Genomic DNA, 142,170 nt, shown 5'->3' on the forward strand with positions numbered 1-142,170 from the left:
TCCCTGCCCCTGCCCCTGAGCCAGCCATGCCGGGATCCAGCCCTGACCAGTATCCCCTCCAAACGTGTGCAGCGTGAGCTGGAGGAGGGTTCTGGAGCTCACTCTTGTTGTCAGTGGCTGCTCAGTTGATTCCGACTCATGTGTGCAGAGTAGAACAGTTCCATTCCACAGGGTTCTCAAACTGTAATGTTGAAAAGAAGCAGATTGCCAGGCCTGTCTTCCAAGGTGCCTCTGGGTAGGTTCCAACTGCCAACCTTTAAGTTAGTAGTTGAGCGCTTAACTGTTTATTCCCCCAGGGACTCTGTCCTTTTGCAGCTCAAACCAACCTAAAACAGCCCTCAGACTCTACTTGGCTTTGGACTTGAGGATGGTGCAGTCTTTTGTTCTAATCTGTCCTGGCCAACCATTCCGTACAGTTAAAAAACCCTTCACTGAGCCCTACTGTGTGCCAGGCTCCAAGGACACGATGCAAAGGCAGCTGCCTCCCATTCTTCTCTGGAAAGATCCCTCTGGCCATGAGGATGGGGGAAGGCCTTGTCTGGGTCCCCTGCCCCTAGTGTTCTGGATGCAGCACTCTGTTCACAGGTCAGCCATACAGTAGATGCTCAATAAATGTGTTCAGTGGATGAAGGCTCCAGCAGAGCTCAGGATCTCATAGTAACTGAACCCAGCCAGGCTGGGAGGGCCCAGGGCCTCAGCCCAAGCCTCAGGTGGAGGGGTCTGGGCCTAACTGACGCCCAAGGTCTTGTTAGAGGAGTCTGGTGGGTTCCAGCACCCGTTCTGCTTTCCATTTTGTCTTTGTCCTTAAGTACGCTTGCTTTCTGGTATTTATGCCATTTTTTCATCACCGAACAAACGCCTGGAAGATACCCATGGTCCTTTCAGCACAACATTGCTGTCTTTCTGCCATGCCCACACTGTGCCTGCGCAGCAGCCATAAACAAGCCAGCCCTGCCCCCCCTGTGGAACGTCCCGAGTGAGGAAGCCAACTGGTAGCCTGGCAGGCATGCTCAGTGGAGAGCCAGCTCCAGGGGGTGGTCTGGTGGCTTCATCAGGTTGGTGGCCTGGGAAGGCCCGTCTGATTGGGTGGTCACCAAGCCGAGACCTGTAGAGCAAGAGGAATGGCCGTGTGAGGTCTTCGGGAGAGTTCCAAGCAGAAGGAACTACAAGTCCAAAGGTTGTGGGGGGATGGGGGGGATAGGAAAGAGTGATAGGACAAGGCCTGGGAGCAGGTGTGGGCCCCAGAGTGACAGAAAGGACTTGTGAAATCCTCCAGACTTTGGTGACACAGTCAGCATACACATTGCTGAGGTCACTCTGTGTGGCAGCAGAGAAGCCAGGTGGGCAGAGCTTACAAAGTTAAGGGAGCGGATGGTACTTGGACGTGACAGGGGAGCAGGGGTGGAAGGGCTCTCGAAGACTGGGGTCTTGATGTTAGCATGGCTTCATTTGCCCCGTAGGTGGTGAGGAGGCAGGACCAAGGGAACACTGACCAAGGGTGGCGATGAACCAGACAGTCCCTGGGCAGGTGGGGCCGGGGCAGCGACAGACCAGGGTCACACGTATGATAGGGTCACTGTTTATTGGAAGTTTGCTCCACGCCAACACCCCTTACTGCTAGTGACCAGGACAGCTCTCAAAGGCATGGGCTGTGAGGACACCAGCCAGGCTCAGGGGTCAAGAGATTTGCTGGCACACATAACCCTTGAGTGTGAGAGCCAGGATCTGAATCCAGACCCATTTGACCCCAGCATGGCCTGAGGGTTAACCGAACCAGCAATCACACCTGGTGGCCTCTATAGTATGGGCACGATCCATGTTTTTCTCCCTCAAATCCAATTTCTGGACACAGCCCTATGGCCTTTCCTCTGCCTGGTGGACCCCACTTTATCCTCTGCTTAAGAGGAGCCACCTCTGAGGGTTACTTTGAGTCACACAGCCAAGGCTGTGCAATAGGCTGAATCATAGCCTCCAAAGATATCAGGCCCTAATCCCTGGAGCCTGTGAATTTTACCTTACATGGAGAAAGGGTCTTTGCAGATGTGATGAAATTAAGGATTTTGAAATGGGGAGATTATCTTGGATCATCCACATAAACCCTACATGCCATCCATGTATCCTTACAATGAATGCCCCCAGCCACCGGGAGCTGGAAGAGGCATGGAACTGCTCCTCCCCTAGATCCCCTGGAGGGAGTGTGGCCCTGCCGACACGCTGATTTCAGCCCAGTGATACTGGTTTTGGACTCCTAGCCTCCAGAATCATCAGAGAATAAATTTCTGTTGTGTTAAGCCCCCAAGTTTGTGGTACTTTGTCACAGCAGCCCCAGGAAATTCATACACTGTCCCTTGCTCCCCAAGTGCCCACTGCTCCTGGCACAGCTGCTCACGTGCTTGCCACTGTAGTTGTATGGTGGCAAACACTCCTGCACCTCCCCTTAAGAGGCCCTGAGACCTTGGGGGTGTCTATTTCCTCAGGGCCCAGCAGAGCCAACACTGAACAATCAGAATGGCACCCCCAAATGGAGGACATCTATCTACCCTTAACACTGCTCATGGAGACCCAGTGCAGTGACTACAGGAAAGCCAAGCTAGGAAGGCTTCCTGGAGAGGAGGAATCACTCAGGACTTTATGACATTGGGGTTTCCATCCAGGGGAGGGGGCAGAGGGGAAGGGTGATCTGGGTGGGGGGGCTGCAGGATCGACAGCGGGGAGGGCGATGCTGCCCTGCAGGTTGGGAGAAGGATGAGGCACGCAGCTGGGTGGGGGCCATGGAGGCTGTGCTGGGTGGCAGTGGGGAACAGGCTGGGTTCCTCCAGCGGGCGTGACTCAAACAGCATGTGCTTTGGGCCCAAACCTGCTACTCGAGCCCCTTTAAGAATAAAAACAAATATTTGTGCTGTATGTTGTGTGCGTTGGGGTTAGTTTCTGCTCCAGGCTAAAAATAGGCCAGGGCCGGCGTCCCCAGGGATCCCTCCCCCATGCCCCGCCCCGCCTGAGGTTGTGCAATGCCCGGTCCTGGTGCTTCAGGTCTCCCGCCAAGTTTTGACTTCCCTGCCAGGGACAGGAGGCTGAAAGGTATCAGAAAATGATTATAGGATTAAGGTTGCCCATCCTGGCAGCCTGGATCTGTCAGCACCGGCCGGGAGGGGCGGCGCGGCCCACACCCAGACGGGTAGGCTGCCCAGGCCAGAGGGCAGCGGGAGGGGGCAGGGCAGCCAGGAAGGGCTTTGAGGCTCTTGGCGCCCTCCCCTCTTCATTCAGTGGTGATAACAACGAGCTTCCACCATTTAGGAGCAAATAGGCCAGGACAGCACAGCCCAATGGGTGGGGGTGACCTGAGGGCTGAAGGTCTACTGGGTGTCCTGTCTCAGGCCGCAGGGTGACCGGGAGGGAGTCGATGGGGGAGATGTGTCCCAGCTGGAGGGAGCAGCTGGGTGGGTTTTGACCCGAGGGGGCCTGAGGGGGGTGCTGCAGGCCAGGGGACAGCCAGTGTGGACAGAGGGAGGAGATGGGTCTGAGAGGGACTGGGAGGCCACTGGGCAACCCTGGTCACGCTCAGGCCACAGGTTCTCACACTGGACAAGGGCAGCATCTAGGGGTGTAAGTGGCGCATGGGTCTGAGGGTCCCTCAGGGAAGGGGTGTCTGTGAGGATGGGGGAGGGAGAGGAGCAGGGGCGGGTGGCCCCAGGGGCTGGGAGAGAACCCCAGTAGATGGGGAGGAACAGGTTCAGGGATAGTTCTCCCAAGGAGTTGGGACATCAATGAGGTTGCTAGCCACGCCAGCCAGGGACACAGGGACCTGGGGTCACAGGCCCAGCCTCCGTCAGGCCAGCAAAGATGGGGGTGGGGGCCAGCCATGGTGGCATCGAGGAAGCCACCAGCGGGAACTTCAGGGACAGGTGGAGAGGCCAGGAGGGGACTGCCAGGCCTTGGGAGAGTGTGGGGACAAGGCTGGTGACCTCAGAGAGTGGGCCATGGAGGGGAACCAGTGTGGGTGGGGCTGAGGGCAGGGGCATCCTCTCTGAGAAGCCCATGGAGAGGGCAGGTGCATGTGGGTGAAGTTTTGTTGAGTTTGAGGGGGGTGGACAGGAGGATCCTCACCCTTAGCTACAACTGTCCCTGGAGGGTTCTGGAGGCTGAGCGCGGCCGTGGTCATAAGACCCTTTGTAAACTATAAAGTGCTGTGGGCACACTTGGGAGGAGCTCTTCGTATCGTGTCCCTGGGCAGCAGCCAGAGGGACCTACTGAAATTTCAGGTGGTGTCAGAAGTCCTTTCTTAACAGAGGTCCCCCCAGGCCCCAGGGAATGTCCTTGTGCCACAGGGGGCAGGGGAAGTGTCGGCCTGGTACCTGCTGCAATGTGGATGAACCCTGAGAACATCGTGCTGGGGGACAAACACAGCGTGACCTCACTCAGGCCAAGTCTCTAGAGGAGTCAAAGCACAGAGACGAAAGGAGACGAGTGGTTGCCAGGGCCTGGAGGAGGGAGGAGGGAGGAGGGGAGATATTGTTTCCTGGGTACTGATGTCCTGTTTTGGGTGACGAAGTTTTGGAGGTGGACAGTGGTGGCACACAACTGTGAATGTCACTAGCGTCACCGAATTGTACACTTGAATCGGCAAAGGATATGAAAAATCCTTCTTAGAAGCAAGGATGGCGAGACTTGGGCTTTCTTACTTTGAAACTTCCTGAGGGAACACCAATTGCTAGAGAAGGACATCATGGTTGGTAAAATAGAGGGTCAGCAGAAACAAGGGAGACCCTCCATGAGATGGATTGACACGGTGGACACAATGATGGGCTCAAAGAGACCAACGATCACAAAGACGGTGCAGGACCAGGGAATGTTTCCTTCTGTGTACCTAAGGTCGCAGGAGTCAAGGGCAACTGACAAGACAGCAACAGCAAGTTTAGGGTTGTGTATACTTTACCACAATTAAAACATGTCCTTTGTTTCCCCCTCTGCTGAAAACCCCAGTGTGTCTGGAAGCAATGAAGGGAAAGCCCACAACCACACAGTGGCCATGAAGCCCTCCGTGAGCTGAACCCTACTACCTGTCTACCCACACCCACTCCAGCGCTCCCTTCCCCCTGCTCCCTCGGCGGTCGGGGGCAGACACAGGGAGTCCAAGGCTGGCCTGCCCAGTGAGAGCCCCCAGGGCAAGCCCCAGTCCTCAGAAGGCCACGGAGGCCCAGAAGAGGGGCTGAGAGTGGTGGGACCTGAAAATCCTCCAGAGACCCAGGCCCGGTGGAGGCTTGGGGGGCCAGAAGCAGCCTCAGAAGACGCCCTAGTGCCCAGCCTGCAACCACACTGGCTCTTATTTGAGACACTTTTCCACGGGGTTGCCAGAGAGGCCGGCTGGCAGGTAGGCCCTTCGTCCAGGGGGCACGGGACTATGTTAGCCACAGAGAGGAGAGGTGAGGGCCAATGAAAGTTCCTGCAAATGCTAGAAAATTCAGCCTCATGCAAGGTTCCCCTCCATCCTTCCGGAACTTTCTGGAACTTTGTCAGCTGTGGGTCCACTCTCCAAGTTCCACTCTCTCCATCCCCAGGCCCCCCAGCTCCATGATCCATAGTCCCTTCAGTTAACCCCAGGCCCTTCCAGGTCCTCCCTCACCTCCCTCCTGACCCCTCCTTTCCATTTGTTGTTTTCCTGTTCAGCCTCAGCTTAGATGCCAGCTGCTCCAGGGGACTTTACCGAGCCCCAGCACCACCAAAGCCAGGTTCCAGACCCCTCTGTGTTCCCAGCCCCTATTTCCCCCCATTGCAGTCTGGGGCATAGGGCTGAAAAAGCCTGCCACCCCGCCCCCGACTCCCGTCCTGGCCTGGGAGCCAGTTGAAGGGAGACCCCATTTCCGACTCAGCTCTGGGACTCGTGAGGCCCCGGCCAGCTTGGTGATGGGGAATGAAAGAGGCAGGAAGTAAGGAGCATGTGAGTGGATGGACGAGACGTCCCACCCTGCTTGGTGGAAAGCATGGCTCAGGCCAGACAGAAGCCCAGCAAGGGGTTCAGGCAAGTCCCCCAGCCTGCTCTGGGGTAGTGTGGAGTCAGGTATGCACAGTGAGCCAGCAGAAGGCCCCCACCATGGCCCAACCTTGCAGTGCTTACTGGGCAGCTCGGGGCAGGGGCTTCTGGAACTGCAGACACCGATGTTGCCAGCCAAGGGAGCCTCTCCACTGGGCTGGTCCTGGAGGAACCAAGGTTCTGGAGGCCACCTTTAGGCTCACTAAGGCAGTGGGCAGGTGGGGGTAGCCTGCGAGAGGAGATAGCTAGGCCCCAGGGAGGACACCTGTGTCCCTCTGTCCTGCACCTGGATGGTGCCCCAGCTCTGTCCTACCAGCCATTGGTCCTTTGCCTGCAGGTGGAGTAAGAGGCCGCTTGATCCTCAGCCTGCGTGTCCACAATTTGAGCTGCTTCCTTACACGGATGAGGTTTCCAAGCTACACCCCCGCTGTGGGCAGCTAAGAGGCCGGTGCCGTGTGGGGCAGGTGGGCTGGCAGCGCTCTCAGATGCAAGCCAGGCCTGCCGGTTCCAGCTGGGGCACTGCCCACCGGAACTCATCATGACTTACGCGAGCCCTCAGTGGCTCTGGGTCCCCTCACCAGGCACCTGTCTGTCCACCTGCCCACCCCGGGCCACTGCTGGGCACTATGTGGGTACCAGGCCTGTAGTTCTCAGGCCTCTGAAGGTTCATGGGTTCTGGCTCCCAAGGGTCCTAGGTGCCCAGGCCAGGTAGCCCTTGGAGCCGGGACCCTTCCAAACCAATGACCTGAGAACAGGCAGGTGGAGTCCAGAGAAGGAGGGCTGATGCCAGCTTGGGAGGGAAAAGGGCTAGAACAGCAGTAGGCAGGATCCCAGGCAGACAACCAGCTGAACTTCCTGGCTCTCCTTGCGGCCCTCCCGGAAGGCGCAGCTGCTTGCTGGGGAGCTCTGGCTTTTCCTGTTTGCGGGAGGACAGGGTGGCTCAGCCTCCTTGCCTCTCCCTTCCCCTCCCACCTGCCTCCCTGCCCCTTTACCCCCTCTGACCACCAGCCCCACCCACCCCAGGCAGCCCCACAGTTCCTCCCTCTTCACCCCTCTCATGCTTTCCAGCCCTGGGAGTTAGGAAGTTCACCCTGATGTCTCACCCAGAGCTTCCCTGCTGCTTTTGAACCTGGTCTTTCTTGTTCTGTCTTAGGGGAAAATGGAGTGTTCCTTGTCATTGCCTCTGTAAGCCCCATCTTAGCTGTCCCCTTACCACACAATTGCTGTGTGGCCTTGGACAAAGTCCCTGGGCCTCAGTTTCCTCTCATGGGAGGAAGCATATGCGTCAGGTGGAGGGAGCGCTCACCTTGACCCCAGAGGCCCAGAGCTGAAATCCTGATTCGGCTTCTCACTGGCTGTGTGACCTCAGACAGATCCCTTTATTTCTCTGTGCCTCAGTTTTTCCGTCTGTAAAATGGAGCCAGCACTCACTGATTTAGGGGCAGGGTGTCGTGTCTGGCATGGGGATGTGCTCAGTCTCCCAGGGGCCTCAGCCTGCTTGGGAGGCAGGGGCAGCCCAGGAATGGGGGCCCTGTCCATGAGGGTGAGAGCTAAGTTGGAGGCAGGGGGAGAGTGAGCTGGTCCCCCTGTGAGCTTGGAGAAGACAGGCCTCATGGGAGGGAAGGGTGTGGGGTGAGGGGCAGTAGGAGAGAGGGCATTTCAGGGCTAGGGCACCACAGGGGCAAAGGCCCAGAGGACAGGCACAATGGTGGGTCTGGGGAGGGGCAGTGCTGGCAGGGGCTGGGGGCTCCGTATAGGGGCAGGTAAAGGGAGACCAGGGAAGACTTGACAGAGGAGGCAGGATGGACCCTGAAGGCCTTCCCAAGGAGATAGCCTTTCCACCAGGCTGAGGAGGGCTTCCAGCAGGGCAACAGGCCCCGGAGCTCTGGCCTCCAGACAGTGGCTAGGTGGCGGCGAGAGCAGCCCTGGGCATGGCTAGGGTGGGACATCCCGATGCTCAGGCTTGGCCTGAGCAGAGGGTGGGCAGAGGGCACCCACACTGCACTGGGCAGAGCCTGCCTTCTTCTTATGCCCATTCTGCAGATGGGGAAGCTGAGGCCTGAGATGTGGAGCCACTCGTCAAAGCCTTTTCCTCACTCCCAGGATGCCTCAGTCAGCAGACTGCACCTCTACACGAACAGCCGGAGCCCCTGGGGGTCAGGGCCAGAGTGGACCACCCTCAGTCTCTGGGGCAGCCCAGGGCCTCAGCCAGTGAATGAGTGGATAGTAAGACGTGTTTCTAGAGCTCTTGGCTCTCACTACCTCCCAAGCCTACACTGGGAAAGATTCACTCTGCCTTGGGGTATTGTTCTGCAGTCTGTCTGTCTGTCTGCTCGCCCACAGTGGAGCGAAGAAGGCAGGTCGGCGAGGGAACAGCTTGGGTAAATTTGAGCGCTAGGAGGCACCTGGTGTGTGCAGAGGCCAGCAAAGGGCAGGCTGGCCAGAACGAGGGGTCCCTCTGGGGGTAGAATGAGCCACCGCGGGGCTGGCTGGGGCCATGCCTCTGAAACACTGGCTTTAAAGGCAGAGCCTTGGCCGGGGATCAGGTGGGATTCCAGTCCAGGTGGGCAGTGTGGGCTCCACGTCCCAGGAAGGCAGGGGCCCCTCGGAGGATGTGCAGTGTGCCTGGGAGGCTGGGGCTGGGCCGGCTGGCGGGCTTGAACCGCAGCCAAGAACCAAGTACAGTCTGGGCACCTGGGCCCTGGCCTCCAAGCTGCTTCCTCATTCCTACCACTGTGGGAGTAGCCGGACCCAGGCGTTCCGCTGCAGCCACCATCACGGATTTTCTTACCGTCTCGCGGGGAACTGGGGCCTCCTGCCAAACTGCCCAGCCCAGCCCCTCCAGTGGGGCCACCTCTTGCTGTCCAGATGGGGAAACTGAGGCTGCGCCTTGGGAGGATTGTGACTGAGGCTGCCTGTGCAGGCGGGGTCAGGAAGGGGCAAGAACTGGACTCAGAGTCCAGTGTTCCTCCTTCTGCACACCCCACCTCCTGCTGCCCTGCTCAAGGGGCGCATCCCCTGGAAAAGCCCACCTGGTGGGCCCTACTCTGAGATCTGGGGCGGAGGCCAGGCTCCGTGGGTGCCAGGCTGGGCACAGAGCAGATGGGGGCTGTTTGATCAGCAGTTCCACCCAATACCAGGCTGCCAGAGGACAGCGGGCAGTGGCCAAACCGGCCCCACCGCATGCCTGTCGGCCCTCGGCTGGAATGCCATTCATCCTCCCGTGCACAGCAGCCTCGGGCAGGGCTCGGCAGGTGGCAGCCAAGGGGTGCTGAGCCCCCGTGCCTTGGAGCTGCCCCCCAGCCTGGGGAGGCAAGGCAAGACCCCAGAGGCACTGATGCCAGACCCAGGAGATTAGACCTCCAGGTACCCTGAGGTCAGACCCTACCTTGGGTCAAAGGGGAAAAAAGGTGCAGAGACAGGTAGGGCCAGGCCCAAGACCTTCTGGCTGTACCCCCACGCCGGCTCCCCCTTCTCCTGAGAGCAGCCATCCCGTCCCTGCACTGAGTCCAGGGCTGTCCAGGGAGGCCCTGGGCCTGGGTCCAGCCCCCACCAGCATCCCACTCTCTCCTCTCCCAGCCTTTCAGTGGCCTCTGGGTGGGGGCCAGCCAGGAGGTCCTGGAGGTAGGTGGGACTCCAGCCTCTGCTGGACAAGCGTCTCCATGCATGGCTCTAAGAATGGAGGAACAGCACAGGCCCAGCCCAGGGCCTGGGGGCAGGTGATTGTCCAGGCAGACCCCTCTCAGCCCAGTGTGAATGAGACCCCAACTCCCAGGCCCAGTGTGAATGAGCCACCACTGTCCCAGGGCCTGGGGGCAGGTGGTTGTCCCAGGCAGACCCCTCTTGGCCATGGAGAAAGTCGAAGTGGTCACATAAGGCCAAGAAGCTCAGGGGCTTGTCCTCGGTGGACTGAATATCGCTCAGTGAGACCAAACCCCCAGGCCCAGTGTGAAAGAGCCCTATACCCTCCCAGGACCAGAGAGAACAAGGCCCTACCTCCCAGGCCCTGTGTGAATGAGTTCCCACCTCCCAGGCCCTGTGTGAACCAGCCCCCACCTCCCAGGCCCAGTGTGAATGAGCCCCCACCTCCCAGGCCCTGTGTGAATGAGCCCCCACCTCCCAGGCCCAGTGTGAACCAGCCCCCTGGGGCCTGCAGGGGCACATGCGGGGTCCACATACACTCAGCCTCTGATTCCAGCTTTTATTGAGCTGAGCACCCCTCTGCAGGGAGAGCCATGACACAGCCCACCAGACCCCCACTCCTCTCTTGGGGACGCTTCAGTGACAGCACTCGGCCATCGTCACCCCAGCCACACCGACCCTGGGCTGCGAGGCCTGACCCCTTCGACCGGGAACAGAAGGGCAGGATTCTGGACAGTTACAGGAGGGCAGGGTCTCGCATGGGCAGGGTCGGTGCACCAGGCGGCCAAGGGACAGTGCGAGGGACTCGGTGGCATCGGGAGCCCCGAGGGTCGTTCAAGCAGAAGGAGGATCTGGCTCAGAGGGTGGCAGCCGTGGCCATCCCCCGCCCCTCCCGTACCCAGTGTAGGTCACAATAATTTAAAGACACTATAGACATTTTGACACTATATAACAATATAAGTTAATCAGGTTCCTGGGCTGGGGACGCTGGGCCTGTGGACGGGGCCGGGGTGGGGCATTCATGGCAGCCTGGAGGCCCCCGGGACGGCAGCCGAGGGGCATCCTGGCGTGAATGGGGCTGGGGTGGGGGCATTCATGCCAGCCTGGAGGCCCCTGGGATAGCAGCCAAGGGGCATTCTGGCGTGGTCAGGGGCCAGGGCACAGACAGGGGTCACCGGGCTTGTTGACGGCCTAGAGAACACACGTTCAGGAGCTTCTGCAGAGAAAACACCCTAAATTTGGGGAGGGGGGTTGTGGGCAATGGAGGGTACCCTGGAAGCAGGCTGCAAACCTCCTTCCTGGCCTCATAGAGTGGCTCCCCCTGTGCCTCAGTTTCCTCCAGGGGGACTCTGAGCTGGGTGCCTGCCCCTCCCCCTCTCCCAGGGCTCCATCTGACACGAGCAGGGGCGGGCCTGGGGGCAGGGGCTCCTCTGGGAAGGCGGCTGCAGAGCAAGTGCCTGTTAGGGTAGCAAGGGGGGCCCCCCGGAAAGGGCTCTGAGCCCCAGGTCCGGTTCCCTCAGTATCCGGTGAGGGGTAAAGGAGAGCAAGTCTAGGGCTGGGCAGAGTCGCCCCCAAGGGACTCTCGGAGGCACCGCGAGAGGGGTGCAAGCGCAACCAGGCGGGGTGGGGGGAGCCTCCGCACCCTCCCTGTGAGTCCCCAGAGCACGTCCTCAGAGATCAGGACACGGGCGACCAGGGAGGAGCCTCCACTCACAGCCGCAGGGCCTCTGCAAGTCCCCAAGTCCTCTGGGCCTCAGTTTCCCCATCTGTCAGTGGCAGACCTCCCTGGGCTCCCCTGCCCCTGTTACAGCGCTGCTGTAGGGGTCAGGCTGGTGCCAGGTGGGGAACGCTGTAAACCGGGGTGCCAGGTGGGTGGAGCTGGGAGGGCGGGCAGCACAAGTGAGGGGAGGCAGCAGGCCTGGAACCTGACACAAGTGACATTCGATTTGTTTGATAGGATTTTCAAGAAGAAGGGGTGTGGGCCAGAGGACCCCGTCCATGCCTCCTCAGAGCCACTTGGGGACCGCACCGGCTGCCAGCCCCCTGCCCAGCTCACCTCAGACCCACACGGGTTGCCCAGGAGGGCGCTAGGCGTCTGGCCAGTGTGGGCACCATGCCCAGGGCTGCTCCTGAGGCAACCCCAGGCTTTCTTGGATACTCAGGGGGCAGAGGGCCTGGTGGGCAGGAAGGGCCAGCTCAGGGGGCCAGAGAAGAAGCAGCAAGCGTGGGGTGGGGCTGCACTAACCAAGGATGGAGGAGGACTGGGTGCTTGTCAGTGCCCAGAGCCCTCTCTGGATGCCCTCTCTGGAGCTAGGAAGACATAAATAATCGTGTCAATATTGTCCACACCACCCGGGCCCAGCAGCTGCCGCAGCCTGGGAGACAGTCTTCCGTGTGGCCGGCTGGCTGGGCCTCTCTGTGTCCACGCCACCAAGCAGGGGGAGGGGACACCCACAGTCCCGTCACTGTCAGTTTCCAGGGTGTGTGTGCCCTTGAGATCTGCTTTCCCGGGAAGAAGAAAAGGAGTCGCTGTGTCCTATCTGCGGACACCGGCGCCAGGTGCTGTGCCCCTCGGCCAGTCCGTGGTCACTACTCTGCTGCAGGAGGTGGCCAGGACAGTAGGAAGGAGTCCCCGGGGGGGGGGCAGGGCGACGCGCCCCAGGGGTGGCCTCCTGCGTTTGGGGCCCTGCCCTCTCCACCCACCTTTGCCCACCGCCGCTGAGGCCCTGGCAGCGGCGGCAGGGAAGGCTGCGCAGAACGCCGCGGGGCCGCCGGCCGGGCGGGCCGCTCACTTGCAGGTGAAGACCTCGGCGCGCTCGCTGCACGTGTTGCACTTGACGAAGCAGCACCAGTGGAATTTGCAGTTACACTGCCAGACCTTGGTGTACTGGTGCGTGTTGTAGCCGCGCCCGCAGCACATGGTGTCGCAGCCATCGGCTCCGGGCGAGGTGCGGTTGCACAGGCGGCCCTGGGTGCCCACGCTGCCCGTGGCCGCGTCCTCCTCGCAGTAGTTGGGCGACTTCTCGATGTACACCAGGTCGGTCTCCATGGGCTTCTGGTAGCTGCGAAGCTGCTTGATGCGTAGGAAGGTGGGCTGCCGCAGGCGGCTGGCGCGCACCACCTCCACCTGCACGGCCGCGTTGTACTTCTCCTTGAGCAGGTGGCCCACCTCACGGAACTTAGGCAGTGTGGTCCAGCACGTCTTGGTGGTGCACGAGCCCGACACGCCATGGCACTTGCACTCCAGCTTCATGCGCTCCTCCAGGACCTGTGGGGACAGGGGCCATCAGCATGCGCTGGCCAGCTCCCACCACCCCTGCCACCCCCGCCGCGCCCTGCCGCCCATCAGCCTGGTCCCGTGCTCACCTGCACCCTGGGGCCAGTGCTCATTTCCCGCCCTGTGACCACGGGGATGTGTCTCTCTCTCTGAGCCTCGGTCTCCTAATCTGTTAAATGGGGACACTGACAACAGGCACCTACCGCATACGACGTGGGGAGGGCGTGGTGAGAACACACAGAACTTGGCAGAGCCGGGTGCACGCTTATGGAATGTTTCTCATTCAATTCTCACAGCACCTGCTCAGGGACTGCTTCAATGCAGAGGCAAGGAAGCAGAGGCTCAGGGCTCCTGGTCCCCGGGCATCAGGTGGCAAAGCCAGCTCTCACATGCAACCAGCCAGTCCAAGACACGCACTGCCCCCTGGGGGTCCTCCCTGTGTACCTGCCTCAGCAACCAAACCAGATGGTGACAAGTTCATTCCAGCTCACGGAGGCCCCGTGTGTTACATGAGAGCTGTACGCCATGGGGCTTTCAATGCCTGATCTTTCTGCAGTAGATTGCCAGGTTTCCTTTAGGGGCACCTCTGGGTGGGCCCTAATCTCCAACCTTTAATTAGCAGCGAGCGCTTAACTGTTTGCACCACCAGGGACTCCCTCTGTTCCAGAAACAGTAGGTGCTGAATAAGTGTGGGTGCCCCTCCTCTCTCTCTCCTACTCCCGCCCCCTTACCTGGCATAGGGCCTGGCATGCAGTCAGTACTTAATAATGACCCCCTGGTGGCACAATGGTTAAGCGTTCAGCTGTTAACCAAAAGGTCATCGGTTTGAACCCACCCAGCAGCTCTGCAGAAAAAGACTTGGTTATCTGCTTCGTGAACGTATCAGCCTAGGAAGCCCTACGGGGCGGTTCTGCTCTGTCACGTGGGGTCGCTGTGAGTCGGAATCAACTCGACAGCACCTAACAACAACCACGAGAGCCTGGCCTGTGTATGGAGCTTGCTCATGCATGTTTGCTGGAGGCTGGGGAGGGGTTGACGGGAGGTGGACTGGGTCAGCCCACCTTGCCACCTGCTGGAAAGCCACAAGGCTGAAGCCACAAGGCCTGGAACCGGACTGCTGTTGCCCCTTCCGTGAGGGCTGGGTGGGCGCAGCCTGTGTTTTCCTTGCCCCCCTCCCCACTTGGCCCCGGAAAGCTGCTTCCCAGCGCCAGCCCTGACCCCGGGTACTCATTTACCCAGATCGAAAGAGCCTGCCAAGCTGGGCCTGATTAAAGATGGGGACTCAGAGAGCCATTTGTCAGCTGTCACTCCCGTGGGCCTCTCTCCACAGCCCTCGGGGTCTTGGGACCCTCTGCCCCCCCTTCAGCACCCGAGTCACGGGGCACCTTCCTACACCCAGCCCCAGTTAGCAGTGCAGGGAGCCTCCCCCTTCCCCACTGACAGGATGAGGCAGGCCGACGTGGTCCCCCAGCATATCACAGGAGCTGGGTCAGGCCCCGCTGGGAGTTCCTGACCCTGTGCTGATGGAAGCTGGTCTGGGCAGATCCCTCTCTTGGTGGGGATTTGGGGGGCCCAGTCCCCTGGGCCCAGACAAGGAGTAGTACCATCGATCAAGCACCAGAGTCCCGTCCCTGCTACCTCCCCCTACGTCGGTGAGTTCTGCCCCTGACAGCCTGGAAGCTCTGGCCCAGACGAGAAGTCTCACAGCAGATGAATGGATAGACGAGAACAGGGGAGGGCAAAGATTTCCCTGGCCCGGCCTGGCCCGCGTTAGCCAGAGAGGGCAGAGAAAATGAGTGGGGGCTCCTAGGACAGAGGAAGTGGGGGGACTGCAGAGCTGTTGGCCAGGCCATCGAACACAGAGGGGACAGTCTGACTTTATGTGGGGTGAGGATAAGCAGGGGAGGGACAGGGTCAGGTGTGGATGGATTTCATTGCTCCTGCGTGGAGGACGTTGCGTTGGGGACAGAGACTGGGGGCTGGAGAGGAGGCAGGCACGGAGGCTGATGCCCCTCTGGAGGGACTGGAAGGTGGGAGGGCCCAGGGGCCTGGAGGAGTGAAAGGGGGATGGGTCTGGGGAACATCGGCCTGGCATTGGAGGGCGTCTGACTGGGGAGGGGTGGTGCATGTCTGGGTAGGGGTGGGGCCCACCTCAGCGAAAGCACAGCTGGGGCCTGGGCATTTACCTCCAGGTCCTGGCCTGACCATCCTCTCCTTCCCCTTCGTGGGCATCTTTGCTTGATTCTGTTTCTCCCCCGTGGCCCCCTCCAGCTAACCTGCCCTTCCAAGCCTGAAGCCAGGCCTGCCCCACTTGCTCCGGCTGCACTGCCCCGTCATCAGCCCCTCCTCGCCAGGAGCCAACAGACAGCCCATCTCCTTGGAGCAGATCCCACCAGCCCAGTCTGCTGGCCCAGGACGCTCCTCCTCAGACGGGTCTTGGGGGCCGGAGACGTGGCGAAGTGTCCAGGTGGAGGTTGTGCAGGCCAAGTGACCCAGAACTCTCCTCAGACAGGCCTTGGGGGCCAGGTGTCTGTCCAGGTTGTGCAGGACAGATGGTCCAGGCTCAAGTTCCCATCCTGTGTCCCTGTGAGGCCTGCTGGCTGGCTGGCCTCCCGCACACCCACCATTGCACGTCCACATCAAGGCCAGGCAGCCCGGCTTCCGCCAGCCCACCTGCCACCTGCCTGGCCTGGCCGACGACAGCCACAGCCAGGACCAATGGGGCAGCTGCTTGCGGAGCCAGGGTTCGCATCTTTGCTTGGCTGGTCCCCAGGCTGGAGCCTCTCCCAGGAAGTGGTCATAGGATTCAAGAATGTGCCGCTTCCTTCTCCATCATCCTCCTGATAAGAGCCCAGTGATGGTGGTGCCAGCTGTGGCCGGGACTGCGGGGCCCTGGAGCTACCCCCTCTGCCCCACGGGACCACCTGGGAGGGGCAGCGTGACCCTGTCCTGCCCCAGGGGCTATGGGGCCTCCTTCCCCTGCCCAGGCAGTGTCGGGGGTAGGCTTGGGGGTGACCTGGTGTTCCCTCCAGAATAAGGGGGACAATGGTGGGTTATAGCCAGGTGGGGAGCACGTGAGGTGGGGTTAGGCTGATGATCTCCCAGGAAAGGCCGGTCAGCTCAGGACCCTGCACCCTTCACCCATCACTGGACCCCAGGTTTTTAACCGAAGAACGGGGATGGCACGTCCCCCCCTCAGGACTGCCATGAGCCCTGGACAGGTCAGCTAAGGGCTATGCCAACACACAGCATGTGCCCAGCACTGGGTGGTTCTCGTCAGCAATGGCTTCCACCCTCAAGTCATCAAGAAGCCCCCATGATGACAGCACCAGGCCTGCCAGGACTGGTGTCCACCTTCACTGGGCCCTGAGGAGGGGAAAAAAACGGGGCTCCCACCTCCCCAGGCAGCTCCTTCCGCTGCCCTCTGCCCCTGCCTCACGCAGCACCGGCGACCACAGACCAGAACAGAGCGGCCAGCGAGCCTCGGTCATCTACACTCACTTGACCCAAAAGCACCACAGGTCACAGTCAACTTCACTGAGGATGCGGGGTCTGGATGAAGATGGGGTGGGTGGGGCTCACTGTGATGGGCAGGGGTCCCGGGTCAGTTGCGAAGGGCAGGAGTCCTGGCCCAGGTGTGACTGCCCCCCACAGTAAGGCCCAGCACAGCTGGGAGGAGGACGCCGCCTCACCCACAGGATCACTGCAGTGCCCTCTGCCAGGGCTCAGACCACCATGCAGACAAGAACATGGAGGCTCAGGGAGGGACCGACCACCCGGGCTCTCAGACAGACATCAGGCAGGCCGGCTGCTGACCACATCAGAGCCTCCTCACAGCAGGTCCTGAGGCCTTGCCCATGGCCGGCCCTCGCTCTGTGGTTCTCCTCTCCCCAGCAACCTCCTCTGTCTCCCGTTCCCCTCTCCACTCACGTCTCCCAGTTCAAACCCCGTGTGCTGACCTCTCCGCCCTCATCCCCTGGCCGGGCAGTGACGGGATGTACTGGTTCCCCCCCTTTCCTGCCCCTGCTCTGCTGGGCCCACCACCGGCCCCCTGGCTCCATCCTGTTCCTGCCACCATCCCCTCAGGCCGTCTTCCAGCCATCAGCCCAGGCCAGCCCTGAATCTGAACACAGTTCAGTACGGTCAGCACAGAGGCCCCAGCCCAGCCTGGCCTCCACAGCCCTTCCCAGGTGGCCTGTCCACGTGCCTGTCCCTTCACCGTCCCGGCTGCCCCAAGCCAGGCCTTGGCCTCTTGGACCTTCGCGCCGTGACCTGAGTCCCCGGGCCTTTGCCCGTGCTGGTCCACCTTCAAAGCCTGCCCTTCCCCTCCTCCCTGCTGCCTACTGGACACACTCTCACACAACAGTGACCAGAGCTGGCTGGGGCCTCACTGCCCTCAGCTGTAAAATGGGGGTGGTGAGACCCTATTCCCAGTGGCATGGGGAAGCCTGTGAACAGGACCTAAGCTCGTGTAGAGGCTCAAGGAGTGGTGCTTCCATTCAGGGCTTCACCGTGCCTCCTCTTCCAGGGAGCCTTCCCTGGTTCTTCCAAGGCCATGCCCTCTGTCCCCCACCCCACCCCCCCTCACTGCATGCTGGCTTCTATTCCGGCATGTATTCCCATCAGCCTGTGCCGGGAGACTGGTGCTCACAGGCTGTCTGAGCTCCCCCGAGGCAAAGACTTTGTCACTCATTCATTCATTCATTCATTCGTTCAACAAAAGTTTAATAACCACCGCTGTGTGGTGACCTCCACATCTACAAGATCAAGCTGAACCCTTGGCCTGGCATTCGAGGCCTGCCTGGGCCAGGCCCAGCTTACCTCTTGAGCCCCATCTTGCCCCCTTACCCCTTGCTCCCTCTCAGCCCGAACCATTTGCAGCCCCACAAGAGACAGCCCCTTCTTGCCTCTGCTCTTCTCAGCTCAACCTGTCCTTCAAGGTTCCCTTGGGACATCACCCCCTCTGGGAAGTCTCTGTTCCCTCCACCCACCCCACTGCACCTGGAGTGGCCCCCGTCCCCATCACATGGATCCAGTGGGAGTCGCCTGCGCAGAGCTGTATCTGACACCCACTTCTGTGCCCAGCCCAGCGCCTGGCCTAGGAAAGGGCAGGAGGGTTTGTTGAGTGAATGAGTGAGAGGCCCTGGGCCGAGGGGATTTTCAGCTCCTCTTTGCCTGGAAAGGTGAGTCTGTCCCACACCCACAGAGCCCTTGGCCCTGGCGCCCAGCGTGCAGCGCCCCCTCCCCCGACCAGGGTAGGCTGCAGCCCGATGAGGCGTTCTGCTCCGCTGCCGCCCTATCTCGGGCCATCTTGCCGCCGGTGTGGCTGTTCCTCCCAGCCCAGTATCTGGGGCCTCATCTCCCTGAAGGCAGACAGGCGGGGCCAGGCTCCCCTGACTCCTTCCCCATAGTGTCCCTGCCTGGGTGTCCCCGTATGGCCACCATGCTCCATCCCACCCCACGAATGAAGTGCCCCTGATCTCAGTTGCTGCAGGCTGCTCCTGCTTCCCAGAACCTGCCTTTCTCTGCATCTGTCCTGGCAATCGGCTATCCTTGGGCTAACCCAAAGGCCGTCTCCTCCAGGAAGCCTTCCTTGGTGTGTTGGCATGGCCCTGCTGGTACTAGCAGCGTCACGGGGTAGAGGCCTATCACTGTGGCCTGGAGGTCTCCACCCACCCTCGAGTCCCCAGCCAGTCCTGGCCAATACTCTGGGCGGACACAGGGTCCCTGACTGTCACAGCCCTGCTGCCCATCAGCTGGGGCCTTAGGCACATCCCTTCCCTGCTCCAAGCCTCAGTTTTCCCATCTATGAAATGGGAGCTATAAGGCCAGCCTCTAAGAACTGTTGGGAAATTCAGAGCCGGGGCTGGAGGGACCAGCAGGGGTCTGGGGCAGCACGTGGACATCCCCATCTGGGAGGAAGGTCCAGCACAGTCACCACGTGCACCTGCAGACCCCTCATCCAGAGGAGGTGCCTAGGCTCAGAGAGATCACCCGGCGGCACCACGCACCCCGCGCCCTACCTTCCTGCCAGCCTCGTTGTTGTGCAGATTCATGAGGCGCCGTGCGTTCTTCTTGATCTCACGGGCGTCCACGAAGCGCCGGGAGAAGTCGATGCCATAGCGCACGTCGGCGGAGCAGCCGCCCCACTTCCAGCCCTCGGCCTGGTTGTAGTAGCCCTGCTTCTCCCGGTCGCAGCCGCAGTTGCTCAGGTTGCCTTGGCTGCAGGCCGCGGTGACAGCATGGGCCACGCCAGCCGCCGTGATGGCGTACGTGAAGGCGGCCTCACGGCTTCCTGCGGGAAGAGGGGTGCACAGTGAGACCCTGGAGGACGCCCTGCTGCCGGCGGGCTGTGTGACCTGGGGCTGCTCATATGCCATCTCTGGGCATCCAACTTGGCACCAGCAAAGTGGGGTCCACGGAACCCACCTTGCAGGGATGTTGGAGGGCAGTGCCTGTATATAGTGAGCACGCAATACATGCCACGACCCTCCCACTCCTGTGAAAGAATGCGCTTTTTCAGACCAAAATGCCCGACACTTGAGAGCAAAGGCAATTATTTGTCAGCTGTCTCCCTGTCTCCGAGGGCCTGGCTGAGGGGTTCAGAGCTGTGCAGTCAGAAGGGATGGGGGTCTGCGACTCTATCCCCCTTCGGCAGATTCCCAGCTGTACTCCTCGTGAACGAGCTGTTTGTGCTGATAATGTGCGGGGACCCTGAGAGCATGGAGATGGAAGCTGGGGCCCCAGGGAGCACAGAGGCCCTCCCTGGGGGCCAGGAGCACCCTATCCAGGCAGCCAGGAGCCCAGTCAGAATCCCCACAGCTGGGACCCCACTCGGGCTCCCTGTGGCCACCTGCCTCTCTCTGGCACCACTTTCAATCCATCACCAGGTCCCCTGAGGGCCCCCTCCTTTCTGACGCCCCACCTAGTTCCAGGGCCCCTGAACTGCCTGGACTTGGGCACCAGCCCCCCTCTGCACAGGACCCTGTGCCTCCCTTATCCCCCCAATCATCCCAAATACCAGCCAAGTCATTCCGAAGTATAGCTCTGGGCAGAGCCTACCCCTGAAACCTTCACTGGCTCCCGTCTGCCAGCAGAACCAAGACCATGGCTGAGCTGTGAAGGGTCGGCCCCACAGTCCAAGCTCGGCCACTTCCCCAGCACTGCACCCCCCTCCCCCCAAACCATGACTTGACCCTTTCTGGTGCTGTTCACACTCCCTTGGGGAGGGCGCTTCCTAGTCTTTGGGAGGAATGTTCTTACCCTCCATACCCAAATCCTAACAACCTTTCAAGGCCCAGGTCAGATGCCTCCTCCAGGCAGCGCTCCCAGATCCCTCTCACTGCCCCGGCCCCTCAGTCCCAGATTGACCCTCTCACACTTTCGGATGCTCTCCACTCAGGGTAGCCCTTAGGGTGGAGATTTCCTGGCCCCATGTGAGTCCAAAGGCCCCCTGTTCTTTTAGTTGCTGTCAAGTCGGCTCCAACTCATGGGAACCCCATGTGTGCAGAGTAGACCCGCCTATAGGGTTTTCAAGGGTGTGACCTTTCAGGATCAGACCACCAGGCCTGTCTTCCGAGGTGCCTCTGGGTAGGTTTGAACCAGCAATTTTCAGCTAGTAGTTGAGTGTTTAACAGTTTGCGCCCCCCAGGGGCTCCTCCCCAGAGATGGGATGTTTGATTTTCCCCAGCCCAGGCCAGGTCTCTCAGGTCCCCTTGGCCTCCCCACCAGCACAAGGCCCCAGGCCCGACTGGGTCTGGGCTGTCTCACGTCCCCAGCCCCTGGCACCAAGCAGGCTCAGAGAATGCTAGCTGAAGAACCAAAAGCCAACTTCCAGTTTTTGGACTCTCTCTGCCTGTTCCAGCTGCAGATGGCGCACCACTGTGTTTCATGGCAGGGCAGGGGATGCCCACTACTCTGTCCTCAAATAGGCCCTGCAGTCAGGGTGCCGGACACTGAGGTGATTGCCCAAGATGGAGAGAAGTTGAGAGTCAGGTCAGGTCCATTTCACACACACTCACTGAATGCCTGCTGTTGCATACCAGGCCTTGTGCTGGGCACTGACAACCTGCTCTGGGGACCACCTCTTCACCTGCCAACAGGCTGGGGGTCTGCCCTTGGGGGTCCCTGCTCCGTGGTGGTCTTCACCCTCAAGGGGTCACTGCTCCCTAAAGGGTCTCCACCCTCAGAGGTGTCTGTTCTCTGAGGAGTCACCACCCTTGGGAGGTTCCTGCTCCCTGGGGGGTCTTCATCCTTGGGATGCCCCTGCTCCCTGGGGATCTCTGCCCTTGGGGGAGGGTCCCTGTTCCTGGCAGTTTCTCCCAGGGTGAAGAGCAGCAGGGGTGTGGGCCAGGTCTACAGTTCAGGGCAGAGGGGCTCTGATTGGCCATCTGCCAGTAGCAAAACCACTTCCTGGAAACTTCTTTCCTTGAGAAGAAATGAAGGGGTGGCGTCCAGTGTGCACCCGCACCCCAGCAAGACCAGAGTCAGGTCCCTTGGGGAGTCAGGGCGTGAGTCCTCACAGATGTCGTGGGAAGGAGCCGGAGCTTCTGAGCAGGTGCTGGGCTGGACGGTGTCGAGCCTGGGTTTTAGAGAGCTCACTCTAGTTACACGAGGGATGGAGGTTCTGGAACCCCTGAGAAGCCAGGTCAGCTGAGCTGTGCCACAGTAATCGCAGTGGCCGACACTCATGGAGTGCTCCCGGTGGCCAGCCCACGTACGTTCTCACTTCACTCCCAGGGCAGTCGTACCGGCAGCCGCTACAATACTGTTATTCCCATTCCACAGATGAGGAGACTGAGGCACAGAGCAGTTATGGGACTAGCTGTTGGGGCCAGGGCAGGACTTGAACCCAGGCAGCGGGTCCCAAAGCCCAGAGAGGCCGAGGGAGGGACTAAGGGCCTGGGATGAGGTCGTTGGAAGCCGCTGTCCCCCAGGTTGGCCCCTTTCTAGCTAAGTGACCTCAGACAGAAAAGACAGGGCAGAAGGATAGGAACTGTCCTCAGGAGAAGGTGCTGAGTCTGGCCTGTCTGTAGGACCTTGGGTTGCAGGCGAACACCTGGCCAGCAGCATGTGTCACAGCTCAGCACCCACAGAGGGGCTTAGAGAACTGACAATTGTGCAATCACTCAGGAGGCCTGGCTGAGGGAGTTAAAGTGTTCACAACCTGGCGAGCCCTGCCCGCACAAGGACAGATGTGGGCGTTCCCTGGGCGGCCTTGGAACTGGGACCCTCCTCGTCCCAAAATGCTGATCTCCCGGACAAAGGCCCATCAGGGACTTCGGGGTCACATCACCCTGAGCGCCCAAAGCAGGCCAGCAGACTTTGAGGCTGGGCCTGCTTTGGGGGGCACTAACCAAAGCCTCTCTTCTGTCCCTTCTAGAAGTTTCTGAGCTCACCCAGTTTCTGCCTGTCTCAAACTCAGACTCAGTTACTCATCAGCTACTCATCGGGCCGCCACTCCCGCTAATTCTTTTTTTATTTGGTTTTAATGAGCCAAGCCTCTTGTCTCTTGCCTCAGCGATGAGGTGGAGGCCGACAGCAGAGACAAGGCACAGTTTTGAGTGCGTGGAAGAGGGTCCCCTGTGCCCTGTGCTGCACTGGTTTCTCCTTCAACTCTCAGGAAGACAGAGCCCCATTTTACAGACCTGGAAGGGGGCTCCACGGGCTTCTTGACGCCCCAGATCACAGTGCGCAGGGGTTGGAATGGGGCCAGGAGGCCTCGGAGCATCATAGTGTCCTTCCAAAATGCCCCCAAGGCCTAGCTGGGTCGTCCAGCCAGCCCCGGCTTGCGCCCTTTCTCGTCTGGACCCAATGTGAAGCCTGGCCTCTGCGGTGAGAGCGAGTGTTGATTTACAAGAAGACTGAGCTTTTTCGGGTATACAGCAGTCCTGAGCCAGCAGACCCCTGCTCAGCAGCCATCGATGGCTCCCCAGGTCTCTGAGAGAACTTCAAGCATCTCAGCCTGGCCCCTAAGGCCCCCCAGGCCCAGCCCCACCCACGGTCACCCACCACTCCTCTGGCCTCACTTGCCCAAGTAGAACACCTGGCCCACCTGTGCAGCCACGCCACGGTATAGGCGTGAACGGCCTAGCTCCTGCACCTCTCCCTGCCTGGGCTGCCTGCCCACATGTGCCCCCACTCTTTCTGGGCTCCCAGGTGCAGCTCCTGCTCCAGGAAACTCTGAGCTGGGGGGGTGCAGGGGCAGGGCTCTGTCTGATTCTGTTGTGCACCCCAACACTGTTCCTTGAGTCCCACACAGCAAGGCTGGGGCAGGTGCTCTGCCCACACCACCTCATTTGACTCCATGGTGACCCCCTGAGACAAGCCCTGGGATTGGCTCCATCTCCCAGACGAGGAGCTGAGCCTGAACGTGGTGAACCATTGCTCCAGACTGCCCAGCCTGGCGGCGTTCGCGCCATTGAGTCTGGTGATGGTGAATGGGCAGGGAGGCAGAGCTAGAAGAAGGCAGCGCAGACCGTCTGCCAATTGTGGGTGCACGTGACTCTTGGGGGGCCTGGGAGACCCTCTCAGGACCAAGCATGGGTCTGCCTGGTGGGGTGAGTGGCCGGGCTCTGCAGCCTCAGACACCAAGCCAACAGCAGCCGCCCGCGGCATCCCTGGAAAATGCTGGAGACCGTGAGTAGGCTGCACACCAACCCCCACCTCCGCCCCAGCCTCCTGAGCCCCTGGGGACTTCTGAGTGCTCATGGCCCCGAGCACCCCCAGGGCAGGGCTCACTGTTTCCAGGGCAGTCATCTCTGGTGCCCAGACAGGCAAGGCAAACATCCCCCGCCCTGCAGTGGCATCTGCTGAGGCTCACGGAGGGGCCGGGAGACTTAGGCAGGGAGCCCTGGACCTGGAATCAGACTGTGTGTGTGTCCCCATCCCTCGACCCCAGGAGCTGGCTCCGGAAGCAGACAGGAGATGGTGAGGGGCCAGGTCGGCTGGGGCCACCAAAGCCAGCATGGACTTCCAGGACAGGCCCAGGGCGTCTCTGGGGCTCAGGATGAGCAGGGCTGGGAATTGGTTCCTCCCTAGACCAACCTGGTCAGCCCTGCCCTCCACAAAGAGTAAATCAGAGCATCATGGAAGCAGGGCACCCAGGGACCACTGCCACACAGGTAAACTGAGGCCTAGGTACAGCCCAGCTCTCTCTTCTGTAGGCTGTTCAAACTCAAGCCCTCTCTGAGGCGGCTGGGCACCAGGCCCCAGCTGGCATGGGGCAGCCTCAGATGGGCAGAGCAGCCCCCTGCCCTACTGTGCATCCTCGGCAGTGCCAGCCAGACCTGGATACCCAGGAAAAGGGGGCTGCCCGGGACAAAGCCAGGGACCTCATCCACCCCGTCAGCCCCCCGCTCTGACCCCAAGCCGGGTGCCGGAGACCAGGTAGATCTTCATGAGAAGCTTCTGGGAAGGGTAGGTGTGCCTCCTGAGCAAAGCTAGGGCTTAGGCAGAGCTGGAGGCTATGCCCGAGGCCCCAGGCCCCTGGCCATCCACTCAGGGCTGCCGCCACTTCCCAGCGTCCATATGGGGCCCAGTGCACTGATTTTAGAAAGCCATGATTGAGCTCATAATGACCTGATTAACAGCAGGTGCAGGGGAGGCAGGTAGGGGCCAGGGTGCAGGACCTCAGTGCTGGGAAGGGCTCAGGACCTCCACCCAGTGCAACCCAGAGAGGGACAGTGACCTGCCCAGGCTTACGTAGCAGCTAGGGCCATGGCAGATCCCAGACGTGAGGTGGCTGAATTGGCTGAGGGGAGGTCGAGGGCCCCAGAGTCCATCAGAAACAAGAAGAAGGGGTTCGGAGCCTGACACCTGGAGTTCAAGTCCAGACCCTAAAATCTGCCCCTTGGGCTATGTTGGACTAGCCAAGGGTCGTTTCTGAGCCCGTCTCCTCATCTGTGAACTGAGGATAATTGCTCCAAAATGGCTGAGTCACTGAGCCAGACGGGTTCACACATGGTGCCAGGGCAGACTCGGCCCCACATGCAGAGGTCACGCCCTGAGCTCCCAGCCCACACACGTGACACACACCACACGAGGAATATGTGTGGGTGTGCACACATGGGGGTACCCACGTGTGGGCGGGTGTGCACCTCCGCACATACCTGCATGCATGTCTGCCTGGGCACACCTGGACTCAGACTCCAGTGAGGCTCCCGTGAGTGTGCGCAAGTGTGTGCCCCTGTGTGTGCAGCACCCGAGGCCAGCACGGCTCGGTCCACCCTTCCTCTCTGCCCATCGGCACTCACCCTTCTTTTAAAAAAGTATGGCATTTCCTATAGCTCGACAATAAAAAGGCAAATCACCCAACTACAGATGGGCAAAGGATCTGAATAGACATTTCTCCAAAGAATACACACCAATGGCCAACAAGGAATGCAATGAGGCTCACTGTACCTAGTCATGAAACCACAAACCAAAACCCCTGCCGTGGAGTCGGTTCCAACTCATAGTGCTCCCTGTGTTACAGGCTAGATCTGCTCCACGGGGTTTTCTTGGTCGTAATCTTTTTTTTTTTTTTTTTACATATATAACTTATGTCATTTTTGTTGTTGTTGTGGAGGATGTACACAGCAGAACACACACCGATTCCACATTTTCTACGTGTACAATTCAGCGACATTAATGACGTTCTTCAAGCTGTGCAGCCATCCTCACCCTCCTCCAAACTGTCCCTCCGCCGTTAACGGAAACTTGGTTCTTCCCAAGTTTCCTATCTGATTGCTGGAGTTGCTGTTGTCAGTTTGATCCCATGTAGACAGATCTGAGAAAAGCACAGCACTCGAGGCAGACAGTCTTCACTAGTGAAGCTAAGCCATGGTTTGGTTTTCAGAAGACTTCAGGGGATATTTTTGGTTTAAGGTTTAAAGATCATTTCACGGCAACAGTTGCAGGAGTTCATCTAACCTCCAGGGCTCCAGAAAGCCTGGGGTCCGTGAGAATTTGAAATTCTGTTCTGCATTTCCCCCCTTTTGATCTGGATTCCTCTATAGCATCTTTGATTAAAGCATTCAGTAAGGATATTGGCCGTAACCTTTACAGAAGCAGATTGCCAGGTCCTTCTTCCATGGCACCGCTGCATGGGTTTGAATCACCAACCTTCTGGTTAGTAACCATTTGTGCCACTCAGCGGCCTAGTTAGTCATTAAGGAAATGCATATCAACACCACAAAAAGATACCCTGCCACGCCCCGCAGGATGGCTAGAATCATAATAAAAAAAATGGCCAGTAACAAGTCTTGATGGGAAGCTGGAGAAACCAGAGACCTCGTTCACTGCTGGTGGGCATGCAAAGTGGTGTAGCCGCTGTGGAAAACAGCCTGGCAGTTTCTCAAAGGGTTAAATACAGAGTTACCCTATGACTCAGCAATTCCGCTCCCAGGTACGTACCCAAGAGAATGAGAAAATGCATCCACACCGAAATTCGTACACAAACATCCATTCGCGGCGTTATCCGTATCAGCCAAAAAGTGCAACCAACCCAGATGTCCACCAACGGATGAATGGACAAAGAAAATGTTTTCAGCTATCAAAAGGGATGTAGCCCTGGCTCACGCTGCTGCGCCAGTGAACCTTGAAAACATTACGCCGAGTGAAAGAATCCAGACACAAAAGGCTCTATATTGCATGACTCCATTTATATGAAATGCCCAGAACAGACAAATCCAGAGACAGAAAGCAGATTAGCAGGTGTCGGGCACTGGGGTAGGGTGGGCCGGGGAGGCGGAAGGGACTGCTAATGGGTGCGGGCTTTCTTCTTGGGGTGATGAAAATGTTCTAAAGCTGTATTGATGTCTTACAACTCTGTAAATATGAAAACCACTGAATGGTATACTTCAAGCAAGTGAATTGTAATATGTGAGTTGTAGCTCATAAAACCATCGTAAAAGCACATGGCACTTAATGGGTTTTGTTGTTGTTAGGTGCTGTCCAGTCGGTTCTGACTCACAGCAACCCTACAGGACAGAGTAAAACTGCCCCATAGGGTTTCCAAGGAGCAGCTGGTGGATTTGAACTGCTGACCTTAGGGGATTGCGTACACCTCAATCCGACCCTGCACAGCACCCCATCAGAATGCACTAGGGCCTCGCCTCAAGGTTCAGATGCTGGGCTCGAAGGAGGCAGGGAACGGGCCAAGGTCACACAGGTGGCAGAGTGTGGAGCTGGAACTGACCCCAGAGCCCAGGTTGGGACCCCCTGTAGTGCTCTGCCCCGCCCCCCACCCCTAATAACAGGCCTATGCCAGCTCAAGCAGAGGCTGCCCTCCTGGCTAAGCCCCCCGAATCTCAGGAGTGAGGGACTCAGGTTCCCCCCTCATCTGTCAACCCTGGCCAAGGGCCTGCCCTGAGGCCAAGCACACGGCAGAGCAAAGCCAGTAAGTCATAGCCTTGGCTGGCCGGGCCCTTCAGACAGAGGGCTGTGTTCACAGCCATGGAGCGGCCAGCAGGAGAAGGTGGATGGGGTGGCTTGAGTGGAAGGGTCAGGGAGGGCCCCCTCAGGAAGGAAGGTGAAGGCAGGTCCTGAATATGAGACCAGTAAGCCACCCAAAGGCACGGGGACCCCTAAAACGATTGTTCTGAGATAATCTTCAAATCTTAAACCAAAAATATCCCCTGAAACCTTCTTAAAACCAAACAACAGTTAAGCTTCATTAGTAAAGAATGTCTGCCTTCAGCATTGTGCTCTTTGAAGAACCATCTACATGGGATCAAACTGACAACAGCAATGCCAACAACGATCAGATAGGAAACCTAGGGGGTAGTGAGTGTATGTTATGGGCGAGGAGCATTTTGGAAAAGGAGGGTGAGAACGGTTGGACAACTTGAAGCATGTGATCCATGTAACTGAATTGTCCATGTAGAAACTGTGGAATTGGTCTAGGTTTTGCTGTGTGTATTCTCAACAACAAAATTAATTATTTAAAAAAAAGAAAGAAAGAAAAAGTTTGAAGAACAAGAACAAAAAAGGTGCAGGGAAGAGTGTTCAGGCTGAGGGAACAGCAATGCTGAGGCCCTGAGCTGGGAGTGATCCAGGTGTGTGTGGTTTGCCCCAGCAGAGCAAAGGGAGATGAAGTGGGCAGTGGTCCATGAGGGTCACCGCGTGTCAGGCCTGGGGAGCCAAGGGGAGGAGTTTGGGCTTCACTCCATGAAGATGGGAAGCACCAAGAGGATGTTTTTCTGACTTAGATTTAAAAGAACCCCAGGTGCAGTGAGGATGCCACACCGTGGGGGTCACAAGCGGAAGCAGAGAGGCCAGCAGAGGGTGGGGAGCTGTTGCAAAGGTCCAGGTAAGAAAAGATGGTGGGCTGGCCAGGTGGTGGAGATGAGGATCGGTCAGATTGGGGACAGTCTGATGGGGGAGCCAGGAGCGTTTGCAGGTGGATCGATGAGGGGGTTTAGGGAAAGAAAAGTCCAGAAGGACCCCTGGACCTGGGCCCTGGGTTGTTGGTAGGGGCTTTTACTAAGGAGGGGAGACAAGGAGAGGATCAGATTTGGGGGGAAAACCAGAAAGCTCTCGACCAGGATAGCTGGAGGGGCCCAAGGGACAGTAGGGTGCAGGCGAGGAACAACTGGAGACCTAAGTGGGGCCCCCATGGAAACACCCCAGCCTTGCCTGACACCCCAACACTGGGGACCAACTGCAATAGAACTGGGGCTTATGCTGCACGACTTTGGCCAAGTCCTTTCCTTCCCTGGCATCGGTTTCCCAGTGTAACATGAGAGTGAGGCCTAGGCTAGGGGTCCTCAAGCCTCTTTAGCAGAGGAGCATTTTATCAGATGTACAGATCAGAGCTGGGCTGCTGGGATAGGGACACAGGATGGGGCAGGGCCCCCCAAGTCACCTCCAGAGACCCCCAGCTTATAGGTGGAGAGATTGAGGTGAGGGGAGGTAAAAGGACACCCTGGACCGTAGCACCTGTGCCACCAGCCGGCCTGGGCTGTGCCCATGTCCAGGTTTAGGGGGTCCTGGTCTGACCCTGGGGTTGCTCCTGGTCATAGGATCCAGGCTTCGAAAGCCATGGATCCAGGCTGGACCCAGCGTGTCCCCTCATGGCTGTCCACACCTCTGCCAGGCCCCTTGGCCCAAGATGGGGTTCAGTTCAGTTGAGTTGCCCCTCTGAGGCCTGGAGCCAGTTCCTACTGTCCCCTGGCACACGGGCTGGGTGCCTCTCCCTGCCTGAGCTGGTCTGGGGTCTGTACCCCCACATACACATACACGGAGCCACAGCCAAAAGCACAGAGCCAGACAGACACAGGCTCAGCCAGGCCCCGGCTGGGCCGAAATACCTATTTGTGCTGTTGAGGAGCCAGGAGCCTAGAACCCCTGACTGGCCAGACACCCTGCAAAGGTCTGGGGCCGAATCACCAGGTCCAATCCAACACTTCAGTTCCTGCAGTTGCTGAATGGGGGTAACAACAGCCCCCACCCTGAGGCGTGAGGGAGTTAAAGCAAGGGAGGGCTCAGCACGGGCTGGACGTGGGAAGGGGTCCACGCTGTGGCTGTTTAACTGTGGATCTCAGAGCAGGCCTGGGCCTGGGGCAGGCGGTCGGGGGGGCCACAGGCCTCGTCAGCGCTGTGCGTACGTGTGCTTGTGTGTGCATGTGTGTTCATGCGTGTGTATGTATGTTCATGTGTGTTCATGTGTGTGCACATGTGCATGTGTGTAGGGGTGGGTGCATGTGCACATGTACATGTGTGTTCATGTGTGTTCCGGTGCGAATGTGTCCCCGTGTATGTGTTCACATGCGTGTGTTCGTGTGTATGTTCATGTGTGTTCTTGTGTGTATGTGTGCTCACATGTGTAGGGTGGGTGCATGTGCACATGTACATGTGTGTTCCTGTGTGTTCCTGTGTATGTGTGTTCACGTGTGTATGTGTTCACGTGTGTATGTGTTCACGTGTGCTTGTGTTCAAGTGTGCATGTGTGTTCACATGTGCACGTGTGTTCACATGTGCATTGTGTTCGTGTGTGTGTGTTCACGTGTGTATGTGTGCTTGTGTTGCCCTCTCTCTGTCCCTCTCTTTGTCAATGTCTATGTGTCCCTGTCCCACTCTGTTCTCTTTCTTTTTGTGTTCCTGTCCCTCTCGTCCTCTGTCTGTTCCCCTGACTCTGTCCCTCTCTGTCCTCTCTCTTTCTCTCTCTGTCTGTCCTCCATCTCTCTGTCCCTCTTTCCTTTTGTCCCCCTCTCTCTGTCCCTCTGACCCCCTCTGCCCTTCTGTCCCTTTCTGTCCTCCATCTCTCTCTCTCTGTCCCTCTGTCCCTCTCTGTCCTCTGTCTCTCCCCGCCCCACCCTGGCCCCCACCCGGCTCCGGCTGAGTCAGTGTCTCCACACTAAGCTCCATCCTACCGTTGTCATAAACAGAGCACTGGAAAAAGCCATGCCAGGTCCAAACACGCCAGCACGCCCGCGCGCCCGGGGCCTTTGTTCCGACCCAGCGGAGGCCTCACATGCTGCCGAACAGCCCCCACAGGCCGGCCGGGCTCCAGCTGGGCAGCACTGTCACGTCCAGTCCCCGGTGGGGCTTGGGAGGCACAGAAGTGCAGAGCAGGCAGAGCCTGGCCAGGGCCACATGCCAGGGGGCAGCCTGGCCCGGAGCCAGGGGCTGGGTTACTAGCGCTGGACCCAGACCTGGGCCTGGCCTTCTGTGGGCTCCCACCCACCCCTTCAGACCTAGCCTCTGTGGGGCCAGGCTTCCGGCAGGGCTCTTATTAGCAAGTTTCGCCCCAGGTGGCCTGTCCAGGCTTTCAGCAAATGCAGCAGCTGCCTACCTGTGGTGGCCTGTGTCCCCAGGGACCCCTGCTCCCAGGGCCTCCGGCAGCTTCTAGCACCCCGACCCCATGGCGCAGTGGTTAAGCAAGCGGGCTCTGGAGCTGACGGTCAGGGTCAGACTCCAGCCCTCACCAGTCACTCAGCCCTTGAGCCTCGATAGTCGAACCAGGAACCGGGATGCCATGGAAAGGCCCAGCTGAGTTATAAAAGAAATGATCCCCAACAGCAGTGGAGGGATCGCTCAGGGATAGGTTGGCCTCACCTCATGGAGGCCGAGGATGGGGGCCCACCCGCCATGGTCTGTGTCCCAACCCTTATCTACGAAGCCCTTCTAGCTCAGTGCTGAGGAGTAGGTATGTCCCCCATTCCAAAGAGAGACCCCAGGTTCCACCCAGCACTAGCCCCAAGAGCCCAGGCTTGCCCACGATCACACAGCAGAGTCCTCACAGTGCCCTCTTCCCTCCCAGACCCCCTGCCCGCCACGGCCTGTCCTGTCTGCTGTGGCTCTGACAGAAAGGCAGAACATCTCATCCTGGATGTGCCCCAGGTGGCCCTTGGGGGGTACTGTGGGAGGCTCCGGGGTGGTGGACAGGCTGCCCACCAAGCCCAGGGCCCCCAGCCTGTTAGCAGGGCAGGGCAGGCAAGGCTACCTCCTTGGTCACCTGGGAATTGTCCCTCCCAGGTATGAGCCGACCCTGCAGTGGAGGGGCAGAGCACTGGCCACCTCGAGTGACCTGGAGCCTGGCAGCCTCTGGCCTCCACGATGCAGGCTTGTGTGGCTTCGTCTACCCAAAAAGTCTTGCTGACTCTGTCCTTCAAGGCACCAATTGTTCACTTGTCTTTGGTCCCTAGAGGGGTCACCCTCTCTTCTCAGAGGCAGGCAGGACAAAGACATGTGGCCCCCACATCTGGGGCCTGCAGAACTCCTGGTCCCAGCCACAGCTGCCTGCATTGCCCTCGGCCTGGGCTTACCCAGCACATCCCAGGACACGCCTTGGGTTGGCCAAGCATTGTGAGGTGAGGCTGAGCGGCCTTCCTGCTGCCCCCAGTGCTCTGCCCTAAGCCTGGCATATGGTGGGTGCTCAGTGCGTGCAGGCTGGATGGCCAACAGGGTGGAAGAGCGCTCTCTCATGGCTGCTCCACCTACATCCTCTACTGCCACCCAGGAGACCCCGGCCCTCGGGGCTGCCCCCACAGAGTGGGAGGATGGAATCCTGGAAGGAGACAGATCTGGGTTCACAGCTCTGCTCCACGCAGCCACAGTGACCTTGGGCAATACCAGGAGACCTTGGGCAAGTAGCTTTCCCTCTGAGAACAGTGCTGTCCATCAAAAGCATACCACGTGCCATGCCTGTAATCTACAATTTTCTAGTAGCCACAGTAAAACCAAAAAACAAAACCAGACCCATTGCTGTTGAGTCCGTTATGACTCATAGTGACCCTACAGGACAGAGTACGACTGCCCTGCAGGGTGTCCAAGAAGCAGCCGGTGGATTTGAACTGCCGACCTGTTAGTCAGCAGCTGTAGGTTCACCACTGTGCAACCAGGGCTCCTTTTATAAATGAAAATAAACTGGGGGAAATTCACTTTAATCATCTATTTTATTTAGCTGGTACAACCCAAATATGATCAATTGAACCCGTAATCAATGTAAAAGGTATTGATGAGAGACCTGAATCTGCCTGTGTCTTACCCTTAGAGCACATCTCCATCGGTGCTGGCCAAGGCTCCCCACCACCAGTGGCCATCGCTGTGGACAGGGCAGCCCTGAGCGCTGCCTCATCCCTCCTGGGGATGGACCTACCCAGGGTGCGGCTTGCAGGGCCCTGGGCAGGGTTCCTGGTGTGCAGTAGCTGAGGTCCTGGGAGTCTCCCTCTCCTCCTCAGCACCTCCAGTCCTCACTGCCCAGACACCCCAGGGTGTCCCTCTGACCTCTCTGATTGTCGGGACCTGACAGGCTCTGCTGAGCCCCTGCTGCACAAGGAGAGTGGGCTCAGGCAAGGCCCACCCATGATGGCACTTTCAGTGCAAATCTCCCCCAGAGCAGACAGGCCGGGGACAGCTGCCCGCCACCCTGGGTGCTCACATTAGCCAGGGTCAGGGCAGCCCTATGCCCAGTCATGTCTGAGGCTGGCACGGGGGCAGGACATAGCCGTCCATGCAGCATGGCAGGGCTGGGGGCTAGGGAGCACACACGGCTGCCCAAGGGGCTCTGGGGAGGAGCAGGGAGTGGAAGGAAGTCTTTTGCCTGCTCAGCACCTTTTGGGCCCTTGGGTTCACAGCGCTCCAGCCCTGCCCCAGCGTTCCAGCCTCAGGTCCCCCTCCTGTTCGCCCTTGACACCCCTGCAGAACTGAACTTCCCTCCATTCTTGGAAAACACAGTCTGCTTCCAGGCCTCTGGGCCTTGGCACGTGCTGTTCCCTCCACCTGGAACCCCCTTCCCTGCACTCACCTCCAGGCTGGCCTGCATCACTCTGAGTCTCCCTCAGGTCTCGGTTCCATGTCACCTTCTCAGGGAAGCCCTCACCCACAGCCCTGACTTGGTCATGGTGCCCATTACGCACCTCCGCCCTGAGGAACCCCAAGTCTTTAAAAGTCTTCCCTGGAACACCACGTCAGTGGAGGGAGGGCCTTGACCCCTGAAGGGGGCAGAGTAACTGGTGCGGTGAAGGGGGCGGGCCCCAGGGCAAAGCCAGCAGAGGATTACCATCTGAAAGACCTAGCTGCGGGGAGTAGTCAGCTCCCCATACCCGGAGGCGCTTAGAAGCCATGGCACTAGCCTGGAAAAGGGATTAGAACTTTGCACAGAGGGCTGGTTTGCCCCTTTCAAGGTTCCCTCTTAGATCTGAAGAGTCTGGCATGGACCAAGGTCACAGGCAAGGCCTTCAGGGTCCATGCCACCCACCCAGGCCAGGCCACCTCTTGGGTCAATCATTAATTGGCACCGCTATCGTGGCTGCTCCCACGAGTGCCCCGGTCACCTGCCAACTCACGGTCTGGCTCCCATCCTGGGCCTGGGGCACCCAGTGTGCTCTGATGTGGCCGGCCTCCCTGCTTGGCCCCACGTCCAGTTTGTGATGCCCGGCAGCCAGGCCACCACGGGAGCACCCAGCCTACTGTCTCCCAGCCAAGAGCTGGGCCTTCACGCAGCAGCAGTGAGACCAAAGGAGGGTTTCAGGCAGAATGAGGAGACCCTAGGACTTGGCTTTGGAAAAAGCACAGGGGAGCCTGGTAGCTGGTGCTGAGCTGAGCCAGGGTGGGGTAGACTGGGAGATGCCCAGGGGTGGCTATGTCCTGGCTGTGGCAGCCAAGAGCCAAGGAGGGGGTGGAAGAGGCAGCCCCCACCCCCGTGGGGAACTCCTGTGAATAAGCAGAGCAGAGGGGAGGGGCCTCCCAGGCCGAGTAAATGGCAGGAGCTAAGCCCAGGGGTGGGGAGGAGACAGGGTCCAGAATGGCTGAACTTCTGGTTTCGGGAAAGGAAGCAGGGAAATAGGGGTGAGGAGTGGGAGGGGCACCAGACGGTAGGCTTAGAAGCTGACTTTATCCTGGGGCAATAGCGAGCCACCGCAGGTTTTGGAGGAAGGGAATGACGTGGCATGGTAACTCAGGCGGTTGGGGGTGGAGGCCAGGAGGGGGCAGTGACACTTGCCAGGTGAGGGCTGGAGAGGTGGTCCCTGCTGTGGTCACAGGGACAGAGTGGAGTGGTGGACAGGGGGGTGGACCCGGACCTGCCCCGCTTTCCATGGTGGCTGTGATGGGGATGAAATGAACACAGCCTGCACACAGTGAAGCTGTGCCCCTTAGCACTGTGTCTGCCACCAGCCCAAAGCCCAGACGCAGGACACCCCACTCCCCCTGTCTCCAATTCCACTGGTCCCAGCCACTCCCCGGCCCCACCCAGGGCACCCCGGCCTCACTGTGCACTCTGCATATGCCTGGCCCTCTGGGCCTGCCCAGTGGCCTCCAGTCTAGTGGAGAGACACACGAGAAAAAGTGATCACACAGCTATCGAATGCCAATTGTGACCAAGTGCTTTTATCTCATCAGAGAAGTCAGGAAGGACTTCCTGGAGGAGGTGACAGTAGAGCTGAGATCTGGAAGGGAATGAGGGCTCGCTGGGTGGGGCTGAGGTCAGTGGAGTTTTCCATGCAAAGAAACAGCATGTGGGAAGGGACCGGTGTGGCAGACTGTGCTGAGCGAGGGGCTCACGGTTCAGTTGAGGCCAGAGCAGCCACTGACAGGGGCCTAGGGTCTAGGACGAGAAGGACTGTGAAGGGCACTGGACACAGGGACATGGTCAGGCATGCAGTTTTAGCAGCTCCACTCAGACTGCTGCAAGGAGGACAGACAGACAGAAGTGTGTGCAGTTGAAGCAGGGGGCCTACAAGAAGGAGGCATGGCCACCGGGGTGGATGATGGCGGGTGAGTTTCGAACAAGGGGCAGATCTGAGAGACGCTTGGGATAAAAGCAAGAGGACATGGTGGTGGTGGTGGTGGGTACGGGGGAGGGAAGGGGAGGGAGCAGAAGGCTTCTGCTCAGATAACTGGGCAGTCATGCCGGGTGGAAGCTGGGATGTGAGATTCAAGCAGCAAGATGCTGAGGGTTTCCAGTCTGAGGTTCTGTGGGGGCGGCCCCACCAGTCCTGGCCCCAGGGGAGAGAGAGGAAAGGGGGGGTGGGGCCTCAAGTCTGTGGTATACAAGCTTTGGGCAGGGATGAGCCCCCATGCTGTGAGGGCAGAGGAGGGGGTGCCAAGGTGTGCCAGGGAACCAGCATTCCAGAGCCCAGAGGCCAGGGGAAGAGGGGGCCAGGAAGGGGGGTTTCCGATGGCCTGACAAGGAGTGGAGGGGGCAAAAGCCTCACTGGGCAGGTGGGGGAGTGAGGGGGTAGTGAGGGGCAGGGGGTGTGAACAGCTCTGCCACAGTCTGGCTCTGATACACTCATGAAAGAAGGGGATGTGCTAGGAGGGCTCCCTAGAAGCAGAGCCTGAGACAGAGGTTCTGCGTTCTCAGGAGACCGGGGAGCAAGGGATGTGGATGAGGAGGGAGGCCAGCTCAGCAAGGCTGGTCTTGGCCTGACCCTCGGGTGCTCTGGGGTATGAGTGGCCCACAGAGCCCCCACCCTAGTTGGTCCCTGGTGTACACCCCCCAGGCCCCTGTCCTCCAGAGAGGGCAGGCTGTGAGCTCTGGGGTTAGGTGGGCTGCTCGGTAACGGTGGTCTGGGAGGGCCAGAGCAGTGCCTACTATGGGAGCAGATAGCTGGCAGGCCAGTCCCCAGCATCACTCCTATGGGCACTGGGCAGTCCTGGGGGATCCTGGCTTTCCTGGGTCCTGGTGGTCCCTGGCCTGGGGCCTGACCCCAGAGAGCAGCTCAGAGCAGCCACTGTCTCCCACACACCTGGGTCTTGTGGCCACAGTACAGCCCCACCCTCCTTCAAGCCTCCCCATCCACCCTCTCTTGCCTTCTCTAAGAGGCAGTGGGGATTACTGGACAGGGTCTGGGAGACCTGAATCCAGCTCAGCCGCACAAACTGTGGCCACAGCAACTGCACAACGTCTCGGAGCCTCCATTTCCTTGGCTGTGCGATGGGGTGACTCATGGATGCCTCAGAGCCAGAGTCTTGGGGTGAGGGGCCAGGTGCGTGAGTGAGTAGCTGGCAGGAGGGCATCCCCTGATGATACCGGCCCTACTGAGAGAATGGAGTTGGGCAGCCCCACCCTCCCTAGCTGGTTCGGAAGAGCCCTGCACTTGGGTGGTGGGGCCCCAGGGAGGGGGCGGTGCCACCCTCCTGGCTGTGCCAGGTGCCACCCACGGGGTGCTCACCACAAAGGAGCCCCCAGGGGCTTTCCCCTGTGTTACCCCCAGCCCTGCACCCATGCTCCAAGCCCTATAGAGCTCAGCTCTGGCCTTGGGCCCGGCAGCTGCAGCTCTGCTCAGCGGCCCAGGCCCTTGGCCCTAGGGAACTAGAGGGATGCATGGTGCCCACAGGCTGGGGTCTGGACTACCAGGCACCCCTGGGATGCCTGGTGCTGTGCTCGAGGTCCACTCTCCCCATCTGACCCTCACCACAGCCTTCGGGGCAGACATACCATACCCTACCCTCACCCACTCAACAGCAGTGACCTGAGTGCCTACTGCATGCAGGCGCTGAGCAAGGCTCGCCGGTGCCCACGTTTTTGTTAGCTGCCGTCAAGTCACCTCCAGCTCGTGGCGACCCCGTGTGTGCAGAGTAGAACTGCTCCATGCGATGTTCAAGGCTGTGACTTTTTGGAAGCAGATTTCTAAGCCTTACTTCTGAGGTGGTTCTGGGTGGGTTTGAACTGACAACCTTTCAGTTAGTAGTCCAGCACCTAACCATTTTTGCTACTTAGAGACTCCTGTGTTCACATTCAAAGGAGGAAACTGAGACCCTGCATGGCCCCAGAGGACATGCCAGAGGTCACACAGCTGAATTCAAACCCAGGTTAGACTCCAGAGTCATACTTTCTCCTTGAAGCCTCTCTCTGAGCCTCAGTCTCTCTGTAAAATGGGGACAGCGGAGCCTCCCTCACAAAGCTATGAAGGCAGGAAGCTGGCCACCCCGCCTGCCGTGTTCCGTGGCCTCTACGTCACCATATCTCTGCCCACTGCTGCCCACTGAATTTGAGGCTCCCCCTCCCCCAGTCCCGACTCAGCCTGCCCTCAGCCCGCCAGGGTCCTCAGTGTTCCCAAATGAGTCACCATAGCAGCTTGTCCCCGGTGCTCACGCCGTCCCCCACCTGGAGCTCTCATCCCACCACAGAGTCCTCACAGGACTTGCTGGGCTCCAGGACTGACCTCATCCAATCCCCACGACCTGTTTGGCAAATACCAATGTCATCCCCATTCTCTGGATACAGAAACAGAGGCAGAGGCAACAAGTTCAGGGCCACGTGGGTGGTCGGAGAAGCAAGCACGCCTTTCACCACAGTGCTATACTGCCGCGCACTGGCCTGCCGGGCCCACATCTGTGCCAGGACCAGGGCCCCTCGTCCACTCTCACAGCTCGGCTCCCGCCGACACCCCAGCCTCAGGCCCGACACCCAAGGCCAGGCACGGAGAAGGCTGGGGAAGGCCGTGGCAGCCGAGGCCAGCCCTTGGAGGCTGTGGAGGCCAGGAGTGTGGCCCAGCTGGGCTCTCGGGGGGCCCAGCATCAGCCACGCGAGCCCGGAGGCACCCTTACCTACTCGGAGCTCCTGGCCGAAGACGGTCCTCTCGCCCAGCGCCGAGCAGTTCCAGCGGGCGAAGCGGAACTGGTGCTGGCACTCGTTGATGCCCATCTGCGCCCCCTCCCCGACCACGATGATGGCGTCTGGCCGGCTCTGGCAGATGGCGCGCTGCCGCGGGGCCAGGCCAGGAATCTTGTTGCAGATGATGTTGGCTCCCAGGGCCACCACGGAGGACAGCGCTCTGCGGGCGGGGAGAGGGGACAGGCAGTAGGTGAGACAGGGTCACCACGGAGGACAGCGCTCTGTGGGCGGGGAGAGGGGACAGGCGGTAGGTGAGACAGGGTCACCACGGAGGACAGCGCTCTGTGGGCGGGGAGAGGGGACAGGCGGTAGGTGAGACAGGGCCACCATGGAGGACAGCGCTCTGTGGGCGGGGAGAGGGGACAGGCGGTAGGTGAGACAGGGCCACCATGGAGGACAGCGCTCTGTGGGAGGGGAGAGGGGACAGGCGGTAGGTGAGACAGGGCCACCATGGAGGACAGCGCTCTGTGGGAGGGGAGAGAGGACAGGCGGTAGGTGAGACAGGCCCGGGCAGAGCCCTTGCCCCCCGCCCACCCCAGTCATTCAGCTGGCAAATATTCACAGGCACCTACCACAGGCAGGGAGCAAAGAGAACCCTGCCCTCAGAGGCTTCTCTTTCTGCACTCAACACTGTCAACCTAGCTTAAAATGGCGGCTGCTCACACAAACCCCCTTGGAATCCTAAGGCCCACGTGTTGCGAGAGCCAGGTCCCTGGGATGTGCAAACGGTTTGGGCTCAGCGACTTAAAGGTTGGCGGCTTGAGCCCACCCAGCAGTGCCTTGGAAGAAAAGACCTGGCAATCCACTTCCATAAAGATCACAGCCAAGAAAGCCGCACAGATCACAGTTGTGCTCTACAGCATGTGGGCTCGCCATGAGTCACAATCGACAGCCACTAACAGCATTGCAAGAACAGAACCACAGAGTTGTAAATCTCACAGAACCCCAAATCCCGTGAACCACAGGTCCCACAGAATCGCAATTTCCATGGAATCACAAGAACCATGAAATCACAAGCCCCACAACATCACGAGAACCACGGAACCCTAAGTCCTTTGGGATCACAAATCCCAGATTGTAAGTCCCACAGAACACAAGAATCACGGCCTCCCAAGTCTCTGAATCAGATCCATGGTCCCACATCTGGGACTTGAGAACCATCAGCTTGGGACCATTTGCATCTGGCTCCCAGCCACGCACCCCAACTCCGACGACTGGGGCTTCCCCATCCTTGTCGACCCTGGCTTCCCGTGACACCTGGGCCAGACAGGCTGCTGAGCAGGGTGGATGGGCTGGAGCCCAGCCCACAGGGTGCCATGCCCACTCCAGCCCGAATGCAATGCTGGAAGGCACACCGTCTCTCTCGCTGTGCACAGCTGTGAAAGGTGGGAGCAATTACACCTGTCCCCCAGCCCACAGCTCAGACGAGAGCCTTGGGAAGAAGGCCCACACCCAGGAGGGGCGGCTAGGGGTGTTATGAGTCTTCACTCACTGCTGGGTGACTGGGAGCACTAGGGGAGGAAAGGACCTGGCTGTGAACTGAGCACCTGCTGTGTGCGGGTCCTGATTTATTGCAACATTGTCTCCACTCCAGCAACCCGCCAGGCTCACTCACTTCCAACTCCTGGTGACCCCATGTGTTACAGAGTAGAACTGCTCCGTAGGGTTTTCTTGGCTGTCTTCTTTACGGAAGCAGGTGGCCAGGCCTTTCCTCCTTAGTGTTGCTGGGTGGGTTTGAGCTGCCAAACTTTAGGTTAGTAAAAAAAAAAAAAAACCATTGCCGTCAAGTTGATTCTGACTCATAGCAACCCTATGGGACAGAGTAGGACTGCCACATAGGGTTTCCAAGGAGCAGCTGGTGGATTCAAACTGCCAACCCCAGCCGAGTGCTTAACTGCTGCAGTAGTTGATTGAAAACCACGTGCGCCACCCAGGGGCCTAGATTCACTCCAGGTGACAGCACCTTACGAAGAGTGATCCTAGGTCCCCGGGTGGTACACGTGGCTATCAGCGTGGTTGTTTTTAATGTGGAGAAAGCCACACAGGGTAAAGTTAACAATTTAAAGTGTACAACTCAGTGGCATTTAACACATTCGCAATGCCCTGCAGCTATCAACCCCACCTAGTTCTAAAGGAGACGCAGCGTCCATTAGCCGTCGCTCCCCATCCCCCGCCCTCCCAGCCCCTGCAAACACTAACCTGCTTTCCGTCTCTATGGACTTACCTATTCAGGATCTTCCAGTCATGGAATCCTACCACACGCGGCCCTCTGTGGCTGGCTTCTTTCACTGAATATCATGTTTTCAAGTTCATCCACGTGGTAGCATGTGTCAGCACTTCATACCTTTTTGTGGCTGGGTAATATTCCATTGTAGAAACCTACCGCATTTTATTTCTCTATTCATCTGCTGATAGGTATTTGGGTTTCCCTACTTCTGGGCCATTGTGAATAATGATGCAATGAACATCCCTGTACAAGTATTTGTTCGAGCACCGGTTTTCAGTTCTCCGGGGTGTACAGCTGGGAGTGGAGTTGTGGGGTCATGAGGTCACTCCATGTCTCTCTTACTGAGGAGCCCCAGACTGTTTGCCACTGAGGGTGCATCAGCTGTTTGGGCTTAAGCACCCAGAGGAAGGGGACAGGGAGCTGGAAGGAGGGGAGACCCACAGCAGCACCTGGCTTTGAAACAACAGACTTCACTGTTTCCCCACTGTGGCAGTAGGGGAGACAGCCAGGGACTCCCAAAGCTGACACCCTGGCCCCGGACACAGCCGCCCCAACATTGAGAGAACAGCCAGTGTTTTTCCAGGCGGCCAGCGCCCCAGCCAGCTGGGAAAATCCCCGTGTGGCCCAAGCCCACAGCACGCGCTGCCACCCGACACCCAATCCAGGGTCCGCCCACCCACCGCCCTCCCATGCCCGCTAATCTGCCGGACCCCTGGGTCTCCCACGGGCACAATGGGCCGCTCTGCTCCAGTCTAGCCTGTAGGAAGGGCATCTGAGCGGGTGGGGCTGGGAGCTGGCTGGAATCTGGGGAATTCAGCCCAAAGTAACTGTAGATCCTTGGAAAACCGGCCTGGGGAACTGAGATGGATGGGAAACCTGTCACACACCGGGCCCCAAGCGCAGCGGGAGCCACCGGAGCCGTGGGGAGCACAGCACGCCTCCCAATTCTCCTGGTCGTCACATAGCCTGCTGGCAGGCAGGACCCGAACAAATGGGGCCTTACTGGAGGGCCCCAGGGGGACTTACGATGGACACCAAGGACAGAGACAGGCCATAGCAACGGCCGTTCCTGCTCTCCTGCCTCCAGGCAGGCAGCACCCAGTGCTCAGGTAGCATGGTCAGCACCCAGATCTGACCACCTCAGTACCCTGCTCCACGCCCTTGACCGTTAACGCTCCTTCCCTGGAGCTGGAGGTCTGTAGGCTACTGGCCTCTGGCGACCTCCAGTGTTGCCTCCGCTTCCCGCCTTTCCAGCCTTTACTTGCACGTCTCTCTGCCTGGGATACTGTTCTGTTCCCTCTCTCTGCCTGGCAAACTCTACTTCCGCTTCCAGGCCCTGGCGGAAGCCCCACTGTGCTCAGACCCCAGCAACTCAGGCCTGGCACTGAGGAGGTGCACAGTAGGTGCTTGTCTCAAGGACTGGACTCTTCCTGCCGTCTTCTAACTGCTGCTTCCAGGCCTGTCTCCTAGCTGACGGCTGGCGCTCTGGGCAGCGCCAGGTCTGAACTGAATTGGAGCCTCCAGGGACAGCCCAGTGTAACTGCCCCGGAAGTGTTTGTGGAATGGATGAATGAATGAATGAACCAGTAAATACTCTAGAATTGTGTCTACAAAAATTCTTATGACTCAACAACAAAAGACAAACAACCCAATTTAAAAAATGGGCAAAGGGCTTAAATAGACATTTCTCCAAGACGACATACAAATGGCCAAGAAGCACATGAAAAAATGCTCAGCGTCATCAATGATTAGGAAGATACAAATCCAAACCACAATGAGATAACCCCTCACACCCATAGGCTGGCTATTATCCAAAAAAGGAAAAAAACAAGTGTTGGCGAGGGCGTAGAGAAATTGGAACCCTCACCCACTGCTGGTGGGAATGTAAAACGATGCAGCTACTGTGGAAAACAGTTTGGTGGTTCCCCCAAAAGTTAAACATAGAATTGTCACACGACCCAGCAATCTTATTTCTAGGTATATATCCAAAAGAACTGAAAACTGGTATTCAACCAAAAACCTGTACATAAAAGTTCATGGCAGCACTATTCACAATAGCTGAAACTTAGAAGCAACCCCAAGTGTCCATCAGCAGAATGGACAAACAAATGGGGTCCATCCATACCATGGAGTATTATTCACCATAGAGAGGAGTAAGGTGCTGCTACGTGCTACGACGTGGACAGACCCTGAAAACATGCTAAGTGAAAGAAGCAAGTCACAAAATGCCATACATTGGATGATTCCATTTATATAAAACATCCAGAGTGGGCGAATCCGTAGAGACAGGAGGCAGATTAGTGGTTGTCACGGGCTGGAGGGCCCGGGGATGGACAGCGGCTGCTAATGGGTGTGGGGATTCCATCTGGGGTGATGGAAAACTCTGGAACTAGATGCTGGTGGTGGTTGCACACGGCTGTGAAGGTGCTAAATGCCACTTTAAATTGGCTAAAGTGGTACATTTTATGTAAATTGGCTAAAGTGATACACTGTATATAAACTGGCTAGAGTGATACACTGTGTGTAAATTGGCTAAAGTGATACATTGTATGTAAAGTGGCTAAAGTGATACACTGTATGTAATTTGGCTAGAGTGATACACTGTATGTAAATTGGCTAAAGTGATACACTGTATGTAAGTTAGCTAAAGTGATACACTGTGTGTGAATTGGCTAAAGTGATACATTGTATGTAAAGTGGCTAAAGTGATACATTGTATGTAAACTGGCTAGAGTGATACACTGTATGTAAATTGGTTAAAGCGATACATTGTAACTTGGCTGGAGTGATACACTGCATGTAACTTGGCTAAAGCGATACACTGTGTGTAAATTGGCTAAAGCGATACATTGTATATAAATTGGCTAAAGTGATACATTGTATATAAATTGGTCAAAGTGATACATTGTATGTAAATTGGCTAAAGCGATACATTGTATGCAAATTGGCTAACGTGATACATTGTGTATAAATTGGCTAAAGTGATACATTGTATGTAAAAGGAAATCCTGACTTCTATAACTCCAGACCTCTGGGTGGATGTAGGTGGAAGGGGTAAGATGGGCCTTTGCCCAGCAATCCCCTGCTTCTACTCAGATGATTACCTGGGGTGGTGGGGCTGAGGGAGTTGGGGGAACTAGAGCCCCCAGCCACCCCTGGCATCACCACTTCGTGACTTAATCCTTCAGGGAATCGTCACTAGGTGTTTTTGTGCCGGGAGTCTACATAATCAGATATGCTTGATAATTCAGAAATAATTTCAAAATTATCTCCCTTAGCAGTTGGGTTTTTCCCAATAACGATACCACTGCTCCCATTCTGGGTGTCACCTTTGGCAGTACGGGCCCTGGCAGGCCCCACTTCCACCCCACCTTGCCAGGTAAGCTTTGCTGTGCCCATTTCACAGGTGCAGACACTGGATCTCAGAGAGGCGAGGGGACTTGCCCGGGGTCACACAGCTGGCTTGGGGCTGGGAGAGCTGGGCTTGCCTGGAGCTGGGGACAGTACCCACTTCCTGTTCTCGGCACATATGAAGTCTTTCCCTTGCTTAAAACCCTTCCAGTCAGCATTCGTTTGTTCCAGGTTCATGGACAGCTTCCGTTGTTGGCGGAGATTGGCATCTGAGGTCCGGTGAGGTCCACCCTGGCTGGCCCACATCGTCCCTCCCCAACCTCCACGTGACTGTCCACTCTGCCCCCTAGGAACAAGCCTGGCCCTTCCGCCCCCCAGGCCTTGCCCCCTGCTCCTCCTTCTGCATGGAGGGGAGAAGGCTGGGGGTCTGGGAGATGGGGATTGGCCTCATTAGAAAACTGTCAGAGTGGGAACGGGGTGAAAACATACAACAACTAAACATTAGCGCTTTGGAGCAGGAGGAGGTGGGTGGGCACAAGGAACATTCTAGAATAATTGGCAGTTTGGGGGTGAATGGATGCTATGGGCACTCTCAGCAAGCCACCCTACTGGGTGGGTCTGGCTCTCCCCCCAAAGTGGGAAAACCCTCTGTGGCCAGCTGCCTACCCTCTGTTGCCCTCCAGCGTCCCAGGAGAGGCCAGCCAGGGAGGCTTAACGACCTGTGAGCACAGAGACTGGAGAGGGGTGTTGGTCACTGGTGTTTTCCATGGAAAATTCTGCCCCAGGCTCACCTCCCTGCACTGTTTAAGGGCCTCGGGACACAGGCCAGAGGCCAGGAGGAGTGGGCAAAGCTGAAGGCCTGGAAACTTCCCTACCCCTGGCTGGATGGAAGGGAGGGTGCCCTGCAGACAAGCTCCCCTCATCCCCGGGGACTCAGACCAGAGGGCAATGCGGCCAGCAGGGGGCCCAGCAGGGCAACTCTTCCTGCAATGTGTCCTGGCACTGGGGTCGAGTCGGACACTGTTCAAGGAGGGGGCTGCCACTGGGTGCTGGGAAGATCCTTCCACCTGCCTGAGCAGCCCCAAGGGAACAAAGCTGCCTCCAGGGATGTTCCAACAGTGGGAGGGAAGGAGAGGATAGCCAGCCCCTCCAACCACTGCCAGGTGACAGATGGGAGCAGAGGTGGCCAAGAGGCCCACACCTTTGCTGCAGCATTGGCTAGGTATCAGGTTACCCACCTGGCAGCCCTGTGGGGCAATGGTTAGCAGTGTGGGCACTGGTGCAAGAGAGCCTGGCTGGGACCCTGGCCCTGCCTCTTCCTGGCTGTGTGACCTCAGGCACATGTCTTAACCCTTCTGTGCCTCAGTTTCCTCATCTGTTCAATGGGAGTGATAATGGCTCTGCTACCTCACAGCTGCTGGGAGGAGTACATGACGGAAGACACCAGGCACTTCGTGACTGCCTGTGGGGACTTGTATTCAACGTTGACCATTACTAACACTCGAGGCCTGAGGCTGCTGTTGTTGGGTGTTGTCAAGTCAATTTCAACTCCTGCCAATCCCATGTGACAGAGTAGAACTGCCCCATTGGGTTTTCGAGGCTGTAATCTCTACAGGAGCAGATTGCCAGGTCTTTTCTCCTACAGAGCTGCTGATGGGTCGAAACCACTAACATTTGGGTTAACCTTTTGCTTGACCGCTGCCCCACCAGGGCTCCTTGGGGGACCCACTGCTCACCCTCCTTCATTTGACAGACAGGGTCACTGAGCCCCCGAATCCAGCCCACAGTCCCTGGCCTCCCAGAATCACTGTCCATCAAGGGCCGCACTTACTCAGGCAATACTGGGGCCCGTTGGTGTTCACATCAGCCCTTGCGGCTGCCACCGGGGCTTCATCCACCCATGTGATCCAGCAATTTCACCCCAGGGTCTGTACATCCAAGACAAAGAGCACATATACACTGCCGTGCTCCTGGTGACAGCCGCAAACTGAAACAACAGCCCAGGTGTCCATCCACAGGAGGACAGGTGAGAAAATCGTGGGAACGCAGACAATGGAGCGGCATACAGCAAGGAAAAGGAACAAGCCACGTACCTACGCCAACGTGATGAATCTGAGCTAAAGAAGCCAGGCGAGGATAAACCTGCCGCGTGCTGCCAGTGGCAAGACGCTCTAGGCCAAGCGCGACTCACCTTCCAGACAGAGCTCCACACAGGGTTACCTGTGTGCGGGGGTACGGACAAAGAGGGGCACGAGCGAGCCTGCCAGGTGCCAGAAGGTTCCATATCTAGAGCTGGTGGTGGTGATGCGGGTGCACACATACGTAAAAACGCATCAAGCTGTACACGCGAGAATTCCACACCAGACTCTGTGTACGTGACACCTCAGCAAAAAAGTAAAATATGAGAATGTTGGCCTTGAGCATGGTGCTCTTTTAGGATCAATATGGCATCAAACCGACAACAGCAACCTGAAAGATTAGACAGGAACCTCAGTGGACAGTGAGTTTATGCTAACAGGAGAGGAACAACTCAGAGGAGGGTGAGAATGGTTGACAACTCGAAGGATGTAATCAGCGTCACTGAACTGTACATGTAGAAGCTGTTTAATTGTTGTACGTTCTGCTGTGTATTATCTCAATAACAACAATAAAAACAAAACACAATTTTTAAAAAGTGAAATATTAAAATACAAAACCTTACAGAAAATCAGGCTGGCGGAATAAGTGTTTTTATACTAATTAACATCAAATGAAGAAAGCACACTTCAGAAATCAAACGTCAGCAGAGACAACAGCGCCCATGGGCCTCCCCGGTGTGTGCCTGGTCTGGGCTGGGGCTGACCCCTACCAGCAAGGGCTCCAGGGGCTGCTGCAAGCTGGGCCGACCACCTCCCTACAGGCCAGGCTGGGGTGCAGCCCAAATCCAGGGCCTCAGAGGCCCTGTGAGCAAAAGGCATCCCTGCCTGGACCCTCTGAGGGGCTACCTACCAGCCCACCCTCCATCCTGGCCTGTTGTCCATCAGCTAGCCCGTCCCATCAGGTCCTGGGCCTCTATGAACCCTAAAAGAGCAGGACAGCTGCTTCGGTGGCTCCTGGGGCAGCAGGAAGTGTGGGGGCAGGAGATGCTTGTTGCTGGAGGTGCCCTGGCCCTTGCCGGGTAGGGCTGCACCCACCCAGCCCTCAGGACCAGTGCCTACTGCCTACTGTCCCTCTGCCTAGAGAAGCTGCCTGGTGAGCCAGGCCTAGTGGGTAGCATCCTCCCAGAGCTGCCCTGAGGTCACTTTGTTCAGAAGGTAACCCCTCGGAAGCCTGTCCCAGCTGTCGGGAGAAACTCCCCGGGGTCTAACCTCAATCCCTCACACTGTTGGCTCTTGCTCTGGGGGGCTGGCCCAGCTGCCCTTCTGCTACGTGCTGGATTTTAGCTAAGGGGTCCCCTCAGCGAGCCTATTTCAAAGCCCAGGGGGCAGGTGTTATTACTATGATTATATTAATACTATTCTGGTCTGCAGAACTTGGAAAAGGAACCAGAGGCCCAAAGAGATTCCACCTCCTGCCCAAGTAGCTCAGGAGGCAGGGACTGGGATGTGCCCCCCTTAACCCAGCTGGCCATCCCTTGTCCACCAACCTTCCCCGTGAAAGGCCCCTTCCCTGAGCCTCAGCTTCAGCGGGGGTTGGGGGGGAGTAGTCACTGTGCCTCCCTGGGAGCAGGAGGCTGCATCAGAGGCCAGATTGGTCTGGGGCAGGCCTGCCCCAGCGGTTTCTGAGGAAGGAGGACCTCTAAACTGCACCACGCTGGGAGGGGTTTCCCATGTCACAGGCCGAGGTGTGGACCCTCCCAAATAGGCTGCCCCAGCCCCAGCCTCCATCACTGACTCCAAAATTGCAGGGACCCTATCTTATTTGTCACTGTGCCCCGCCCTGGTACAGGGCTAGCATGGGCGGCCCCCTAGTGCTCACTGTCGAAAGGATGGATGGATGTGTGGGAGGGTGGGTGGGTGGGTGGGTGGATGGATGGATGGATGGATGGATGGATGGATGGATGGATGGATGGATGGATGGATGGATGGATGGATGGATGGATGGATGGGTTGGATGCATGAAGACAACTCAGTCACGATCTGCAGGGGAAGAGGCTCTTTAAGGGATAGTGACATCTGCAGAGAGCAGAGGAGGCAGGTGGGGACGTGCCCCTGTGGGCCTGTGGGTAGGTGGTGGGGTCTTGTCCTGGCACCCCCCATTCTCACTCTGATCAATAAAAATACCTTTATCCACAATTGGAGAAATGGTGGCACAGTGGTTAAGAGTTCAGCTGCTAACCAAAGGGTCAGCAGTTCGAATCTACCAGCCACTCCTTGAAAACCCTATGAGGCAGTTCTACTCTATCCTATAGGGTTGTAATAGGGTCACTATGAGTCAGAATCGACTCAGCAGCAATGGGTTTGGGTTTCTTTTCTTTTTTTTTTTTGGCTTTTATCCATAATTGACATAAGGTTGAGAAAACACTGGTTGTCTATATCAAGGCTTAGGGCTCAAGCACGTGCGTTGGGGGGAGCCAGGGTGATGAAGGCAATGGGGTGAAGCCACCCAAAAGCACCCCTTGATAGGGCATCGATACCCTCCCAGGGGAGGACATCTGTTCAAAAAGCAGAAGGGAATGGGTGTCATTGCCAACCCCACACAATAGTGACAGAGCCATCTCACAGACCCAGAGGGTCCTCAAGCCTCCTGATTCTGTCCTCAGGCCTTAACGCTATGACCGCGGGGTGGCTGTGTGTCCTCAGGGCCACAGGAGGCAGGCGCCTCCCCTCAGCAGCCTGACTCTCCAAGCCACAAATTCCCCAGTGACTGACCCACAAGCCACAGCCCAGGGATGGAAGAGCCCATGACAGTGCCAACCGCCTGGCCCGTTCTGCACACCTCTGTGCCCCTCTCTGGGCCTGAGCACTGAGGGCAGCCCAACTCCACCCCCAGGTTCCTGGGCTGGAGCAGCATCCTCCCCCACAAGCAAATGGCAGAGCTCCATGTGGGGAGATGGCAGAATCCAAAAGCCATCTGGAACTAGACCTCATGACGGAGCTCACCTGAGCCTTGACTTCTCTCCCAGGCCCCTTCCCCTGGAGCCAGGAGCTGGCATGGGGGGCATTGGGGACACCCGCCCCTCCACGCCTCCATGAGGGCAGGAGCACATCCCCTCCCCCAAGGCAGCACGCCTCCCCTGGGGAAGCTCGGGGTGATGAGACAGGCTTCTGCTTGGACTGCCCACCCCCAACCTTCCCTCCCCACTCCCCACCTCGACCCAAAAGGTCCAGCCTCAGGGCATCCCAGAGCCAGGCCTCCAGCCCGGCCTTCTCCTGGATGGGGCCTCAGCGACCCCTCAGGCCACACTCATTCATGAGGTTCCCACCCAGGCTGCCCCTCCACACCTGACAAATCACCAAGCACCACATGGCTCCTCTTCCCCACATGGCCCTGCTTTTCCATCTCGGCACCCGGCCCTGTTGTGCCTTTCCCAACACCCCCTCCTCCCGAACCTCCTGAGTGTCGTCAAGGTCCACTGCAGAGACCCCCACTAGCCCCCTGGGAGCCGCACGTCTGTACTTGACCCCCTCGGCATTTTCCTAAAGCCATTTGGGGCAGTGTCTGCCTGCCTCCACCAGTTGCAGATACCCTGGGGCAGGGGGCCCCAACTTTGCCCAACACCCAGCCGGGTCCTAAGCAGGCTGGGGTAGCCTTGGACATGAGACCCCAGCCAGCTGGGGAGCATGGGAACGCCCCCATCCCAGCCCCAGGGACACCCCATCACCCCAGGAGCTGGGGACAGACTGGCCCCCAGGAGCTGGGGACAGACTGGCCCCCAGGCTGGCTCTGGCCCGGCCGCCCAGCTGCCCACGCTCCTGGCCCGGGGCTCTCTGTAATTCTTCCCTCTCGGGCATCCTCCAGCAAAATATTTGAAGAATGTTCTAATTATCTTCGATCGGCCAGGGAGGCGGGCCTGGGTCCACTCGTCCAGGAAGTAACTCGGCAAATAGCCTGGAGGGCAGCGCCTAGCCCCCACGCCCACCCCAGCACCAGAGGCCCGCCAGTCGCTCCCGCAGGTGGGCAGGGGCTATGCCCCGAACTTTCCAGCCACATATAGGCTGGAGGAGGCTATTCTCTGGGCTCTGGAACTGAACAGGGCCCTGAGAGACACACCGTGGGCTAGGGGCTAGTGGTGGCCTCAGTGTTCCCGCCTGTCAAGTGGGGGAATGTCTTCCAGCCCTGGGGTCACTCAGCAGACACCCCTGCCCTGATCCACTATGGCTGCAGATTACCCAACCGGCCTCTACCCCTGAACAGAGCTACAGCTGCCCCCATTGGCCACTGTTCTGGGCTGAGACAGCCCAAGAGAACATGTCACCCTGCCAGAGCCCTGCGGGTGGAACAGAAGGGGGTGGAATGAAGGAGGAAGGGTCAGAGCTGGATGCAGTCAGTGCAAAGGTGGGTGTGGCTCAGATTGCCTGCCTCCCTGGGTCACCCAAACCCCACGTATCTGGGCTCTGGGTTGGTGGGCAGCACCCGCTCTGTCCCCAGACCTCAACAAGCCACCCCAAGGCTGTTCTGAGCCTCAGTTTCCTCATCTGAACGTAGGGCACAGTCAGCCCTTCTTTGGCAAACAGCCCTTCCCTCTGCTCACCTGGACAGGAAGAACCTGGCCCAGGTGGGGCCCAGATGGGGATAGGGTACGAGCAGGGGCAGGCGCATCACGGCCTATCCCAGCCGTCTTATCCACGCCCTCGCATGCCCAGACACAGGCCCCAAACACCGCCCTCCTGAGCGGTGCCTTGGTGTGATCCCCTATGTAGGGGCTCCCGCCCCACCCTTTCCCACCCCATCCCCATGGCGCTCTTCTGGGGAGTCCTGCCAGCCCCACTTTACAGATGAGGAAACTGAGGCTAAGGACCAGGAGACCCAGAAGGGACCTGTGTGAGTGGGAGGGAGGTGGACACGTGTCCCAGGAGGAGGCCCAGAGAGAGTAGAGGCCTGGAGGCAGGAAAGGGCTTGGAAGAGCAGAAGGCTGACACCCAGGGCCCAGCTCAGTCCCCTCCTCATTCTCTTGTCCCCTCATGCCCTCCCTGACTGGCCCTGGCCTCAGTTTCCCATCTGCATAATGAAGGGAGCCAGAGCTGTGTTCGAATTCTGCCCAGCTGCTACTGTCACTGGCCTCCCTGAGCCTCAGTTTCCCTGTCCAGTTTGAAGACAGCCCACCCGGGGGTGGGGTCTCCACAGGCTGGGCGCAGGGGCAGCCCTCCACCATGGGTCCTGTGCTGCGATCTTTCCAGGTCGCTGCTCCACACACCTGGCCGCCTGCAGTGTTCCCGGGGAAGAGTGCAGAGTGTCCACCAGCTCCCTCACGCCCCCGGCAGGCGGCCGCCCTCCCACCCTCTCCACATAACTGGCACTCTTGCCTGGCATCCTGCGACCCCGTCCTGGAGAGAAAGCAGGTGGTAGGCTGGGAGCCTGGGCAGGGCTGAGGCTGCTGTAGGCAGGCAAGTATAGTCAGGGATCTTCTGCACTCCCACTGGCACAAGGCAGCAGGGCTGAGGGAGCTTCAGGGGGCGATCTAGCCCCTACATCTGTGAAATCAGAATCTCACCCAGTCATTGTGATCCCAAAACCTCAGGATGCAGACCTCTGACCTCAGGAAACGTCCAGAGCTTTGCTGGGTGTTCAGGGCCTTGCATGGTATGCCTGGGATTGGCCACACAGGGTCAGTACTTCCTCTTCCAGGGGCCCCTTCCCCTACCGCAGCCAGGCAGGAGTACAGGCCCAGCACAGTGCCACCTGCTCCTCCAGGAAGCCTGCCCTGGTCTCTCCTCGGTCCTCCCCTTCTCTCCTCTCTCCTGGAGTGGTCTCATCTGTGCCAGGCTCCGAGGAGGCAGCTGAGGACCAAGCTTTGGCAATGCCCACCTGGCCAGGCTGTGACCACACGGTAAATACTCTCTGCCCTGCCCTGGTTCTCCCTCAGACCACCATGGGCACTGTGGTGGGGGCAAAGGCCTTACACCTGACAATGCTTCAACCTTCATCTCTACTTCCCATGGGGACCCTGACACCAGGGCACACTAGTGCCAGCAGGCATGAGACCCCTGGCTTTGGCCTTGGCCCCAGATCTGTGTGACTCTGGGCATCCTGCAGGCCTGGGTGGGAGGCTGGCTTGGCCAGGGTGCCAACCTGAAACCTCAGGACAGACGAACGGACAGACAGAGGGGCGGGCAGAACAGGTGGGTGGATGCCTGGCGGGCCCTGCTTGGCCCTCAGCCAGGCTGGAAGTCTGGGTGCCTGGTGGCTGGGCAGCACCTCTGCACAGGGTAGAGTGGGGTTTGTGGGCTGCGGATAACGAGCCCAACCACCTCGATGCAGGCTGTAGCGGGCTTGCTTGGCCTGAGGTCAAGGTCTCAGGCCACCATCCCGGGGGACCTCCTCCTAGGAGCAGAGGTGTGCACAGGGAGGGGCCAGCCCCATCTGCTCTCTCCCAGCCGCTCCCTCAAAGCCGAAGACCCCCTCTGGGCCAGCATCCCCCACCACCCACCTTGCCTTTTTTTGTGTGCTTGTTTTTGTGGTGAAAATATACACGCCAATTCAACAATTCACATATAACTCAGTGACACGGATCACATTCTCCAAGTCGCGCCACCATTCTCAGTGTCCTCATTCTGCCACCATTAACACGCACTCACTGCCCCCTACGCAGAAACGCCACCTCGCCTCCTCCCTCCCGCCCCTGGTAACCACTAATAATCTTTGGTTTCTATGCTTTCGGCCGTGGAGTCAGCTCCGACTCACAGCGAGCCTGTAGGACAGAGCAGCACTGTCCTATAGAGTTTACATGGAAAAGCCAGTGGATTCGAACTGCCGACCTTCTGGTTAGCAGCCACAGCTCTCACCACTTTGCCACCAGGGTTTCCTTGGTTTCTGTGTATTTGCTTATTTCATACAAGTGAGATCCTACGGTATTTGTCCTTCTGTGACTTGACTTGTTTCACTCAGCATGATGTTTTTGAGGTTGGTTCACATGGTGGCACGCGTCTGGGCTTTCCTTCTCTTTGTGGTTGAATAATATCCCACCTGGCTTTTTAAGCAGCTCACTGTCCCAGCCTGCTCCCTCCGAGAACTCCTGAGTCCCCATGCTTCCCAGACTCTGTGGTCACTTGCCTTGCTTGGATGTCTCACAGGACAGGGCACTCACTCCCTGGGGCAGCCCACTCCATCCTTTGTCCCTGGCTGTGATGATCACCATGACTTGGGGAGAGGCCCCCCCCACCAATGCCTTCAGAACCCCTCCCCGGAGGCTCAGAGGACCCGTATCACCCCACTTTGCTGACGCTCACCCCACAGGTGAGGCTTGGGGAGGCGCAGCATCTGGTCCTCAGCCACCACCGGCAGCCTGGCAGTGAGCCGTGGTCAGATTCAAGCAGGGCTGGGCTCCCCACATTCCTCTCCCCACTGCCACCTTTGCCCAGCCTTTCCTCCCTCTGCTGGTTGCCCCTACCCTCCTTCTCCTGCTCTCTGTCCCCCTTCTCCTTGCCTCCCTCTTCATCCTCCCCTGCAAGAGTCTCCACCGTGGAGGCAGAGAGGGAGACTGGTGTCACTTCTGGTGTCGTGGTCAGACCTGAGTGCAAACCTGCTCCCCCTCTCCCTGTACTTGCCCTCTTTGGGAGAGGCTCAGAAACAAAACCCGTGGTGGGTGCTTCCTGGGGTAGCCCCGGCCTCCCCCGGCACTCCCCCCATGTCCACTCCTCAGGGCAAAGGCTAGACAATGAGGAGGACTTCCCTGCAGACAGAGCCTCGCACTTCTCACCCTGCTCACTAGCTGGAAGGAAAATGAGCGTGCAAAGGGCTAAGGCATCCACCCCCACCACTCCCAGAGCAGCAGCTGGGCCCTGACCACCCCGCAGCTGGCCAACCAGCAAGGGGTTCACCGCACAGTCTGAAGCCCCCTCCCCGAGTGCCGACACACCGCTTCCAAGTGCTTGTCCCCTGGGGCCCTGCACCCTGGGGGTGGGCCCAGGGCTTCTGTTCACTCTGGGCTACTTCAGGCGTGGCAATGGCAGGGCTGAGCTGGCGCTGGCAGCAGACTCCCTGTGCAGTGCTCCCTCCTAGAGCAGCCCACCAAGGGCCAGCTGTGTCTCATCAGCCCTGCTTCACCAGCCTGAGGCTCAGGAAGGCTACCCCGGGAGCCTGGGTGTCCCCAACGCTATGCTCCACCTTCTAAGCCACCAATGGGGTGACAATCCCCTGGGACACGGCGGGATGGAGCCAGCTCCTCAGCCCACAGTTGCAGGCTCCCAGGGCGGGCTCTGCTCCAGGGCCCCGTGGTACAGAGGGGCCCGCCGGGTATGCCAGGAAGATGGAGCCCGCAGGGTGATCGGGTGGCTCCTTCAGGAGGAGCATGTCAGCACCACCTGGAAATACCCGCAGCTTCTCGCCAGCAGTGAAGTCACCTGGGAAGACCTGAGTCAGGGGAGCCCGGAAATCATCCAGACCCCACCCTCCTCACTTCCCCACCTGCCCCAACGGGGCCAGCACACCTGGGGCTCTGGGGCCTCGGCCACCACTGGGTGATGGGCCCAGGCCAGGTCCGTGGGCCTTGCTGGGCTCAAGCACACACGCGGCCACTCAATCCCCCAACCATCCGGCATGGATTTGCTGAACCCCTCTGACTGTGGGGAGCACTTGTCTGGCTCATGGAGCTCACGTTTGAGGGTGACCCTTCCCACAGCTGCACCCCATCAGGCCGCAGATTCAGCCTCCTGAACCTGTCCCGCACCTCAGCTCCAGCCACTCCTGGCTCTGGCAGCAAGTCCAGCCTCCTGCCTCTTTGCCTTCACGTGCCTATCCTCCACCCCATACCCAGAGAGCTCTTCCTAGGATGAAGCCTCGAGACGAAGCTTCGCAACCTTGCCCTGCTCAAACCTCCCCTGGCTCCCCACCCAGGGCCTGCATGTCCAGCCTCCCCACCCACTGTCCACCCCACCACACTGTCTGTCCCCTAGGTCACCAGGTCCTTGCCACACCTCCAGGCCTCTGCCCACATGGTCCCTCCACTGGGAATGCCTTCTCCCTCTCTCCAGCTCATGCCTTGGTGACCAGAGCCCACCTACCCCCGGCGTGGCCCGCCCTGATCTACCCTCGCTGTGGGTGTGCAGGGCTTTGTGTAAATAAATGACGGATGAGGGGGACAAGAAGCCTGCCTGCTGCTGGGACCCTGCTCCCGGGGCTCTTCCTCCCACTTACACAATCACACACACATAGATAGATGCACACATACACATATGCACACACATGCATGTGAATGCACACAGATACACATGCACACACACAGACACACACATGCACACACACACGTGCGCACGCAGACACGCACATGCACGCACACACACACAGACACACACGTGCACACACAGACACGCACATGCACACATACACACATACATGCACGCACACAGACCCACACGCAGACACGTGCTTGCACACACACACACATGCACACAGACACATTCAGACAGACACACACACACGGACACACACATGCATACACAGGCACACATGCAAGCGCGCGCGCACACACACACACACACACACACGACCACTCTCATTCCCTGGCACAAGAGCTGCAGCGAATGCAGCTGACGTGAGGAGCAAGCTCCAAGTGGTGAGAAGGGCTATCAGGAGGGGGAACAGGGGACGAGGGTAGAGCAGGGTTCTGGGTGAGCATCTGGGCTCAGAGAAGGGATGGGAAGCCCTCAAAGTTGCCATGGTCTGGCTGAGCCAGGGCCAGGTCCCGGGCTTCCCTGCGCCCTGCACGTGCTGACCCGACAGAAACTGTGAGCCAGCCAGCCTGAGGCTGTCTTCTCTCCCTGCTCCCTGGTCTCAGAGCCCCTGGGGTCAGGGCCCATGGTGGGAAGGGCCTGGTGACAGGGGTCTAAGAGCCCCTCAGCTCCTCCACACTACCAGGAGAGCTGCCCCCCAGGCCCGAATCTAAACATGGAGGCAGCCCCAGAGGCCTGGAGAAAGCCTCCCTCGGGTCTCAGAACTTGTGGTCAGCAGACACCTCTAACCAGCTGGAGCAGTTGGTTTCCTGGCTCAGGTGAGACCATTGTTGCAATTAGCTGCTATTGAGTCGCCCTGAGTCATGGCGATCCCATGCACAACAGATCGAAACGCTGCCGGGTCCTGCACCACCCCCACGATAGGCTGCAGGTCAAACTGTTGTGACCTGTAGAGTTCTCACTGGCTGATTTTCAGAAGTGGGTCATCGAGCCTTTCTTCCTAGTCTGTCTTAATCTGGAAGCTCCACCGAAACCTGTTCAGCATCATAGCCTCCACTGGAAGACAGGTGGTGGCTGCGCATGAGGTCCACGCAGAAGGCGAGAATTCTCCCACTGAACCCCCACTGTGGTGGGACGGGCACAGATCAGAACGGCTGGGGCTTTGCTGGGGGCTGGAAACCTGCACTGGCAAGAACAGGCAGCATGGAGCTCAGAGCCAGAGCCGGTTCAGACCTGGGCTCCGCCACCTCCACCGTGTGACGGACAACTCCAGCGCTCTGACAGACATCACATGGCCTCACTCCACGCCTGCCACAGACGAAGGCCCTTCGTCAGCCCCCTCTCTGACAGCCAGGGAGGAGAGAGGCTCAAAAGCCTGCCAGGATGGCGTGCACATATAAGCCCCGGGAGAGAAAGCCCTCGCCAAGGATGAGCTGGGCCCTCCGGAGCGGGAACGCCAAGCTCCGCGTTCAGGGCAGGTAGTATATTCTGGAGAAATTCCTTTTCTAAAGGGTTTTTCATTTGTGTTAACACTTACGGTAGTGTGGTCCCTGGACCCCTCAGCCCCCTGGATGTTGGCACTACAGCTGGTGCGGGTGTATGGCGAGATGAGACGCCACAGTCTTTGTCCCCACCCTCCCCCACCACCGCCCAGGCATGGCCCACCGCAGCTCTAGCTGGGTAGAGTGGCTGGACTTGGAGCACAGGAACACCTCTGGCCTGGGTGGGCACAGAGGAGGGTGGGGAACAGGGATGGCAATGGGGCAGGCCAGGGTTCTGGAAAACAACGGAGGCCCACATGTGTCAGCTGGGACAGGGCCACAGGCAGATGCTGACTCTGGCTTTTCCACCCCAGATTTGCCGGCCGGTGGGGTGGGGGCCTCGCTGCTCTGACTGCAAGGGGTGGCTTGGGGGCTGCCGAAGTTGGGTGCTTACCACTCAGAGCCTTAAACTTAACTCTGAGGCCCAGAATCACAGCTGTGGTTGCTGCCTGCTGCAGCCTGGGGCTGGGAAAGGAGTTGGCGACCCAGGGCTGAAAGCTTGAGGCTCAGCTTCCTCGCCCGTAGAATGGTCAGCCTTCACCACCAAGGGCTGTTTGGCACTAAGGGCCCAAGAGCACAGGCTTGCCCGCCCAGGGCAGGGCTCTTCCCTAGCTTGGACTCCTCCAGGGCCAGGGAGCTCAAGGCTTGCTGCTGAGAACGGGACTGGCCCATACCTGGGGCTCCCTCTCAGACAACAGAACGCCTGCGTTGGGGTAGCACTGGGGACCTGGGCAGGCACTGAAGGGAAGGGTGGAGCAGCACACACCTGTGCCCACCCCCACCCCCAGCCAGCCCAAGGGTAGGCCCCCAGCCCAGCGCACACCTGTGCCCACCCCCACCCCTGGCCAGCCAAAGGGGAGGCCCCCAGCCCCGCACACACCGAGAAAGGAGGACAAACGGCGGTTTTGTCCTTGGCCAGCGGGCGGCCGGCGCCACACAATGACCCTTTCATCAGGCTGAGGAGCCCTGGGCTGGGGTTTCATCTGACAAGGGAGAGTGCCCAGCCTCCTGTCCCCTTGGAGGGGGTGCTGAGCCCTCTCTGAGCTGGACCCAGGGCCACAAAGAATGGCGGCCTCCCAGGAGCCTGCTGAAGTTCCTCTACCTCCCAGGAAAGAGACCCAAGAGGCTGGAAGACTGCCACAGGCCATACAGAGCCACCTGGGTTCTCCCCACGCTGACCCGGGGCTGATGGTGGGTGTGGGTCTCTGCAACCAAGATCTCTAGCAGCCCCTCGGCCTTCCCTGCCACCACCCTCAGGGTCAGCCTGGGGCAAGTCCAGGCCTGGCAGGCCCCTGGGTTCTCTGAAGGCGCCACCCATTGTGCCTCTGGTGGCCGGGGGGCCCAAGCCCACCTACTTCCTGAGGCTGGTGTGAGGCTCCCAGCGGTGGGTGGGGTGCAGGGCTGGGTGCATGGGCATAACTTACTAGGCCTGTCCACGGTCCCCCCAGAGGAACCTGAGAAGTGTGTGAAGGAGGAAAGTAACAGGCATCAAAAATCACCTACCTTCCTCTCCAAGCTGGTGCAGTTGTCTGCACCAGCCCTGAGGACCCCAGGGACCCAGGATTCCTCTCCCTGCTGGACCACCACAGTGAGAATTTCCTTTCAGAGGCAGGGGTGGAGCCAGTGAGGAGGCCAGAGTGTGGGAGGCTGGACGCTGGGCCCTGGGTGACCTCAGGGAATGGCTTGGTCTGCCCACCTCAGGTAGATGCTGCAAGACTGACCCCTGGGTGAACGTGCCTGACAGTGAAGTGGGTTCCCTCTACCAGGAATCTCTGTCCACGTTTCTGTTTAGCCTGGCCAATTCCCATCCATCCTTCAAAACCCTGTCTGGGGTCACCCTCTACAGGAAGCCTTCTCAGGTGCCTCTCAAAAGTTCGTACTCCCTCATGAGCAAACACAGGGCCTTCCCTTTGAGGCACCACTGGCCAGCCTCCTAACAGCTGAGATGACCCCATCAGTGGGGATCTGACCAGACATCAGGCCCCGAGGCAAGCATGTCACCATTCACCTTGAATGCTCACAGCCACCCTGTAAGGCTGGGGCTCCCATATGACCACTTCACAGAGACCACCGGGTTGACGAGATGTGCCCAGACCATAAGAGACAGAGATGGGATGGCCCCAGACCTGGATACCACTGGGCCCCTCAGCCTCATGAGGACTCAGGGAAACACAGTTAGAAAGTGGCCAGTTGTCCTGCAGGTCCCGTGGTCCCTGAGGAGGCACAAGAGGACCAGCCTCCAGGAAGCCCCGCCACACCCCACCCCCGAGGGTTCAAAGGTATCAGTTTCCAGAATGCACTGTTCTCCCCTTAACCAGTGCTCTGAGGGTCTCAGTCACATGTCGATGGTTCTTGGGAGTTTTCTGTCATTAAGAGACTCACTTTGTACAGCTGCACCTGGGGGTCCTCTGGGGGCTCCCAGCACGAATCCTGCCATGTGCATACTCCCCCCCCCCCCCCGCCACAGGCATCCTGTGCTCCATATCCCTGTGGGCGGCACGGGCATGACTCTAGCCTGCAGCAGAGGGGCTTCCATGCCTACACTCCTGAGGAGGAGACGGGCCCAGAGAGGCCATGGACTTGCTCGGGGACACACAGTAGAGCCCCTCCCTGGCCTGAGCAGACTTGGACTCTCTGAGCTGCAACTGCTCGTCTGAGGGCGACCTGTCCAGACTGGGCCAGCAGCCTGCCCTACCCGCCCAGGCTGTGATCCCTGGGAGTGGGCCTGATTCAGCACCCAGTGGGCCCTGGGGCTGCTGTTGGCACCACCAGCAAAGCCACAGCGGCTGAGCCGGGAAGAGGCTCAGCCTCGGCAGGGCAGTGGTGATTGCCCCCCCCAGCCAGGTGGTCGGTGAGTAAATGCCCCGTCACCCATGACTCACTCTGCTCCCCAGAGCGGACTGTCACCATGAGAGCCTCATACCGGAAGACCTGTGGGGTGGTCGCTGCCAATCCCACATCTGACCAACAGGGAGAGGGAACCCTAGACTGGGAGGGACCTGCCCAGGACAGTAGCCCAGCCAGCCCTGGCTTGAGGCCTCGGTCAGGCCCCCAGGACAGGGCGACCAGGCATCGCAGGCCCTCCTTTTGGCCTGTGGCCCCCCCCACCTGCCCTCCCTTTGGCCACCCTGGTGGGCTCCTGCTTGGACAAGAAAGGCACAGACAGAGATGGGCAGGGCTGATGGAGAATGGGCCAAGCCAGGCTCTGTGTCGAGGGCTCAGGGCCCTTCCGGGCCAGCACACCCGTCCAACGTGATCAGTGGCTAGGCCAGGCATGTGTCTGGGATTCGCTGCACGCGGACCACAGCCAGGGCAGGGAGCGGGAGGGCAGCCCAGATGCAAGCAGGAGGATCAATTGTCTACCAAGTGTCTGTGGGCCGAGCAATGGGATGCCTTCTGGAAAGTTCTCTGGAGCAGAAAAAAGCCTCTGTTCAGGGCCCCTCCTAGCCCTGGAATCCTGGGATCCAGAGCCTAGCAGCCATCCTGTAGGGCTGAGGCTGGGCTAGCCGCTTTTCACAGTTCTCAAAGCACCCCCGCGCTGGCCACCTGGTCTGAGTCTGGGCTGGGTCAGAGGTGCCCGAGTGAGGATCTTCTCACAATGCCAATATTCCTTCTCATTGCCCGGGCCCTGCACCCACCCACGGCACCTTACATGCCCTGCCAGCCCTTATCCATCAAGGTTGGGGGCACACGGTACCCAGAGGTTCATGGCCTCCCTCTCGCATACCCCTGCACACATCTGAGTAAGTCTCTCTGCTCAGGGAAGACCAGCACCAGGGCTTTCTACCCTGGGTCTGAAGATGAGACTGTGGCTGGCGCTAGCGCTGGGGAGGGGGTGCTGAAGGCAGACAGGGGCAGGCAGAGAGGTGGAGTCAGCCTCCCGCCCCCCACAACCCAGCCCGCCCAGCCCTGGCTCAGGAGCATTTGGGAAAGCTGTTGCCTCAGAGTTTCTGCCAACACAGCTGGCTGCACACACTGGAGCCAGCGGGAGGGGGCGCAGATGGCAGGCTTGGCAGGCCCGAGCCTGGGGGCTCCGTTTTGGAAAGAAAATCTTGGGGTCTACAGAGGTATCCATCCAGGTCTCCACCTGCCCGAGAAGGAAGGGGCAGGGGCCCCACGACTGTCACCCGGACCCCTTCTCCCCCCTCCTCTCAGTCTCTCACTTTACAGCAAATCCCCCCTCCCCCCAGGACCCCTGGTTTTCCATCCTGGATGCCGCCCCATGAACACCAAACCTCAGCCTGCCCCCAAAATGATGTCAAGCAGAGGAGCTGCAGATTCTCTGACAAAGCTCAAGATTGAGGTGTTGGGGTTCTGGGGAGGCGGCGGCTCCCGGACCCCCCAGACTGAGATTCTAAGACCCCCTTGATTTATCCGTCTCCAAAGAGGGACAGCACAAGGACGCTCCAGCCCCTCTGGCATTTCAGCCTGGCACTTTCCAAGTCCGGGCCGCCCCTAATCAAGCGGCCCCCACCCCGTCCTTTGCCCTGCCTGGGGCGGCCTGCTCCCCCCACCCGCCCCAGGCGATGCCTCCGCAGCCGGGGCTGCCCGCCGGGCCTGGAGCGCTCGCTGCGCCCGGACCTTGTAATTATGTCCCACAGCCCGGGAAACCGCGGGCTCGCAGCATCTGGCTGCGGTTGCGAACTTTTGTTTCAAGATGCGCGACTATTTATAGAAGGAAAACTGGTAGGATAGTAATTTCCTAGGAGCTGGAGGAGAAATTGGCTGGATCTCTATTAAAAGGGGGTGGGGGCGCGGCTATTTATTAGGACTGCGGCCGCGCGGGGAGGGGGTGGTGCGAGGAGCGGGAAGGCCGTGGCTGCCCCCTCTGGCCGCGTTAGGCGACCCCGGACGTGGCCCGCGTGTAAAGGAGCGGGAGGGGGAGGGGAAGGAAGAAAGGGGAGGGTGAAGAAGGAAGGGGAGCTGACTCTGAGGTTTAATCAGTAGCATCCAGCTTAAATTCCCCCAAACGGCGGTTCCATAAATCAAACTTCTTTTTAAATCGGAGACCAGAGCATATGCGTCCCATTAGGAATCAGGCGAAGCCACCGCTGCGCCGACGCGCCCCTCGGCTCGCTGGGCCAGGCCGGGCCCTGCTGGAACTCCAGAGCCCGGCGCACGCGCGCGTCCACGCTTCCACCCGCTCCGCGCGCTCCCTTGGCCTGGGCACCTGGGCGCCCCGCGGCGCCTGAGTACACTGTGCGCCCCTTGCCCCTAAGTGAGGAGTCGGCCCCGCCGGGGTCAGGCTGCCCAGAGCGGCAGGAAGGCGTAAGAAGCCGCAGCGACCTCAGGGGGGATGGCCCGCGCCCCGTCTGGCAGGGCTCAGAGCGCACGTGTATGCCAATGAGTGTGCGAAGAACGAGTGTGTGTGTGCGAATCTCCCGAGTGGGGCACGGGCGCGGGCGTCACGTGGGCTACGAGAGGGTCCCATGCTGTTTCAGGACTCGGCTGGGGCGCGCAGAGAATCTCCGCGCCGAGGCGCGCTCTCCGAACCGCGCGCTCAGTGCGTGCAGCCTGATCTAAGCAGGTAGTCGGGCTACTCTTGGACCACCCTTTCTCAGACACCAGAGCTGGGACTTCTCACTGCCACAGCCGCCCCCCAGGTGCTCGACCTCGGCGGCTTAAGGCTGGTGAGGAGACCCAAAGCCCCCTGGCTCCCGCGCGCGCTGGTCACCCGGCGCCCCGCCCAGGGGCCTCGTTGCCAAGTCCCCTACCCGCCAGGCTCCGGCGCAGGAGGCCGGGCCCCACCCGCCCACCCGCGCGCCGCCCGCGGCACTCACAGGTAGCTGCCGCTGGACAGGATGAGAAAAATCTGCGGGCAATAGACGGAGAGCAGCGCGCAGCGCGGCGACAGCAGGAGCATGGTGGGCCCTTGCGCCGGGCGGGGCTGGGCAGGCCCCGCGGGCAGGGCCTGGGCCAGCTGCGCCCGGGGTCCCCGCGGCCCTCCCCAGGAAGGACGGCGGCGCGGGACGCTAGGGGCCGGGGAGTGCGGGCCCGGGCGCAGTGGTCGCCCGTGCCCCGCCGCCAGGGCCGCACATCGCGCTGGGGCCGGGGCTGCGCGGTTGCTGGGGCTGGAGTGCGGATTGGGGGTCCTGCCGGGCGCAGTATGCACCCCTCCGCCGCTGTTTAGCCCTCCGTCCGTCAGTCGGTCCGAGCCGGTTCTGTCGCTCTCTCTGGCTCGCGTCTCCAAGTCTCCTGAGGCGCGCAGCTGCCATTGGACGGGCCGCCCCTACATCCGCCTCCTCTGCGGGCGGGTTTTTTAAAGGGGAGGCTGACCAGAGCGCGCGGCGGGAGCCGCCCCTGGGGCTTGCCCAGGCTGACTTGGTCCGCGCCTCCCACCCCCACCTTCAGCAAGCCGCCGAGCTCTGGCGGGCTCTGGAGAGTGCACCTGGGGGAGGCGCAGCGGGCGTAACCGCGCGGTGGCGTGGGCTCCTGCGGGAGCGTTTCTTCCAGGCTGCACTCGGACAATGAGTGCCCGTGCGCACTTGCAGTTCGTGCGTGTGCCTGCGGGAGCGTGGGCGTCGGGGAGGGCGCAGGTGCGTGCTCGCAGATGGGCGGGGAGCCCATGCGCCTCTCCCTGCGCCCCCTGGGCTTGACGGGGCGGCTTGTGGTCGCACATACTCAGCGCCCCAGCCAACTAGGCCCAGCCCTGCATGGCTCAGCCCTGTCCTGCACCCAGCCGTGGGCTGGGGTCTTCGCAGGGTCCTGGCTCTGAGCCCAAAGAGGCAGCCAATGGGGAGGAACTGCCAAGAAGTGTTCTCTTAACCCACAGGCCCCAGACCCGGGCATCCCTCTCACCTCTTTTGCTCTCCTTTGAGGGGCTGGTTGAGATGGGCATGGGAGAGGGATAGATCTACAGGGACCCAATTTTCTGAACAATCCTCCCTGTTCTACTAATTTTTTTTTAAAGCTCAGGAACACAGGCTTAGGGTTCCCCTCCTATTGTCTGCCCAGCCTGGCCGCATAGAGAAGTCCCGCTCTGCAGTGCAGATTCTGTCAGCTGAACTGAAGCACAAAGCAGGGAAGAGGGCAGAAGTGGTCTTTGCAGTGGGTCTCACAGGGAGAGGGTCTCCTGGCTTCCAGACCTGGCTTGAAGACATCCCCAGCACCCAGGAGGACACCCTCTTTCACCTTCATCTTTCCCTGTCTAAGGCTCCCGGCCCTAAGAGTAGGCAGGCAGCAGCAGGGCTGATCCTGGGACTCCAGGGACTTGGTTCTCATGGGCAGGGGGTGTCCAGACTCCAGCCAGTGTCTCTCCACACTGGCTCAGCCCCTTCCAGGGCTTTGACTTGGAGGCTTTTCAGACCAGCAGGGACCCTGAATAAGGGACTTCGATTGTCCAACGCTGTTTTGTTTTGAAATTGCTCAAGATTGAAGGTGTGTCTGCTCTGGTCCCACCCGCAGGGCATTGTGAGGCTGAGTTCTTGATCCCTGCTGATAGGGGAGCTCCCGCCCCGCCCCGGGCTGCACATCTGCAGTTGCATCGGGGCTCAGGTGCCCGTGTGATGGTGGTGTTGCAGCGGGGGGCTCTCTGTGTACACTCACAAACGCACAGCACTCGGTGTGCCCACAGAATTGCCCTCCCAACGCACAGCTCTGGTTTTTGGTTTGAACTTTATGATGCTGCGATCCGAATTCCTGGATTCTCAGGTCCCGGAATACTTTGTCCAGCGGAGTCCCCAGGGTGCTGATATCCTGGAGTTAACCATAGGAACGGTTCGGCTGGCACCCACAGGTGTTTACTGTGACACCTCCCCCAAACAAAGACCCCCGCACCCAACCCAGGACCAACCTTCACAGTACCCAGGAGGGAGGTGCTACGGCTACCCATTTTTCAGCTGAGAGGTTAAAGAGTTCACCCGGGGCCACCTGGAAGGTGTGGACAGCCCATTGGTTCCCAAACCTGGCACCTCATTCTCAGGCCATATCTTCCCTTGTGCTGCTAAGATGGCTTGCAAAGGAAGCAGGACCTGGGAGGGTCCTGGTCATGCCAATGGACGGGGCAGGGACAGCCCTGTGCGGGTGGCGGCCTGGCCCCCTCCCCTAGCAGGTCTTTCACAGGGTGGGGCTCTGGCTTCCCAGTTGGGTTCCACAGGCTGTTTGGGAACCACGGTTTTCCTGGCCGCATAGGAGTGATGATTGTGTGTTTTAGGGGACACTGTGGGAGAAGCCCCTCCTGGAGGACAGAGGCTGGCTCCTGGCTGGGGGCAGAGGGCAGAGCCAGGACCCCACAAAAGGAAGGGAGGCCACTGCCGTGCTCTCAGAGGGGACCCCTCCACCCAGACGCGGCCACCATCCTGCTATGGATGCCCAGAGCTTCAGTCTCATTGTCAGGGGGGACCCAGAGGCTCCAAAGGCGGGGGGCTGCCAGTGGTCACAGAGACCTCAGAGCCCTGGAAGCAGCCCTGGGAACCCAGGCTCACTGGGACTCCAGCTCCTCCTGCTGCGGGGGTGTGAGGGGTCAGGCAGGGGTTATAGAGGTTCCCATTCTGTCCCCACCTGGGCCCAGCAGAGGGAGGGGCTGCTTTCCTGCACCTCCTGGGAAGAACGGAAGCATGCTCAGACCCCCCCTCCCAGCTCTACCACTCACTTCTCTGGACAAGTCCCCTAGGGTCCTTGGGCTCTGTCTCTCAATCCTTGGCATGGGAAGAGCAAAGAGAATTAACGCTGAAAACCAGGCTGTATAGACAGAGTGCTTTTGAGGGGTGCCAATTACTTTGGGGAGCACATGGGGGTAACTAACAACAGGGTCTACTGGAGAGTCACAAAACCAGCAGCCTCCCCTCCCTGTCCCCAGCGTCCTCACCCCTAGCCTCCCATAAACAAACACCCAGGGACAGGGCCTACACACAGACCCACAACAAACAGCCACCAGTGGCCACAGACACGCCCGTCCAGGCCTGAGGGACTGAGACAGGGCCAGAGGCTTCCAGCCCTGCCTTTCAGCTACGGCTTCCTTGTCTGCCGGAGCTGGGCCTCAGCTTCTCCATCTGTGAAATGGCGGAAGTTGTGGAAGCGATTGTGGATGGAGGGGCGATGGGAGAGATGAGTCTCGGGGCCTGCTTCTACCTCTCCGCCTGGGAAGTGCGTCTCTGACCGGGGACACTCAGGGGCTCTCCGGTAGGCTGGTCCCTGGGTTTGCCCGCTGCCAGGATGCAGCCGGCCTCCGGGCGACGGACAGCAGTGCACAGTAGGTCCCCACATATGCAAGAGGCGCAGGGCCGGCGGGGGCCTGGGCGCCCAGGCGAGGGGCGCCACACACCCTGGCGGTCACACCGCCCCTCCACCCCCACTGCGAACGAGGCCGAGACACATTCTGTCTAAAGGAGATCGCGGCTCAACAGGTAAGGACTCGGCTGCGTTCAGGAATGTGGAAATACGACTTGGAGCAGCTACTGCAGCGAGCAGCAAGCGCGGCCCGCCGGGCGCCCGCCTGCCCGCCCGCCTGCGTGAGGGGGAGCGCGGCGAGAGGGGGCCGCGGGCGGCGGGGCCGGCGGGCGGGGGCGCCGGCCGGGACCGAGCCCGAGGCGGCGGCCGGCCCCGTGGCCCTTCCCGAGCCAGCCGGACTAGTTGTCAAGGCAATTTCAACACGTCCCGGTGATGGATAGAGACGAGGGCCGCGGCGGGCCGCCAGGCTGCGCGCTCGCGTCCGGGGTGCGCGCCCCCAGGCGCCCGAGCCCGGCCGCCCGCGCTCCGCGCCCCCCGCCCAGGCACGCCCTCCGGCGGCCCACGCTCGGCCCGGGCTCGGCGCCCAGCGCGCCCGGGGGAGTATAGGCGCGTCCCCCCCACCCCCAGGCCTGGAGCCCAAACAGGTGAAAGTACGCGCTGGGCACGCTCGCCGCTACCCGCCGCCGCCGCCCGCGCGCCTCGCGTCCTCCTATGGGCCCGGCTCCGCGCCCTCGGAGCCCCGGCCGATGGCAGCTAGGCTGCGTCTCCGAGGGGTGGTGCGAGGGTCCCACACGCCGGCCACCTCGGAGCCCCAAAGGCCGCTCGGGCCCCTCCGGCCGCGCGTCCCTGCAGGGACCCTCATGAGAAGGCTCCTCCCGCTGCCCGGACCTCGGCGGCGGCCCCCGCCCCCGGAACACTCACCCGAGCTTCACGTAGAGGACGCCAAAGCAGAGAAAAACGTAGAAAATCCACTTGCGAAAGTTTCTGTGCATGATCCAGGGAGGGGGGCTGCGCCATAGACAGCGGCGGCCGAGGGGACGCGCGGGCCGGGCGGGGCCGGGCGGGGGCCGGGGCGCGGGTAGACCTCGCTCAGCCGGCGCTGCGGTTCGGGCGGCCGGCGACGTGCGGGCACTCGGCGCGCGCTGCCACCATGGTGAGCCCGGACCGTCTCCGCGTGCGCCCTTGCGAGTCACCCGGCCGGGGGCCGCGACCTCGGAGCCCCGCGCGCGGGCGCAGCCTCCGCTGGGCGCAGCCGCCTGGGGCAGTGCGCGCCTCGCCGAGCGCTGCGGCGGCCAATGTGTCCGCACTTGTCGGCCTCCCCAGGTGACTCGCGGCCCCGGCAGGCGAGCAGCGAGCGAGGGAGCGCGCCCCAGGTAGGAGGATCCGCCTCCCGCCCGCCCTCCTCGCTCGCCGCGCTCTCTCTCCCTCGCTCCCGGCTCTCCCCTCCCTTTTCTCCTCCCTCCCCCGTGACACAAACGCATCCGCCCCAAGCCCCCCTCCCCAGACCAGCTCCCTGCAGATCGCCCTCCCGGGATTGGACGGAGGGGGGGTTGGGTGCGCTGGGGGGGGCGCTGGGGAGGGTGCGGCTCGGGAAAGACACCTGCGGAGGGGCGGGCCGCTTCTCTGCGCCCGCGATGTGAGGCCAGCAGACTCGGGAACGACCGTACACCTCCTGGTGGCCCTTCAGCTTCCAGCTTCTAATAGGGATGGGCAGCGACCACCCACCCCACCCCCGCCATTGCGGGCGCGCTTTTCCTCCCCACAGCAATGACACACCTGGGTTCCTCTGGGGACCACTCCCTTAGCCTCGCTGCCTCCCCAGGAGGCCTCTATCGGAGGGCCAGAGCACCCTGGGTCCCACCTATCCCCGCCTCCCCGCAGCCAGCATTTGGCGGTGCTTACCCAGCGCGGGACAGGGAAGACTCACAGAAAGACTGGCCAGGCCAGGTGCAGGGGCATGGCTCGGATGACCTCCAGGAGATGCCTTTCAATCAGGTGGCATGATGGGGAGGACCAGGGATACTGAGGGCGCCCCTGGTATTGTGGGGCGGATCCGGCCCCCAGAACTTCCCCCCAGCCTAGTCTCCACGGTCTGCTAGGCCTCCTCCGCGGTGCCGGGTGGTGTTCAGTGCCCACGGCGCGTGGTCAGCCTCACCCCGCCACCGTGAGCATCTGGCCTTGCTTGGTAAGGCGAGTGGGCGCCTAGGCCCCGCAGACCCTGACGCGCGGAAGCCCAGTCTGTCCCCGAGGGGGCGGGACGGGTAACGGATGGCTTGACTGCAGCTACTAACAGGCTGCCCTGCCCTCGGCTCATTCCCAGGCCTGGAGGCCTGTGAGCTGTGTCCATAACAGAGCCGCTGGACTGGAGATAGCTTAGTGCCCCAGGGACAGCTGGACCGAGACTCGGTGGGGTTGGAATGGTACGTGTTTGTGTGTGGGAGGTTTCCAACAGCCCTTGGTCCTGCCTTGCTAAGCCCACAGGCACCCCATCTCAGAGTTTACGCCCACCAGCCAAGACACACCCGCCTCCTGCCTCTGATCCCTTTCAATCCCTCCAAATCCCCTACCCCTTTGCCAGGACACCGTGCTGGCCACTCCTCCGCCTGCCCGGGATCCAAGGGGGGCCTTTGCAAAGATGGGGATGGAGTTGGGGGGAGGGTGTGTGATGTGGAAAGTTTCCAGATGAAAGGGCCCCTTCAGGAAAATTGAGGCACAGAGAGAAGTGCAATGACAAAGAGCAGCCCTACCCCAGCCAGAGTCCCAGATGTCACCAGGGTACACGAAGCCGCGGGAACCAGAGGTTCTGGGCCTGGCCCTCGCCTTCGGTGGCGGGAGCGCAGGCGGGCCGGCCGACTAGGGTGGGGGAGCCGTGGGAGGAGCTGGGGCGCGCGGGCGGATGCTGCCACCCGGCGGCGACACGGCGACAGGTTCGTTCAGATTCCGGGTCACGGGCAGCTGGAGCCACACCGGGGCCAGGGGGCGCACACCAGTCCCTGGGCTGCCAGAAGGGGTGCCCCCAGGTCCGGCACAGATTTGGGGGCCACCCGCCCGCCACCGCCACCTGCCTCAGTCTCCGCGTCTGTTAATGGGTGCAGTCACACAGCGCTGGCGGGGTTTAAATAACCAGGACCGCAGCGGCAGCCTCCTCCTGGCTCTGGGCTCAGCGCCCACCTCCACCCCGCGGTAGTACCGACCCCCAACCCCAACCCTAGTCCGCCTGCGGGCCCTAAGTCAGGTTGACTCTTGGACAGCCCCGGAGGGGTGGGGCCAGATGAGAAGAGGGTTACAGCCAGCAGGTGGGACTCCTGAGTTCGTTCGCCAACTCAGCCCGACTCTCTACGCCTCAGTTTCCCCGGGAAAGCGCGCGGTGCGACTGCGCCTCCGGACATGCAGGGACAGCGGCGCATGCTCGTGCTGTCCCCTGCCGGCCGCAGGGGGAGGTGCACCGGAGAGAAAGGGCCTGCCTGAGCAGGGGTCACTGGGAACGTCTCCAGGCCAGGCTTGGCCACTATCAGACCCTGGGCAAGTTGGTCTTCTGTTAGGTTTCCCGTCTGCATCTGAAGGGGATCCATGAAGGCTCCAGGGTTGGGGGAAGTCTCGGATGGGAAGAGCTCAGTGAAACCCCTCCAACACACACCCCAGGCAGCTGAGCTGCTGGGTCTCAGAGGACCTGTGTCCAGCCTGGCTCCCAGGGCTCCTTCCAGGGCTCAGAGGTCCTGACCAGGGGCAGGTTCCCCTCTCCCTCTGCCAATGGGATTGCAGTTCTGGCCATCCTGAACAAGACAGTGGCCAGTGTCTGGTTCCAAGGGCCCCTGCATCTGTTTGAGAGTGCAGGCCATGTGGGAGGGCCATGCCCAGGGTTTGCAGACCATGGGAGTGGGAGGATGGGGAGGGGTGTGCAGAGGGCAGAGGTCCTCAGAGCCAGGACCCCCTGGGGCCCTCAGTGGGTCTTAGGCTACCTTTGGGCTCTGTAGGGTTTGGTGGGGCTCAGCCTGGCCTCCTGGGGAGGGGGCTTTACTCCTGGGATAAAGCCCATGATCCTTTGGGGGAAGTCGAGGCTGCTCAGTGTGGCTAAGGAGCAGGGGTGAGCATAGGCAGAGCCTTGAATGCCCATCCAAGAGTCCTGGCCTTGACCTTGAGGCACGAGAGCCATGACTGGTCCTATACAGGGAACTACAGGCCATTACCATTTCCATGGCTCCTGTGCCTGCAGCACCGGTGGGCCCCAGGGTAGGCTCCTCCTCTAATTGGGTTCCCCAGGCTGGGAGACCCCCGAGGCCACTGAGGTCAGGGCCATAGCCTAGGGCCCAGAGCACGGGCTGAGAAAGCATGGGTGGACAGACAAATGGATGGAGGCATGGACAGAGAGTGGATGATGGGTTTGCTGTGGGAGGCGGCAGCAAGCGTCCCGGCAGCACCTGGCATGGCTGCAGCAATGGAGTCAGAGCTGGCAGGGTTGGCCCAGGACATTCCAGGTGTTAGCACTGAAAGCTCCACATTTCAGGAACCCCTCAGTCCTGGGCACACAAGACTCTTGGTCACCCTAGATCTAGATGCATAAAAGCAAAGAAGAATCCAGAATGTCCCCAAGGGCTAAAGGTTTCTCTGGCACCCTGGTGGAGGCACCTGGACGTAGTTACACTGGGTTGTGCTTTGGGTAAGAGGAAAGTAGCAGTAATAATAACAGCCCACACTGGGTGAATAGTCATGTGGCCTCGTCAGCTTTGCTGCATGATGCCACTGAGTCCTCCCAGGGGCCTGCGAAGCAGGGACCGCCCCGTCCCCAGCTCTGGGTTCATTTCTTCATTTACTGACCGCCTGTAATAGTCCAGCCAGGGGCTAGGTGCTGGGAGACAGAGGGGGACAGACAGACCCAGCCCTGGCCTTGGGCACTGGCAGGCAGGTGGGGAGGTAAAGACACCAAGGGGGTGGGGCTGGTGCCTGGGACTTGAGCCCGCCTCTAGCAGAGTTGGCAGTATTCCTGTCCAGAGTCTGCGTCACAGTGACCAGGGTCATCAGCTCAACTACACCACTCCAAACCAGCCTCCTTCCATTTAGTCATGCTGGAATTCAGAGAGTCCTCCTCTGTTCTTTTTTTCTCAATTCCCACATTTATTAGTTCACAAGTCCTTCAGTCCTAATTCCAAAACAGAGCGTGCTTGCCCTCTAAGCCCACCCCACTCCCATGCTACTGCTGTCTCCTGCCAAGCCACCATCCTTTCCTGCTGGGAAGATGAGATCGGCAACAATTATTCCTCCTGCTCCCTTTCTTGACCTCCACAGTGCAGCCTCCAAACTGCAGCCAGAAGAACCAAAACCCAAAACGAAACCCACTGCTGTCGAGTCAATTCCAACTTATAGCAACCCTATAGACCAGAGTAGGACTGCCCTGTAGGGTTTCCAAGGAGCAGCTGCTGAGCTCTTAACCACTGCGCCAGCAGGGCTCTCCAATGAGAAGGGTCTTCTGGAAACATGAGCCAAATCAGGCCGCTTTTGGTGTTCAAATTTACAGTACCCCGTCACCCCTAGAATGAAATCCAAGTCCTTATCTGGCCTTTGGCCCGGCATCTTCTGGCCCCTTCTTGTCTCTCAACCTCATCACATACATAAGACTCCTAGTCTCTCCTCTCCCTTCCCTGTGTTATTTATTCTGATACTTGAAGGTTCCAAGGTAGTTCCTGCCCCAGGGCCTTTGCAGGAGCTCTACTGCTGGAGCAGTGCTTTTCCCCGGGTGCTGTGTGGCCTCAGCTTAACTGTCACACGTTACACCGCCCAAACACACTCACTAGTACTGTCTGTCATGACACTCTGCTGTTCTCCTGGTGACTCTGAGGACCATCTGCCCTTATTTGTTTACTGTCTGCCCCATAAACTACATGGAGGCCACAGTCACGTCTGCTTTGGTTACTGCTCTACCTCCAATGCCAGACACAGAACCTCGAGCACAGTAGGTGCTGAACAAGTAGTTGTTGAATGAAGGAGCAAGTGAGTGAACGAACAATTTTCCCAGTTGACCCCTGGGACCAGAAAGCAGCTGGCATCTGTGACCTGCAGGTTGTGAGCTGGAGAGGGCAGAGACCTGATCCTGATTCCTTTGGACCTTGAGTTTGAGCTCCATCCACCCTCCCCAGCCTTGGCCTCTTCCCATTCTCGCTGCCTTTCTCCTGCCCGTTCCTGCGTGTCATGGCTGGCATGACCTGTAAGCGTTCCCTGAATCCCAACAGCTCCCATCCAGATGACACCAGGTGTGTATGGGCCCCTGGATAAGCAGCGGGTGCTCACCCAACAGCCCTCGGACAACCTTGTGAAATGGCGCTACTAGACTCACTGTGCAGATGAGAAAGCTGAGGCAGAGAGGGAAGGGCTTGGCCAAGGTCATACAGCTGGTAGGTGGTAGAGCTGGGATTCAAACCCAGACCCGCCAGGCCCGGAGCCTGAGCTCCACCCATGGCATGTCTCAGCCTCCTGGGAGGCCGGGCCTGTGTCTCAGAGAGTGGGGAGTCCCAGGAGAAATCACTCACATCCTGCTGCCAGGGGCCCCCAGCCCAATGCGGGGAGCACTGAATGTGGCTTAGAATTCTAAGTTGGTCCCCCCGCCCCCCGCCCCGCAAGACGCCTGGCTCTAACGCCCTGGTCTGTGAATATGATGAGTTATCATGCCCATGATGATGTTAGATTACATGGCAAGAGGGATTTTGCAGCTGTAATTAAGGTCACCAATCAGTGGGCTTCAATATTCCGTCAGCTCTTGCAGCCTTGCTTTTTGCCTGTGTCTTCAGTGCAGCTTGGACTTCTCCCTTCTGTACCATCGGTTCCTGATCGTATACTACCTCCTGAAATGGTTGAATGTCGACTAATTCTTTTTGGTACAGTGACTCTGTGTATTCCTTCCATCTTCTTTTGATGTTTCCTGCATCCTTTAATATCTTCCCCATAGAATCCTTCACTTTTGCACCTCGAGGCTTGAATTTTTTCTTCAGCTCTTTCAGCTTGAGAAACATTGAGAGGGTTCTTCCCTTTTGGTTTTCTATCTCCAGCTCTATGCGCATGTCATTATAACACTTTAAATCAGTATCAACTGAGATGTTTCAACAAACAGATGCAGCACTGGAGGTGCTGACTCGTCTATACCAAGAAATTCAGAAGACAGCTACCTGGCCAACTGGCTGGAAGAGAGCCATATTTATGCCTATTCCTAAGAAAGGTGATCTAACCGAAAGCAGAAATTATCAAACAATATCATTAATATCACATGCAAGCAGAATTTTGCTCAAGATCATTCAAAAGTGGGTGCAGCAGTATGTCAACAGGGAACTGCCAGAAATTCAGGCCGGATTCAGAAGAGACGTGGAACCAGCAATATCATTGCTGATGTCAGATGGATCCTGGCTGAAAGCAGAGAATACCAAAAAGATGTGTACTTGTGTTTTACTGACTATGCAAAGGCATTTGACTGTGTGGATCATAACAAATTATGGATAACATTGCGAAGAATGGGAATTCCAGAACACTTAATTGTGCTCATGAAGAACCTTTACATAGATCAAGAGGCAGTAGTTCAGACAGAACAAGGGGATACTGATTGGTTTAAAGTCAGGAAAGGTGTGCGTCAGGGTTGTATTCTTTCACCATACTTACTCAATCTGTATGTTGAGCAAATGATATGAGAAGCTGGACTATATGAAGAAGAACGGGGCATCAGGATTAGAGGAAGACTCATTAACAACCTGCGTTATGCAGATGATACAACCTTGCTTGCCGTAAGCAAAGGGAACTTGAAGCACTTACTAATGAAGATCAAAGACCACAGCCTTCAGTATGGATTACATCTCAACATAAAGAAAACGAAAATCCTTACAACTGGACCAATGAGCAACATCATGATAAATGGAGAAAAGATTGAAGTTGTCAAGGATTTCATTTTTCTTGGATCCACAATCAACAGCCATGGAAGCAGCAGTCAAGAAATCAAAAGACACACTGCATTGGGCAAATCTGCTGCAAAGGACCTCTTCAAAGTGTTGAAGAGCAAGGATGTTACCCTGAAGACTAAGGTGTGCCTGACGCAGGCCATGGTATTTTCAATCACATCATATGTGTGCGAAAGCTGGAAGACCGAAGGAGAGTTGACGCCTTTGAATTGTGGTGTTGGTGAAGAATATTGAATATACCGTGGACTGCCAAAAGAACAAACAAATCTGTCTTGGAAGAAGAGCGGCCAGAATGCTCCTTAGAGGCAAGGATGGCGAAACTGCGTCTTACATACTTTGGACATGTTATCAGGAGGGATCTGTCACTGGAGAAGGACATCACGCCTGGCAAAGTACAGGGTCAGTGAAAAAGAGGAAGACCCTCAATGAGGTGGATTGACACAGTGGCTGCAACAATGGGCTCAAGCATAACAACCATTGCCAGGATGGCACAGGACCGGGCAGTGTTTTGTTCTGTGGTACACAGGGTCGCTAGGAGTTGGAACTGACTCGACGGCACCTAACAACAACAATCAGCTGACTTTGAGCTAATCAAAAGGAGATTATCCTGGGGGGGACTGACTGAATCACACAAACCTTTAAAAACAGTTTCCTCCAGCTTTTGGAAAAAGGGGGAAGTCAGAGAGATTTGAAGCCTGAGAAGGATTTGATCACTGCTGTGGGCTTTGAAGATGGAGGGGGCCTTGTGGCAATGAGTGTGGGTGGCCTCTAGGAAACAAGAGCAGCTCCCAGCTGACGGCCAGCAAGGAAATGGGGCTGTCCGTCCTACGACTTCAAGGAATTAAATTCTGCCAACACCAAAAATGAGCTTGGAAAGAGATTCTTCCCCATGGCCTACAAAGAAGACCCCAGCCCTGCCAACATCTTGATTTCCACCTCGTAAGACCCTGAGCAGAGAACCTAACCAAGCCTGCCTGGACTGTGAGATGATAAATGTATGTGTTTTAAGCTGCTAATTTTGTGGTAATAGGAAATGCATACTGTGGGGTTTTTACTCTCAGAGATAAGGGAACAGAAATCCAAATGAATGGAACAGTGTGAGCAGCAGGCTGCCAAGGGCCAGGGGGTGTGTAGAACAGAGTAAAAATTGAGACTGAGAAGAGTCAGGGGCCCAAACACAGACAGCCTCGAATGCCAGGCTGAGACTTTTTTTTATGGGCTCTGGGGATTTATCGAGGAGTTGCTGGGTGCTGCAGATGGTTAAGCACTTGACTGCTAGTGAAAAGATTGGCAGTTTGAACCTACCCAGAGGTGCTTCGTTAGACTGGCAGCCTGTTACTGAAAGATCACAGCCTTGAAAACCCTATGAAGCAGTCCTACTCTGCACACATGGGGTTGCCATGAGTGGGAATTGACTCGACGGCAACTAACAACAACAAAGGGGAGCTATTGAAGACTTTTAAGGGGGAGAGGGACACCAGAGGTTCGCCCTGGGATGGTATGTCCCGAGTTTGCCTGAACGAGGCAGCGATCACCCCAGACCTACTCTCTCAAGGGCCTGGGAATCTGCATGTTTAGTAAACAGTCAAGTGGATTTGGAGATCAAACATGTTTGAGAAATGCTACTTTTGGACAAATTATAAATGGCTGAAGGCTCTGGGGCTACATCCCCGGTCCTCTCAATGTACAAGGCTTCCCCAAGCCCCTGTCAAGGGGCCAGAACCTACCTGGAGGAAGAGTCTGCAAGAGGCAGACAAGTGCAGCAGAAGCCCAGAGAATCTTCCGGGGAGTCCTGCTGAGCACCGCCTGTGTGCTGCCAAGGCTCAGGGCAGAAGGAGTCTAGCCACACATCTGGAGATGAGCAGATAGATCTCTGGTGATCCCCGGGGAAGAACTAGGAGCCCCCAAAGGGCAAATCTAGGAGTGTGACAAGATTCCAGGACAAATTGTTAGCAAGGTGCCCAGGAGCCCGGAGAACAAGGGGAAGGAGTGAGTAGCTGGAGCTAGCACGGGTTCACTGAGAATAAAATGTACCAGCCTACTCTCTGACCTCTAACCTCTATGAGGGTTATGAATCCAGGCAGTGGGGCATTGGATGGGAGTCTCTCACTGCCTTGTGAACAAACTTGCCATTTGACTAAGATGCCTGTGGTTGGGCCGGCCCTGGGTGGGAGGGAAGCAGCATCGCATACCCTGACAGTGGGTAGGTGGTAAGCTCATGAGCGCTTTCCTTTCCCTTTCCTGTTTTCCCCTCCAGTTCCACGTTGCCTCCATTTTATAGCTCCAGGAACAGCCTCAGAGGTATGGAGTACCTTGCCTCTGGCACCACAGCCAGTAAGAGCTGGGCCAGGCACCTTTGGCTATAAATCGCACGTGTTCTTCCTACTAACCACACACCTCTGTCTCCTTACACACAGGTGTATGGCCTGAATAAAGGAGGAGGGGGCTTCTCCACGTGTGGATGATACAAAGGGAGTAGAGGGGGTGACTCGGGACGACAAACGGGAGAACCCCAATGGCCTCAGTGTGGCAATCACTGCTCACCAGACCCTGTTTTCTCTGCCTTTCTGGCCCCTAGCTTCACTATATCTCTGTTCCTGGGTTGGGGGGTGCCTGGAGCTGACTTCTGCCCAATGGAATGTGAGAGGCAGTGAAGATGTGCCCTGTCCAGGCCCATTCATGAAAATATTCCATAACATTGTCCATATTCCTGCTCTTGTCCCTTCTTCTGGCTTGGCGCATAAGATCCAGGAGGACTCCAAGGTTCCCAGGGCTGGTGCCCAATGGGAAGGGCCTAGGCCTTGAATGGTGGCCAGGAGCAGTGTGAACCCCACCAAGCACTGTTGTGAGGTAAGAGAGAAATCAACCTCTGTTGAGTTAACCCCCTGAGAGATTGGCAGATGTTTGTTATAGTAGCTGGCATGACTTACCCTGACTAATACAGACCTCAGGTATTAGCATACCAACAATTATGGAGATGGTGCAGGACTGGGCAACGTTTCATACTGTTGTCCATGGGGTCGCCGTGATTTGGAGCCAACTTGTTGACAACTAACAACAACAACAAAACACAGACCTCAACTTCTCGAAAGGTGGGCTGGACCCCATGGAACAGATATGGTGCTTGAAGCCAGAAAACCAACCGCTCAGGCTCAGGTGGGGAGCCATGGATCAGCACCTCTGATTCAGGCGTCTAGTTTAAAATGGCTTCTTATGAGCCTCTCCCACTGGTTGACACACCCGCTGGAATAAAGAAAATGAAAGCTTTGGTCAGATCAAGACGCCACTGGGAAACATGCTTCCTTGGGTTGCTTTCCCCTCTGCCTTGGCTACGATTTCTCCTCTTGTTCTGGTTTGTCAGAGGCACCCACCCTGCCCAAAGGGGAAGGAGGGTTGTTAGAGCCAGAGGGAAGACAGTGCAGACCTGGTTTTGTGACTTCCCAAACAGGCTTTTGCAATCCAAAGGCAAGGCCTAAGAAAAGCAGGGACGGGAACGGAATGTATACCCTAATGACGGAACTGGAACCATAGGAGAGAGAATAGACACCTTACCCACCGCAGCCCAGGGAGACTGGAGGAGGGCCACTGAGTGGAGGAGGGGGGAAGGGAAGTGTAACTTCAGGGAGAGAGGATTTGACTGGTCAGAGGGGAGGAAAGGAATAAGGGTTCACATTGGGAGGCCCTCTGGGCACCAGTCACCAGTCCCTGGCAACTGACCTGGGAGATCCATCAAACGGAAGGTCAACCAGTGCCAGAAGATAATCACCTGTCTTGGTTACCTAGTACTGCTGTAACAGAAATACCACAGGTGGGAGGTTTTAAGGAACAGAAACTTATTTTCTCACAGTTTAGGAGGCTAGAAGTCCGAATTCCGGGGGTGCCGGCTCTAGGGAAAGTCTCTCTCAGTCGGCCCTGGGGGAAAGTCCTTGTCTCGGCTTCTGTAGCCCAAGTCTTCCTCAGGTCCTTGGCTATCTTCACCTGACATCTATTTCCCCCCATTTGTGCTTGCTTCTCTCTGTGTTTATTCGGCTCTTTTTATATCTTAAAAGTCCTTAAATTTAAGACACACCCTACTTCAGCATAAAGAAAACAAAAATCCTCACAACGGGACCAATAAGCAGCATCATGACAAATGGAGAAACGATTGAAGTTGTCAAGGATTTCATTTTACTTGGATCCACAATCAACACCCATGGAAGCAGCAGCCAAGAAATCAAAAGATGCATTGCACTGGGCAAATCTGCCGCAAAAGACCTCCTTAAAGTGTTGGAAAGCAAAGATGTCACTTTGAGGACTAAGGTGCGCCTGACTGAAGCCATATTTTCAATCACCTCATATGCATTTGAAAGCTGGACAATCAATAAGGAAGACCGAAGAAGAATCGATGCCTTTGTATTATGGTGTTGGCGAAGAATATCGAGTATACCAAAAGAATGAACAAATCTGTCTTGGAAGACGTACAGCCAGAGTGCTCCTTAGAGGCAAGGATAGCAAGGCTTTGTCTCTCATACTTTGGACATGTCATCAGTAGGGACTAGACCCTGGAAAAGTACAGCATGCTTAATAAAGTAGAAGGTCAGTGAAAGAGAAGAAGACCCTTGATGAGTGGGTTGACACAGCGGCTGCAACGATGGGCTGATGCAGGACTGGGCAGTGTTTTGTTCTGTCGCTGTGAGTGGGAACCAACTCAATAGCACCTAACAACCACAACAAAACTGAGAATGGCCTCATTAACATAACAAAGAAAACCCCATTCTCAAACAGGATCACTTCTATAGGTCTAAGGGTTAGGATTCCAACATATATATATATATATATTTCAATTTTTATTGTGCTTCAAGTGAAAGTTTACAAATCAAGTCAGTCTCTCATACAAAAATTTATATAACCTTGCTATATATTCCTATATATATATCCTTGCTATATATTCCCAGTTGCTCTCCCCTAATGAGACAGCACACTCCTTCTCCCCACTCTCTATTTCTGTGTCCATTCAGCCAGCTTCTGACCCCCTGTGCCCTCTCATCTCCCCTCCAGACAGGAGCTGCCCACATAGTCTCATGTGTCTACTTGATCCAAGAAGCTCACTCCTCACCAGTATCATTTTCTATCCCTTAGTCCAGTCCAATCCCTGTCCAAAGAGTTGGCTTTGGCAATGGTTCCTATCTTGGGCTAACAGAAGATCTGGGACCACGACTCCAGGGTCCTTCTAGTCTCAGTCAGACCATTAAAGAAAAAAAAAAAGTCTGGTCTTTTTACGAGAATTTGGGGTCTTCACTGCCCTCCTGCTCCCTGAGGGGTTCTTTGTTGTGTTCCCTGTCAGGGCAGTCATCGGTTGTAGCTGGGCACCATCTAGTTCTTCTGGACTCAGGCTGATGTAGTCTCTGGTTTATGTGGCCCTTTCTGTCTCTTGGGCTCATAATTACCTTGTGTCTTTGGTGTTCTTCACTCTCCTTTGGTCCAGGCGGGTTGAGACCGATTGATGCATCTTAGATGGCCACTTGCTAATGTTTAAGACCACAGACACCACTCTCCAAAGTGAGATGCAAAATGTTTTCTTAATAGATTTTATTATGCCAATTGACCTAGATGTCCCCTGACACCATGGTCCCCACACTCCTGCCCCTGCTACTCTGGCCTTCGAAGGGTTCAGTTTATTCAGGAAACTGCTTTACTTTTGGTTTAGTCCAGTTGTGCTGACCTCTCCTGTATTGTGTGTTATCTTTCCAGTCACCTAAAGAAGTTCTCGTCTATTATCTAATTAGTGAATATGCTCCCCCTCCCCCCCCACTCTTGTAACCATCAAAGAATATTTTCTTCTCTGTTACAACTATTTCTCAAGTTCTTATAATAGTGGCCTCATACAAATATTCGTCCTTTTGCAACTGACTAATTTCACTCAGCATAATGCCTTTGGATTCCTCCATGTTATGAAATGTTTCACAGATTGATTACTGTTCTTTATTGATGCGTAGTATTCCATTCTGTGAATATACTGTAATTTATTTATGCATTCATCCATTGATGGGCACCTTGGATTCTTCCATCTTTTTGCTATTGTAAACAGTGCTACAATGAACATGGGTGTGCATATATCTGTTTGTGTAAAGGCTCTTAATTCTCTAGGATATATTCCAAGGAGTGGGATTGCTGGATCATATGGTAGTTCTATTCCTAGCTCTTTAAGGAAGCACCAAATTGATTTCCAAAGTGGTTGTACCATTTTACATTCCCACCAGCAGTGTAGAAGTATTCCAGTCTCTCCACAACCTCTCCAACATTTATTATTTTGTGCTTTTTGGATTAATGCCAGCCTTGTTGGAGTGAGATGAAATCTCATTGTAGTTTCGATCTGCGTTTCTCTAATGGCTAATGATCGTGAGCATTTCCTCATGTATCTGTTAGCTACCTGAATGTCTTCTTCAGTGAAATGTCTGTTCATATCCTTTGCCCATTTTTTAGTTGGGTTATTTGTCTTTTTGTAGTTGAGTTTTTGCAGTAGCATGCAGATTTTAGAGATCAGATGCTGATCGGAAGTGTCATAGCTAAAAACTTTTTCCCAGTCTGTAGGTAACTGTTTTACTCTTTCGGAGAGGTCTTTGGATGAGCACAGGTGTTTGATTTTTAGGAACTCCCAGTTATCTAGTTTTTCTTCTGGTGTTTGTGCATTGTTAGTAATGTTTTGTATACTGTTTATACCATGTATTAGGGCTTCTAGTGTTGTCCTTATTTTTTCTTTCATGATCGTTATCGTTTTAGATTTTATATGTAGGTCTTTGATCCATTTTGAGTTAGTTTTTGTGCATAGTGTGAGGTATGAGCCTTGTTTCATTTTTTTGTGGATGGATATCCAGTTACGCCGGTACCGTTTGTTAAAGAGACTGCCTTTTCCCCATTTAACTAACTTTGGGCCTTTGTCAAATATCAGCTGTTCATACGTGGATGGCTTTATGTCTGGATTCTCAATTCTGTTCCATCGGTCTATGTATCTGTTGTTGTACCAGTACCAGGATATTTTGGCTACTGTGGCAGCATAATAGTTTCTAAAATCAGATAGAGTGAGGCCCCCCACTTTGTTCTTCTTTTTCGGTAATGCTTTACTTATCCGGGTCCTCTTTCCCTTCCGTATGAAGTTGGTGATTTATTTCTCCATCTCCTTAAAAAATGTTGGAATTTGCATTGGAGTTGCATTGTATCTATATTCGTCCTTTTGCAACTGACTAATTTCACTCAGCATAATGCCTTTGGATTCCTCCATGTTATGAAATGTTTCACAGATTGATCACTGTCCTTTATTGATGCGTAGTATTCCATTCTGTGAATATACTGTAATTTATTTATCCATTCATCCATTGATGGGCACCTTGGATTCTTCCATCTTTTGCTATTGTAAACAGATTTTGGTAGAATAGACATTTTTACAATTTTAAGTCTTCCTATCCATGAGCAAGGTATGTTTTCCACTTACGCAGGTCTCTTTTGGTTTCTTACAGTAGTGTCTTGTAGTTTTCTTTGTATAGGTCTTTTACGTCTCTGGTAAGATTTATTTCTAAGTATTTTATCTTCTTGGGGGTTACTATAAATGGTATTGATTTGGTGATTTCCTCTTTGATGTTCTTTTTGTTGGTGTAGAGGAATCCAAGTGATTTTTGTATGTTTGTCTTGCATCCTGATACTCTGCTGAACTCTTCTATTAGTTTCAGTAGTTTTCTTGAGATTTCCTTAGGGTTTTCTGTGTATAAGATCATGTCATCTGCAAATAGAGATACTTTTACTTCTTCCTTGCCAATCTGGATGCTGTTTATTTCTTTATCTAGACTAATTGCTCTGGCTAGGACCTCCAGCACAATGTTGAATAAAGGGCATCCTTGTCTGGTTCCCGATCTCAACGGGAATGCTTTCAGGCTTTCTGCATTTAGGATGATGTTGGCTGTTGGCTTTGTATAAATGCCCTTCATTACCAACACGTATATTTTTTGGGGGGACACCATTCAACCCATAACACTGCCATTCTAGAGAATACTACATTTGTGCCCATGTGGGGGAGCCACAGCCATCCCAGCCAGGACTGAGGGGGTGTCTAGGCTGAGGGATTTTCAGTTTTAAACCTGGGACTGTCTCAGGCAAACTGGGACAAGTTGGTCACCTAGATAAACTAGCTTTTTTTCTTATTGCTGTGGAATACTATCATTTCATCAACAGCTGCGTACATCAACCGGTTGCCATCGAGTGGATTCTGACACATAGCGACTCTATAGGATAGAATAGAATTGCCCAGAGAGTTTCCAAGGCTGTAATCTTTGCAAGAGCAGACTTCCCCATCTTTCTCCTGCAGAGCAGCTGGTGGGTTCAAACCACCGACCTTTCTGTTAGCAGCCAAGCGCTTAACCACTGAGCCATTAGGGCTCCTTCACTGCCTGCATGTTGTTGTTGTTAGGTGCTGTAGACTCACTTCAGATCCATAGCGACCCTATGTACAACAGAACACTGCCTGGTCCCACGCCATCCTCACAATTGTCATGCTTGAGCCCATTGTTACAGCCACTGGATCAATCCGTCTCACTGAGGGTCTTCCTCTCTTTTGCTGACCCTCTACTTTACCAAGCATGATGTTCTTCTCCAGGGACTGGTCCCTCCTGATAACATGTCCTAAGTATGTGAGACAAAGTCCCATCATCCTTTCTTCTAAGGAGCATTCTGGCTGTACTTCTTCCAAGACAAATCTCTTTGCTCTTCTAGCAGTCCATGGCATAGTCAATATTCTTTGCCAACGTCATAATTCAAAGTCATCGGTTCTTCTTTGGTCTTCCTTATTCACTGTACAGCATTTGAGGCAATTGAAAACACTATGGCTTGGGTCAGGTGCACCTTAGTCCTCAAAGTGACACCTTTACTTTTTAAACACTTTAAAGAGGTCCTTTGCAGCAGATTTGCCCAATGCAATACATCTTTTGATTTCTTGACTGCTGCTTTTCCATGAGTGTTAATTGTGGATTCAAGTAAAATGAAATCCTTGACAACTTCAATCTTTTCTCCGTTTATCATAATGTGGCTTATTGGTCCAGTCGTGAGAGTTTTTGTTTTCTTTATGTTGAGGTGCAATCCATACTGACGGCTATAGTCATTGATTTTCATCAGTAAGTGCTTCAAGTCCTCTTCACTTTTAGCAAGCAACATTGTGTCATCTCTATAACACAGGTTGTTGATAAGTCTTCCTCCAATCCTGATGCCCTGTTCTTCTTCATATAGTCCAGCTCCTCAGATTATTTTCTTGGCATACAGAGTCAACAAGTATGGTGAAAGGATACGACTCTGACACATACCTTTCCTGATTTTAAGCAACTCAGTATCCCCTTGTTCTGTTTGAATGACTGCTTCTTGGCCTATGTACAGGTACCTCATGAGCACAATCAAGTGTTCTGGAATTCCCATTCTTTGCAATATTATCAATAATTTTTTAAGATATACACAGTCAAATGCCTTTGCATAGTCAATAAAACACAGGTAAACATCTTTCTGGTATTCTCTGCTTTCAGCCAAGGTCCATCCAACATTGGCAATGATATCCCTCATTGCATGTCCTCTTCTGAATCTGGCTTGAATTTCTGACAGTTCCCTGCCAATATACTATTGCAACTGCTTTTGAATTATCTTCAGCAAAATTTACTTGCATGTGATATTAATGATATTGTTAGAGAATTTCCACATTCGGTTGGAACACCGTTATTTGGAATGGGCAAAAGCATGGGTCTCTTTCAGTCAGTTGGCCAGGTAGCTGTCTTCTAAATTTCTTGGCGTAGACGAGTGAGCACTTCCAGTGCTGCATTCGTTTGTTGAAACATGCCAATTGGTATTCCATCCATTCCTGGAGCCTTGTTTTTTTGCCAGTGCCTCCAGTGCAGCTTGGACTTCTTCCTTCAATACCATCGGTTCTTGACCATATGCTACCTCCTGAAAATGTTGAACATCGACCAATTGTTTTTGGTACAGTTTCTCTGTACACCTTCTATCTTCTTTTGATGGTTCCTGCATCATTTAATATTTTCCCTGTAGAATCTTTCACTATTGCACCTTGAGGCTTAAATGTTTTCTTCAGTTCTTTCAGCTTGAGAAATGGCAACCAAGTGTTTTCTTCCCTCTTGGTTTTCTAACTCCAGGTCTTTGCACATTTCATTATAATACTTTACTTTGTTTTCTTGAGCTACCCTTTGAAATCTTCCGTTCAGCTCTTCTACTTCATTTCTTCTGTTTGCTTTAGCTACTCGATGTTCAAGAGCAAGTTTCAGAGTCTCTTCTGATATCCATTTTGGTCTTTTCTATCTTTTAAATAACTTTCTGCTTTCTTCATGTGTGATGCCCTTGATGTTATTCTACAACTAGTCTGGTTTTCCATTGTTAGTGTTCAATGTGTTAAATCTATTCTTGAAATGGTCACTAGATTAGGTGGGATATAGTTAAGGTTGGGATATACTGAAGGTTGTCTTTTGGCTCTCGTGGACTTTTTAAATTTTTCTTCAGCTTCAACTTGAACTTGCACATAAGCGATTGATGGTTTGTCTGGCAGTAAGCCTCTGGCCTTATTCTAACAGATGATATTGAGCTTCTCCATTACCTCTTTCTGCAGATGTAGTCGATTTGATTCCTATGTATTCCATCTGAAGAGGTCCACGTGTATAGTCGCCATTTATGTTGTTGAAAAAAGGTATTTGCAATGAAGAAGTTGTTGGTCTCACAAAACTCTATCATGTGATCTCCAGCATTATTTCTATCAAGAGGGCATATTTTCCAACTACTGATCCCTCTTCTTTATTTCTAACTTTCACATTCCAATCCACCAGTAATTACCAATGCATCCTGATTGCATATTTGATCAATTTTAGACTTCAGAAGTTGGTAAAAAAAACTTCAATTTTCTCATCTTTGGCATTAATGATTGGTTTATAAATTTGAATAATAGTCTTAACTGGTCTTGTAAAAAAAAAAAAAAAACATTGCCATTGAGTTGATTCCGGACACATATTGACTCTGTAGGACAGAGTTGAACTGCCCCATAGGGTTTCTAAGGAGTGGCTCGTGGATTCAAACTGACGACCTTTTGGTTAGCAGCCGAGCTGTTTAACAACTGTGCCACCAGGTCTTCCTTGTAGGTGTATAGATTTTATCTTATCGCTGACAGCATTGTATTTTAGGATTAAAAAAAAAAAAAACAACTCTTTGCCATGGAGTCAATTCCGACTCATAGCGACCCTATAGGACAGAGTAGAACTGCCCCATAGAGTTTCCAAGGAGTGCCTGGTAGATTCAAACTGCTGACCTTTTGGTGAGCAGATGTAGCTCTTAACCACTATTTAACCACTGCTAGTGCAGTTGTTAAAGAGCTCCTATATAGCCATCCTATAGGGTCGCTATGAGTCTGAATTTACTCGATGGCAATGGTACTTGAAATTTTTTTTTTTTTTTGACAACGAATGCAATGCAATTCCTCTTCAGTTTGTCATTCCCAGCACAGTAGACCATATGATTGTCTGATTCAAAATGGCCAATACCAGCTCATTTCAGCTCACTAATGCCTAGGATATAGATGTTTATGTGTTCCATTTCATTTTTGATGATTTCCAATTTCCCTAGACTCATACTTCGTACATTCCATGTTCCAGTTATTAATGGATGTTTGCAGCTGTTTCTCCTCATTTTGAGTCGTGCCACATCAGCAAATGAAGGTCTTAAAGGCTTGACTCCATCTCCTTCATTAAGGTCAACTCTTCTTTGTGGAGGCAGCTCTTCCCCAGTCATGTTTTGAGTGCCTTCCAACCTGAGGGCCTTACCTTCCAGCACTAAATCAGACTATGTCCTGTTGCTATTCCTAAGGTTTTCACTGGCCAAGTTTTTCGGAATTAGACTGCCAGGTTCTTCCTCCTAGTCTATCTTAGTCTGGAAGCTCCACTGAAACCTGTCCACCAAGGGTGACCCTGCTTTATGCTTTACTTTGTCTTTTCGAGCCACCCTTTGAAATCTTCTGTTCAGCTCTTATACTTCCTCATTTCTTCCTTTCACTGTAGTTACTGTACATTCAAGAGCAAGCTTCAGAGTCTCTTCTGACATCCATTGTGGTCTTTTCTTTCCTGTCTTTTTAATAGCCTTTTGCTTTCTTCATGTCCTTGATGTCATCCCACAACTTGTCTGGTCTTCAGTTATTAGTGTTCAATGCACCAAATCTGTTCTTGAGTTGGTCTCCAAATTCACTATCCATGAATTCTGGGGTGTAAGGATGTTGGCCCATGACCAAGGACTTTTTGCCTCCTATCCAAATTTACCAAATTTCTAGACACCTTCCTCTCCCTCTTTTCAAAGACCCAGAATACTCTGAAGCCCTCCCAAGATGGGGGCTGTGTCAACGGTGGGCAGTGAGTATGAAAAGAAAAGTCCCAATATCAGCATTTGAGTGGGAGAAGATATGTGTGACAATAACCTCTGCTGAGCTACATACCAAAACTTGCAGAATGCAGTCAAAGTTGAACTCAGAGGAAAATGCATTGCTTTCAATACTGAAAAAAGAAAAAAGATGGAAATAAGTGAACCAAATGTTCAGATCAGGAATTTTTTACAAGTAATGTCCAGGTGTCAGCAAACTTTTTCTGCAAAGGGCCAGATAGTAAACATTTTAGACTTTGCAGGGCTACATATAGTCTCTGTCACTTCTTCTCCTCCTTCTTGTTGTTATTTTTCACCTTCTCCTCCTTTTTTTACAACTCTTTAAAAATGTAAAATCCATTTTTAGCTTAGGAATTTTGCCCCTGGGTATATCTTGTTGACCTGTGTATTAGTTAGGACTTTTTAAAATTACAAACAATAGAAGCCAATTCAAACTGCTTGAAACAAAAAAAGGAGGGAGAGAGGAAAAACCATTGATTCACACAACTGAAGAGTCTGCGGTCAGTGTGACTTCAGGTATAGCTGGATCCAGGACTCAAAAAAAATTACCACTGATTTCTGTCTCTCCCTGTTTGGTCTGCTTACTTAGAAGTTAGCCTCATCCTCAGGCAGGTCTTGAGGACTGACTCAGGATGGTCTCTCATCTCTGGTCTGGGTGAGGCCTGCCTCTTGCTCGCTCGTGAGCCCCTTTCCTTGTGAAGGAAGCCAAGGATGTGGGTCTGGGAGGATGCTCCTTCCCCTCTCCAGCACCCGAGGCCCAGGAGGCACAGAAGTGAGGATGCATTGACTGATGCAAACCCTTGAATGTCCTCGCTCTGTGGTCATTGTGACCGCATCTAACTGCATGTGTTCTCCATGCTTCTTAAACCAAGTAAAGAAAACCGGCCTGGGTCACTGGCTTGCCCAGCCTTTTCCTGTGTGATCAGCCAGTCATTCCAGGGCGTTGGGGGCAGGGACTGAGAGATCTTGAGAAGCTGGATTAATCACCGGAAATGTAATTGCGTCTGTAGCCATAATCCTGTCTGCCAGGTTGATCTCTGAAAAGTAATGGGCTGTTTATTCTGTCTCAGGCATGGAAGGCCAGGGGGCCAGGGCCCAGGAGGCTGCATCCTGACTGTTGACTGCAGCAGGCCTGGGAACCTGAATTCCTCACCACACTGCACATGGCTCTCAGAGCCCCTGCTTTAAGGGGAGGAGGACTGATGGGTGCATACAGACTGTAGGTGGCCAAGCAGGGATTTGAACGTCAGAGAGCTGGCCCCAGTACCCAAGGCATCTGGGCACTCCTGTCAAGGGGCCTCTTGGGAGTGTTGCACGGCCCACCTGCATAGCTGCACCCCTCAAAGTGTCAGACCTATGGCCTGGGGTCCTGGCCCAGCCACACGGACTTCTTTGCCTGTCCCCTCCTACCATGCAGGGCCCATGGAGAGGTGGATACCGAGCCCTGACCTTTGCCCCATCTCCATGGGTGCCTCACCTCCATCTGAGAACACACACTGGCCACCAGGGTATCAGGGCAGGCTCCCGTCCTGGCCCAGAAAATGCCTTCATACCTTTCAAGCTCCAGGCCTCAGTTTGCTCAGCTGTGAAATGGGTGTCTGGCAGGGTTCATGCCCTTAGATCCCTCATCTAGGCAGCAACCCCATAATGGTGAATGAATGAATGAGTGAGCGAATATGACTCTGCCTCCCTCACCTGGCTCCTGGGGTACTGGCCTGCGGCAGCTCCCTCGCCCCTACTCGGTTTAACCCAAGGACAGGCTGGGTGCCTGGGACCTCAGAGGCTCCTGGCAATGGTTCACTGACTGTAAGCCTGGGCTAATTGCTGGTGTGGAGCCTGGCACCTCCACATGCACCCTGTGGGACCCTGGAAGAGCCATTTCCTCTCTAAGGTGTCTTAACCACAGGGGACACCAATGCCCAATCACTTGAAGGGGATTGCCGGGAGGCTTACAGGGTATGCCACCATCTGCAGCAGCTGGCACAGTGCCAGGAGACTCCTGTGGGCTGGGTTCCTATGAGCATGAAGGGGGTTTGGGGCAGCCAGGGCTCTAGGCTCTGGGGCTGGCCATTGGGGAGCCCCAGTGTCCCCATTCAGGAGACGGTGCCCACCTCCTTGGCTGTTGTGGAGCCTGGCACACACTAAGTGCTCAACTCACAGTAAGTGAAAATGTAGTGAATTTCCAGGGTCCTTGTAACATGAAACTGCTGGGCTCAGTGATGCCATCTTGTGTGGGCTGAGGGGCAGGTGGCACAGGGGTGGCAGCTCTGTCCCCATCACCCTTCTGCAGGTGGGCAGCAGGGCCCCTGCAGAAGAGACTCCCTCGGGGAGTGGGCAGGACGACGGAGCCCAGCCTCTGGGAAAGTGGGTCCTGTTGGTGTGCCCCCTCCTCCTGGCCTCCCAAAGCTCTGGAGAGCTGAGTTACGGAACACCCATGGCTCCTTCCTGCTCCACTCCTAGCTCTGGAGGTGCCCTCTGGTCTGGCCCACGTTTCCCCTTTGAGGAATCAGCAGGATCAAATGAGCCTGTCTCAACCAGGCACACCTCTAGCTCTGGCTCTCTGGCTGGTTAAAGCATCTGAAATGGGGTCTTCTCGCCGAGCAGGGCTGGGAGGAAACGGATCCAGGAGACTGGAGAATGTGCAAGCCGGACGAGAGTGTGCACGGGGCAGCGGGCAGGTGTAACTGAATTATATGGGATCTTAAATCCTGCAGATACAGTCAACTGGCACTACCGCCATCCGCAATGTGTGTCTGCACCCCGGGTTATTAAACAAATTATTTTACGATGACGTCTGGTCAAGGACAGGATCTACCTGGCATGTGTCTTTCTCTGGCTGGGGAAAAGACTTTGCTGACCAAACTTTTATAAGCTGCAGAGAAGTGGGTGCAGATGTCATGAGGCCTGGGGCTACCACCGTTCTCCCCAGGGCCTGGGGCACAAGCCCGGTGGGCATATGGGAGGCCCTGGGTGAGGGACAAGCATGGGTGCCTGCTGTCATGTCCCAGCAGGAAATGGGGGCCAAACTTTTAGCCTGTCAGGGCAGAGGGTCCTCAGTCTTGGGGGATAGAGAAGTTTGTTCATGAGCACTGAGGGCAGCAGGAAGAGGGACGTCCTGGCTGTGTTGGCTGGACTGGCCATGCTAGACAGGTACTGGAGCCCAGGGAGAAGTCAGATGGGTCTTTGCCCCCCAGGGGAAAGGCCACCGAGAAGGAGCCTGATAGTGTGGGGCCCTAAAGAGGTCTCAGCCAGGTGGGATATTCAAGGAGGGCTTCCTGGAGGAGGGCAGCTCTTGCTGAGCCCTGAAGCCTGAGCCAGGCAGAAATTCAGGAAGGGGTCTTTCTGGCTGAGGGGCCGGCACGAGCAGAGGCAGGGAAAGTGAAGGACCAGCTGCCCTGTGTGGAGCTCCAGTGGCATTTCAGGGCCAGAGGCCTGGTTACACCCCTGGGCTTGAGTGGGCACCTCTCTTCTTAGTATCTGGGGTAGTTGCCCCCGGCCACCGTGCCCAGCATGCTTCCTCCCCACCCCCACCGCAGACTCACGGGACAGCTCTTACTCCTCCAGCCAGCCCAAGGCCTTGACCCGCCAGGGTGCCTTTGCTTTTGGGGGTCCTGCCAGGTCTCAATTCCTCTTCCATGTGTCCCGCAACTCCCAGTATGTCCACCAGAGGGCGCTCTGCATCAGGAGAAAGAGTGCAGACCCGGGACCAGCCTGGGGCCAGGAAGCTGCTCTGAACTTCAGATTGCCAGGACCGACAGGGAGAGGTGATGGGGCAGGAGAGTGTGATTCTGGACTCCCAGAGGCCCGGCTTCCATGCCTGGCTCACCTCCAACAGGCTGCGTGACGCTGGCAAGTCACCTCCCTGCTCTGCTCCTCAGTTTCCCCATTGTGTCTGCCTGGGAGGGAGCGCTAGAATGTGGTGCCTGAGACTTTGCCATCCTATGAGGGTGATGGGATGAGTGAGGCTGGGGTCCCCATGGGCTGGAGGGATGCGGGTGTTCAGTGATAGAATTCTCGCCTTCTGTGCGGGAGACCCAGGCTCCATCCCCAGCCAGTGCGCCCGTGTGCAGCCACCACCCGGCTGTCATGGAGGCTTGTGTGTTGCTGTGATGAGAAACAGGTTTCGCCGGAGTTTCCAGACTAAGATGGACCAGGAAGAAGGACCCGGTGGTCTACTTGTGAAAACCGGCCGATGAGAGCCCTGTGGATCACTACAGTCTGCTCTACAGCGGATCACGGGGTTGGTGCAGGACCAGGCAGTGTTTTGTTCTGTTGTGCATAGGGCCACCATGAGTCTGGGCCAACTAGACAGCAGCTAACAGCAACAACGTGGGGGCAGGAAGGGAGTCTGCTGGCCCAGATCACCCCCTTGGGGGATGGGGCACAGAGGGGCTGCCCAGGCCAGAGGCACTTCCCGCCACAGGGCTGGGACCTGTAGCTGGTGGAGGGTGGTGGGGAGGAACACCTGGCCCTGGCCTCCGAGGGCCACTGCCTATGGCCCTGCACTGCCCCACACAACCTGCCTGGCTGCCCCAGGTGAGTGCCTGGTTGCCCCTGGAGGACACCCCACTGTGGTGCTGCCACCCCCACCCCCAGGAGCTGGCCAAAGCCTGCAGCCTGGGGCAGGTTCCCAGTGAGCAACCACGGCGTGATGTGGACAGGGAAGCCCAAGGCTAGCTGAGTCGTGCCCGCCCATCCCACCCATCCATGGTGCCCTATACTCTCTAGCTGACAGCAATCCAGCCCCGCCCCCTACAAACCCTTCTCTTTCCTGTCATTTCCGCGGGACCTGTGGGTCCAGTGAGCTGAGCATGGGGTGGGTCACACTAGACCAGCCAAATCACCCCCCACCCCGCGATGCCACTGTCTCCAGCTGCCCGGCGCAGGCTGGGTGATGGTCAGAGGTAAAGCAGACATAATGAGGGCCTCATGGGGGGTGGGGGCACCTGAGAGAGATCACACAGCCGCTCTCAGATTGATGGCAGCCCCGCAGGGCTCATCAGAGCAACACTGCTGTGTTCTGGTCATTTCTGTCGCTCAGGCATTGCTGCCCTGAAGCCTTCTCATCGCCCAGGGAAATTCATGCCCTCCTTCCCCGGTCCTCTGAGCTACATCACGTGCATCGCACCCGCCTAGATTCACACAGCGGACAATTAAAATGCACCACTTTAAACTGTACTCAATGTCATTTAGTGCATTTACAACGTTGTGCAAATACCACTTGCCTGGTTCTGGAATATTCTCACCGTCCCCAAAGGAGGCCCTATACCCATTAGCAATCACTTCCTTCCCCAACCCCTGACAACCACTAACCTGCTTTCTGTCTCTGGGGCGTTGCCTATTCTGGATATTTCACATAAATGGAGTAAGACAACGTCTCCATCACCTAGTGCTGCTGTAACAGAAATACTGCAGGGGGGTGGCTTTAACAAACAGAAGCTTAGTCTTTCACAGGCTTGGAGGCTAGAACCCCACATTCGGGGCGCCAGCTCCATGGGAAGGCTTTCTTTCTCTGTCAGCTCTGAGGGGACATCCTTGTCATCAATCTCCCCTGGTTGAGGGGTTTCTCAGTGCAGGGATGCCTGGTCCAAAGGGTGCAATATTCTCCTGGCCCTTGTTTCTTACAGTATGAGGTCCCCATGTCTCTCTGCTTGATTCTCTCATATCTCAAAAGAAATTGACTTAAGACACAACCTAGGTGGATGGAGTCCTGCCTCATTAACATAATTGCCTCTGATCCTGCCTCCTTGACATCACAGAGGTAGGATTTACAACACATAGGAAAATCATATCGGATGACAAAAGGGTGGGCAATCACAATACTGGAATCATGGCCCAACCAAGCTGATACACATATTTTGGTGGGATTGTTGTAGTTATCTAGTACTGCTGTAATGGAAATACCACAAGTGGGTAGCTTTAACAAAAAAAAATATATTCTCTCACAGGCCAGTAGGCTGGAAGTCCAAATTCAGGGCACCAGCTCCAGAGGCAGGTTTTCTCTCCCTGTCAGCTCTGGAGGAAGGTCCTTGTCGTCAGTCTTCCTCTGGTCTGGCAGCATCTCAGCACAGGAACCACAGGTCCAAATGACACTCTCCATTCCCGGCACTGCTTTCTTGGTGGTATGAGGTCTCCATGTCTCTCTGCTGGCTTCTCTCTTTTATATCTCAAAAGAGACTGGCTTCAGACACTATCTAATCTTGTAGATCTCATCAATAACTGCCACTCTTCCATCTCATTACGTCAGAGTGATAGGATTTACAATACACAGGGAAATCACATCAGAGGATAAAATGGTAGCCAATCCTATAACACTGGGAATCGTGACCTAGCCAAATTGACAGATATTTTGGGGGGACACAATTCAATCCATGACAGACAGTATGTGAACTTTCACGTTTGGTCTCCTTCACTCTAGCATCATGTTTCCAAGGTCCATCTACGTTGTAGCATAAATCAGGACTTCACTCCTTTTCATGGCTGAATAATATTTCATCATGTGGATGAATGCCACATCCCTTGTCCATTCATCTGTTCATTGTGTTTATCATCTGTCAATGGACATTTGGGTTGTTTCCAGCTCTTGGCTGTTGTGAATACCCCTGCCGTGAACACTGGTGTACAGGTATGTTTGAGTCCCTGCTTTCAATTCTTTGGATGTGTACCTAGGAGTGGAATTGCTGGGTCACACGGTCATTCTATGTTCAACTTTTTGAGAAATAGTTCCAATTTCTCCACATCTTTACCAACACTTGTTATCTTCCATTTGTTGGTTTTGGTCTTTTTGTTGTTGTTAATAGCATCCTAGGGGCTGTGAAGTGGTACCTCATTTTTCTTCACTCCTTTTTATGGCTGAATAACGCCCTGTGCTCTTTTGGTCCAGCCTAGAAGCTCAGCTGAGCCCTTCCCAGGTGCCAGGCAAAGGGGCTTCAGATCCAGAGCCACAGTCTGAGCCCATGAGGAGCTCACAGTCAGGAGGGAGAAACCCTGAAGCTGACAGCCCCAAGGGGCAGAGTGTCAATAGCAGCAGTGGTTTGGATGGGGTGGGTGGACACCATGGAGGGACATCTCCCAGTAGGTGTGAAAACCAAACAAAACCCACTGCCGTCTAGTTGATTCCGACTCATAGCGACGCTATAGGACAGAGTAGAACTGCCCCACAGAGTTTCCAAGGAGGCATGAAGGACCAGGCAAGTCGGCCTGCAGAACTGGTGTGCAGTCTGAAGAGTGTCCAGCAGGGGGCGCCCTGGTTCAATGGTGGATGCACAGAGCTATCCCGGATTGTGTCTGGTAGTTGGGGGGGGGGGAGTGCGAGACACACACACACACACACACACACACACACACACACACGGGACCACCACACACTCATACACACATACATACACACACGGGACCACCAAACACTCGTACACACACACACACACACACACACACACGGGACCACCACCACTGCCCCGCACTCACACACACACTCTCTCATGCGCCTACACACACATACACCCCCAGGAGCAGGGACTAGCCATGATCACCGCCCACTCACTCAGCGTCTGTCAATCACCAAAGCTTTCCTGAGAGCCTACTGTGTACCAGAGTCCCCGGGGGTGCAGATGGTTAAGACGCTCGGCTGCTAACCAAAAGGTTTGGGGTTCGAGCCCGGCAGAGGTGCCTTGGAAGAGAGGCCTGGTGATCTACTTCCAAAGTGTCACCCACCTAAAGCCCCGTGGAGCACAGTCCTACCCTAACATGTGGGAGGGCAGAGTCGGAATTAACGCCATGGTATCTGGTTACAAAGTGCCAGGTTTTGTGCCGAAAGGCTTTGGGGATACCAAGATAAGCAAAAAATGTAACCTCTTCCCATAAAAAAAAAAGTCTAGCAGGAGTGATAAAACAGTGAGAGTCACACAAACCACCATCCTGAGTGCTGAGAAGGTCCCAGGTGCCAGAGGGAGCAAAGAGGCAGATCACAGAGGGCTTCCTGGAGGCAGGGGCCTGAGCTAAGGGCTGAGAGGTGAGAAGAGGTCCCTGGGCTGGTGGGAGCAGGTGGGGAGCCCTACTGACAGAGGGTTAGGTACCTGCAAGGGGGCTGGGTGGGAAGCTCAGACTGAAAGGAGACACTCGTAGCTAGATTGGGATGACCTGGCTGAGGGGAGTGGCCAGGCCAGGCAGGGTCTGAGGCCCTGGGACAGAGCTGGGTTATAGGCCTGGTAGTCAGGAGGGTGGGAAGGGCCAGCCTGTTGCAGTGGGCCAGGGCGAGTGCTTGGCCTTGGAACCGCCTGCATTCAGGGCAGCTGGGCCTGGCCTCCTGGTCACGGGCCTGGCAGGGGATCGACAGTTCTGTTTCCAGGGGCAAGCCCGGGGCCCCAAGGCATCACTGAAGAAGGGGGCCATTAGTGGTTTGACTTCAAGAGGTGACTGGAATACCCAGGCCTGGACGCAGCTGCTTGGCAGGGCTGCCCTGGGTCCCCAGCCCCACACTCCCAGAGTGTGGTTGGTGGTGAGAAACAGGAGGCTAGCAGCAGCCAGGATCACTCTGCGGATAGCCTGTCCTGCTCCCTCAGTGGGACTTTGACTGGGGACACCATCCCATCCCACCTGACACAGCAGGGACCGAGACAGGCAGGTCTCAGCAGACCCAGAGCCTGTGTTGGGGGACTGGGGTGGGGGGGGCAGGCAGCACATGAACAAGACCCCTGCAGACCAGAATGGACACTAATTTGAGGTAGGCCAGGGGCACACATAGGAATCCACTGGAGCTGAGTCCCAGGTGAGGCTGCCTGAAGGGACCAGGAGAAAGAGCCATCAGTAGGTGCAAAGGCCCTGTGGTAGAAAGGAGTCAGCATCCTGCCCGCACAGCAGGAGCGGGCCGGGCAGTGCATGTACCCCCTACTTGTGCAGTGTCCAGGGTCCTTGCCACTTTAAGGCTGAAAGGAACCAGTTTGAGTCCAGCAGGAGGCGCTTCCTTGGCAATCTGGTGCCCGAAGTCACAGAGCCTGGGCGGGGGTTCACCCAAGGACACGCCGGTCCTTTGAGGGCTGGCTTCCTGTGTAACTGTGGGGAGGGAAGCTCTGGCCCAGGGCCACCGTCCCCTCTAGCAAGCACATTGTCTGACCAGAGCCCGGGCGGAAGCCGCCCTTACCGGACCAGGGGGCCTGCTGGGACTGGGACAGTGAACCCCGCAAGTGGCTGGAGAGGGGCTGCCACATCTGCACCAAGGTCAGGCTGGCGGCTGGAGTCCCAGAGCCCTGGGTCGGGAAAGCCAGAGAGGGGGCTGTGGAGGGGTGTTTGACCCGTGGAGGCTGAGGACTCCAGCCTGCCCTCCTCCCCAGCCGGGACCCCACCAAGTCCTTCTGTCCACCCAGGTTCTGCTCTAGGACCCTCAGGACTGCCCAGTTTGGAGGAGAGGTAGACAACCCCCAGTCACCCCACCTCTCAGCCAAGGCAGCGGGGTGAAGCTGGATATCCTAACCAAGGCAGAGGGGAGAAGCCGGATATCCCATTTACAAGTGAAATGACTCCCAGTGGGCCCCTCCCCAGCTCTTTCCTAGATTCCCAAAAAGGCCAAAGTAACCAGAGACTGAGTTCTGGCCCACGGGATTCAGATCCCAGACCCTAGGCCCTGACCTTAGGGCAGGGATGGGCCACAGTGGGAGTGTAGCGGGGTGGGTTGCAGAGGTCAGACCTGGGGACCTATGAGTGTTCCCTGACTCCCATGGTGCCCATCCTGGGCTGGGGGCCGCCCATGCAGAGACCACCCTGGCTGGGCCTCGCTGGGGGTCACAGGCCCTCTGGAGGGTCCTTTGAGAAGAGAAGGTGAAGTCTCGGCCCAAGGGAGCAGGCTTCGCTTGCTCATGGCTGAATGTGTATAGAAGCCTCCAGCTCCAGCAGATGCGTTGCTACGGATCAAATGGTGTGCCCCAAAATACGTGTTGAAATCCTAACTCCATACCTGTAAATGGGGTCCCTGGGTGGTAGAAATGGTTAATGTACTCAGCTGTTAACCAAAAGGTTGGAGGTTCGAGTCCACCCAGAGGTGCCTTGGAAGAAATGCCTAGCAACCTGCTTCTGAAAAATCAGCCGCGGCAAACCCTGTGGAGCACAGTTCTACTCGGATACACATGGGGTCTCCACCAGTCAGAGTCAACTCGGCAGCAGCTGGTTTGGTACCTGTTAATACGGCACTGTTTGGAAAAAAGGGTTTTTTTTTGTTCTATTTTTATTAGTGAGGCAATGCCAGAGCAGGGGGGGTCCTAAGCCTGATCACTTCTAAGTTATAAAAAGACTAGAAGAGACACAGAGACACACACACAGGCGAAGAGAGACCTACTCCAAGGAACTCCTGGGGCCACCAACAAAGATGGACCCAACTCTGGAGCCACGCCCTGAATTCAGCCTCGTGAACTGTGAGAAAATAAACATCTGTTCTTTCAAGCCGCCCACTGGTGGCATATTTTTGTTACAGCAGGGCTAGGAAATTAAGACCCATGTGATCACAGTCAGTGGGGTAAACTGAGTCACCTCAGGTCTCCCCTCCTCCCTCCTGGCCCCTGGCCTCTGCAGCATCACTGGCTGGGGTCCAGCTGCCGACTTCACTGTGCATCACGCTTGGGGACTCAGAAATGCAGGCCTGGTCCTGGGGCCACTCCAGGACCCCGCCCCTCCTCACCTCACCCCTCACGGGGGCCCATGGGCCTTTGCAAATCTACCCCCAACACTGGGCTCTTGGCTGTCACAGGCCAGGCCTGCCCTACGCTCAGAGCCCCTCTATCCTGTCCCGGGTCTGAGACCCCTCTTAGGTCCAGTCCCCTCCCCCAGAGACCTGCAGCAGATTAGGGTCCCCTGGCTCATCTGCCCCCCAGAACCACTGTTTGGGATCCATTCCCGTAGCAGCCAGGCCTCTGGCTTCTAGAATTTTCTTTCCTTGTTTTTCTTTCAAATGTCTCAACCATGCTTTAAAAAACCGGCCAAAGTCTCCGTTATCCCTCTCTGAGGCTGGAGGTCCACTGTCTCCCTCTCCGAGTATTCTGGTGTGGGGGCGATGAGGGCCACGCCCAGATGATGGACAAGTCCTGGAGTAACTCGCCAAGGTTCCATTAAGTGATCAAATCCACGTAGAGAACTGAGTGCTCACACACACATTCCCCTGCCCACAGCACGCTGTGGCTCCCCATTGCCCTCAAAGTTCTTGCTCTTCAGCACAGCATCCCTGACCCTCTGGGGTCTTTGTCTCCTCTTCCCTTCTCCCCAGGCACAGGAGCCCTGGCTCCCTGCCTCTGCTCACCGGCCCTCTGCCTGGTCAGCCCGAGTTCACAGGCCTGATTCAAAGACCCTCTCAGCACCCACCTGGCCCTGACCTCTCCTCCCCACCCGCTCACCCACACGCCTTCCCTGGCTGAGCCTGCTCAGTAGCCAGGTCTCAGCTTCAAGGCACTTTTCTCTAGGCAGCCTTTCTGGGCTGCCCCCCGCCTGCCCCAGGACTTGCCACCAGTACCCCTCTCCCCAGCTAGACTTTTAGCTTCATGGGGGCAGGGGCCTGGGGTGCCATCTGAGGGGCATTGTTCGTGCTGCCCCCGCAACCCGCCCAGCAGCTCAAATGAGAGGGAACAGCTCAGCGGTGGGATGGAGAGTCCACGTGTACATGTGTCCTGCGGGCTGGGGGCCAGGTGAAGGAGGAGAGGAAAGACTCCCACCTGGAGCAGTTATGACAACGGCACCACACGGGCTGTCTGCAGGTTCTTCCCCACTTGGTCACCTTTCCTCCTGGCAGCCACAGACAGGGCGTCGACCACCAGGGACAGGTGCTCAGGCCAGGCAGCCTGGACGCTGGGCTGAGTTGGGGGGCAGGGATTTGAAACCCCAGCCTCGTCCAGCAGCTGCCTGCCATCTTGAAGTCAATATGGAAACTCATTTTGCCATTAATTGGCTTCCTGGTTTTCTGCCTTTTGGTGGCGGTGGATACTTGCTCCTCACAGATTTCTTCATTAGAATCATTTTCAACTCAGGTTCACGGTGGATGACCCTTCCATCCCCCCCCCCTTTTATTTATTGCTGATTTGTGGTAAATATATAGATAAGGCTCCTGCTGGCACAAATGGTTTGCAATTGGCTGCTAACCTAAAGGTTGGCAGTTCAAACCTACCTAGAGGTATCATGGAAGTAAAGACCTGGCAATCTGCTTCTTTAAAGACTACAGCCAAGGAAACCCCATGGAATGGTTCCACTCTGTAACACATGGGGTCGGCATGAGTTAAAAGTGACTTGATGGCAACTCTGATGGATTGAATTGTGTCACCTCAAAAGTATGTATTGTAAATCGTAACCCCCATACCTGTGGTTATATTCCTATTTGGGAATGGGTTCTCTTTCCTGTGTTAATGAGGCCACATCAGTGTACTGTGTGTTTTAAACCAATCACCTTTGAGATATAAAAAGAGTGGATTAGGCACAGGTAATCCAGCAGAGATGGGGAAAGGTAGATGTCACACCGCGTGAAGATAACCAAGGAAGTGAGAGACAGAAGGTGAGAGGAGACGAGGACCTTCCCCCAGAGCTGACAGAGAGAGGGCCTTCCCCTGAATCCAGGCTTCTAGCATACTGACAGTGTTCTGCTGCTATTCATAAGGTTTTCACTGGCCAATTATTTTCAGAAGTAGACTGCTGGGTCCTTCTTCCTAGTCTGTCTTAGTCTGGAAGCTCAGCTGAAACCTGTCTGCCATGGGTGACCCTGCTGGTGTCTGAATACTGGTGGCATAGCTTCCAGCATCACAGCAACACACAAGCCCCCACAGTACAACAAACTGACAGACATGTGGGGGACACTTAATTTTGCTCATGAGGAACCTGTACATAGATCAAGAGGCAGTTGTTCGAATGGAACAAGGTGATACTGCGTGGTTTAAAGTCAGGAAAGGTGTGCATCAGGGTTGTATCGTTTCACCATACCTATTCAATCTGTATGCTGAGCAAATTATATGAAGAAGAACGGGGCATCAGGATTGGAGGAAGACTCATTAACAACCTACATTATGCAGATGACACAACCTTGCTTGCTGAAAGTGAAGAGGACTTGAAGCACTTACTAATGAAGGTCAAAGACCACAGCCTTCAGTATGGATGACGCCTTAACATAAAGAAAACAAAAATCCTCACAATTGGACCAATGAGCAACATCATGATAAACGGAGAAAAGATTGAAGTTGTCAAGGATTTCATTTTACTTGGATCCACAATCAACAGCCATGGAAGCAGCAGTCAAGAAATCAAAAGACGCATTGCATTGGACAAATCTGCTGCAAAGGACCTCTTCAAAGTGTTGAAGAGCAAAGATGTCACCTTGAAGACTAAGGTGCGCCTGACCCAAGCCGTGGTATTTTCAATCGCATCACATGCATGTGAAAGCTGGACAATGAATAAGGAAGACCGAAGAAAACTGACACCTTTGAACTGCACTGTTGGTGAAGAATACTGAATATACCACGGACTGCCAAAAGAACGAACAAATCTGTCTTGGAAGAAGTACAACCAGAATGCTCCTTAGAAGCAAGGATGGTGAGATTGGGTCTTACATACTTTGGACATGTTGTCAGGAGGGATCAGTCCCTGGACAAGGACATCGTGCTTGGTAAAGTAGTGAGTCAGCGAAGGAGAGGAAGACTCTCAATAAGATGGATTGACACAGTGGCTGCAGCAATGGGCTCAAGCGTAACCATTGCGAGCATGGCGCAGGACTAGCCTGCGTTTTGTTCTACAGAACATGAAGGCGCTGTGAGTCGGAACTGACTTGATGTCAACTAAAAACAACAATAAAGCCTCCTGGACTGTAAGAAAATTAATTTCCATTTGTTAAAGCCACTCACTTGTGCTATTTCTGTTGTAGCAGCGCTAGATGACTAAGACAGCTACTAACGATAACACAAACATGTAGGTAACAAAACATGGGGCGCTTCAACAATTTTCACATGTAGCATTTAGTGCCATTACGTTCATCATGTTGTTTGGCCATCACCATCGACCACTCCCAAACTTTTCTATCACTTTTATCAGAAAGCAGCTTAGTGTCCCCTAATCATTGTGCTGATGACCCACTTTCATGCCCTCCCTCCGGCTCCCTGCTTCCCACACCCCCAACTCCACCACTCCTGGGCCCAAGCAAGAAAATCCAGCACTCAGTAATTATTAAACCCCCACATGCCAGGCTGGGAGTGGGAAGTGGGAGATCTGTGGGCGAGCCCCTGGCTGTCATGGGCTCACAGGCTGGGGGCGGGGGGTGGCGTATTCATTCTTGCTGCTCCCAGGCACATGGCAAGACTCACTTCCCGGTTCCGAGGCTGAGCCAAACCATGTGACCAGCCCTTGCCAATGAGCTGTGAACAGCAGTGACACATGGCTCTCTCAGTTCAGAGTATATAAATACTGGTGCAAGGCTTTCTGAGCATCCTCCTCTCTGCCATGGCTGTTTCACCAGCTGAACCCTGGAGTAAGGGTGGCCCAGAGCAGGGCCCATGCCTACCCAGGAAGGATGGAAATACACCTTTGCTGGTGTGGGGCCCAAGTGGTGGGGCTGTTTGTACATCGGTACACCCAGTGCATCCTGGCTAATAGGGTGGAGTAGGACATGCAGATAGGAAACCCAATACACAGGATCAGAGAGGACGCCTGCGTGGTCAGGGGAGGCACTTCTGGAGAAGGGACCTCTGAACTGGGACTTGAATGATAATGACCCAGAGCTGTCTAGACATGGGAGCAGCGAAAGGAAGGTCCAGAGGACCAGTCAGGATGTGTCTGGGCAGGTATGGCAGGCATGGAGAAGGCTGGGAGAGGTCGGATCTGGGTCGTGGAGGGAGGCATACCATAGGGCCCTCTGATGGTTAAGGTTGTATGTCAACTTGGCTGGGCCATGATTCTCAGTGGTTTGGCAGTTTTGTACTGATGTGATCACCTCCATGATGAGATCTGATATAACATAATCATCTCCATGATGAAATCTGCTATGAACAGCCAAACTGTTGAAAGGGAGTTTGCTTAGGACTATGACCTGCATCTAATATCTATGGACTTTCTGGCAAAACTGGCTGGATTTTGCTCAGTCTGGGTCCTGAATCTGGCTTGTTATCATCTGATCTCCAGTTATTGGGACTAGAGTGAGCACCCTGCTGTCTTACCTGTCCATCTAGGGTTCATCAGCTTCTGCAGCTTGTGAACCAGCAGCCTGCTGTCTGACCTGCTGATCTCAGGTTTGTCAGCTTCTACAGCTATGTGAGCCGAGAGAAGCCTCCAGCCTGAGGCCTGACCCATGGACTTGGGTTTGTCAGCTTCTACAGCTATGTGAGCCGAGAGAAGCCTCCAGCCTGATGCCTGACCCATGGACTTGGGTTTTTCCAGCCTCTACAACTGTGTGAGCCATTTCCTTGATATAAATCTCCCTCTCTTTCTGTACACACACACTTCACTGGTTTTGCTTCTCTAGAGATCCCAGCCTAAGATACTCGGTACTACGAGTAGTTCTGTTGTTGCTGTTGTTAGCTGCCATTGAGTCTATTCTGACTCACAGCGACCCCGTGTACAACAGAATGAAACACTGCCCAGTCCTGCGTCATCCTCATGATCCTTGTTATGCTTGATCCCATTGTTGCTGTCCCTGTGTCACTGCATCTTATTCAGGGTCTTCCTCTTTTTCACTGATCCTCTACTTTACCAAGAACAATGTCCTTCTCCGGGGACTGATCCCTCCTGATAACATGTCCAAAGTATGTGAGACGTAGTCTCAACATCCTTGCTTCTAATGAGTATTCTGGTTGTACTTCGTCCAAGACAGGTTTGTTCATTCTTCTGGCAGTCCATGGTGCATTCAGTATTCTCCACCAACTCCACAATACGAAGGCATCAATTCTTCTTCAGTCTTCCATATTGATCGTCCAGCTTTTGCATGCATATGAGGCGATTGAAAACACCATGGTTTGGGTCAGGTGCAGCTTTGTCTTCAATGTGACATCTTTGCTTTCTAACACTTTAAAGAGGTCTTTTGTAGGAGATTTGCCCAATCCAATGCATCTCTTGACTTCTTGACTGCTGCTTCCGTGAGTGTTGATTGTGGATCCAAGTAAAATAAAATCCTTGACAACTTCAATCTTTCTCTGTGTATCATGATGTTATTTATTGGTCCAGTTGTGAGGATTTTCATTTTCTTTATGTTGAGGTGTAATCCATACTGAAGGCTGTGGTCTTTGATCTCATCAGTAAGTGTTTCAAGTCCTCTTCACTTTCAGCAAGCAAGGTTGTGTCATCTGCATAAAGAAGGTTGTTAATGAGTCTTCCTCCAATCTTTACGCCAAGTTCTTCTTTATATAGTCCATCTTCTCAGGTTATTTCCTCAACATATAGATTGAATAAGTATAGTGAAAGGACACAATCCTGACACACACCTTTCCTGACTTTAAACCATGCGGTATCCCTTTGTTCTGTTCGAACAACTGCCTCTTCATCTGTATACAGGTTCTTCATGAGCATGATTAACTGTTCTAGAATTCCCATCCTTTGCAATATTATCCATAATTTGTTATGATCCACACAGTTGAATGCCTTTGCATGGTCAATAAAACGCAGGTAAACATCTTTCTGGTATTCTTTGCTTTCTGCCAAGATCCATCTAACATCAGCAGTGATATCCCTCGTTCCATGTCCTCTTCTGAATCTGCTTAATTTCTGGCAGTTCCCTGTCGATGAAGAGCTGCAGCCATTTTTGAATGATTTTCAGTAATATTTTACTTGCATGTGATATTAATGATATTGCTCAATAATTTCCACATCCTGTTGGATCACATTTCTTGGGAATAGGCATGGATATGGATCTCTTCCAGTCAGTTGGCCGGGTAGCTGTCTTCCAAGTTTCTTGGCATAGACGAGTGAGCACTTCCAGCGCTGCATCTGTTGAAACATGTCAATTGGTGTTCCGTCAATTCCCGGAGCCTTGTTTATTACCAACGCCTTCAGTTCAATTTTTTTTTTTTTTTTCAGTTCAGCTTAGACTTCTTCCTTCAGTACCATTGGTTCCTGATCATATGCTGCCTCCTGAAATGGCTGAATGTCGACCAATTCTTTTTGGTGTAGTGACTGTGTGTATTCCTTCCATCTTTTGATTCTTCCTGCATCATTTAATGTTTTCCCTATAGAGTCCTTCACTATTGCAACTCGAGGCTTGAATTTTTTCAGCTTGAGAAATGCCAAGCATGTTCTTCTTTTTTGGTTTTCTATCTCCAGGTCTTTGCACGTGTCATTATAATACTTTGTCTTTTTGAGCTGCCTTTTCAAATTTTCTGTTTAGCTCTTTTACTTCATCATTTCTCCCTTTCTCTTTAGCTACTCGACAGTCAAGAGCAACTTTCAGAGTCTCTTCTGACATCCGCTTTCATTTTTTCTTTCTCTTCTGTCTTTTTAGTGACCTCTTGCTTTATGTATGTTGTCCTTGATGTCATGCCACAACTTGCCTGATGTCTTAGTTATCTAGTGCCACTATAACAGAAATACTACAAGTGGATGGCTCTAGCAAAAAGAAGTTTATTCTTTCATAATCCAGTTGGCTAGAAGTCTGAATTCAGGGTGCTGACTCCAGAGAAAGGCTTTCTGTCCCTGTCATCTCTGGAGGAAGGCCCTTGTCAGTCTTCCCTTGGTGTGGGAGCATCTCAGTGCAGGAACCTCAGGTCCAAAGGACATGCTCTGCTCCTGGCACTGCTTTTTTGTTGATATGAGGTCCCCCTGTCTCTCTGCTTGCTTCTCTGTTTTATATCTTAAAAGGGATTGGCTCAAGACACTATCTAATCTCATAGACCTCATCAATATAACTGCCACTAATCCATCTCATTACTTCATAGTGATAGGATTTAAAACACATAGGGGAATCACATCAGATGATGAAATGGTAGACAATCATACAATACTGGGAATCATGACCTAGCCAAGTTAACAGATATTTTGGGGGGACACAATTCAATCCATGACACCTGGTCTTTGGTCATTAGTGTTCAACATGTCAACAAAATTGTAAGGATGCTTTTTCTAAATTGGTTCTCAAGTCTGGTTAGTCTTAAAGATGTTGGTGACTCTTCTTCCAGTAGTAAAGATGGCACAGCTAATCCATGGTGTGTGGTGGCAATACAAAAACACAAAATATCACCACCAATAGATCAGGTATTGGTGAAAGGTGAGGCTCTGGGAGATCACATGTTTGATACTTTTCTACAATTTTGTCAGAATGAGAAGTATAAGGAAGTGGGTTTGTTGGTCCTACTTTCACTAGACAAAGTGGTGGAAGAAAAAGATGAGCTCAGGACTTTAGAGTCAAAGCTCAAGTACCACATAAACACCTCAAAGTTGCCACTTATGCTCAGAAAGAAAGCCTAGTTTCTTGTAGTAATAGAGCTAATATTGTCAAAAACCAAACCCGGAGTCTTATGATAAGAGCGGTTGAATTACACCCTCAGTTGAATTCCCAACCTCAATGGTGGCTGAGGGTAAAGTAAGCGCATTTATTGGGAATAAGTGGGATCCTGAAACTTGGAAAAGGGACATATCAGCAGATAATCAAGAAACGTAATAATGAGCCCCTTAATTCTTTTGACTCTCTCCTGCCAACAAAACCATTGGCCCCTCCACCACCATCTGATGAAATAAACCCAGCTGTGTCTGAAGAGCTTTCGCCTGAGATGTTGACTGGGGCAGCACCTGAGATGTTGCCTGGGGCCATGTCTGAGTCATTGCCTGGGGATTTGCCTGGGGCAGACGCCTTACAAGATGTTACTGAATGTTCTTAAAACACATCCCCACCACTCGTTATTGCTTCTGGACCTATAACTAGACTTAAGTCCCAGTGAGCCCCAAAAGCTGAAGTACAAAGTGTGACCTAGGAGGAGATACACTACACTCCAAAAGAACTGCTTGACTTTTCTAATATGGCAAACAAAAACCAGGGTAATATGTGTGGGAATGGCTATTAAGAGTGTGGGATAATGGTAAAAGGAACATAAAGTTGGATCAGTCTGAGTTTATTGATACGGGCCCACTAAGCACAGATTCTTCATTCAACGTTTCAGCTCAAGAGTTTAGGATAGGATTTAATGGTTTATTTGGTTGGCTTGCTGAAGCATGGATTACACTGTGGCCTACACTAAATCGAGTTGCAGTACCAGATCTGCCTTGATGTATTGTAGAAGAAAGTTTCCAAAGGCTTAGGGGAATTGGCATGTTGAAATGGATTTATCAGGCTAGACACACAGACCCACACATGAAGTGCCCAGAGGACATGCCTTTTACAGTACGGAATAAATTTGTGAAGGGAGCCCCAACATCTTTGAAAACTGTCGTGATTGCTATTTTATATGAATCAAATTTGACAGCGGGAACTGCCTAATTGAATTAAGACACCTAACTACAATGACAATGTTCCACTGCTATTCATAAGGTTTTCACTGCTCAGTTCCTTTCAGAAGTAGACTGCCGGTTCCTTCTTCCTAGTCTGTCTTAGTGTGGAAGCTCAGCTAAAACCTGTCCGCCATAGGTGACCCTGCTGGTATCTGAATACTGGCGGCATAGTTCCCAGCATCACGGCAACATGAAAGCCCCCACAGTATGACAAACTGACAGATGCATGGGGAGGATAGTGCCAGAAGATGAGCTCCCCGAGGTGGAAGGCACTCAAAAGACAACTGGGGTAGAGCTGCCTCCTCAAAGTAGAGTTGACCTTAATGACATGGATGGAGTCAAGCTTTCAGGACCTTCATTTGCTGATGTGGCATTAGTCGAAATGAGAAGAAACAGCTGCAAATATCCATTAATAATCAGAACTTGGAATGTACGAAGTACGAATCTAGGAAAATTGGAAATCATCAAAAATGAAATGGAATGCATAAACATCGATATCCTAGGTATTAGTGAGCTGAAATGGACTGGTATTGGCCATTTTGAATTGGACAATCATATGATCTACAATGCTGGGAATGACATCTTGAGGAGGTATGGCCCTGCATTCATTGTCAAAAAGAACACTCAAGATCTATCCTGAAGTACAATGCTTTCAGTGATAGGATAATATCCATATGCCTACAAGGAAGACCAATTAATATGAGCATTATTCAAATTTATGCACCTACCACTAAGGCCAAAGATGAAGAAATTGAAGATTTTTACCAATGTCTGTAGTCTGAAATTGATCGAACATGCTATGAGGATGCATTGATCATTACTGGTGATTGGAATGGGAAAGTTGGAAACTAAGGATCAGTAGTTGGAAAATATGGTTTTGGTGATAGAAACAATGCCAGAGATCACATGCTAGATTTTTGCAAGACCAACAACTTCTTCATTATAAATACTTTTTTCAACAACTTAAACAGAGACTGTACACATGGACCTCGCCAGACGGAGCACACAGGAATCAAATCGACTACATCTGTGGAAAGAAACAATGGAAAAGCTCAATATCATCAGTCAGAACAAGGCCAGGGGCCAACTGTGGAACAGACCATCAATTGCTCATACGCAAGTTCAAGTTGAAGCTGAAGAAAATTGGAACAAGTCCACGAGAGCCAAAGTATGACCTTGAATATATCCCGACTGAATTTAGAGACCATCTTAAGAATAGATTAGACAAGTCAAACATTAATGACCAAAGACCAGACGAGATGTGGCATGACATCAAGGAGATCATACATGAAGAAAGCAGGAGATCATAAAAAGACAGGAAAGAAAGAAAAGACCATGAGGGATGTCAGAAGAGACTCTGAAACTTGCTCTTCAATGTCAAGTAGCTAAAACAAAAGGAAGAAACGATGAAGTAAAAGAACAAACAGAAGATTTCAAAGGGCAGCTGGAGAAAACAAAGTAAAGTATTATAATGACATATGCAAAGAACTGGAGATAGAAAACTAAAAGGGAAGAACATGCTTGGCATTTGTCAAGCTGAAAGAACTGAAGAAAAAATTCAAGCCTCGAGTTGTAATAGTGAAGGATTCTATGGGGAAAACATTAAATGACACAGGAAGCTTCGAAAGAAGATGGAAGGAATACACAGAGTCGTTATACCAAAAAGAATTGGTCGACATTCAACCATTTCAAGAGGTGGCACATGATCAGGAACCGATGGTACTGAAGGAAGAAGCTCAAGCTACACTGAGAGCACTGGTGAAAAACAAAGCTCCAGGAATTCACAGAGTATCAATTGAGATGTTTCAACAAATGGATGCAGCACTGGAAATGCTCACTCATCTATGCCAAGAAATTTGGAAGACAGCTACCTGCCAACCGACTGGAAGAGATCCGTATTTGTGCTTATTCCCAAGAAAGCTGATCCAACAGAATGCAGAGATTATCAAACAATATCATTAATATCACATGCAAGTAAAATTTTGCTGAGGATCATTCAAAAGCGGCTGCAGCAGTACATCAACAGGGAACCGCCAGAAATTCAGGCCGGATTCCGAAGAGGATGTGAAATGAGGGATATCATTGCTGATGTCAGATGGATCCTGGCTGAAGGCAGAGAATACCAGAAGGATGTTTACCAGTGTTTTATTGACTATGCAAAGGCATTTGACTGTGTGGATCATAAAAAATTATGGATAATATTGCCAAGAATGGGAACTCCAGAACACTTAATTGTGCTCGTAAGGAACCTGTACATAGATCAAGAGGAAGTTGTTCGGACAGAACAAGTGGATACGGAGTGGTTTAAAGTCAGGAAAGGTGTGTATCAGGGTTGTATCATTTCACCATACCTAGTTAATCTGTATGCAGAACAAATAATCCGAGAAGCCTGACTATATGAAGAACAGGGCATCAGTATTGGTGAAAGACTCGTTAACAACCTTTGTTATGCAGATGACACAACCTTGCTTGCTGAAAGTGAAGATGACTTGAAGCACGTACTGATGAAAATCAGAGACCACAGCCTTCACTATGGATTACACCTGAACATAAAGAAAACCTCACAACTGGACCAGTAAACAGCATCATGATCAATGGAGAAAAGATAGAAGTTGTCAAGAATTTTATTTTACTTGAATCCACAATCAATGCCCATGAAAGCAGCAGTCAAGAAATCAAAAGATACATTGCATTGGGCAAAACTGCTGTAAAAGACCCCTTTGAAGTGTTGAAAAGCAAAGAAGTCACCTTGAAGAGTAAGGTGTGCCTGACTCAAGCCATAGTATTTTCAATTGCATCATAAGCATGCAAAAGCTGGACAATGAATAAGGAAGTCAGAATAGATGCCTCTGAATTGTGGTGTTGGCAAAGAATATTGAATATTCCCTGGACTGCCAAAAGAAGGAACAAATCTGTCTTGGAAGAAGTACAATCAGAATGCTCCTTAGAAGCAAGGATGGCAAGACTACGTCTTATATACTTTGGACATGTTGTCAGGAAGTACAGGGTCAACAAAAAAGAGAAAGACCGTCAACGAGATGGATTGACACAGTGGCTGCAACAATGGGCTCAAGCATAACAATGATTGTGGGCATGGCACAGAACTGGGCAGTGTTTCTTTCTGTTGTACGTAGGGTTACTATGAGCGGGAATCAACTCGTCGGCACCTAACAACAACAACAACTACAATGAGGCTGATTGGACCCCATGGTGGTAGGGGCCAAGCGGTGGGGCTCAACCAACAAAGTGAACGTGGTTACTGTAATGGGCAACGCAGTCAAAGCAGTAATTAGAATAACCTGACTGGTATGGACTTATGGCTGTGCCTACTTAGTCATGGTGCCCCTAGAAATGAAATAGATGGGAAATCTACTAAATATTTATTTGATCTGTACAAGCACAAGAATTCTATGTCAAGTGAATGGCAGTCTAACTTAAATCAGCAAAATAGAGAGCCACAGCCCCTCAATCAGTTCCAGGATTTGAGTGAGTTTACAGACCCACAACCCCTTGAATGAAGGAGAGGCCAGGCCGCATTGAGGAAGGACCCCACTGCACTGGCAAAAATATATGCTATTAACCTTTCCCCCAGCCTTCCCCAATGGGATCTACGGCCTTTTACAAAAGAGATTGTTCATTGAAAAAAAGGAAATAAACAGAGTTTTCGGGGATTATTTTATACTGGCTTTGAATTGACACTAATTCCAGGAAAGCCCAAATATCACTGTGGCCCACCAGTCAGAGTGGGGGCCTATGGAGGTCAGGTTATTAATGGAGTCTTGGCTCATGTCCATCTCACAGTAGGTCCAGTGGTGAATCCCTGAGCCCATCCTGTAGTGATTTTCCCAGTTCCAGAATGAGTAATTGAAATAGATATACTCACTAATTGGAATAGATATACTCAGATATACTCAGGCAGATGTGCAATTGTATACTGATTCATAGGCTGTGGCCAATTGTTTGGCTGGAAGTTCAGGGGCTTGAAAGGAATATGATTGGAAAATTGGAGACAAGTAGGTGTGGGAAAGAGGTATGTGGATAGACCCCTCTGAATGGGCCGAAGAAGTGAAAATATTTGTGTCTCATGTGAATGCTGACCAAAGGGCGACCTTGATAGTGGAGAACTTTAACAATCAAATGGATACATGATGTGTTCTGTGGAAAACAGTCATCCTCTTTCCCCAGCCACTCCAGTCATTGCCCAACGGTCTCATGAACAAAGTGGTTGTGGTGGCAAGCATGGAGGTTATACATGGGCTCAGCAACTTGGACTTCCACTCCCCAAGGTCAGTGTGGCTACAGCCATTGCTCAGTGCCCAATCTGCCAGCAGCAGAAACCAACGCTGAGTTCCCAATATGGCACCATTCCTCCAGGTGATCAGCCAACAACCAGCAGGTTGATTACATTGGACCACTTCCATCATTGAAAGGGCAGCATTTTGTTCTTAATGGAATAGACACTTACTCTGTATACAGATCTGCCTTCCCTGCTCGACATACTTCTGCCAAAACTACCATCCTTGGACTTACAGAATGCCTTATCTACCATCACAGTATCCCACACAGCATCGCCTCAGATCAAGGGACTCACTTCACAGCAAATGAAGTGCGGCAACAGACCTATGATCATTGAATTCACTGGTCTTACCATATTCCCCATCATCCTAAAGTAGCTGGCTTGATAGAACAATGGAATGGCCTTATAAAGACACAATTATAGCACCAGCTAGGTGGCAATGCCTTGCAGGGTTGGGGCAATGTTCTCCAGGAGGTTGTATATGCTCTAAACCAGCATCCAATATATGGTGCTCTTTCTCCCTTAGCCAGGATTCAGCGGTCCAAGAATAAAGGAGTGGAAATGGGAATGGTACTACTCACTATTACCTTTAGTGACCCACTTGCAAAATTTTTGCTTCCTGTCCCTGAGACCTTGGGCTACGTGGGTCTAGAGCTCTTAATTCCAAATTGAGGAAAGCTCCCACCAGGAGACAAAACACTGATTCCATTGAACTGGAAGCTAAGAATGCCACCCAATCACTTTGGGTTCCTCATGCCTCTGGATCAACAGGCAAAGAAGGGATTTACTACATTGGCTAGTGTGACTGATCCTGATGGCCAGGAGGAAATTGGATTGATATTACATAATAGAAGTAAAGAAGAGTATGTCTGGAACACAGGAGATACCTTAAGATGCCTCTTAGTACTACCATGCCTTGTGATTAAAGGCAGTAGAAAAGTACAGCAATTCAATTCCGACAAGACTACTAATGGCCCAGACCCTTCAGGAATGAAGGTTTGGGTCACCCCATCAGGCAAAGAACCATGACCAGCTGAGGTGCTTGCTGAGGGTAAGGGGAATACAGAATGGGTGGTGGAAGAAGGTAGTTCCAAATGCCATTTATGACCATCTGACCAGTTGCAGAATTGAGGACTGTAATCATTATGAGTATTTCTTTCTTGCCTCAAGTTGCAATATTGAAGGATTTTATTAGGCAAATATTGAAAGACGCAGGAAGCATCAAAAGAAGATGGAAGGAATACACAGAGTTAGCGTACCAAAAAGAATTGGTTGATGTCCAACCATTTCAGGAGGTGGCATATGATGAAGAACCAATGGCACTGAAGGAAGAAATCCAAGCTGCACTGAAGGGATTGGCAAAAAACAAAGCACTAGCAATTGATGGAATACCAATTGAGAGGATTCAACACACGGATGCAGCACTGGAGGTGCTCACTCATCTTTGTGAAAAATTTTGAAGGACAGCTTCCTGGCCAACAAACTGGAAGAGATTCATATTTGTGCCCATCCCAATGAAAGGTGATCCAATAGAATGCAGAAATTATTGAACAATATCATTAATATCACACATAAGTAAAATTTTGTTGATGATCATTCAAAAATGGCTGCAGCAGTATATTGACAGGGAACTGCCAGAAATTCATGCCCGATTCAGAAAAGGACATGGAATAAGGAATATCATTGCTGACATCAGATGGATCCTGACTGAAAGCAAAGAATGCCAGAAAGATGTTTACCAGTGTTTTATTGACTATGCAAAGGCATTCGGCTGTGTGGACCATAACAAATTGTGGACAACATTTCCAAGAATGGGAATTCCAGAACACTTAATTGAGTTCAAGAGGAATCCATACACAGAAAAAGAGGCAGTAGTTTGAACAGAACAAAGGGATAATGCGTGATTTAAAATCAGGAAAGGTGTGCATCAGGGTTGTATCTATTCTTATTCAATCTTTATACTTAGCAAATAATCTGAGAACCAAGACTACATGAAGAAGAACAGGGCATTAGGATGGTAGGAAAATTCATTAACAACCTGCAATGTGCAGATGACACAACCTTGCTTGCTAAGAGCAAAGAGGACTATAGCCTTCAGTAAGGATTACACCTCAACATAAAGAAAATAGAAATTCTCACAACTGGACCAATAAGCAACATCATGATAAATGGAGAAAATATTGAAGTTGTCAAGGATTTCATTTTACTTGGATCCACAATCAACACACGTAGAAGCAGCAGTCAAGTAAATCAAAAGACATATTGCGTTGGGCAGCTCTGCTGCAAAAGACCTCTTTAAAGTGTGAAAAAGCGCAAATGTCACTTTGAGGACTAAGGTATGCCTCCCCCCACAAAAAAAAATTGCCATTGAATCGATTCTGAATCATAACGACCCTACGGGACAGAGTAGAACTGTCCCATAGGGTTTCTCAGGAGTACCTAGTAGATTGGAACTGCTGACCTTTTGGTTAGCAGTATTAGCTCTTAACCACTACACCACCAGGGCTTCCATGACCCAAGCCATGACATTTTCAGTTGTCTCATATGCATCCAAAAGCTGGATAGTAAATAAGGAATACCGAAGAAGAATTGATGCCCTTGAATAATGGTGTTGGCAGAGAATATTGAATATATCATGGACTGCCAGGAGAACAAACAAATCTGTCTTGGAGGAAGTACAGCCAGATTGCTCCTTAGAAGCAAAGATGTTGAGACTTCATCTCACATGCTTTGGACATGTTATCGGGGGGACCAGTCCCTGGAGAGAGAAGGGCGCCATGCTTGGTAAAGTAAAGGGTCATTGAAAGAGTAAAAAACCCTTGATGAGATGGATTGACACAATGGCTGCAACAATGGGCTTAAGCATAACAACTATTGTGAGGATGGCACAGGACTGGGCAGTGTTTTGTTCTGTCATGCATAAGGTCACTATGAGTCAGAGCTGACTCAACAGCACCTAACAAAAACAATGTGTACATCAAATATTTTAGCTTTCTTCACTTATAAAATACAAGATGTAAAAAAGTCTAGTGCGTTTTTGTTGTGTATTTTAAGTTGCATTTTAGTTATATCATGTTAGGCACAAGTATGACTTTATAACTGTCTTTATTTAGAGATTATATGTGGTTTAAGGAGATGTGTACAGGTGCCAAGCTGACAAGGGGTGGACAGTGATGGGTGATGGTTAAGGTTGTGTGTCAACTTGGCTGGGCCATAATTCTCAGTGATATGGCCTTTATGATGTAGTCCGGCAGTTATGTAATGATGTAATCACTTCCATGATGAGATCTGCTATGAGCAGCCAATCTGTTGAAAAGGCTTTCCCCCGGGGGTGTGGCCTGCATCCAATGTATATGGACTTTCTGGCAAAGTTCACTGGCTTTTGCTTATTCTGGATCCTGCATCTGCTCGTCATCATCTGACCTCTGGCTCTTGGGGTTTGAGCCAGCAACCTGATGTGTTACATGCAGACCTTGGCTTCATCAGCCTCTGCAGGTATGTGAGTCAGGAGAAGCCTCAAACCTGATGCCTGACTCATGGACTTGGGGCTTTCCAGCCTCTACAACCTTGTGAGCCATTTCCTTGATACAAATCTCCCTCTCTCTTTCTCTATGCTTGACCGGTTTTGCTTCCCTAGAGAACTTAGCCTAAGACAGGCCCCGTGAGCCAAGCAGGAAGTGTGGGTTTGATTCTCCAGGTAGTGAGAAGGCCCTGGAGGGTTTTAAGCCAGGCCCTAGCATGTTTAGACTCATCTTGGCTGCCTGAAGGGAGCAGAGGCAGTTAGGGCAAAAGAGGAGGCCCAGCCCAGTAGGGGGTGTTACGGATTCAACTGTGTTCTCTCAAAGAGATACACTGAAGTCCTAACTCTGGTTCTTGTGAACATAACCTAGTTTGAAAATAGGGTCTTTAAAGATGTTTTCCGTTGGGTTAACATAAAGCCAAGCTGGAGTAGGGTGGGTCCTGATCCCATCTGAGTGGTATGTTTATAAGAGAGAAGGGAAACAGAGAGACAGAGAGAAGACGGCCACGCGATGACAGAATTATGCCGAAGCTGCAAGCCAAGGAATGCCTGAGCCCACCAGAAGCCAGAGGAGACAAGAAAGACTCCTCCCCTAGAGCCTTCAGAGAAAGCATGGCCCTGCCAACACCCTGAATTCAGATTTCTCACCTCTGGGGTTGTAAAACAATACATTTCTGTTTTTATAAGCCGCTCAATTTGCTGCACTTTGCTATCGAAGCTGTAGGAGACTAAGAAGGAGTCCTGATGGTGCAGCGGTTAAGTGCCCTGCTGCTAACTGAAAGGTGGGCTGTTCGAACCCACTAGTGGCTCCAGAGGAGAAAAGACCTGGTGATCTGTTCCCATAAAGATTATAGCCTAGGAAACCCTACGGGGCAGTTCTATTTAGTTATATGGTCGCTATACAGTCGCTATGAGTCAGAATTGACTTGACAGCATACGAAAGCAGGAGGCTGAGACAAGGGGATTCCACAGTCGTCCAGGCAAGAAGTGGAGGTGGCTTGGATCAGGGTGGTGGAGTGCTAACAGAACTTGCAGAGGGGTGGTTATGGAGAAGGGGGGCAAAGGAAGTGGAGTGGTTGCTAGCCCATGGTAGAAGTTGAAGAATCCTGGGTGGGAGGCTTCAGGGCATCCGGGCCAGGTGTGATATCCTAGGCATCCACTGGTGTGCCTTCCCAAAGGCTGAATTCTATATTGGGGACCCATCTAAAGGGCTGTGGGAATAAGGAGTCTAAAGGAAGGGGTCAGGGGTCACTTTGTTCAGAAAGAATTTGGGGCTGCAACAAAGATACCACAGAACAGCGTGGTTAAAGGTGGAGGTGAAAGATGAAGGGAAAGTGAGGGTGAGATGGGGGGCTTTTACCACCTTCAGAGATGAGTCTCTCGGTTTTGGCTCATAGTTCCACAGCAGCCGAGGCAAAAAAGGAAAGCAGCTGTTTACACAAATATTACTATTCCGAGGGTAGAATCGGAAGGTGTCAAGGCTTAATCCTGAGCCCCAAGTCCTTGGCAGACTCTCTGGCCAGACGGGGCTCCCTTCTTCCCCTGCAGACAAGGCAGGTACTGAGTGCGGCCCCCCAGCTCTGAGTCTCCCAGCGTGGCTACCCCAACCACCCCCTGGTCGTGAAGTTGCCTGGGAAAGCCAATGACCAAGCTGGCAAAGGAGGCCTCATATGATTGATCATCAAAAAAATTGTTGGGCACCATCCCCATCTGTTTGATAGAGCCCCTGCCCCTTCCACCCTGGGGAGGTGACTGCCCCACTGACCCAGGCAAAGAGCCAGAAAGGCTAGGAGTAGTAAGACCAAGGGATGGCAAGCACAGTGGAGTCATCTCGATGTACTGTGGCTGCTCAATGCCTAGCACCCACAGAGCGTCTCACTCTGAGCAAAGAGAGATGAGTTATTGGTTCAAGACCGTCGAGAAGTGACTGGTAAGACACGTGGCACCAATCTGTGCCTTGGTGGTGTTTGTGCCAGTTGCTATCTTTGTTGTTGTTGTTGTTGTTAAATGCCATTGAGTCGGTTCTGACTCATAGTGACCCTATGCACAACAGAAAAAACACTGCCCGGTCCTGCGCCATCTTCACAATCGTTGCTACGCTTGAGCCCATTGTTGCAGCCACTGTGTCAACCCATCTCGTTGAGGGTCTTCCTCTTTTTCCCCGACCCTGTATTTTACCAAGCATGATGTCCTTCTTCAGGGGCTGGTCCTTCCTAATAACATCCAAAGTATGTGAGACAAAGTCTTGCCATCCTTTCTTCTGGTTGTTCTGCTTCCAAGACAGATTTGTTTATTCTTTTGGCAGTCCATGGTATATTCGATATTCTTCACCAACACCACAATTCAAAGGCGTCAATTCTTCTTTGGTCTTCCTTATTCACTGTCCAGCTTTCACATGCATGTGATGCAGTTGAAAATACCATGGCTTGGGTCAGGCACAACTTAGTCTTCAAGGTGACATCTTTGCTCTTCAACACTTTGAAGAGGTCCTTTACAGCAGATTTACCCAATACAATGAGTCTTTTGACTTCTTGACTGCTGGTACCATGGCTGTTGATTGTAGATCCAAGTAAAATGAAATCCTTGACAACTTCAATCTTTTCTCCATTTATCATGATGTGGCTTATTGGTCCAGTTGCTATGTTTGGTAGGTATCAAATTCCCCCAAAACACAGATGCTTACAACTACTTGATTAAGCTCATGGCTTCTTGGGTCTGGATTTGAGCAGGGCACAGTGGGACCATCTCTCTCCACAAAATCTGGGGCCTCAGCTTGGAAGACTCGAGGTGGGGGCCAAAGGTGGGGACTGGAATCATCTGGAGGCATCTTCACCCTTGGCACCCACCTGGTTCACGTCTGGCAGTTGGTGCTGCCTGTTGGCTGAGGCCCTTACACATGGCCTTGCCACATGGCCTGGATTCCAAGAGCAAGCACCCTAGAGAGCTGGGCAGAAGGGCAGGGCTTTTATACTCTAGCCTCAGGACACATACACCCCATTCCATCACATTGTACCCGTGGAAGCAGCCACAAGCCCACCAAAATCCAAGGGAAGGAGAACACAACTTCACCCCTGGATGGGGCATGGAAAGATTCTAGAAGAAACGCAGGAGGGAAAGTACTCTGAGCATCTTTGGAAGATACAATTCGCCGTCGCGTTCCAACCCTTTGTTTGGCTTCCAACGGAATTCTCTATCTCTGCTTCTGTGACAGGAAGATAAAGGGGCTTCTCTGTCCAGAGTCTTCCCGTCCCTACACCTGAAAGGAACATTCTACAGTTGCCAGTCTTCCTTCTCTGGGGCCTCTGCTGTCTCCTTTCCCTTTGCCTCTTAGACCCTCAGACCCACCTCCGCCCTGCTTGGGGTGACTGGGCCAGCACATCAGCAGTCCTGCCCCTACCCCCTGGGCTTCTGCTGGGGGAGGCGCTGGCAGAGATTCAAGGGCCCTGGACCAGAGGCCACAGCTCTTGCAAAAGGCCCCCGTCTCCAGGCAGCAGGACCTGCGGCCCTGGCCCCTCAGGCCACTAGCCCCAGAGACAGCTCCTTCCCGTGTAGCTTCCTGAGCTCTGCCCACGCTTTGTAAACAGTCCCTTTATAACCAAAGGACCCCAACAGAAGGTGCTGTCTGTTTCCAACCTGGACCTCACTGACGCAGAAATCTAAATCAGAAGGGACACACATAATTGCCAAACATTGGAAGCAACCAAGGTGTTCTTCAACAGATGAATGGCAGACAGCTGTGACCCATCCATACAGTGAGCATTACTCAGGGACAAAAAGACACGGAGGAAATTTAAACGCATGTAGCTCAGTGAAAGGAGCCCGTCTGAGAAAGCTATGTTCTGTATTCCAATTACATGACATTCTGGAAAAGGCAAAACTACAGAGACAGTGAGGACACCAGTGGTTGCCGGGGGTCGGGAGGCGGGGGAGGGATGGACAGGTGGAGCCCAGGGCATCTTCAGGGCAGGAAACTATTCTGTATGATAACGTATGTAATTACATTACTGTGTGTACTGGCAGACACGTGACAGTACATATTTGTCAGACCCCAAAGGCTGTACAACACTGGAGTGAACTAATATAAAGGATGTTGTTGTCAAGAAGCCCTGGTGGCACGGTGGTTAAGTGCTTGGCCGCTAACCGGAAGGTCAGCAGTTTGAGCCCACCAGCCGCTCCGCGGGAAAAAGATGTGGCAGTTGGCTTCCACAAACATCACAGCCTCGGAAAGTTCTACTCTGTCCTGTAGGGTCGCTATGAGTCAGAATAGATTCTACAACAATGGGTTTGGTTTGTTGTTGTTGATGGGTGCCATGGAGTCGATTTCAACTTGTAGCGACTCAGTGTGAGAAAGTACAACTGCCCTGTAGGATTTTCTAGGCTTTAGTTTTTTTTAGTCTTTTTTTTTTTAGTCTTTACAGGAGCAGATTGCCAGGTCTTTCTCCCGCTGAGTTGCTGGCGGGTTTGAACTTCCATCCTTTAGGTTAGCAGCTGAGCGCTTAGCTGTTGTATCACCAGGGCTCCTTATACGATAGGACTTCAGTTAATAACAACGTAGCCATCTGGCTGGTGCGATCAGCTAGAGCTCCGGTACTAACCGCTCTGTAACGGAGGCGTTGCCATGACTTGGAATGGACTGGACAACAGTGGGTTTGTTTTTTTCATTGTTCATCAATAGCAGCAAATGGGCCACACCAACACAGGATGTTACTAGTGGGCAAACTGCGGGGGGCGGGGGTCTGTGGGAACTCTATACTTTCTGCACCTAAACTGCTCCAAAATTTTTTTCTGAAACCTAAAACTGCTCTAAAAAAAATAAAGTCTACTTAAAAAAAAAAAAAAAGCAGGAGGAGTGTGCTCTAGGAGATGGCAGCTGTCCCTGTGGTCCCTCTGCCACCAGATCTCTGACGGAGAGGTGGACCTGCAGCATGCCTCATGATGGCTGGCCCCTTAAGACCCCCACAGAAACCCTGGTTTGAGAAGGCCACTGCCCAAGAGCCTGCTCGGTGGGGACAGGGCTGCGTGTTTTAAGTCCAGAGAGCCAAGGCCCCCATGGGGTGCGGCGCCAGCTTCAACAGCTGAATAAACACCACGGTCCAGTCCCAGACCCCCTGCAGCCTGGCTGCTCCTCGAGGCTGGAAGCCATGCAAGGCCACGGTGGGGACGCATCCCTTGGTGGGATGGCCGCAGCCCCCTCCTGCCCAGCTCTTTGGACAGGAGGGAGACGGGCAGCTCAGACTCTGCATTCTAGGCCCAGCTTGGTCACCCTTGCCCCCAGGACCTCTGGACATCACTTCCCTTCCCCACTGCCACCCCCCCGCCCCCCGCCGGGCCTGCAGAGCCCAGTGGAAGGGACTAACCACAGCCCACAAGTGTCATAAGGACAAAACACAAGCGAGGTGGAATTTAAGAAAACCATGCTGGTGGCAGCTGATGGGCGGATGGAGGGGAGAAAGGAGGCAAGGAAGCCACATGGAGGCCAAGCAGGGTGGGGGCGATGGAGCGGGTTGCTCCATGTGGACAGAGCTGGGGTTCCGAGGGGCTGGGGGGTATCACTGCCCTCACTGTCTTCGCTCCTCTGCTGCTGGGGGGAGTACGCTCCTGAGAGGCCGGCCATCAGCCTCCAAGATGCACTTTGATTTAACCCACAAATGGTGACCCCTCAGCACTGCTGACAGCACCCAGTTTGTGCATGCAGGCTCCTGCACGCACACGTCCTCAAGGAGTGCTTCCTCCCTCTCTAGGCTCAGTTTGCACACTGTCAGTTGGGAGTGAGAGTTCCCAGCCACCGAGGCTCTGAGCGGACCCCTGAGCCCTGGACCCAGTGAGGCACTGGCAGGACCTGCCTGCTGGGAACCTCAGAGAAAACCCAGGACCAGGCCCAGGTTCCAGAGGCCACCCTGTGACGTAACGGCCAAGTCAGCCAGCAAAATCATCCAGGCCTCTGGAGCCCATGATACGGAGATGGAGCAGTGTGGCTGTACCCTCAGTGTGTCAGGCTGGGGTGGCCCCACCTGCAAGGAGACAGCGCCTCAGGACGGCCCTGGAAGGCGGCGCGAAAGTGTCTTCATGCTCCTCTTTCCAGAGAAGAAATGGCCTGTTGTCAGCGGATGCCCCAGCCCTGTGGGTGCCCTTGGGTCAGTGGGTGTCCCCGGTCCTGTGGGTGCCCCTGGCCCTGTGGGTGCCTCTCATCCTGTGGGTGCCCCTGGCCCTGTGGGTGCCTGTGGTCCTGTGGGTGCCCCCTACCCTGTGAATACCTTCTACCCTGTGGGTGCCCTTGGCCCTGTGGGTGCCCCGGGCCCTGTGGGTACCCCTGGCCCTGTGGGTGCCCCTGGCCCTGTGGGTACCCCTGGCCCTGAGGATGCCCCTGGCCCTGTGGGTGCCTCTCGTCCTGTGGGTGCCAGGGGCTCTGCATAGGACTGCCATGCGTCACTGGAGCCACCAGGGGGCAGCAGAGGGGAGCAGTCCCGCCGCTGGCAGGGAGGCCCTCTCCGGAAGGAGGCCGGCTTTGTGCAGGGAGAGGCGGAGGGAGGGAGGGAGGGGCGCGGAGCTTTGGGGTCACTCGGGGCCAGCGGTGGAGTCTGGCTGGGATCCTGGCTCTGCCGCTAACTCCGCGACCTTGAGCCAGCCCGGCTCATCTGGCGCGGGCGCAGTGGGCGAGGCGGAGGAGTCTCCTCTGACGCTGAACTCCGACCAGGCTGGGAGGGCTGCGGCCTCAGCTGCTTCCTGATGGGCTCTGGAACGCTCCCGGAGCTCAGGTCCCTTCCCACCCACTTCTGGGCTGCAGATGGGGAAGTCGAGGCCCAGCCAGGGGAGGACTCGGCCCAAGTTGCACACCACATTCAAGCAGAGACGTCCCCTGACCTCGCGCTCCCCTTGGCTCCACTGCCCAGACCCGCAGCCCCAGGAAGCGCCCAGACCCCCCAAGGGCCGGAATCCCAGGCCTGCCCTTCCTGCTCCGCCCACCCTCCAGGGCGGTGACCCATTCCAGCTCCACGGCCCTTGGCGGGGACCCACACGGGGTCACTTCTGGCCAGCGGCCTTGCGGTGCCCACTGAGTCCTTTCTAGAGTCAGGCGCCAGGATTCAGGTTGCTGCAGCCACTCCTGCCCTCCTGGGGTGTCCTTTTCTCCACCTGGGGGACTTGGTTCCTACAGCCTGCCCAGCGCAGAGCCTGGCAGTTATGGGGTCAACGTGGGCAGGCCCTGTGGGGTCAACACGGCCCTCCCCAGCCCTGTCTCTCAACAGCTGCTTGGGGCAAGTCCTACCCTCATGGAAGCCGGGCAGGGAGATATCCCGCACTCAAGGAAGGGGACCGCTGCCTCCCCATGGGGCAGAGCAGCCCCAAGATGGATGTGGGGTGGACGGCGGCCTCAACCACCTCAGCAGGGCTCCGGCCTGGCCGAGTGGCCTCCTCCCACGCCAACTTGGCATTCCCTCCTGGTCCCAGCCCGGGAAGGCGGGTGGCCTCAGAGCTTCTTGCTCTGTGGCCGGAAAATTCATGTTTCAGGAAAAGGCTGCTTGGCCACTCAGAGCAGGCACCTATGTCATTCCCAGCCCTCCTTCTGGCAGGCACCCGAGGCCTCCAAGGTGCAGGGGAAGAGCTGGGAACTCCTGCTCCATGGCTGCCCGCTGCAGGATGCTGGGCACAGCGTGACCCTCCCTGGGCCTCGGATCCCCCTCTGTGCCTGGGGGGTGGTGCGGTGGCAGGGTGGGGTGGAGGCTCTGAGGGTCAATGTGAGGCTGCAGGCCAGGGCGGGGACCAGGCGGTGAGACCCCAGATCCCCCTCATGGCACTGGCAGCCTCCTTTGACAGAGTTAGGCCAAACTGGACAAGGAGGCTGCTGACAGCCATGTTCCCCCGAGCAGGAGCCTGGCCAGCAGCGTCCCCGCGGCCTCCTCCCGAGCTGCATGACCTCATCGGGAAGCCATTCCGGAAAAGAGCTGCCTAGCAGGAGTGGGAGTGGCGTGGAGCTTTCCAGGGCCCTCCCGGCAGCCTCAGTGCCAGACGAGGCCAGCGTCTCGCCTCCGGGTGTCTGCCCGCCGAGCAGCCGCTGGGAGGACAGCTGGCTTTTGTCAGCCTTTCAGGAGTCGGGCTGTGTTGGACCAAGCAGGCTGCCTGGCACTGCCCGTGGCAGCGGCTACCAGGCAGGCAGAAGCTGATTTCCAGAGCCGGAACCAAGTGGCCGGCACAAGGGGGGCCAGGTTCTCACAGTTAAGACCAGCAAGCTCACGCAGGAAGCCAATTTTTGCCCCTCTGGGCCTCAGTTTCTCCTCAGTCCACCTGCCCTCTGACCCCCTCCTGGGCCTGAGAGGAGCACTGGACCTAAGCGAGCCCGTGGCCATGCCCCCTGCCGCCTGCCGGTGGAACCAGATGTCCAGCAGCGCGGCCAGCTTGGAACATGCGGTCGGGGTGAGAGGGTCGGGAAGCTGGGGGGCTGCTGGAGTGCTGGAGAGAGGGGGAGCTTCCCCTCCGCCTGAGGCGGGTCCTGTGGGGTGAGGGCATGGGGGAGACAAGGGGAGCCCCCAACCCTGGTTCCAGCTCTCTGGCACCCTCCCCTCCTCCCCAGCTTGGAGTCCAGGAAAACCTCTCCGAGCCTCAGTTTTCTCATCTGTAAGGTGGAGGTAACTGTCCCCACCCAGAGAGTGGCTGATGGGACACAAGGAACCACATGGAAAAATAGGAGTACAGGCAGACAGGCTCTTGCCAGGGGCCCCTCGCTGGGCCCGTCTAAGCAGTCCCACTACAGAGGGCAGAGGGTCCTCCTAAAACCAAGTCTGCTCAGGGCCTCACTGAAACTCCCTCTTGCCCCAGGGTAAGTGAAACTCTGTCCTCCTGCCCCACCCAACTGCAATGTGTCCAAGCTCACCATGCCTCTTCCCCAACTCTATCTGCCTAGAGAACTCCTACGCATCCTACAGAACTCCAGGTGAGATGCCCCCTCTCTGAAAATGGCTCACAAGCTTGCTCTGAGAACCAAAGAAGAACATACATGTGTGAACACACAGGCATGGCACCAAGGTGAGGGATCACACCTCCTGGCTGTCCTTGTTATTGACTGGAGGTCATAACCAAGGGCACATGGATGGACAGGAAGTGCTGCTGGGGGTAGGAGTTAGCAGGAACGTTTTCTGGTGTGGGATTTAAGCCCAGTCTTAGCAGATGGGAGAATTTTGATAGAGGAGAGGAGGAAATTTGAGCCTAGGAATAGGTGGTAGTGTGGCAGTTTCAAATATGGCTGCAAATTTCTTGGTGCTCCTACCATCAAGGATCCCCCTGGTGGTACAAATAGTTAATGTGCTTGGCTGCTAGCCAAAAGGTTGGAGGTTCAAGTCCACCAAGAGGCACTTCAGAAGAAAGGCATGGCCTTCTACTTCCAAAAAATCAGCCGTTGAAAACCCTGGAGCATAGTTTTACTCAGACACGCATTGGGTTGCCATGAGAAGTCGACTGACTCAGCGGCAACTGGTTTTGGCCCCTGCGGTGGTTAAGTTTGTGCATTGATTGGCTGGGCCATGATTCTCCGTGGTTTGGCAGTTAGGTAATGGTGTAGTTGTCCTCCATGATGTGACCAGCCAGTCAGTTACAAGGGGAGTTTCCTCAGGGGTGTGGCCTGCATCCAATATATCTGTGGATGTTTTAGCAAAACTTGCTTGCTTGCTCTAGATCCTGCATTTGGCTCTTCATCATCTGACCTCTGGTTCTTGAGACTTGAGCCAGTGGCCTGCCATATTGCCTGCCAATCTCAGATTTGTTAGCCTCCGCAGCCTGTGAGCCAGCAGTCTGCCCTATGACCTGCCGATCTTGGGTTCGTCACCCCTTGCAGTTATGAGAGCCAGGAAAAGCCTCCAGTCTGATGCCTGACTCACGGACTTGGGACATGCCAGCCTCTGCAATCATGTGAGCCATTTCCCTCAGATATATATATGCTTCACTGGTTTTGCGTCTCTAGAGAACTCAACCTAAGACAGCCTCCCATGGAGAGGTGGGGGTCTGTCCTCTCCTTTTAAATCTGTCCATGCTTAAGATGACTTCAACAACAGAGTGTGACAGGCATGCTGCTGTGGACCTTCTAAGACTGAATAGTAGAAGGCCGTGCATCTCCATCCTGGAATAAGAAGTTCAACTCACCTGAGACCCCATGCCGTAAGGAAGGCCAAGGCACACGAAGAGGCTGCAGGGAGGTGCTTCGGCTGACAGTTCCAGCCTTGGAGCCAGGCACCAGATGTGGGAGTGAAGAAGACCTCTTGGAAGGGATTCACCTGCCCCAGCTGGGGAGCATTCATTGAGTGAATAAATAATGCCCGGCTTCCCTGCAGCCACATTGAAGGAGGCGAGTCACCCCCACACCTGGAAGGGAGCCTTCCCTCTTAGAACCTCCATGGACCTTTGCAGCTTGGATGATAGTGGGCCCAGAAACCCAGGGAGTTATCCATGTTCTGTGTAGCATGTCTGTACCCCTCTGTGCCTCAGTTTCCCCATATATGTAATAGGGAAAAAAATCAGTTGCTGTCAAGTTGATTCCTACTCGTGGTGACCCCATGTGTGTCAGAGTAGAACTGTGCTCCACGGGGTTTTCAATGGCTGACTTTCAGGCCTTTTTTCTAAGCACTGAACTCATAATCTCTGTGGTCCTTCTCAGATCCTAATCCATTTACTGGGGCAGTTATCCACTCGTACATGTGTCTACACCCATATCCCCTTGTCCATGCAACTCTGAGTCCCAGGAAGACAGTGACCGTGACTGACCTCACCATCATGTGTTCAGTGCCTGGTACTGGGCCTAGCACAAAGGACCATGACTTAGTTATCTAGTGCTGCTATAACAGAAATACCACAAGTGGATGGCTTTAACAAAGAGAAATTTGTTTCCTCACAGTCTAGTAGGCTAGAAGTCCAAGATCAGGGCGTCAGCTCCAGGAGAAGTCTTTCTGTTGGTTCTGGAGGACAGTCCTTGTCATCAATCTTCCCCTGTACCAAGAGCTTCTCCATGCAGGAACCTCGGGTCCAAAGGATGCGCTCTGCTCCTGGTGCTGGTTTCTTGGTGATATGAGGTCCCCAACTCTCTGCTTACTTCCCTTTCCTTTTATCTCTTGTAAGATAAAAGGTTGGTGCAGACCACACCCCAGGGAAATACCCTTCATATTGAATCAAGGATGTGACCTTAGTAAGGGTGTTACAATCCCACCCTAATCCTCTTTAACATAATATTACAATTATAAAATAGAGTACAACCACATAATACTAGGAACCATGGCCCAACAAAATTGATACACACATTTTGGGGGGGGACATAATTGAATTCATGACAGACCAGCACCATTGGTGCTTACTAAATGAACTCTTCATTTCCTCATTCACTCAGTTAGTTTCACACACACACAAGGATTCCCTTATAGTAGCCCCCAATATCTTCCCTTGCAGGCTTCACATGATGGGAGCTCACCACCACCCTGGACAGGCTATTTCATATTGGGACAGCTCTGATCATGTTATGGATTGAATTTTGTCCCCCCAAAATGTGTGTCAACTTGGCTAGGCCATGATTCTCAGTATTGTGTGGTTATTCACCATTTTGTGACCTGATGTGATTTTCTTATGTGTTGTAAATCCAACCTCTATGATGTTAATGAGGCAGGATTAGAGGCAGTTATGTTAATGAGGCAGGACTCAATCTACAAGATTAAGTTGTATTTTCAGTCAATCTCTTTTGAGATATAAAAGAGAGAAATGACCAGGGAGAAGAGTGACCGCCTTTCACCAAAAAGAAGAGCCAGGAGTGGAGCACATCCTTTGGACCTGAGGTCCCTGCACTGAGAAACTTCTAGACCCAGGGAAAGATTGATAACAAGGACCTTCTCCCAGAGCAGGCAGAAAGAAAGCCTTCCTGAGGAGCTGGCACCCTGAATTCAGACTTCTAGCCTCCTAAACTGTGAGAGAATAAAACTGTTTGCTAAAGCCATCTACTTGTAGTATTTCTGTTATAGCAGTACTAGGTGACTAAGACAGAATTTGGCACTGGGAGTGGGGTGCTGCTGTAACAGATACCTACAATGTGGAAGCAGTTTTGGGGTTGAGTAATGAGTATAAGCTGGAAGAGTTTTAAAGTGCCTAATAGTAAAAGCCTAGATTGCCTTGAAGAGACTGTTGGTGCAATTATGGACATCAAAGACAATTTTGGTAAAGGCTCAGAAGGAAGTGAGGAGAGCTGTAACACTGGAGATGGTGCAAATAGCAAGAAGCAGCAGTAGAACCAGGAGACTGACACTAGATGGTAGGGAGCTGACCCATGGAGCAAGAGAGCTGAGTGCCTTCGGGCAAGAGGCTTCCTGGAGAAGTGGGGTGCCTCTGGGCACTTACTGGTAGAGCTAAAGAGTTTTGTAACAATTGCCCCAGCAGGCAGGCCCAAGAGGCCTGAGGGGCTGAGGGTCCGAGGGGCTGAGAGCCCAAGGAACCAGGAAGCAGAAGCTGAAGGGACTAGGAGCACAGGAAGCAGAGCTGCCTAAGTCTCAAAGGGTGGAACCACAGCCTGCTGGGTCTCTAAGGGTGGGGCCAGGCCTCCTTGGTTTCAAAGAGTCAGAGATCTCTAACAATTCTATTCCAGAGTGTGGAGCTGCCTTTCACAAGTGCCAGTGGAATGGGGCCAGATCCTCTGCCCGAAGCTGAGGAGGTGGGGCTGCCATGTCCAAGGGGCAGAAGAGTGGGGCCAGCCAGAGCCAAGGCAGTAGGGTTGCCACTCAGACAGACTAGAAGAATGGGGCTGCCCAAATTCGAGGTCTCAGTGGGCCTGGAAGGTGGAGCCGAAGCCCAAGGCCAAGGGGCCTCCACCCAGAATCTGGAGAGTGTGGCCAACACCCACAGTCTGGAGGGCAGGGCCACTGCCTAAATGGTTTCAGAGAACAGAGGATTATTTGCAAGCCTTGAGAGCTAATGTAGTGTGTCCTGCTGACTTGCCTGGTGCCTGTTACCCCTTCTTTCCCTTCAGTTTCTCCCATTTGTAACTGAAAGGTCTGGCATGTGTCTGTTCCATCATTGTGCTTTGGAAGCCAAGAACTTGTATTCTAGAGTTCACAGATGAAGAAGAATTTTGCAGAAGATGAGATTTTGGTCTTGGAGTTGATTTAAGATTTTTGGGATAATACGATGGGGTGAATGTGTTTTACATGTGGGAAAGGCATAAATTTGGTGGGGGCCAAAAGGTGGAATGTTACAGATTGAATTATGTCCCCTCCCAGAATGTGCGTCAACTTGGCTAGGCCATTTTTCTCAGTATTGTGTGGTTGTCCACCATTTTGTGATCTGATGTGATCATCCTGTGTGTTGTAAATCCTTAGCTCTATGATGTTAAAGAGGCAGGATTAGAGGCAGTTATGTTAATGAGTCAGGACTCAATCTACAAGATCAAGTCACATCTTGAGTCAATCTCTTTTGAGATATAAAAGAGAGAAGCAACCTTCTACCACCAAGAAAGAAGAGCCAGGAGGGGAGTGTGTCCTTTGGACCTGGGGTCCCTATGATGAGAAACTTCTAAACCCAGAGGAATATTGATGACAAGGATCTTCTCCCAGAGTCGACAGAAAGAGAAAGCCTTCCCTTGGAGCTGGCACCCTGAATTCAAACTTCTAGCCTCCTAAACTGTGAGAGAATAAATTTCTGTTTGTTGAGACCACCCACTTGTGGTATTTCTGTTATAGCAGCACTAGATAACCAGGACAGATCAGAAAGCATTTCCCAGAGCTGGCCTCCTCCCTAAAGAGCTTTGGTGGCAAAGTGGTTAATTGCTTGACTACTAACCAAAAGGTCAGTGATTTGAACCCACCAGCCGCTCCGTGGGAGAAATATGTGGCAGTCTGCTTCCATAAAGATTACAGTCATGGTAACTCTATGGGGCAGTTCTACCCTGTCTTATAGGGTCCTTATGGGTCAGAATCAACTCAATAGCAATGAATTTGGTTTTGGTTTGGGGCCTCCTCCCTGGGCCCCACAGAGAAGTGGTTGGAGAAGAAGAGGGACATGGTAGAAGAAGGAGCCCCTCTGCCCATAGTCTGCAGACCCTGCGTCTGGAGACTGACAGGTGCAGGGAGCTGGCAAGGGGACCCTAGAGCACCAGAACCCCTTGGCTTTCTCTGAACTTAACCCAGCTGAACCCGGGATGGGTGGGGGCCAGGGCCACCAAGTCCTGCTCTGCCCAGGGCCCAGCTGGGGCAGAGCCAGCACCCCAGGAGGTCTGCAGAGGCTGGGAACGCAACTGGGCAGAAAGAAGGGATTGGGCAGGACAGGTGGTCTGTGTGGTTTCCATGGCTCCAGCACCTCCGCCTGCTCAGCCTGGCCTGGGAAAAACCAGCCGGGCACTGAGCCCCAGAGCCTGTGACCACCCGGACAAAGGCTGGCTGTTCAGACACTCTCGGCGGCCAAAGGGGGCTTAGACCAGGCCATGGGGACTGAGCTGCCAGACCCAAAGCTGTCCTTTGGCCCAGTGAGGTAGCTGAGGCTTTGGCTGGAGCTGGCAGGCCACCCCAGCTGCTCTCTGGGATGCACGGGCCGCATGTTCCTCACCAAGCCTTGCAGGGGATTGAAGACGGCAGTGATGGTTGGATAAAGGACTGAGATTTCTCTCTTCATCTCTGGGTGAGGAGCTGACAGCTTCAGGGGTGCCAGCAGCAACATACTGGTGGCCTCACGCCTTTCCAAGGGGCAGCCCCCCAAAATGACCAAAGACTGTCTCATCGGTGAAGTGTGTTTTTCTGTCACTGAGGAGACACTGTCTCTAGCCCTGAGTCACGTGAGCCCAGTGTCAGCGTGTCAGACCACCCCTACCCTGGGCAGGAGACGACAGTCAGAGGTCCCTCTGCAGGGGCAACGCCCAGTGCCAGCGTGTCAGCCCTGCAGCTGCCCACCCCAACCCCAGGTGGGAGGCAGCAGGCAGAAGCCCCTCTGCAGGGGCAACACCAAGGCTGCTCTGTCGTCTCCTTGTGCCCCCTGGGACTGAACCCCAGTTCCCTCAGAGTGACTTCCTTGATAACACAGCCTGTGTCACTGCCTTCCCCTTCCTGTCCCCTCTTCACTCCCCTACCGCGTCTCCTGGGACCACCTCCCAAATAAGCTTTTGGTCCCAGAGGGCTGTGACTTTGGGCTGAGTGCTTCTCTGCAGGTTGAGCCAAACCCTGAAGGTGCTGACGGTCAAGATCTGTGGGCTGGACAGAGCTCTGCTCGAGGGGGAGGGGGTGTCTTGGGGTTTTCACTTGAGCCTGCCCCAGGGGTCCGGGGATACTCAACCTCCCACAACGTGGACCACCTTCCTGGGTCCTCGCATCCCTGCTTTCCTGTGCACGATGCTTCCACAGTGCCAGCCTGGGCCACGCTTCCTTGTCTTCCAAGCCCTTCTCCCCACCCCACCCAGGTGGTCCCACTACAGCCCTTTCAAACCACCCCCCCACCACACACACACACACATACAGGACCTCAGCAGCCTCCTCCCAAGCCTTCTTGCCACTGCGGCTGCCCCCAGCCAGAATCCCTCTGGTTTGTCCCTCCATCCCACCCACACCCCACTCCAGCAGCCGTTCTTTGGGAGTTCCACTCACCTCCACCTTTGCCACCTAAAGCCCTTCCTGCCCTTCCCGAGTCTCCCCTTGGGTCTCAGCTAAGGCCTCAGGAGCCTTCCTTGCCTCAGCCACAACTTGGGGTTCAGCAGCCGGCTGAACCAGTTCCCCGACTGCAGGGTGACCCTCAGGTATCCGCCTCATTCACCGCGGCCTGGCCGGCTCACAGTGGACAAGTGCTGGACGAATGAGTGAATGAATGAGTGAATGAGTGAGTGAGTGAATGGCATCAGGGTGACTGGAAACAAGCTGTATTGCTTCGGAGATGGTGAAGTGTTTCCCTCCTAGTCCAGGCAGCCCGGTCCTTCTAGAAACTGTCCTCCAATACCCCACGGGGCAAATGCTGAACTCAGAGGACCTGTCTTTGAATTCTGAGAGGAGGGAAAGAGCTGCCCTCGACCAAGACAAAGGACTAAGGACCACTCTGGGATGTTCCCAGGAAAAGGTGACCAGGGCAGGTTGAGTGACTTCATGTTATTGGCGGACACTGGGGGGTCCTTCATTTCCTGACCTGCGGAGTCCCACCTGGGCCCCTGGCCTGGGTCGGCGTGAACTAACCAGTAAGCATGGTAGGCAGTGGTTTGCACTGACCAAGGTAAGCAAGGCTTAATTGTATTTACTTGCTAATCTGTGGTAAGGAATTTTTCATGGTTTCACCACATCGTTTAAGTGGTAGGGGACAGGTGAAATTGTGAACTGCAGACTGGTGGGAAGGCACAACTGGGCCCGTGCATACCTTGCTTATTGGGTAATCCAGCCCCTCTAGAGATCCCTAGTCTGAGTCCCAGGTCCTTTTGCTGGCTGAGGCCTGCAGCCCCGGCCACCAGGCAGCCTCGTGACTACTCGGCACAGTTTGATGTGTCGGGACTTGTCGGTCCCTGTCACTCAAACTCGCTTCTAGCCGTTTCCCAGGGTGCTGCCAGCCCAGTGATCGTCATGCGGGTAAGTCCTGCTCCAGGGCAGTGAGGAAACTCCAGTGGGGAGTGAGCGGACTGAGCTGCCAGAGGCAAGCGGCTGCCTCTCCACCCACTTCTCAGTGGTATCTGGCCTCCTTCCACCAAACGTGGCATCCATGTCCACGCCCTTGCCTGCTTGTCAGGACTGCCCATCCCCTCACCTTCTCGGGAACTTTTCTGTCTCCAGGCATCTTCCCCACCCATCCCTCCAGCGTTAGCTCACTCAGGTGCCCTCTCAGAGAAAGGCCTGGTGTCACCCTCCCCCAGATGAAGCCATCCCTCCCTCTCCACAGTGTCTGTGCTGGCCAGTCCCCAACAGGCTTCTCAACTCATGCGGCCTGGTTCTGTCCCCACCTCAATGGAACTGCTCTCATGGAGGTCAACAAGGCCCTCCATCTGGCCAAAGCCAGGGTCGCCTCTGGCAATGGCACACAGAGCTCCTTGGAGCCCTGTCAAGTGGCCACCTCACCCTCTTCTGGACACACCCTGTCCTTGGGCCTCCACACCCCTCAGCCGGCCACCTCCTCACCCCACCCTGCCTCACACAGGAAGCCACGTTGGTACCCAGGGCACCATCCTGGCCTATTTCCGTTCCCAAGGAAGGATGTCTCCTACGTGGCCTTGACCACTCCCAGTTGCAGCCCTGAAACCCAAGGCCACCTCCCAAGGGAAGGGTGGCTCAAAGCTTACAGAGAGGGGAGAGGATGGGCTGCAAGGAGGGGCTTGACCAGGAATCTCCTAAGAACTGACCAGTTGCCACACCTGGGGGCCAGTTCTGGATCACTGACAGGTCATTTATAGGTTATCAACAGGTCATTAGAAGGTTATCAACAGGTCATTGACCACTAATTGACAGGTCATTAAGGAGCCCTGGTGGCACAGTGGTTAAGCGCTCAGCTGCTAACCAAAAGTTCAGCGGTTTGAACCTACCAGGAAGTCCAAGGAAGAAAGATGTGGCAGTCTGCTTCTCTAAGATTTACAGCCTTGGAAAGCCTACAGGGCAGTTCTACTCTGCCCTGCAGCTCTGAGTCAGAATCAACACGACAGCAGTGCTGTGGGGAGGCAATGGTTGTGAATGGGGGCTCTGGAGCCAGGCTGCCTGGATTCAAGTCCCAGCTCCACCATGCTCAGCTCCCCGCTGGCACAAACAAATATGAATCCAAGACAATGGGAGACTACGAGGGCAACCAGAAGCCAAAGCCCGGGACATCTTAGGTAGACTCCAGAAGCAGATGTTGTCTAGTCAAGGCTGTGAAGTGACAGTCCCTAAGGAACCCAAGTTTGAGGGGCCAGCAGGGGCCGAGGGAAGCAGAGGCCTGCTGAGGCCACTGCTCTCTCTGGGGAAAGACATAGATTAACCCAAGAAGTTATTAGAAAAATACAACTTTAAAAAATATTCCCGTGAAATTTTTGAGGATAATCACTAGGAGCATAGAGAAAGAACAGGTAACTTCCAAAGAGTGAGAGTTAAAAAAAAAAAAAGATGGAACAAAGAAAATGTAATAAATTCATGAAAGGGAAGGAAAAGGGGAAAGCAGACTGCCACATCCTTCTCCCTTGGCAGACTGGTGGGTTCAAACCGCACTGACCTTTCTGTTAGTAGCTGAGCACTTAACTACTGCACCACTAGGGATCCTTAAGGAAGCTTGGTAAAAAGAATAAACAAAGCAAAATGGCAGGAGTGTACTCAAACATATCAGTAAGCACAATGAATCCCAACTGATCGCCTGGTGCTAATGTTGAAACGGCACACACCCTGGTGGGTACCCTGGAGAGAAGCTTGGAAGCTTGTGTCTGGGCTCCTGGGGATGCACGCAAGGATGATCATTTTGGAAATAAGAGCTGCCAGACACAAAGGTCCCATATATGTGTGTTGTGTTGTTGTGTGCTGTCACAGTCAATCCCAACTCACGGTGACCCCATGTGTTATGCATAAACATACTTAATCTTCACACCACAAGCCAGTGTGAGATGTATTATCATTATCCCCATTTTACAGATGAGGAAACTGAGTGTGCAATGGCCACTGAGGGATAGCCAGGAAAGCCAGACACGGCTAGGGAAAACATTCCAGACTCAAAGTTATTTTCAGGCAGAAATTCTAAGATATTCCTCCTGTCTTCTTGCCTCCAGTGCTGCTGATGAGAAGTCTGATGTCAATATGTTTGTCTCCTTGTAAGTAGGTAATATGTTTTTTCTCCCTAGAAGCTTTTAGAATTTCCTTCTCATCCTTAGCACGTATCCTCAGTTCCCAGGATGTGTGGGCTCTTATTTTTAATTTATCCTTCTCAATATTCAAAACCCATTGCTGTCAAGTCAATTCTGACTTGTAGTGACTATGGGACAGAGTAGAACTGGCCCATAGGATTTCCAAGGAATGGCTGGTGGATTTGAACTGCCAACCTTTTGATTAATAGCCAAGCTCTTAACCACCAGGGCTTCCTCAATATTCAATGGTTCCTTTTATTCCAAAGTTCCTGAGTGGCACAAACGATTAATTGTTCCACTACTAACTGAAAGGTTGGCAGTTTGAACCCGTCCAGAGGTACCTCAGAAGAAAGTGATCTACTTCCAAAAGGACACAGCCATTGAAAATTCTGTGCAGCAGTTCTGCTCTGACACACACAGGGTGGCCATGAGTCGGAATCAACTCAACATCAACAGGTGTGTATTGTTTTTATTTTTCATTCCAAGGACTCATGTCTTTCTTTAGGCTAGAAAAGACCCAGGAGAAGGTGGGAATGATCGATAGAATGATGTCTCTAATGGCTACCATTTTGTGTGCTCGTCTTCTATTTTCTCTCCGAGAAGCTAGGCTATGTGAAGAAGAACAAGACATCAGGATTGGAGGGAGATTCATTAACAACCTGCATTTTGCAGATGATGCAACCTTGCTTGCTGGAAGTGAAGAGGATTTGAATCATTTACTAATGAAGATCAAAGACCACAGCCTTCAGTATGAATTATACCTCAACATAAAGAAAACAAAAATCCTCACAACTGGACCAATAAGCAACATCATGATAAACGGAGAAAAGATTGAAGTTGTCAAGGATTTTATTTTACTTGGATCCACAATCAACGGCCACAGAAGCAGCAGTTGAGAAATCAAAACACGCATTGCATTGGGTAAATCTGCTGCACAGGACTTCTTTAAAGTGTTAAAAAGCAAAGATGTCACCTTGAAGACTAAGGTGCGCCTGACCCAAGCCATGGTATTTTCAATCCCACCATGTGCATGTGAAAGCTGGACAACGAATAAGGAAGACCAAAGAAGAATTGATGCCTTTGAATTGTGGTGTTGGCAAAGAATATTGAATATACCATGGACTGCGGAAAGAACAAACAAATCTGTCTTGGAAGAAGTACAACCAGAATGCTCCTTAGAGGCAAGGATGGCGATACTGCATCTTACGTACTTTGGACATGTTGTCAGGAGGGATGAGTCCCTGGAGAAGGACATCATGCTTGGCAAAATACAGGACCAGCGAAAAAGAGAAGACCCTCAATGAGATGGATTGACACAGTGGCTGCAACAATGGGCTCAAGCATAACAGCAAATGTAAGGATGGCGCAGGACCGGGCAGTGTGTTATTCTGTGCTCAGAACTGACTTGGTGGCACCTAACGGCAACAATTTCAACTGCCCTGGTGGAGTAGTGGTTAAGCATTCAGCCACTAACCAAAAGGTCAGCAGTTTGAACCTACCAGCCACTCCACGAGAGAAAAAGACAGCGATCTGCTCCCGTAAAGATTACGGCCTAGAAAACCCTGGGGGGCAGCTCTACCCTGTCCTATGGGGTTGCTATGAGTCAGAGCTGAAGCAACTCGACTGCAACAGGTTGTTTCAACTGATGAGCGAAAGGGCAAGTAGGGAAGAGTTTTCCAGAGTGGAAATTGGAAACAACCACGGGTAGAATGAGAGAGACGGGAGCTCTGGAAAGTGTGGGGGGTGGGGAGGGTCTCTGTCTGTGAGGTGTGAATCTCTCCAGCTGCTCTCAGCATCCAGAGTAGGGCCCAGAAGGCAGTGTCAGATGAACTAGATGGAATCATGTTGAGGGTTTTGCTAAGAGACAAGTTAGAAGAACAGAGTTAAGGCAGGGGGGTTGTTTCCTAGTGAGCATGAGGGGCCTTGGCCCTCAGCTGGACCAGGAAGGAGGGGCATGTACCATGGGACTGGGTGGTCAGTGGAGTGGGCAAATGGGATAGTGGGGGGCTTGAATTTAAGCTTTCAAGGGTAGGAGAATCTTCTAGAACCTCCGAGGTCCAGGTAGGCCTCAGGAGCCACTTTCAGGCAGTCGTCCATATGGGCACTGGGTCAGTCAGACGAGAACAGCATCAGGGTGGGAGGGATCCATGGGCCAAGCATCAGTGCCCCCAAGTGAGCCAGGTCCAGGACAGAGTGGGGGCTGACTGGAGTGAAGGAAGTGGGTTACTGTGGAGGGACACCTGAACAGGAAGGAGATACAGAGTCTGGAAAGGGAGCTCCTGTGGCGTCATGCACGCCTTTAAAGCTCTGTGGACCTCAGTTTCCTCCTCTGTAAAATGAGCAGGCTGTACTGGGCACTTTCCCAGGTCTCTCACTCCAGATACAGAGCTTATGCATGAACCTCGAGCAAGTTACAAACCTCTCTGTGTCTCAGTGTCCCCATCTATGAAATGGGGATAGTAGTGGCACCCACCTTATAGCGTTGTTTTGAGGGATGAATGAGACAATCCACCTCATAAGATGCTCAGGACAGTGCCCAGCGCAGAACTGTATCAATGAACAATTAACCATTGATGAACGTTATTATTTATGTGCATTTGAGGCTCCTGCTAACTCCAGTTAGTATTTAGCTAGAGAAGTATTGACCCTGAATGCTGGCAACCCTCCGGGACAAGCTCCCAGGGAACCGGGTCTGCTGTGACTCTCCCACTGTTTGCTCCAACTGGGGGGGAAGTAGGATGGGGTAGGGAGAGGGGAGAGGCAGGTGGGGGCTGGGCTCTGGAGGCCCCTCAGACTGCTGGAGTCTTCTGGGGGCCTGTGAGTCAGGGATTCCTTGGGGTCCAAGTACCTGCAGGACATTCACAAACATCCACCAAAAAAATAACCGTACTAAATTCCTGTTATTTATAGTACAAACTCTGTTGTCAGACTAGAATACAAGCAAGCAGAATGACAAAAGTTGATAATAAATAACAAAATTGAAAACAAAATCAACCATTTGAAATTTCTAAAATTCTCTCCTGAACAACTCTGGTTGCGTAGTGGTTAAGTGCTACGGCTGCTAACCAAAGTGTCGGCAGTTCAAATCCGCCAGGCGCTCCTTGGAAACTCTATAGGGCAGTTCTACTCTGTCCTATAGGGTCACTATGAGTCAGAATTGATTCGACAGCATTGGGTTTGGTTTGGTTTTGGTTTAAACAATTCTTAGGTCAAAAAGGAAATCAAACCCTCCTGCAATGCTGTATTGATTGATTCTCAACTTGGAGGAAGATCTAGGGGGGATGTTTTCAAGCTTTGCTTACCTTCCTTCCCCTCTCCCTCCATCCTAGAAATTCAGGTGTTGCCCTGGTTCAATAATTGCCTCCTTCACGGATCACTCTCATATAAGGTGCTGCATCCCTGAGTTGGGCTGGAGTTTGGGGGTGGAGAACATGCCGCAGGAGCATGGACCCAGAAAATAATGAAAATGAGAACTTTTCTGTTAAATATCGGTAATTGTCAGGCAAAGCTGCACCCAGAGGAAAATTCCTAGGTAAGACGTTCATTTTCAAATTGTGCAAAAAAAAAAAAAAAATCATGTATGAGAAGAAAGAACAAAAATGAATTAATTAAGCATTCAACACAAGAAATTAGGAAAAAGTAGCAAATTAAATCTAGTGAAGTCATAGAAAAGCAAATAAAGTTGTAATGAGAGAATTAGGAAAAACAAAAACAGCCTTGGGATTTATCTTCTTTATATTTCTTGATAAGAAGCCAGTTGTTCATTATATCATTGTTCCCCTTCATGGACATGTCTTTTTTTTCCCTGAATCTGTCAAGATTTTCCCCTTTTTCTTTGACTTTCAGCAGTTGAACAGTGATTTGCCTAGGACTGGCTTTTCTGTTTACTCTGTTTACTCTGTTTGGCGTTTGTTGAGCTTCTTCAGTCTATACGTTAATGTTTTCCGTTGATACCTGGAAGTTTTCAACCATTATTTCCTCAAATTCTTTCTTCTTTCTCTCTCTCTCCTTTCCTTCTGGGATTCCAGTTACATGTATCTGGACCACTTGATATTGTCCCACAAGTTTTCTGTTATTTTTTTTTTTCTCGAACCTTATTTCTCTCTTTTCTTTGGGTTGAATGATTTCTATTAATTTATCTTCAAGCTTTCAGATATTTTCTTCAGAATTGGTGCTCATCCAGTGAGTTTTTCATTTTAATGTACTTTTCAGCTCTAGAATTTCCATTTTAAAAAATAGTTTTCATTTTTCTATGGAGAGTCTCTATCTGTTCCCTCATTGTAACCATATTTTCCTTTAATTCCTTGAACATATTTTCTTTTGAATGTATTTTTCTTTAATTCATTGAACATGTTTACAATAGGTACTTTGAAGTCCTGTACTTTGAAGTCTTCTGGCCTCCTCAGAGTTTGTATTTGTTGATTTCCTCTCTTTGAGGAGCAGGAGGCACATTTTCTTTTTTGTTGGACTGTCTAATAATTTTTGGTTGAAAACTGGATATTGTATGTGATACATTGTAGCAACTCTGGGTTCAGGAGCTGAGCCAGGGAAGATCAGCAGGGCCAGAGCATGCCAGGGATCACAGGTGGAGAAGGTATAGGAATTTACATATTTAGAGTTCATCGGAATTTTCACATTACCATTTCCTCTGCCCAGGACAATTTACCCTCCCCGATTCTCCTCACTAAATGATTGTGAGGAGGACACTGGTGGTTCAGGGGTAGAATTCTTTCCTTCTATGTCAGAGACCCAGGATCAATTCCCGGCCCACGTAACTTACGTGCAGCTACTACCCATCTGTGTTGCTGTGATGAACAGGCTTCATCAGAGCTTCCACACTAAGACAGACCAGGAAGAAAAGCCTAGCGATCTACTTCCGAAACTCTGCCAGGGAAAACTGTACGGGTTGTAATGGTCTGATCTGCAACCAATCTTGGAGCTGGTGTAGGACCAGGCAGCATTTCCTTCTCTTGTGTGTGGGTCACCATGGGTTGGGGGCCAACTCGATGGCAGCTAACAACAAGATTTTCCTCACTAAATCCTTATCATGCTAGACTTGGCTTAAGAATCACCCCGTTAGGGAGAATGAAGAAAACCAAAGACACAAGGGAAAGATTAGTCCAAAGGACTAATGGGCCACAACTACCACAGCCTCCACCAGTCTGAGTCCAATACAACTAGATGGTGTCCGGCTACCACCACCAGCTGCTCTGACAGGGATCACAAACTGGGTCCCAGATAGAGCTGGAGGAATATGTAGAACAAAACTCTAAGTCACAAAAAAAAAGACGAAACTTACTGGTCTGACAGATACTGGAGGAACCCCAGGAGTATGGCCTCCGTACACACTTTTAGCTCAGTACAGAAGTCACCCCTGAGGTTCCCCCTTCAGCCAACGATTAGACAGGCCCATAAAACAAAACGGGACTAAATGGACACACCAGCCCAGGGGCAAGGACGAGAAGACAGGAGGGGACAGTAAAGTTGGTATTGGGGAACCCAAGGTCGAGAAGGGGAGAGTGCTGACATGTCGTAGCGTTGGCAACCAGTGTCACAAAACAATATGTGTATTAATTGTTTAATCTGAAACTGATTTGCTCTGTAAACCTTCATCTAAAGTACAATTTAAATAAAATGTAAAAGAAATGGGTTTGGAGCCATCAGCAGGGCCTAGATTAAAAAGAAGAATTGCCCTCTTTGGGCAGTCTCTCTGGTTGTCCTGATCAGGTCAGAACCCCTTGTTAAACACATTTATAGGTACTAAAACTGTAGTAACTGTGAAATCGTTCGTGTGTGTTTTTCTTTAATATCTATCTCCCCCACTACACTGGGAGTGAAATGAGAGCAGAGGTGGGCTGTATTTTGTTACCACATGCCAACACACAGAGGAGCCCAATAAATATTTGTTTAATGAATGAATGTTGCCCACTTTGCCCCCAGGACATTCTTCCTTCCAATCTGCTGTCTCACCAGCCACACGTAAGGGAGCTCATTCCTTGAGCTCTCACCGGCACTTGGAATCTTTTCTCAGTACTTTTTAAAAATCTTTAATCAGCTTTTCTAATCTGATAGCTGAACATTGTATCTAATCTTAATTTACATTTTTTGAACTTGAATCTTTTTCACAGATATATTGGCACCTGGAACTTTTTTTTCTGTAAATTTCCCTTGCAAATGTTTGCGAGTGGATTTTTGTATATTAAGTTAGGACTATTTTGTTTGACATATATATACACACACACACATATTTTTCCATTTGTTGTTTGCCTTTCAACTTTGCTTATGCTGCTTTCTCCCCCAACATGGACAATTTTATTTTTATACAGCCAAAATCTTCATCGTTTCCTTTATGGTGTCTGCTGTGGGTGCCATTGATTAGAAAGCATTTTCTCCACCTCGAAGTTATATAAATATTTATCTATTTTTTTCTCCTCGTATATTTATGGTTTCTCTTCCTTTTTTTAATCTTAAAATTCTTAATTCATCTCCAGTTTATTTTGGTGGAAAAAGAAAGACAAGGATCTAATTCACATCATTTTTCAGAACTAAAAAAAAAACCTGTTGCCTTCGAGTCGATTCTGACTCAGAGCGACCCAATAGGATAGAGTAGGGTTTCCAAGGAGCAAGGAGAAGCTGGTGGGTTCGAACCACCGACCTTTTGGTTAGCAGCCATAGTTAGCAGTCATTCTATCCTTTACAAGAAATGTATACCCAAACAGAGACACTTTTACAACACCTTCATCTCTTTCTAGATTTTCTATCTATTATTAGTCTACCTTTCCCAATGATAGTCCTGTAATTTTTAAAATATATTTGCTTTAAATATATTTAAATTTAACTAAAACTATAACACTAAGCTGATATTAAATCCCACTTGAAATTATTTATTTATTCAACTAATACTTACTGAGTTCTTATTTTGAACCTGGCACTGTTCTAGGGGCTGGAGATACAGCAATGAGCAAGGCAGATGAGAATTACGTTTTCATGGAACTTACGCTTGTTTAGACACCTATTGCTCATTTCTTCACAATCCTACCAGCCCCATCTCTTGTTCAAGCCACGGCTATGGTGACCCATTCCACACAGGCTTCAACCAGCTTCGTTCTAGTGCGCCTGGACAGCACCTGGCCTCAAGGTGTATATGTCTCTTACTACACTACTGGAGGGCTCCTTGCAGCTTGCCTGCAAAGATTGCTTGCTGTAAATTAAGTGGATTGCAGAAGGGGTCAGAAGGCAGGGTAGTGAGAATGCCAGAATGGGATGTCTATGTAAGACCTGGGAACGCACCATCTGACTGTTTCTTGTACATTCCCTTCCTTGAGGCAGTAACGAATGCATTGAGGATGGCTGTGGCTTTGCTGGGAATCCCAGTGGTGACCATCCTCTGTAGGCCAGGTTTGACAGTCGGAGACTGAGCAGAAATGAGCTACAGGATTCAGGAACAGCAGAGGACAGAGGGCAGGCAGACCTTAATCTTCAGACAAAACACAAGGTGGGTGACTTGAAAGAACAGAAACCTGTTGTCTCTGGAGTCTAGGAGTCTTATGCAGGGTGCCAACAGAACCGTGCTCTCTCTCTCTCTCAATCTTTTTTTGTCTCCTTTGGCTTTAGGGAGAAGATCCTTCCCTGTCTCTTTCGCCTTCTGTATTGTTGTTGGGTGCCATTGAGTGACTCCGACTCATAGCGACTCCATGTGACAGAGTAGAACTGTCCTATGGGGTTTCCTAGGCTGTAATCTTTACGGGAACAAATTGCCAGCTTTTTCTCCTGCAGAGCTGCTGGTAGGTTCTTACTGCTGACTTTCTGTCAGCAGTTGAGCACTTTAACCTTTGCGCCATCAGGGATCCTTCACCCTCTGTTGCCCCCGGGGATTTTTGGCATTCTTTGGCTTGTAGACCTACCCTCAAGTTTTAGTTATGTAGTGCTGCTATAACAGAAATACCACAAGTGGATGGCTTTAACAGAGAAATTTATTCTTTCACAGTCTAGGAAGCTACAAGTCCAAATTCAGGGCATGCCAGCTCCAGGGGATGGCTTTCTCTCCGTGTCAGCCCTGGAGGAAGGTCCTTAACATCAGGGTTCCCCCAACCAGGAGCTTCTCAGTACAGGGACCCCAGGTCCAAAGGAAATGCTATTCTCCCAGCTCTTGTTTCTTGGTGCTATGAGGTCCCCGTGTCTCTCTGCTCGCTTCTCTCTTTTATATCTCAAAAGAGATTGGTTTAAGTCGAAATCTAATCTTGTAGATTGAGTCTTGCCTCATTAACATAACTGCCACTAATCCCATCTCATTAACATCTTTTCTTCTCTCTGTCCCTCCTTCCTTTTTTTCTTCTTTCTTTCCCTCTGTCCCTCCCTCCCTTTTTCTTTCCTTCCTTTTTTCCCCCCGCCATCCTTCCTTCCTTTCACCCTTTCTCTTTTCTTCCCTCGCTCCCTTCCTCTCTCCCTCCTCCCTTCCTTCCTTCTATCCTTTCTCCTTCCCTCCCTTTATTCTATCCTTTCCTCTACTTTCTCCCTTGCTCCCTCCCTCTCTCCTCCCTCCCTCCTTCCTCCCCTCCCTCCCTCTCTCTCTCCATCCTTTCTTCCCTCCCTGCCTCCTTCTCTCTCTTCATGCTCTCCTTCCTCCCTTTTCCTCCCTCCCTTCTTTCTCCCCTCCCTCCATCTGTCTCTCCTTCGTCCCCTCCCTCCTTTCTTCCGTCCTCTCTTCCTCCCCTCTTCCCATCCTCCCCTCCCTCCCTCTCTCCCTACTTCCTTCCCACCCTGACTCCTTCTCTCTCTGCATCCTTCCCTTCAGTCCCTCTCTCCTACCTCCTCCCTTCCCTCTCTTCCTTCCTCCCCTCTTTGTTTCCCACCCTTGCTCCCCACCCCCAAACTTTATTAGGGCCTGCTCCTGAGCTGGTCCTTGTGCTATTGCTGGAGACAGAGGGCAAGACTGGATAGATATTGACACTGTCATCCTGGTACTTACAATCTAGAACAAAACAACAGGCATTAGCCAAATGACCGATAGAACCTTCTGTGGTGATGGAAATATTCCACATCTGAGCCGCCCAATACAGTAGGCACAGGCCAAATGTGGATGCTGAGCACTTGAAATGTGGCTGGTGTGACTGAGGAGCTAAATTCTAAATTTTATTTCGTTTCAATTAATTTAAATGTAAATAGCCATGTGTGGCTACCATACTGGATAGCACCAATCTAGAGTGACAAGCTCATGACATAGCCCTGTATTATTTCTTCATGGCATTTACTATCTACACTCATTTGTGAGCTTAGTTTTTGTAATTTGCCCCCTCTGGAACAGGACCTGGGAAATGTTTAGCAGGTGCACTTAGAGTGGCCCCTTCAGGGATATGGCTCTGGCATAGTCATTGTGCTGGCTGACATCATGCTGGTTCTCGAAATATTTCATTAGTCAAGTCAAGAGACACCTTAATCTATTAACCATTTTATGGACTCCTGTCAGGTACCCCGATTGTCTCTCTGGCCTTGCTGTGGCTGTTGCCCCACTTCACAGAGGTGGACACTGAGGCCTAAGAGGTTCAGTAGCCTGTCTAAGGACACACAAGCAGTGATAATGGGGCCAGGTTCAAGTCAGGCAGGCGGTCTTAGCTTCCGTGCCCACCAGGAAAGAGAGGAACCTCGCTGGGGGACAGGAGTGGGGGGCCCACTCTCCCTTCCTCTTCTCCTGGGCCTGAGAGGTCTGAGACCCTGCTGTCTTGCTTGACATCCACCCACCTTCGACCCCTCTGCCTGAGACCCAGGCAAGCTGGGGCAACCAAGAAGGGTGGGGGCTGCACTGCCACAAGCTGGGGGACAGGAGTCTTGGCCCATGATGTCAGCGCCACCAAAACATCCTTGTTGACTAGTGCCCCCCCGTGACATAAACCAGCCCACTGAAAGGACTCTGTGGGGTACCCAAGACACCCCAGGTGCTCGCAGGAGCCAGATGGAAAATGTGGCTCACTCCTTCCCTGAGCATGGGATGGCTTTTCCATTGCTAACTTCACAGGAATCCGGTGAAGTAGTGGAAAGAGTGGTGGCCGAGAAGGCGGAAACCTGGCCTCACCCTGGCCTGCCCTGGCTTTAGACAACACCCTCCCCCTCCCATGGGACCTCAGTCTCCCTTTCCATCTGCCAAGAACCGGGCCCTGATGCCCAGAGTCCCATCCGGCTTTGCCCTGCCAAAACGCCCAGTGCCAGTGACCCCAAAAAGGATAAAAGAA

General features: G+C 54.1%; 1 protein-coding gene across 1 annotated transcript; it reads right to left on the reverse strand.

The window, feature by feature from the left end:
* Positions 1 to 12,245: 12,245 nt before the first annotated feature.
* Positions 12,246 to 66,580, reverse strand: WNT7B (Wnt family member 7B). Its single transcript, XM_049881601.1, has 4 exons — positions 66,510 to 66,580; positions 37,926 to 38,152; positions 18,971 to 19,242; positions 12,246 to 12,938 (listed from the first exon to the last, which is right to left on the reverse strand). The coding sequence occupies exons 1-4, from the start codon at positions 66,578 to 66,580 to the stop codon at positions 12,459 to 12,461; spliced, it is 1,050 nt and encodes a 349-aa protein (XP_049737558.1). The 3' UTR covers positions 12,246 to 12,458.
* Positions 66,581 to 142,170: the final 75,590 nt, after the last annotated feature.

Source organism: Elephas maximus, chromosome 4, assembly GCF_024166365.1.
Source record: "Elephas maximus indicus isolate mEleMax1 chromosome 4, mEleMax1 primary haplotype, whole genome shotgun sequence".
NCBI classification, from domain to species: domain Eukaryota; kingdom Metazoa; phylum Chordata; class Mammalia; order Proboscidea; family Elephantidae; genus Elephas; species Elephas maximus.

Coding starts and splice junctions, on each gene's coding strand:
- WNT7B (XM_049881601.1), bottom strand. CDS start 66,580: ATGCACAGAAACTTTCGCAAGTGGATTTTCTACGTTTTTCTCTGCTTT. Junction 38,153..66,509: donor GTCCTCTACGTGAAGCTCGG/GTGAGTGTTCCG, acceptor CCCCGCCCGCAG/AGCGCTGTCCTCCGTGGTGG. Junction 12,939..18,970: donor ACAACGAGGCTGGCAGGAAG/GTAGGGCGCGGG, acceptor CTGTCCCCACAG/GTCCTGGAGGAGCGCATGAA.